At 33.8% G+C, this 120,152-nt stretch overlaps 8 protein-coding genes, 1 long non-coding RNA gene and 1 pseudogene across 10 annotated transcripts; 6 read left to right on the plus strand and 4 right to left on the minus strand.

The window, feature by feature from the left end:
• The first annotated feature begins 13,073 nt into the window (after positions 1-13,073).
• Positions 13,074-15,785, plus strand: LOC133038317 (uncharacterized). Its single transcript, XM_061116425.1, has 6 exons — positions 13,074-13,459; positions 13,557-13,647; positions 13,723-13,987; positions 14,379-14,440; positions 15,324-15,422; positions 15,501-15,785. The coding sequence occupies exons 1-6, from the start codon at positions 13,074-13,076 to the stop codon at positions 15,783-15,785; spliced, it is 1,188 nt and encodes a 395-aa protein (XP_060972408.1).
• A 12,097-nt stretch (positions 15,786-27,882) lies between these two features.
• Positions 27,883-29,481, minus strand: LOC133037894 (uncharacterized). Of its 2 annotated transcripts, XR_009687881.1 has the most exons (3): positions 28,962-29,418; positions 28,592-28,842; positions 27,883-28,108 (listed from the first exon to the last, which is right to left on the minus strand). It is a non-coding gene; the product is annotated as an uncharacterized LOC133037894 (long non-coding RNA). The 2 variants fall into 2 exon arrangements; XR_009687880.1 differs by lacking the exon at positions 28,592-28,842 and having other exon boundaries at positions 28,962-29,481.
• Positions 29,482-39,205: 9,724 nt separating this feature from the next.
• On the plus strand, positions 39,206-41,102 carry LOC133038577 (uncharacterized). The gene is made up of 2 exons (XM_061116728.1): positions 39,206-39,462; positions 40,741-41,102. Exons 1-2 carry the CDS (start codon positions 39,325-39,327, stop codon positions 40,999-41,001), a joined length of 399 nt encoding a protein of 132 aa, XP_060972711.1. The 5' UTR covers positions 39,206-39,324; the 3' UTR covers positions 41,002-41,102.
• Positions 41,103-51,416: 10,314 nt separating this feature from the next.
• LOC133028982 (shikimate kinase 3, chloroplastic-like) lies at positions 51,417-57,317 on the plus strand (annotated as a pseudogene).
• Positions 57,318-65,888: 8,571 nt separating this feature from the next.
• On the minus strand, positions 65,889-67,350 carry LOC133038318 (uncharacterized). The gene is made up of 2 exons (XM_061116427.1): positions 66,686-67,350; positions 65,889-66,462 (listed from the first exon to the last, which is right to left on the minus strand). Exons 1-2 carry the CDS (start codon positions 67,348-67,350, stop codon positions 65,889-65,891), a joined length of 1,239 nt encoding a protein of 412 aa, XP_060972410.1.
• A 1,828-nt stretch (positions 67,351-69,178) lies between these two features.
• On the minus strand, positions 69,179-70,111 carry LOC133038319 (uncharacterized). The gene has a single exon (XM_061116428.1). The coding sequence runs from the start codon at positions 70,109-70,111 to the stop codon at positions 69,179-69,181; it is 933 nt and encodes a 310-aa protein (XP_060972411.1).
• Positions 70,112-75,257: 5,146 nt separating this feature from the next.
• On the plus strand, positions 75,258-75,892 carry LOC133038578 (uncharacterized). Its single transcript, XM_061116729.1, has 2 exons — positions 75,258-75,288; positions 75,412-75,892. Exon 2 carries the CDS (start codon positions 75,420-75,422, stop codon positions 75,843-75,845), a length of 426 nt encoding a protein of 141 aa, XP_060972712.1. The 5' UTR covers positions 75,258-75,288; positions 75,412-75,419; the 3' UTR covers positions 75,846-75,892.
• A 4,911-nt stretch (positions 75,893-80,803) lies between these two features.
• LOC133038320 (uncharacterized) lies at positions 80,804-82,141 on the minus strand. Its single transcript, XM_061116429.1, has one exon. It carries the CDS (start codon positions 82,139-82,141, stop codon positions 80,804-80,806), a length of 1,338 nt encoding a protein of 445 aa, XP_060972412.1.
• Positions 82,142-91,094: 8,953 nt separating this feature from the next.
• On the plus strand, positions 91,095-93,116 carry LOC133038579 (uncharacterized). Its single transcript, XM_061116730.1, has 2 exons — positions 91,095-91,498; positions 92,771-93,116. The coding sequence occupies exons 1-2, from the start codon at positions 91,361-91,363 to the stop codon at positions 93,029-93,031; spliced, it is 399 nt and encodes a 132-aa protein (XP_060972713.1). The 5' UTR covers positions 91,095-91,360; the 3' UTR covers positions 93,032-93,116.
• Positions 93,117-93,306: 190 nt separating this feature from the next.
• On the plus strand, positions 93,307-94,222 carry LOC133038580 (uncharacterized). Its single transcript, XM_061116731.1, has 2 exons — positions 93,307-93,422; positions 93,515-94,222. The coding sequence occupies exons 1-2, from the start codon at positions 93,393-93,395 to the stop codon at positions 93,989-93,991; spliced, it is 507 nt and encodes a 168-aa protein (XP_060972714.1). The 5' UTR covers positions 93,307-93,392; the 3' UTR covers positions 93,992-94,222.
• Positions 94,223-120,152: the final 25,930 nt, after the last annotated feature.

A 120,152-nucleotide genomic window follows, 5' to 3' on the forward strand; every position in this document is an offset into this window, starting at 1 on the left:
AAAAAGATATTTATTTATCTTTTCTAATTTTTTATTTAATTTTTATTTATAAAATAATATTTAAAATTTAAAAGTAGTTAGCAAATTTTTGAAATGATATTTAGGTTGGTTGAAACCTAATTTTTCAAAATTGTAGGTTTAATTTTAAATTTAAATATTTAATTAATTTTCGAAATTTTTTTTAAATTTTTTTTTATTTTTTTTTCTAAAATCTTTTTCAATAATATTTCGAAATTAATTATTTAATTTAAAATTAAATAAATCCTACATCCAACTATCCAGCTAATCCTGTTGCAGGAATATGTGTTTTAGCTTGTTTGTAAGTTTTTAAAACCTATTATTACTTGATTGCAAATAGCCATGGTTACCTTTTGCCAGATCTAATGATCTGATGGCTCCCTTGGTCAAGATAATAATTTGTAACAGGTATATTTACAATCTTCTTTCATCTGTGTATGACCTAGCAACATGATAGGACCCATCCAAAGTGTGCTGTGTGAGCCTATGTGTTTAATTTTATTATAGATGCATATAGGTTAATGTTGCTAAAATAAATTATCATAGTTATTGATAGAATTTATTTAGGCCCATTTAGTTTTTGGGCCTATTCAATTAATAACAGTTGTTCTTATTAAGGTTAAATTCCTCTCTTTTGGGCCTTGTGTGAGAGTTGGGAGCCATAGAAGTGGGTACGACATACTGAACCCAGCACCCCCTCACACAAACCACCCCAATTGTGAAGGCCCATTTGCCTAATTTGAATGACTGTACTAGGTTAATTACACTAGTTTAACCTAATTAAAATTGATTAGCAACATAATTAATTTCATTTATTTTGAAATTAATTTAAGAAAAATATAGTTTAAAGAATTATTTTTTATTCTAAGCTAAACTATATGTATTTTCTTGTATTTAATTAAATATAGAATTATAACCATCTAGATTCTTTCTGGAACTTAATTTAAATTTTTCATTAAATATTCTTATTTAAGTTGATATTTAGTTATCTACAACTAACCAACTTAAATCTGAATATCTTTTGAATTCAAAATTTCAAAATTAAGTTGAGGAATTTTAGGCATTGGTTATTAAGATTCTTTAGATATTTTTTAAGTTAATATCTTTTCGAATATTAACTTAAAATGGAATATTTTCAAATTAAGTGGTTACAACTTAATTTTTGATATTTAATTAAATTTAAATTTAAAAAAATATTTAAGTTCTAGATTTTTTCTAATACAACTTAAATTAGATATTTTTTCAAATTTTGTGGAAAAGATACTTAGTCAAATAAGATATTTTCTAGATAGTTATTTCTAGACTACTTATTATTTCTAATATTAAATAGGAAAATATTATAAATTGTGAAATTAATTATTTAATTAATTTTGGTACAATTTATTTTAAGTATATTTTTCCTAGTATTAAACTAGAGATTAATAATTAAGCCTTCTCTAAACTTAATTATTTATTTCTTGAATTTAATACATTTAATTAATTTGAAAATTAAATATCTAAGTTGATTTTTATCATCATACTTAAATATTTCTTTTTCATGACATTTAATTAAATAGAAAATTATTTTTAGTTGAAATTTATTTTTTTCAACTAAATTTAAATAATTTTCAAAATATTTTTTTTATTAATCAAATTTCGAAATTGCATTTCTTAAATGCTGGAATTTCGAATTTTATTTAAAAAATAGATTAAGTTGTAAATTAATTATTTTAATTAATTCTTGGATCAACTTAAATCAATGATTTTTTCATTTATTGATTAATTTAAAATAAATTGAATTAAAGTATATTATTAGAAATTGAATTAATTAGTCAAAGAAAAATCTAGATAGATGATATTTTTGCTTGAAGTATTTTTCTAGTGTATTTAATTAAATAGAAAATTAATATTTAAGTTGATTTTCATCATCATACTTAAATATTTGAAATTTTTCTTATATATTTAATTAAATAGGAAAATTATATTTTTTGTTGTAAATTAATTTTATTAATTAATTTTGGGCCAACATTAAATTAGAATAATTTTTCCAGGATTTATTTTTTATTTTAATATGCATTTTTCGAAAATTGTATTCTTAAATACTTTAATTTTTCGAAATGCAATATATATTTATAGAAAATTAAATTTGAGTTGTAAATTAATTTAAATTAATTTTGTAACAACTTAAATTGAATATTTTTCTAAATATTTATTGGAAATTATTACTAAGATGGAAATAATTCATATTATTTTCATATCCATCTAAGTAAAATTTATAAATATTAAATTAAAATTTATATTTAGAATTTTTCATTCTAAATTGGAAATTTTAAATAAATATATATTTAAAATAAATAGATTAAATAAAGAGAATCAAAGAAAATACAACTCACTTTAAATAATGAGCTTGATTATTATTAAGATATTCGATCTCCATTGTTGGTCTTACAAAAGTTAAATGTTTTCAATATAACCTCGAGACGCTAGACTTCGTCCCCCTATGGATGGTTATTCGTTGAACGCATTTAACACCGTAAGATTTCATTTGATAAGTGTTTTGTAAGTTTTCGTCTCTATTAGACTCTCCCCTACGGTGACTACTTAGAGATAAACTTATGAAACATGAAACAATGGTAGAAGCTCATAAAATGAGAATAACCTTGACTCTCGCCTACCGGGACAACGTTGGATTCTTATTTTGATCGAATAAAAGGTTGCTAGAATGGTTTCTATTTTAGATGAGCTGACAACTCTATTCAATAAATGATGCTTTGACTCTCGCCTACCGGACCTTTGTATCGGTTTGTTGAAAACCTTGGAAATTATTTAGGATTGTAATTTTTAGTATTTTCACTTGTCATTCCTACTTTCTATATGCTTATAATTTACGAATTGTGTATGAATTTATATTGAACCATGTTATTTTCTGTTATTAAGTTGTAGTTTAATTTCGAATCTTCATTGTTGGTCTAACTTGGCTTGTTTATCTAATGAGATAAATCCCTAGTGGATTTTCACCATTAGACATACATAATAGTGTTAGATTTCGAAAGATAAATATTGTACATGCGACATCTAGCTGTTCATCAATTGATGACACCTTAGACTAGTATTTTTACGATATGAAACAAGAAGATTATATAAATAAGATTACTTTGACTTTCGCTAATCGAAGCATCGTTGGATTCTTATTTTAAACGAAATTATCCTAATTCCTCTTAGCTTATTCATTTCGAATTAGCTTTCAAAACATATCATTGGATGAATGGTCTATAAATCATTTCATGTCATTTTATATGACGCATATGATTATAATCCCGAAATTCTATTCCCAATTGATATAAATCCTCAATCTTAGAAATCTCCTACTTGTATGGGCAAATCTGACTTAGAGTTTGTATTAGTAGTGCTGGTCCAAGATAGAATTACTCATTATATTTGGTATAAATTTAAGTCTTTGACTTTAATTTTAGATTCCAAATAGAAATTTTCTTAAATTTCTAATTCCAGAATACAATACAGTTACACTTTCTCAAGTGTTTAATATCCATCTTTTATTAATGGATTAAAACTGTATGGAATGTGAGTTAGGTATTCTGTGACCAGGATCCACTTGAAGTATTCTAAGAACTCTTTGATGTAACTAAACCTATATCATCCAAAGACACTACCACATTTTTTTTAATCTATGGCATTTGTATCTTGTTCATAGTGGTTTTGACAAGATCAATCTCTGCAAAGAGTTAATATGCCTATATCCACTGAAGGTAGTTCATCTCATTCGCAGATGGATGTACATTCAGGGGTGGATATGAGTTTTTCGTTGTATTCTTAAAACGATAACTCTAGATTATACCTTATGCAAAGAAATTTGAAATGTTTGAAAAATTTCATCAATTTCTAGCAATGGTTAAACACCATTAAGGTATGTGGTTAAAGATCTTGCGAACTGATAGGGGTGGAGAAATAGTTAGTAGATATGCAGTTCAAAGATCATTACATTGATTTTTGAATTATATCCAAACTTACCTCCCCAGAAATTTCGAGTTGCATGTTGATGATTAGTTACTAGTCGTTGCCTAATTCCTTCTATGGTAATACAATTTCAGAATGATGTAATGGTTGTATACTTAATGTAAATCATTACTAGATTCATGGATGACCTAATCAAAATCTTAAGAAAAGCTAGAACCATTAACCATGGTTTGTTAGCTATTCTAAGTGATTAGGGGTGGACCATCCCATTGTCAATAGATAAGAAAGTTTTTGTTCAAACAAATACTACTTTTCTAAGATAATGACTAAGTCTGAAAACAAGTAGCAAATAAAGGAGATATTTAATTCTTGATTCCAAAAGTGTTCTATCATCTTATATAACATATGATGATCCCACTGCCTCTGTTGTCTTGTCACAACCGAAGAGATCAATACCATTTAGTTTTCTTAGACATAATTCACGGTGCCTTGTCGTAGTGGGAGAGTTTCTAGGAACTCACCTTCTTATGACTTGGGAGACACTAGTGATTAAAATCCATTGTGAGTTTAAACAAGTAATGGATTGTCAAGATAAGAAACTAAGAAGAAAGCCAATAGAACTATGGTTTAATCCATTCACATGGAGTAACCTAAAGTTTTCTATTACAAGGACATAAAAGGAAATTTTAGTTAATAAGTCTATTCTATGGACTTAACAAACTTCTGTTCCTAGCATTATAGGTTTGAGTTTATCTAAACCTATGGCTTATGGTATACCTAGTAATTACTTACTCTAATGCAAGCAACTTACTTTAGTAAAATGCTGAAGCATTTTCTTTCTAATGGCAATCTATAGAAGCTTCACAACTTCTTAGGTATAGATTTTATTTATCTAAGGAAAAGTCTTAACTATTCCAGAAAAGATAAAGCCATGAAAGAATTTCTTATATCAACAGTGAGAGGTCTTAGATATGCTTTTGTATGCCTTAGACCGGACATACATCTCATTGAGTGGGAGTAATGAGTAGGTATCAGATTAATCCAGGAGAAGAACATTGGAAGACAATCAAGTAAATTTTAAGATTAAGAAGAGGAACTATATGTTAGTCTATAAGGGTGTGTTTAAAACTCTTAGACTACACCATATCAGATTTCGAAATTTGCCTATGTGCTAGTAAATCTTTCTGATAAGATGGTGGTTACTCTGGGGGTGGAATAGTGATTTTGGAGAAGTGTCAAAACCTATCTGAATTCTCTAAGTCTACCAGAGAGAGACTGAATGTTAAAGCTGCAGGAAAGTTACTTATTCAGTCTAAGGAAAGTTCTATACATCTTTGGCACCATTCCAAATTGCCTTAAACTACTAGTGTTAATTTCCTGATTAACCAAAAGTAGTTGCCAAAGGTATAGAATCCAGTATCCCAAGAGAGTAGACATATAGAGAGGAATTTCACATTATCAATGATTTTGTGATTAAAGGAAGAGTAATGGTGGAGAAAAGGTTGTGGTTAATTCAACCTTTCAGATCCTATTACGAGGAGTTTACTACTACTACACTTGATTTGCATATCAAGGTGTTGAGATTATTTGAAACGCACTTTTTGTTTTATATTAGTGCAAGTGGGAGTTTGTTGGGTTTTATGCCCTAAATAAAACTCATTTCAATATAATCAAATTTACTTATTAATATAGATCAGAAACAACATTTAATGTTGCATGGTTCACATGATTTATTTCTTGATTATATGTACATAATGTATAAATTCATCTGAAACCCTTTTCACATACTTGATCCTGTTTATTGTGCCGTCAACACATTGGAAAGTAAACATGACTATGTGAATAAAGTTTCCTAGATTTATCGAGACACGGTGGTTTTACCGATATGATAATCTACAACAAGAGTTTACTTGTATTTGGAGAAATACTATGTTCTTTCCGAACATTGGTTAAAGTAAAGCTCAAAGTTGGATGCATGGAGTATGCATCGGAAGGGACCGATATTGAACTTTGACTTAGATTTATTAAACTTACCGTAATATCTATTCAAGTCAATATCGCCAAGTTGATCCTAGATCAAATGATCTTAATCCTGATATGATTAGGCTCAATCTTGAAAGGCTATTCGTGTTCTTTGATTTGTTAGTTAAGCCTACTTTTAGGTCAGGGTGATACGTACATTTTGGGAACACGGTAGTGCAATTGAGTGGGAGCGCTATCATAAACATGGAATCTATAGCTTCTATCTGGAGAATAATAAGCAAAGGATGATCTCCTTCGAGCTTGACCAAACGAACATAAATGGTGGAGTACTCATTTCACATAAGCTGAAATATCATTTATACGGGGTCAAGTGTTTTAAGGAATAAATACATTGTAGGGTGTAACGGTAATTTAATCCCTTTACAGTGTAGATCATTCATATAGAGGATCATTGATCAAATTAGGATTATAACAATGGATAACTAATGATGTGTCTATATGGTGGAACATATAGAGCATTCTATATACTGAGAGTGCAATTCTAAGTTCTATGCGTGGATTCAACGAAGAATTAATAAGTTAGTGAATTTTAGTGTTAAATTCTTGATCTACTTATTGGAAGCTCGGTTATATAGACCCATGGTCCCCCCACTAGTTGAGATAATATTGCTTGTAAGACTCATGTAATTGATTTTGATTAATCAATTATAATTCTCAAATTAGACTATGTCTATTTGTGAATTTTTCACTAAGTAAGGGCGAAATTGTAAAGAAAGAGTTAATAGGGGCATATTTGTTAATTATGATACTTTGTATGGTTCAATTAATAAATATGATAAATGACAATATTATTTAATAATTATTTATAGTTATTAAATAGTTAGAATTGGCATTTAAATGTTTGAATTAGGAAATTGGCATTTTTGAGAAAATCAGATACAAAAGGTGTTAAAATTGCAAAATTGCAAAAAGCAAGGCCCAATCCACTAAGTGTATGGCCTGCCACTTTTGTAGGAAATTTAAACTGATTTTTTCATTATTTTAATGCCAAATAATTCAAACCTAACCCTAGTGGAATGCTATAAATAGATAGTGAAGGCTTCAGGAAATTTACACTTAAATTTTCTATTTTTCCTTCAGAGAAAAACCTGAGCCTTCTCTCTCCCTATCTTTAGCTGTCACTTCTTCTCTTCCCTCTTGAGAATTTCGAAATCCTTAGTGATTACAGTAGTGCCCACACACATCAAGTGATACCTCAATCATAGTGAGGAAGATCGTGAAGAAAGATCATCAGCAAAGGAGTTTCAGCATCAAAGATTCAGAGAAAGAGATCCAGGTTCAGATATTGATAATGCTCTGCTACAGAAAGGAATCAAGGGCTAGATATCTGAACGGAAGGAGTCATTATATTCCGCTGCACCCAATGTAAGGTTTCTTAAACTTTATATGTGTTTAATTTATCGTTTTAGAAAGTTCATATTTAGGATGTTAATAAACATACTTGTGAGTAGATCTAAGATCCTGGTAAAATAAATTCCAACAAAATAAGTACACAAATATTGTATAAATATATGTGACTTTCCTTATCAAGAATGCAAGAAGCTCATCACATAATTTCATATCACAATCTGTCATTATTGCACTGCAATTTCCACATGCTTAACCTAGAAGAGTACCATATATAGAGGTCATTGTTAATTTACTCTATATCCAAAGGAAAAAATAAAGTAAGTAAATGAAAATCAGGTACTTGTTTTGTTTAGTAGTGTCTACATCATTGTCTAAGAATTAAACTGAACAAGAAAATAATAAACAAACTTTTGACCAATTACATACATCTATTTATCAATAAATCAACATAATATAATTAACCTACAAAAATAAATTAGTTAGACATTTTATCATACAATAAAATACTTTAATTTGAAATCAAGAGAATCAAGGCAGCAAAATTTTATACAAAATTGACAGCAAAACTCCAAAAAAAGAAAAAAGAAGATCAAGAGATCAGAAAAATAATAACAATAACTTTTGACCCAAACAATCCATAATGAAAAATATAAATGATCTCATAATAATAAAAATTGGAAATATTATTGCTTAACTTCTTGACAACAAAAACTAGTTTTTTTGAATGTCCACAAATAAAATGTAAAAAAAGTGGCAGTAGTTATTTTTTTTTTTACAAACTTCAAACTTGCACGTATATAAGTTTTATGCTAGGTGTGTCTTGTTTTATTTAAAAATAATACAATAAATAATTAAAAAAATATTATTAATTATTGTAATCACTACAAGAATTCCCACCAATAGCGGCGGGCCTATTAGCGGCGGAGCTCCTCCGCCGCTAATAATGGGGCTATTAGCGGCGGAGCTCTTGCTGGGCCGCTATTGGGGGCAGAATTTATTTTTTTTTTAAAATATTAATAGCAGCGGGCTGTCCGCCGCTAATGCCCGCCGCTATTACTATTAGCGGCGGGGTCCGCCGCTAATAGGTGGGCGGGAAAAATCCCGCCCATATTGATTCAAAGTATTAGCGGCGGGGTATTAGCGGCGGACCCCGCCGCTAATAGTATTTTATTTAAGAAAAAATAAAAAAAATAATTAAATGTTATTAGCGGCGGGGTCCGCCGCTAATAACACTATATATACCCCATCAGACCCCTCATCCCCATTTTTTCATTTTCTCTCAAAAAAAACCCTAACCGCCTCCTCCTTCCCCTTCTCCTTTTCTGAAATTTCCACCGCCTCCATCTCCGACGCACCACCACCCCGACGCACCACCACCCCGACGTACCACCACCCCGACGCACCACCGGTTATTTTAGGTAAGTATTGTTTTTTTTTATTATTATTTTAGATTTGTTATTATATAGTTTTAGGTTTTAGATTGGTTTATATAATGTATATTTAAATTTCGAATGTTATATATTTTAGGTTTTAAATAATTTTGAGTTTATAAATGTAGGTTTTTATATAGAAAAATCTGTGTGTATATATATTTTTGTATATAAAATTGGGTATATTTATATATAAATATATGTTTATGTATATTTGTGTATATATAATTGGGTATATATATAAGTTTTGATTTTTTTTATGTGTATATATACTTTATAAAAACTGTATATTATATATATATTTGTATATAACAGTTTATATATATATGTATATAGCAGTGTAGTATATATATTGTATTGTATTATTATTTAAAGTATAAAAAGCCGTACATTATATATATATATATATATTATACATAACAGTGTAGTGTATGTATTGTATATATTAATCTGTATATATATATATATTATATTTATATAACAGTTTAAACATAATAGTATAGTGTATATTTTGTATATATTATTTTTTTTATTTATATATTTGTGTATATAAAATATATAGTATATGGTTTTTTTTTTGAAGAAAATATATAGTATATGTTAATGTATATATAATTTATATATTGTAACAATGTTGTATATTGTATTGTTGTTATTTGTAGGTTTTTTAATTAATTTTAGTAATTAGTAATTTGTATTTGTTTGTATTTGTTTATTTTATATTAGATTTTATTGATATTAAATTAATTTGTTGTTAAGTTTGCTATAATTTGAAAAGTAAATTTAGCAAATTTAGAATATTGAAAAAAATTTAAAAAATTAGAAAAAAAAATATTAGTTTGTAGCTTAATATATATATAAAAAGATTTTTTTAAATAATAATAATTAGTATTTTAGTAACTTAATAAATAATATAAATATTAAAAGTTAAAAAGATTAATTAGAAGATTTGATTTATTTTTTTAATTTTAATTAAAATTTAAATTAAATGAATTAACTTTTATTTGAATTTTAAAAAATAATTTTTTTTGTATTTTTAAGGTGGTAAAAATTAATTATTTTATATTTATTTTAATTTATAAAATAAATTTATTTTTATATAAATGATAAATAATTCAAAAATTTAAAAATTAAAAATTAAAAATTTAGTAATTTAATGAATTTTTATAGTGTAATATGTAAAATGAATTTTTTTATAATATAATTAGTTTAAATTTTGATAACTAATTTTAAGTTTCAAAAAGTAATAATTCATTTAAAATTTAATTATTTGATATTTATTTAAATTTAGAAAATAAATTTATTTTTTTATAAATAATAAAAATAACACAAAAAATTAAAAATTAATAATAAAGAACAATAATAATTCATATTTATAATTATATTAAAAATATATCATAACTTTTGTACTCATAAAATTTCATAAGACTTTACAAAAATTTAAAAATTAATAATAAAGAACAATAATAATTCATATTTATAATTATATTTAAAAGTATATCATAAAATTTATATTCATAAAATTTCATAATACTTTACAAAATTCATATTTATAATTATATTTAAAAATATATCATAACTTTTGTACTACTAAAATTTCATAAGACTTTACAAAAATGTAAAAATTAATAATAAAGAACAATAATAATTCATATTTATAATTATATTTAAAAATATATCATAACTTTTGTACTTATAAAATTTCATAAGACTTTACAAAAATTTAAAAATTAATAATAAAGAACAATAATAATTCATATTTATAATTATATTTAAAAATATATCATAAAATTCGTACTCATAAAATTTCAGAAGACTTTACAAAAATTTAAAAATTAATAATAAAGAACAATAATAATTCATATTTATAATTATATTTAAAAATATATCATAAAATTTATATTCATAAAATTTCATAATACTTTACAAAATTCATATTTATAATTATATTTAAAAATATATCATAACTTTTGTACTCATAAAATTTCATAAGACTTTACAAAAATTTAAAAATTAATAATAAAGAACAATAATGATTCATATTTATAATTATATTTAAAAATATATCATAAAATTCGTACTCATAAAATTTCATAAGACTTTACAAAAATTTAAATATTTAATACTTCATTTGTCGTCTAAATTGTAGATGGCGACAATCGATAAGTCTTGGACCAAAATCAGAAATCGTGGTTGCCATGAATTTTGGAATGGTCTACAAGCCTTTTTAGCAATGGCATCAGAACATAAGGATTGTGATGGACGAATACGATGTCCTTGTGTGAGATGTATAAATAGTAGGTTTGAAAAAATAGATAGGGTTAGAGCACACGTATTTGATCGAGGTTTTATGCAAGGATATGAGAAGTGGATTTATCACGGGGAGCCTGAGGATGCCGTCGTTGATGAGTTGCCGATGTTGAATCAGAGGATGAAATGATTCCTATTTTAGAAGACTTCTTTCCCTCGACAACTGAGGAACCACAAGGAGAAGATGAACAACCAACCACAAACCCACAATTTGATGACTTATTTGAGGAAATTGAAGCCGAATTGTATCCCGGTTGTGATTGGATTTCATCTCTTAACTTTTTAGCAAAGCTATTGCATTTAAAAGTTAGGGGAAAAATTCCTAATAACATCTTTGAAGAATTATTGAAGCTTTTAAAGTTTGCGTTTCTGAAGGAAAATAATATTCCGTCAACTTACTACGAGGCAAAAAAGAGATTGAAGAAATTAGGCTTGGGTTATGATAATATCGATGTCTGTTTGTATAATTGTTGCTTATTTTATAAGAAGAATGCATCCAAGGAGGCTTGTCCAGTTTGCGGAACTAGTCGTTGGGTTACTTCCGAGAACGGGAAAGGAAAAAAAGTTCCTTGCAAAGTCATGCGATACTTTCCGTTGACACCTCGACTTAAAAGATTATATAGTTCGAGGATTACAGCGAAAAGCATGATATGACATCATACTGGAAAATCAAAAGATGATGGGGTGTTGCGACACCCGGTCGATGGTTTAGCTTGGAAAGACTTTGATGCAAAACATCCCGAGTTTGCAAGGGACCCAAGAAATGTTCGACTTGGGTTAGCTGCTGATGGATTTAATCCATTTGGCAACATGAGTCTTGCATACAGCATGTGGCCAGTGGTGCTGGCTAACTATAATCTACCACCTTGGTTATGTATGAAAGATAATTATTTTTTGCTATCTACCCTAATTCCTGGTGCAAAATCTCCAGGTAAAGACATGGATATATTTTTAAGACCTTTGGTGGATGAATTAAAGGAGTTGTGGAATAATGGGGTAGCAACGAGAGATAGTTCGACCAACTCGATGTTCACCATGCGTGCTGCGCTTTTGTGGAAAGTGAATGATTTTCCTGCTCGTAGTAGCTTGTCTGGGTGGAGTGGTCAAGGTTATAAAGCTTGCCCTACTTGTAATGAAGACACGACGTCCATTCGAGTGATCGGGAAGACATCATATGTTGGTCATCGAAGGTTCTTGCCAAGTAACCATGCAATGAGAAGGGATACTCGATTTGATGGTAAAGTTGAAAGAAGACCTCCTCCAAGACGATTTACTTGTGAAGAAATATTATCACAAGTTAATGCTCTCGAACCCCAAATTCCCGGACATCATGAAAATTTTGGGGGCGTGAAGCGTAGAAGAGTTGCAAAAAATTATAATTGGAGGAAACAAAGTATTTTCTACGAGTTGGAGTATTGGAGCACGAATATTTTAAAACACAACATTGATGTCATGCATGTTGAGAAGAATGTGTGTGATAGTCTCCTAGGAACCATCTTGGATAATGATAAATCAAAGGACACAACCAATGCGCGCCATGATTTAAAGAAGATGGGTATTAGGGAATCGTTGTGGATTTATGAAGATGGGAATGGGAGGCTAATGAAACCGCATGCTCCTTATGTTTTGACTCGTGAGAAAAGACAACTTTTTTGTCAGTTTGTTAAAGGAATAAAGTTTCCCGATGGCTTCTGTTGAAATTTAAAGAGCAAAGTTTCTCCAGATGAGTCTAACATTATTGGGATAAAATCCCACGATTGTCATGTCATTATGCAGCGAGTACTAGCGGTTGGTGTCCGTAAATTTCTACCTCGTGACACTGCAACAACTATTACTCAGCTGTGTAATTTTTTTCGACAGTTATGCTCTAGAACTCTAAATGTAAAAGATATGGAGGATGCTCAAAATAATTTAATTCTGTTATTGTGCAAGATGGAATTGATTTTTCCTCCAGCTTTTTTTGACATAATGATACACTTGGTATTGCATTTGCCTGAAGAAGCGATATTGGGCGGTCCGGTCTTTATGAGATGGATGTATCCTTTTGAAAGGTACATGAAAAAATTGAAGAATTATGTGGGAAATAAGGCACGTCCTGAAGGGTCAATTGCAGAAGGTTATGTTGCTGATGAGGCAGTAACCTTTTGTTCAATGTACTTTAAAGGGTGTGAAACAAGATTTAATCGGCTTGATCGAAATGAAGATGCGCCTTCTGTTAGTCGCTATCTCTCAGTTTTTAATTCTCAATCTCGTCCTTTAACTAGCGGACTTATCAAGCCTCTTGATCATATCAGTCGTGAAAAAGCTGAGTGGTACATTCTTCAAAATTCTCCTGAAATCCAAGCTTACTTAGAGTAAGTTTGTTACATTTTTATAAATTATTTTATTAAATTTTTAGTTTTTATTTTCTATCTCCCCTCTATTGTATCTTGACATTATCATACTTCACAGTGAACATTTGGACAAGATCAGGCATGAATATCCTAATGGTAATCACGATGTCTTGCATAGGCAAACTTTCCGTCCGTGGTTTCATAAGAAGGTATAACGACAAAATTGTAAAGTTTTAATTCAATCATTTATATTCCTCTCATATTAATACATTTTATGTATTTAGATATATGAGTTGCACAAGCTTGGAACTTTACAAAATGGTGATGAGTTACTCGCTCTCGCTTCCGGGTCCGATTACTTAGCAACATTTTACGAAGGTTGTGTAGTGAATGGTGTTCGGTTTATTGCATCAAAGCGAGACCAAAAGCGGAAGACACAAAATAGTGGTGTTACTGTTGCTGGAACTGAAGGGTTTAATTATTACGGCACACTTGAAGATGTAATCACTATATCTTATACTGGTGCATATACACTGTCATTGTTTGAATGTAAATGGTATAACACTAATCCATTAAGAAAGAAGACAATCACTGAAAATAATATAACTAGTATAAATACTCGTGGATATTGGTATCAAGATGAACCGTACATCCTTGCTAACTGTGCGAAGCAAGTTTTCTATCTTGAAGATCCACTCGAGAGGTCGCGATTGGAAGGTTGTTGAAGATATTAGCCATCGACAAATTTGGGACATTACCGACAACGAAGATGAGATCGATGTAGATGTTGTTAGTGATTCTAACTCGCCAATTTTGTGTTGACGGTTGATCTTGGAGAGTTGATTATGCAATCGAATGAACCTCCAGTAATTGTTGAATCGTCCGATCAGTTAGTGGATTCTGAGATAGAGAATAATGAACTTGATGAAAATTATATTAGCTACGTTAGCGACATACCACGGTGGGGATGGTGATGGCAGGGATCCCCCTGATCCTTCTAGGGTACCGTCGTCTTGCGAAAGCGAGTTTTCATATTTTTTCAAATCTACAATTGTTCTGAATATAAATAGTGAATGTATGATTTACTAATAAAATTATTTTTCCCTCGAATATATATAGTTCCACCTCCGGTCAGAAAGGGTCGTGGGGTTGCCGCAAACGCTAATCTCGAAAAAAAAAAAAGGAGAGATGCTGGTAAGCCCTCACGGTGGAGGTAGATCTTGAAACAGGCAAAGTTGTTGGCGCTGAAGCAAGCAATTATGTTCGATTTCTTGGCCAACAAGTAAGCATGTTGTGCCCGGGTGGTCATCTAAATTTTTCTGATGTACCCCAACAATACAAGGATCAAGTGCTCAATCGAATTAGAGTGAGTGACTTTGAATTATTAAAAGTTGTAATAATTTCATGTCCTCATTTATAAATTAACATTACTTTAAATTACTTTTATTACATAGTACTACTTTGATATCGATGGGAATCCCCATCGAGACCTACTTATGGGGACTTTATATTCGGTGATGGCGGAGCGGTATAGTGAGCGAAAGACACTCAGACACAAGCGTTTCAAACAACATTACAAAAAACCGTAAGATTGGGACACAAGTTCTCAAATTCCCCCCTGACTACTTGAATACCGAGACTTGGAAACCGGTTTGCGAATTGTTCGTTAGCGAGGCATTTTTGAATCGTTCAACTAAAAATAAATCGAATCGGCAACTAATGAAATATCCAACAACGCAAGGCACAAAATCGTTGGCGTCCATACGCCACGGAATGCTATGTATTAATTCTTTAATTGTTAAATGTTTCATAAAAAAAAATTCTTTAATAGTTAATAATATTTTTTTCTTATAATAAACTAATTTAATTGTTTATATTTGTATAGGGGGGTCCTCCTGGAGAGCATGTAGTTGAAGCATGGAAGGAGATCCATGTGAAAAAACCGTCTGGAACTTTCGTTAATGAATTAGCTGCAAAAGATTATGTAAGTGATTAAAATGATTTATTATTAAAATTTATATTTTATATTAATTACATATTCTAATAATTTTGATTTAAATAGGAGGAACTGATCAAGGAGCTTGATAGGAAGCGGCTGGAACAACAATCCCAGAGCGATACTGGGACTGAATCTGAATCTGATACTGGTTATCAGTTTGACGTTATGGAAACAGTTCTAGGCCAAAGATCTGACTATCAAATAGGCGTGGGTAAAAGGCTCAAGGGCAAAGGAAAGAAACCAATCCCTCAAACTCAATCAACGGTGCCTCCCCAACCAACTACTGAAATGATGAGCACTGTGGCAGATATATTCTCAGCTATGCGTGCCACTTGGGGGGTAATTTGACGCCTGAACAACGTGCCCAAATATTTAACCCACGCTTTGACAATTTCATTCAAACGTATAGTCGCGCCGCCCGGTGGTTCGTCTTCTCGTAGTCATGCCGCTCCTCCGAACAAAGCAACAACAACCTCCTTCGCAACCACAATTTCAGCCTTCCTCGCAACAACAATTCCAAAATTTGTCACAGCAGCAATTTGAAAATTTTTTGCAGCAGCAACAACCCCAATCTTTTCCTCGAAGCTTCTCAAGAAGAATAACAACCGCTCCGCCAATGGGAAATCAGTTCTTATACCGAACACCGTCAGAGTCTCCTCTGCTCGGCTCAAACTTTGTTGATTTTGGATTATTTGGGAGTTCATCGCAGGAGAACCAATTTTTTTCAACTCCCATTTTCAACCAAGCTGAGCTCGATAATTTAACACTGGGTTTATCATCAGACCAAGCGTATGTGCCTTCTCCGCCACGGGCTTCGGGGACTCGTACCGAAAATAATCCAGATCAAGACTTCATAATTAGAGACCTGAATGAAGATGTTAATGAATAATTTATTTATGTTTTGTAATAATTTAGTTTAATTTTGAGACAATATTTTATTAGGATTATTATGTTAAAGTTAATTACTTTGGAGACAATTTTTTAAATTATTAATAAATTTTATTAAATTGTTTTAATTATATTAATTAGATTTGTTTATTAAATATTCGTATATTAATTAATTATTTATTTATATATAAGATTAATATATATTTATTATTATTTATTATTTGTAAATATTTATTATTTTTTTTTATTCTAATGGGTAATAGCGGCGGAGCAATAGCGGCGGGACCCCGCCGCTATTGCTCCGCCGCTATTAATAGTATTAGCGGCGGACTTCGTTTTTGGCCGCTAATACTATTAATAGCGCTGCAATAGCGGCGGACCAATAGCGGCCGAGGTCCGCCGCTATTGCCCTTTAGCGGCCAGATTGTGGACCAATAGCGGCCGAGGGGCCCGCCGCTATTGGTCCTTAATGTTGTAGTGAATTGAGATCATTAATATGTATATTCAATTAATGTAAATAATGTTGTTAATAATTAAAAGTAAATACTAAATACAATATATGAAAGTTTAAGAAATTTTGATAATCTTATTGCAATTTGATCTTATGTTAATCCAAAACTAAACCAAAAATCAATGTTCAAAAAATAAAGCATACACAATTTAAATTTGAGTTGAATAAAAAAGATACTAAAATTTAATTTGTAAATTAAATTGTTGATAGGTGAAGATAACACATGTAAAAGTTGTAAAAAAGAAAAATAAGGATACTCTTAATAGTTGGGTTTTAATTTTCTTTTGCAAGACCTGAAATAAGAAGCAATTTGCATAATAGAAACCTGAAATAAGATAAAGAAAAACAGTTTATTATATGAACAAAACATAGGAACAATAGGATAGTTTTACTTGGTCCTCACTTTGGCTATACAAAAGGTAGAATATAAAGATAAAATAATTTCCCTAAATGCAACAAAAAGAAGCATTGATTATCTATGAAGATTTGTTGGTAAATCAAAAGGCAATAAGAGATACAACATGAATTGCACAAAATTGACATAGTTACCTTGTTAGGTTCGCTGCCTTTTACATAATTCGGTTTCCATTCATAATCAATACCAACAACTTTACATCCTTCAATGTGGCTTGTTGCATTGTGTAGAGCTTCAACATCATCGACCCAAAGAATATCTTCTACAAAGAACTCATTGAGATTCAAATAGCGACTATAGAGAAGACTTGCCTCGGGTACTAAGAGTTGGGGGAGAGAAAGACTGTATACAAGTCACAACTTAGCAAAAAAAAAATCAAATAAAAATCTACCCTAATATGAACATGCAAAACAAGTAAACTTCATATCTTGAGTCTTGTATAAGATAAGGCTAGTAGAAAAACATACAAGTCATAGAAAGCAAAAACATTTGGTGCCATGATAAAATGATTACCCTAAATGCAACAAAAAAGAAGCATTGATTATCTATGAAGATTTGTTGGTAAATCAAAAGGCAATTTTTTCATGTCATCCTTCTTAACATTGAACATGGGTTTATATTCTGTATCTTCCTTCTCAATCTCAAGTCTTGAATCTTGCTCCTGGCTACACTTCAACTCAGCAACACTGATTACAAATTTACATACATTTATTTTTGTAAGGCAAGTATACATTAAATCAAGTTGTTTTGATAATTTTAGTATCACAGATCAAGTCATGACAATTGAATCTTAAAAAAATCAAATTCTTATAAGGCATTTTACTACTGTTTATAAGAAAAACATCATTATTGTATCAAAAGCAATTAATAGGATAGTATAAATAAAAGTACTTGACACATAATAATCTCAGACTTTATGAATTAGATAATAAGAGTCATAAATTCTTACATAGATCACAAAACTTTGTTGGCTTGAATCTACTGCTTGACGACCAGTTATGAGCTCGAGCAGTAAAACTCCATAAGCAAAGACATTTACTTCTCATCTTTAATTCCATGCATGAAGTATAATGGTGCCAAATATTTAAAACCATTTGAAAAAAGAACAAATCCATAAACTAAATAATTTATAGAACAAAACAAATTAATTGAAGAAAGAAAGGGTAGTAATAAAAAGTGTTTGCAAACCCGAATGTGCCTTCAATTGGGAAAACAATATGGTGAGTTTATTTTTCCAGTAAGACATTTAGAAGTCCAAAATAAAAAATCTGCATTAATTATTACTATACAACAACAAAATCAATTTAAAAAAACAAATGAATTTACTTAGAGGGTTGTGCATTGGATTGGATTTGAATGGGTGAGATAATGAAATGAAAGTACCTGAGCCTCGTAATTTTGGGTGAGTAGTATGTTAGAGGCCTCAATATCTCTATGAAATATTCATCTTTGGCAACCCTGATGTAGATATTACAATCCTTGTGCTACCCCAACTGAAATATTCATCTATGGCAGCCCTGATGTAGATATTTTCCATTTCAATTGAAATATATACAGATTGTATTATTCATTTTAACAAAGAAATTTGTAAAACAACATTGTGTAAAATTTGGCCATGGAAATAATCGTAGTATGAATGGATACTTACTCGACGAGGCTCCGATACTCAATAGGACCAATCGACAATCCAATCAATCAAATATTAGAATATTTCTAATTAAGGAAATAAAATAATATTATTGATTCTGATAAATGAATATTTTATATTCATTGAATCTGGACAGAATCAATTACGTAATATTCTATATATGGTCAGATTTCTATATTCATTACCTGATTTGATTTCCTGAATTAATTGTCATAATATTCTGACAATTAATGTGGCATAGATACTGATGGAGTATCTCACCTATAAATATAGGGTCTCGGCCCCGAGCTCCTCACTCATTCCGTTCATAACAAAGAAATCCATCTAAAGAGAGTCGAGAGAGCGAGGAAGCCCGATTACCCACATCGATCGGTTTCTTTTGCGTATCAAGCTTATGTGGGATTAATACTCAAAGAATCAATGGCTGGAGGTATTTCGATCCTTATATTCATATAGTGTATATGTTTATTTATTCCGCATGTTATATACACATACATATATATTATATTATACATATAAATGTCTAACAGTTGGTATCAGAGCGGTTTTTATCTCTGCCTTGATTTTAGTTTGAGTTTCATATATATATATACATACTCGTATATACAGTGTTTATATATATATTTAATTCAGTGTTGATATATATATTTATTTTCGTTTGTGTATATATTTATATATTCATATTCATTCAATCCCAATTATATATACATATGTATTTTCATACATATATACTTGTTTATTCATTCAGATCATATATATATATATTCATATACATATATATATATATATATATTTTCTTCATTTCATTACGTATATATGTTGTATATATATATTATTTATATATCTAAATGCTATATACAAATATATACATATATACATTTCATGTTTATATATATACATACAGTATTTTTATTTTTCTGTATATATATGTATATATATTTATATATATATTGTATATGTATTAATACATTCATATATTAATATAGATTGTTCTAAGCATGAAAATCCACTTTGAAAAACAAAGAAATCTCAAAATTATTTTTCGAAAATTTTGGTGATTTTTAAAGTCTTTGTTTTATGTATTTTCGATGCATAAAATCTATATGAATGTCTTAATTTTTGCATTTAGATTCATTTGGAATTGATTTCATGATTTTTGGAAGTTTAAGGAAATTTTATCATGTCGTTTATGGCAAAGTATTTTTCAAAAAAAAAAAAGGAAAAAAAATTTCGATTTTTTTTTATATATTTTTTATTTATTTGGAAATATAAATTATTCTCCTATTGTTAATTTAGTCAATAAATTACATTCATTAATTTCCATTTTTAATTTAATACATATATTTAGAATTAATATGTTATTTAGTATAAACTGAAAATGGAAATTTGTTTTAATATGGTAATTAATTACATGATTTATTTAGGCATGTAATAATTTGTGCAATTTGTATAATTGTGCATTTAATTATTTATTACCAAATTTATGTAATTTATTGTTTAAATTAATAAAATTTGAAAAATCTGCCATTAAGTATAGTCTTTAATTTTGCATTTAATTCATTCCATATAATTAATTGTACTAATTTGTATAATTACCTTATTTATACAAATTAATTATTAGTATAAATATTTAAGATATTATATGGTCATAAATGCATAATTAATTATATATTATGGAATTAAGCATTTAATTTATTATCATACAATAATTGTATTAATTTGTATTTATTTGGCAAATTTATGTTTAATGCAATTAATTTAGATTTGTATGATTTAAATGCTATACATAAATTCCTTTTATAGTGCTAGATATATTTAGAAATATTCAAACATTAAGATAGGTTGAATATTTTATATAGCACATTAAGTTTCATAAAACTTCATAAAATATTCATAAAACTTCCTAAAATGTATAAAATATGAATAAAATGTAAGTAATTTTGTCGTTTGACATAAGAAAACATGAATTTGGGACAAATGCTCATATCTAGAACGGTTTTTAATGATCTTCGGACGACCACACTAGGAGCATTAATCTCAGTGATTGTTTACTATGTTAATAACGAAATTACTTTTAGGTAGAGCCCAATACCTAATGTCAAAGTGAAAATATAATTTTATATAATTAGGGAGTAGCCACAGCATCCTTATTTGTATAAAATTATATATTAATTAAAATTCACCTTAATGGACATAACTTGTAATTAATTATATAGGTATAATAATTTTACCCCACAGGGATTTTATTATATTTGTATAATTAATTAGGATAATATGTTAAATTAAATTCTCTTAATTTACCCCATTGGGAGTTATGGGGATTTAATTTAATAGTGTTATCACAAATTTAATTAAAGATAGATAATAAACCTTCATTTTCCAAAACTAATTGTTTAATTAAATCTATCATAAAGTTCATCTAATTTTATTAAATTTAAAATTTAGCCCACAGGCAATTTTGGATTTAGTAAAATTTTAATCTTCAGTTTATACTTTGGTGTCTAGTGAACCACATAATTTTAAATAATTAGGGAGTAGCCACTGCATCCTTAATTATATAAAATTATATATATTAAGTGGATTAAGATCACATAATGGACATGAATTATCTGAACATAATAATCTTACCCTACGGATTTTATTATATTCACATGATTAATATGTTAAATTAAATTCTCTTAATTTATCCCACAGAAATTATGTAGATTTAATTTAATAATTTTATCATAAAGTATAAAATTTTGAAACATTTATAAATAATTAAGTGTTTCATACCTTTCATTAAGATAGAAATATTAAACTTTAAGTTTTTCATAAATTGTGTAAATCTATCATAATCTACATCTAAATCTAATCTTATTAAATTAAAAATTTAGCCCACAGGCAATTTTTGTTTAATAAGATTTCATATTTAAGCATGTTTATTCATTGGTAAAAACATGATTCATTTAAACCTCAAAACTATATATGTAATTTTATTACATCACTATTCATAAATTTCTTCCATACTAGTAGAAAATTTCTTCCATAACAAAGAGAAATTTTCAAAATTTATTTGATAATTTCATCTAGCATATACGCTTTTACTGTATAATTAAGAAAAATAAATCACACTTTATTATCACCAATAAATTTTAATTTATTGTGTATGAATTCATTCTAATATAGTTAATGTGATTATTAACACATAGTGGATTATTTTAGATTGTTATTCCACATTCATAATTTCTTGCAAGGTTTACAAATAAACCTAAGAAAGTCAAGAATCGTGAGCAAATCTTATCCACGTACAAGATAACTTCTCACATTTAGAAGTTTAAGGAACAAGCAATATAGTAGTGACTTTGTTTTAAAATTGGCAAAGATCTTTATGTTCCAAGATTCTATTGAAACTTGATTTAGACACATTTAGAGGTCTTTACTACAAATGATGTCACTCATAAAGATATGCAAGTTCAATCTGACAGTAAGAAATGTGTTATTAATAAGAATTCTTCTACATTATAGCACCAAATATTATGGAATATATCTCCATAAATAGAATAAATGTTAGTAAATGGTGGGGATCTTCATTACACTTGATTTTACTAACTTTATTTAGAACTTGTGTGAATTTCATTAAGAATATGTATTCCAACAAGTCAAAATCGGTGCATACTAGAATTCTATCATATTAGAAATCATACAAGTCAATTAATTTTGAAGACATGGACTCAAATTTTGCATCTCTTTTTTAACGATTACTCACATAAATAATTTTTCTACAAAAGTATGGATTTATATGTTTCAAAGACATTTAAATCTTAAGTAGAGAAATGGTGCATTTTGCATATTAAGATAGTGAGATCAAATATAAAATGGAGAATACTACATCAAAATTCGTGAGTATGGATAAACTCCCAGTGTATTTGTAAAGTTTCTTTAAAAGCATGGGTTCATTGCCCGATACATATGCTTGGTACACCCAAATTATAGTGTGTAACAGATTTAAGAAACTAAGCATTTTTTGGACATGGGGTGGAGCCTACATAGCAAACTCCAATCTTTCCTAAATCTTTGTCTATTGATACTCAACAATGGGGTGTACATATCGAATCGTGTTCTAACCAAAGTTGTTTCTCAAACATATTTTGAGTTGTGATAAGGTTGAAAACCGACTTGATGACATGTACACATTTTATAAATACCCATATATAGTTAGAGTACAATTGTCAAAGAAAAGATCTGGGCCCTAAACCATAAATGAGCATATTTCATTTGAAAAGCTATAAGGTTTAAGGGTTACATATTTTATTATCCATCTCACAACACTAGAATTGTGGAATTAAGAATTGACTTGATCGATGGGAGTTGATCAATCTAGGAACCTAGTTTCCGAGAAAGATCATTCATATTTTCTCAAACTTCCACCTCAAGTGTTAGATTAATTATGATTCACAACATCCCTTAAGATTAATGGTTATTGAGAATTCATAACTAATCATTAATAATATACAAGTCATTGGTAAAATTCTAATAAGTTATGTTATTTAGTAATTGCTTACAATTTCTAAAATAACATGTTATTGAACCATTTGCTCTTTTAAGAGTTTGTTGGTCCATCCTTAAGATGACTTATTAGAACAGTAAGATCAATGTTTTCTAGTGATTACATTTTGTACAATAAGAGTTCAACTACAATATTAATTTGAGACACAAATTAAATTATAGAATGATAAAGAATTGAAGTTGTAGTACAATATGCCATGAATGAAGAAATGAATATCTTAAATAGCAATAAAGTTTATCTTTAGTAAAGTTGTCTAATGGGGTGGAGAACATTAATTAAGCATAGGTTTTTTCACCAATAATATTCATTAGGCAACATTGAGAAACATAAAGATATAAAAGAATATTCATTGCTAAGAAATTCATTTTGAACTAAGAATCAATAACAAATGAGATTTACATTCTCACTTGTCTTTAAAAAGATTCTATTATAGACCTTGGCATTTGTTGCTTGTTTCAATTCATTAATCAATTCCAAACAGTGAACTAGAGAAGAAGGTATACAGCTGCCATAAAGATTTTTCTCTAATAGTGGTGAACATATGCAAGCTTAAGATGTCTACCTATAGATTAAAACAAACATCTCACAAATTGGTATTATATCATCTTTTCCTTTAGGTTTGAAAAGAGAATTATGGAAATAATTATATACCAGAATGTTAGTGAGAGTAATATTTGTTTTATACGTAGACAATATGTTACTTGCAAATGATGATAAAAGTTTTCTATATAAGTTGAAATAATTCATATCTCAAATTATTATTTTGAGATAAGGAATATAAATAATATATATAATTTTAATTAATTAGAGAGTAGCCACAGCATTTCTGATTAATTAAAATTATGTATTATTCATCTGATATAACTTTTATCTTTAAGTGTGATAAATTCAACTCGAACCAGCATCTGAAAAATGATCTGGAGTGAGAATAAATTAAGAACATTCATTTGCTTCTATTTTAGAAGCCTAATGTATGCCTAAGAGTCCGAATAAGACTTTGCATTACATTTGTTTCAGGATCGTTAAGTAGTATCGTAATAACTAAAGTTAAGACCACTTTATTTTTCATACAAAGTGATGAGGTATCTTTAAGATACTAAAAATTATATTCATACATATTTTAAGATGAATTGACCATATGGAAATATAGTTAACCAATTAGATTCTAACATACTTCACTGGTTGTATTTATTAACGTAAATCAATATTTTATTACGTCCTTAAGATTACCGCAAGTTATATTGTAGAGAATCTTGATTGTTATTTCACTATAGAAGTCAGATTCATTTATTGTTTTGAGGATACATCTCGTATGATGTATTATAGAGTTTCATAGTAGGCCTAGAGTTCAGAATTACAGTTTCATTAGGCCATTAAGAAAATTTTGCGATAAATTCAGCTACAATATTTATGGCTAATAACTCTAAGAGTACTGGTCGAAGCTAGCATATCGACATTAAGTATTTAGCCATAAAAAGGCGTGATAAGTGGTCATTAATCACGCAACCGAATTGGGTGATCGCATAGATCCTTGACTAAAGGCATGCCGCAACACAAATTCAAGGATCATAAAGTAAATATGGGATTCGGTTAACTCCATATGCAGCTTTTTTTTTTTTTTTTGTACAACCAAAAATTATTTAATGAAACTCTAATTTCGATATTTTCTCATATTTATGTGCACCTTAATTTCATCTGAGAAAATTATCGTAAGAGGACCTGAATAAACATAAGGGTTAGGGTTTATTCACTTAAGTACATTGTCACATAAAGTACATTGTTATATAATAAATATATCGTAATACATGGAAGATAATACTCGACTTATAATGAGGACATGTCGCTATGATTCGTATGTTTATTATATAATGAGGAACGTTTGGGTTTGAATGTTTTAGTTTAAATGCTGACCAAGTGGGAGAATATTAGAATATTTCTAATTAAGGAAATAAAATAATATTATTGATTCTGATAAATGAATATTTTATATTCATTGAATGCGATTTAATCAATTACGTAATATTCTATATATGGTCAGATTTCTATATTCATTACCTGATTTGATTTCCTGAATTAATTATCATAATATTCTGACAATTAATGTGGCATAGATACTGATGGAGTATCTCACCTATAAATATAGGGTCTCCGTCCCCGAGCTCCTCACTCATTCTGTTCATAACAGCAAAATCCATCTAAAGAGAGTTGAGAGAGCGAGGAAGCCCGATTACCCACATCAATCGGTTTCTTTTGCAGATCAAGCTTATGTGGGATTAATACTCAAAGAATCAATGGCTGGAGGTATTTCGATCCTTATATTCATATAGTGTATATGTTTATTTATTCCGCATGTTATATACACATACATATATATTATATTATACATATAAATGTCTAACATCAAAACCCAATTCTGAATTAAGAATCAGACCAATCAACTGGTCAATTGAATGGACTTTAAACTAATCACATTTCACCTAGAACGGTGAAGCTCTAAGCATCGAGACCATTCTGATGTTCAATAGGACCAATCGACAACAGATCAATTCTGAATCAAGAATTGAACCAATCAACTGCTCAATCGTATCGACTTCAAACTTATCAAGAATTGAACCTAAAACTTAAAATCAAATTTAAAATCTTACCTTGCTAATGGAGGTGACGGTGGAGGCTGAGGAACGGCTTCGTGTGGTGGCGTAGAATAGAGAAAGGTCGAGCTTCGGTGGTTTCAATTCTTCTTTGGCCAGGGCTTTATCGTTGTCCCTCAATTCTTCAAACAGAGGACTCAGAAGCTTCACTCTCCGTATCAAATCCCCGTTGTTTTCTTTTTAACTTTATTTTTGCCCTCTTGTTTTATATAAAAAAAAAAAAAAAATTAGTTTCCCTCTGGGTAGTGACTCGTATCAAATATCAGTTCAAATATTAATATGATTTGTTTTATTTTTATTTTATTATATATAAATAATATTTTATTATTTTATTAAATAAAAATAAAAAGTGACCCATGAATTTCTCATAAATCAAGAATTCAGTTATATAGGCACACTTTATATAGAATAGATATATATATATATATATTTATATGGCTTTAATTTAACATATTTATCTAAATAAGTTATAAATTTATGCAAAATTATCACCTGAATTATATAATATATTATGATCAAAGTATAATAATCATTACTTAATTTCTTATAAATGCAAATCACCTGATGATCATTTTTTTCTTTACTGGTCAATTATTTCTTTACTTTGCCTTGTTCTCCAATATTCAATTTCACCTGAAACATATAATATATTTCATCAAAGCATAATAATCATCACTTAATTTCTTAACAAATAACTGGTAAATTAAGTGGTATGATTTTAATATCACCGAGTTCATATAATTAAATGAAGTTTTGATATGCGTGGACAAATTTAAGAACCTTCTAAGCTCTAACCAATATCGAGTATACATATAATTATGCAACAAATTATTTAAAATATTTATGTGAAGACTCGGTTAAATTTAGTAAAAAAAAAAAGATTAATAATAAAAATGGGTGGAGTCCACAAAATTATTAATTAGATATTAATTTGTTGATTGATGATGGGAAAAATTAGGTGTGGTAGAGATCTTTTTGTTTTTCAATAGTGACTTGCCGAGAATCAATGCATATGTCTCCGAGAAAACTAACGACATCGCACCAATAAGAATATGAATTTTTGTATTAATATTCAGTAATGGTGATTAGACCAGATTGAGATTGACTATATAGATTAATGATTTTTTTCTTTTTCAATTCCTCAAGATTCCCGTTTACTTTATGTTGTCTTTCCTGTAAAGACTATATAATTTTCATGTTTTTATATTTGAATGTGATTCTTTTCTTTTGTAAAATGGGTTCAAAGCTTTCTTATGTTGGTGATCAATGTATGGTATAGGTTTTAGCACAAACTTATGGTTTCCTAGTTTGACCTCTCATAGCTTAACAATGTATTAGTGTCGTTTTAATATGTGTAATAGTTTTACACTACTAGAAAAATGGGATTCAGTGACCCATTTTGAGAGACTCTAAAGATTTTTAGTGACACTCCATTGCGTGTCACTAATGTGGGTGTCAGTAAAAGTAATATTTAGTGACTTTCAGTACGAGTCACTGAAACCTTTTAGACACGCTCACTGCGTGTCACTATAGACTTTTAGAATCTCACATTGTCAGACCCTAAAGACAACAGCCACAACCACAGCGTGTCACTAAATCTATTTTTTTTTTATTTTTTTAATAATTATCCTGCCAAGGGCCACACTTATAGAGTGTCACTATATCACATTTTTTTTTTAAAAAAAATAAAAATAAAAAAAAAATATGCATGATATATCAAAATTATTTTATTTTATTTTATTTTTCCTGACAAAAAAATAATAATAATACTTAAAACTAAAAATTAATTAAACAAGAACAAAACTTAATGTACTATAAAATTGTCGATTTTTTTACAAATTATATCAAATCTATACAAGAGATAAAATAAAAATCTTGAGTAAATCATAATAGGTATAACATTCAAGAATTGCAATCTGATATTTTCAAACAAAACAGATCTTGAACTTGTAAGCTTATTCACATGAGCTTCTTTGCCATAAACCAATGTCTTCTTTTTCATTATTAGGGACCTAAAAAAGAAAATAAAAATACCCAAAAAAACATTATCAATATGAAACTCGAAAAAAGAAACTCCAAGCTAAATTATTTTAAATACACATATAGCAAATTATATATATAACTAACATATGCTTCAAAATCTAATTGAAATGAAAGAATATAGAATCCATAATAAATCACCTTAAATATATGGTTACAAATAAAATTTCAGCACTAATAACTAACATTAATCGAAAACTAACTAAAAATAAAAGGTAATATTGTCTGCTGTTAGCTTCTAAGGATTGAAGTTGTTCTTTCTATATTATTCTTTCTTTAATATATAACTATTATAACTAATAAATAAGTTATTGAAGATAAGAAACAAGCACTATATTAAATAAAATTATTTAACTACTATATCTCTTTAGACAAAAATCAGGAAAACAATCTTGCGTTCAGACCTCAAATTTTAAAATGATTAATTATTTTTTTCCCCTAAAACTACTACTGACCTTTTTTATTTTCTTCATGATGTAATAATACTTTAAGATAAAATAATGTGCAGAAAAGTTGATGAAGCAGATTTCAAACATTTCCCTTTTTTGGCTCGATGAGTTACCATGGACCAAACCCACCAAAAACAGAGAAAATGAATGAGCTCAACATTGTATAAATAATCAACTGCTCTCAATTCAAAGCAACAAATGACAGACATTTTAATCTACCTTGTTATTAAAATGTCTGTGGATCAAATATGATGTTCCTAATTTCATAAAAATATCTTAACAGTTATCTGAAGTATTTGATTTATAATTGAAGCAAAAACTCATAGTCATAGACAGTAAAAAAGGAGCAACATTTGCAAAGAAGGGTGTGTAATACCTGTTACAACATTGAACACTTCGCACTCAGTTGGTCGTTCTGGGATCACAATATGAATGAGGATCCAAAATGGGGAATTTGCGATGGAACTTGGAATTGAACACTTGGCCAAGGCATTTTAATGGTTATAATTAAAGAGAGAAAGAAATGAGGATCAAGAGATAAAGAGAGGACCAATATCCTCGCGCAACTCCCGGTCAAACCTGCCCAAATCCCCAACTCGCCGTCACATCCATGGCCTAAACTTCTCCTCCCTGTCGTCCACGACCTAAGCTCGACATCCACGGCGCCGTCGTCCCCAAGCTCCCACCCCGTTTCGTTCAACTCATTAGACAGGGGAGGCGAGAGAGATAGATGGAAAAGGAAATTAGGGTTTTCTTGCTATGGAATAGGAATAGTCGAGAGAGAGAGAAAGAGGTTTATTCTATATTATTTTTTTAAATGGACTGATTATACTTAGCTTTTTTTTTTCTTTTTTTATTAAGTTTTTTTAATGTTTATTTTATATTCTATTATTTAATATTTTATATTAGCTGGTAAATGTTTTAATTGATTGAGAATTTAAATTGATTAAGAAAGAAAGAGTTGCATGAATAATTAAGATTTACTATTATTAAATATATTTTTATTATTTTTTATTTATTAATTACAGTTGTACTTTTTTTATAAAAATATTAGGTAATGATATAGTGACACGCCAGATGCGTGGGGATATATTTATCCATTCGCGTCTGGCGTGTCACTATATGTCAATATTTTTTATATTAATAAAAATAAAATTATTTTGGGTTTTACTCTTTAGTGACACTCTATATTTTTAGTGACCCACATTACAAGAGACTAACACTCAATTTTTAGAGTCTAATATTGCATGTCACTAAAAATCACTCCCAACTCTTTAGTGACCCGAGTTCATATAATTAAATGAAGTTTTGATATGCGTGGACAAATTTAAGAACATTCTAAGCTCTAACCAATATCGAGTATACATATAATTATGCAACAAATTATTTAAAATATTTATGTGAAGACTCGGTTAAATTTAGTAAAAAAAAAAAAAGATTAATAATAAAAATGGGTGGAGTCCACAAAATTATTAATTAGATATTAATTTGTTGATTGATGATGGGAAAAATTAGGTGTGGTAGAGATCTTTTTGTTTTTCAATAGTGACTTGCCGAGAATCAATGCATATGTCTCCGAGAAAACTAACGACATCGCACCAATAAGAATATGAATTTTTGTATTAATATTCAGTAATGGTGATTAGACCAGATTGAGATTGACTATATAGATTAATGATTTTTTTCTTTTTCAATTCCTCAAGATTCCTGCTACTTTATGTTGTCTTTCCTGTAAAGACTATATAATTTTCATGTTTTTATATTTGAATGTGATTCTTTTCTTTTGTAAAATGGGTTCAAAGCTTTCTTATGTTGGTGATCAATGTATGGTATAGGTTTTAGCACAAACTTATGGTTTCCTAGTTTGACCTCTCATAGCTTAACAATGTATTAGTGTCGTTTTAATATGTGTAATAGTTTTAGTTTTACTTCTAATCCTTGGTTTCTCAGTTTCACTCTTGGAATATTGAGGCTCTCCTCTTCTTCACTCATTGTTGGATATTTCAGGTAGTATTTGTCTTTGTACTCTACTCTCTGTTGCAATGTTAGAAAAAAATAAATTTTATATATGTGTGTGTGTCTGTGTCTATGTGTTTGTGTATTGTTGAGTTATATATTTTTAGCTATCTTCTTTTGTAGAGAAAGATATGTCCATCCACTAATATATGCAAAATGAATTTATGTTATTTTGATGTGGTGAAAGTTCTTTTTTTGCTCTAACAAACTGAGAATGTTTGTCTTGTATAATTCCTCTTTGTATGATATTGCTCTCTGATTTTGTTTAATAAACTATAATATTTAGATACATATAATAATAATCTCACCTAATAACTAATAATATTTTTTCTATAATTTTTTAATTGTATCACTTTCAACTAACATAGAAAAAAACTGACATAAAATTTAGTATATGTGTCTTGCACGTAGCTTTTTGCTAGTATACATATATACACCAGGGAGCTATAACATATTGTATATATGTATATATTTCATAGAAAGATGAGGGAGCCATGGCCCCTGTATAGCATAACATCCCTCCGCCCCTACCCTTAACTATGTCTAATCCAATTATATTACTCAGTGTATAAAAAAATAAATGAAGAAGATAAATCGTATTGTTATTATACAGTAAAAACAATAAAAAAAATATTTTGATAGAATATTTTAGTAGAAATTAATAAATATCAATACAATCTATGATATCTATAGCATATTATACTTACTTTTTTTATTTTCTCCCCAAAATCCCATAAGAAAATGAATGAATGTTTTGGAGAAGAAACTAAAAAAAGATATTTGATTATGAAAGATATCTAATAAATTAATATTATAAAATGTAAGTTTATATATATACTTGAATTTTTATAACATTGGAGGTTAATTAATAAAAGACTTTTGATATTTTTGAAAAGAGAAAAGTTAGCCATTAATATGGAGAGAGAATACCAATTCTGTTAGTTTAACTGTTAAAATTAACATAATTTTTTATTAAATAATTAAATTAAATTAATGAGGTGACTGTAATTAATTGGTGGGACAGAATAGAGACCGTTGATGACAGATGATTTTTTTCCCTTATTTGAAAGAACTTCATGCACTAACATATTCAAGAACGAGAGATACCCAGAAAATGATAATGCAAATAATTATGATCTTGTCAATGATAAATTCTGCATTAAACTTTTAAAACCACAAAGTTTTAACTAATTGTTTCACTGATGTCATAACCAATATCTCTATTAGAAAATTGATTACTGGATATATTATCTACAAACTTCTCTCCCCATAACAAGAATCCCAAACAAGAATTCCCAAATCGTAAAGGCTTTTCCAAAGGCTGGTTGTTTAATATATTTCCACCAAATTTCCATGAGCCAATCAAAAATTTATAATTGGAAAAAGTAAGGGTAACAACAATTACAGTCAACTCTTTTTTTAACAGTTTAATTTATAAATTAATATTTTTTTTAATAGTTTCATTCATTCGGGAATAAAAAAGAATACAAAGAATGAGATGAGATTTGAAATATAAGATGACTTCTATATCATCAGTTAAAATAAAAAATATTAATTTCAAAAAAATAATTAGTAAATATCATTCCTTTGATCAAATTTAATGGTTAATAATTAAATACCGTGTATTTGATTTTATTAAGTTTATAAATATTTTTGATTAATTAATTAAAATTATATATCCAAGGTGAATGGGATTTCCACAGTTGAGAACATTTTGCAAACTAGTGCCAGTAATGACTCCTCTGTTGATTCATATAATTCATCTATGGGGTATACAAAATGGACAGTGGAATTGTGGTTAACGACAGTGTGATGATTATTATGGTAATGGTACTTCTGGATGGTGTTGAACTCTATCGTGAGTAAATCATCATTATAATCATACACATCTGGGTCTGCCTCCACAGTTATTTCCATGTATACCAAAACTTTAGAGTTTAGTTTAGTACCCATACTTTAATTGATTATAGTCTTATACGTACCTACGTCCGATCGAGAACTGCTATGACTAGCTATGGGTGGGTAGTGTGAGTACTTAATTATAAAGATTATTTATCTATACGAATATATAGATTATTAAATTGCTCATATATAATTCTAATTTGGTTAGGAATTAATATGATAATTACTCAACCTCATTAAAAAAAGTTTGAAAATTATATTTTATATAATAAATAATATCTTTTTTTTTAATCAAACATATTCCGATTATAATATGGATCAATTGGAATACTCATATTCCTAATAAAATTAGAATTAATATTATTCTATCATCTGCCCTATATATATAGGTAGGGATACACTAATTAAGAACGAATATTTAAGAAACCTATATTACGAGAGATAACACACACGTAGTAAATATGGATAATCAACCATTCTCTCAAGTTTTTATTTACGCAAAATTTAATAGTGGTTTTGAAGAAAATAATCCATCACCATCACCATTAATGAAGGTGGAGTTGAAAGTGATCCAAATGTACTATTCAGATACCGATCACAGCGACACCTTCATCTCATACAACTCCACTCACCGATTCCAACACCAAATTGATCACCTATTCCAAGAGACCTCACCTTCCATCAACACACTCATTACCTCCATGTTTTCAGGCAAACTGATCCCCTTCCCCTTGGTTAACATGTACTGGAGCAACCCCAACCTTCCTAACATGTCCCAGTTAAAGATGGCGGTAAGCTTCGACACCATGGTCACCATGGTCTCGTTGCCCCTCACCCTCATCAGTATTCTCCTTCACATACACCGCTCTCGTCACCGTCGTGATGTCTCTATGACCTTGACCGTGGATAACAGGATCATGATCCCTAACAACGGTTTGCTTGATCTACGTATTGCTCACGCATGGGAACAAGTACTTAAAAAAAGACCTGTTACCGCCTCTTTCCCCAGTCAGGCTGATCCTGAAGTACATCAGCCACCATCTTCGCCCACAAGTAATAATGATCAAGTGCTTGATCATGATCATGAGAAGGAGGAGGAAGAGCATGGTGATGATAATGATGATCAAGTGTTGAATCATGTTGACCAGAAGGAGGACGAGCATGATGATGAGGATGAGGATTATTTCGATCAAGAATTATCTACGCTATATGTGGTATTATGAATATGTAACCTCGACTATGATTTCTAGTGTAGTACAAACTACTATTGGAACTTATTTTACATTATATTAATTAGCGACTTAAAATATATTTCTAAAATGATTACATAAGTATATAAAAATTTAGAATTTTTCTTACATTGGAAACACAACTGAATAAATGGCTTTAACTTTTGAATTTTTTATTTACATATCACTAAGTACTCAACCCGACCCAAATCTTATTTTCTTTAAATAGACATGTAACTACATTCTATATTTGTTCATTTATTTTTTTTTATATAAGCTCTCAGTTTTAAGTTAATTATTTATTTAATTAAAATAATAGACTAATTAATTTTGAATATAGCTAAGATTTATCAATCTTACTCAAAATCTAATTTAGGTCAATTTTTAAATTCTTATTATAACCATGTAATTAAATAAAATATTATTTTTTATTAATAATATAATATAAGTTTAATATAGGGTTAATAGCGGCATAAGTACCCAAAAGTTTAAGTTTGCAAGCAGCATAAACTCAATGTTTATTTTTAGCGACATAGATACCCAATTTTTCTAAAACTGTAATTTTCTTCTAGTTTCGTAAGTACAGATTTCGTTTTGAATTTATTAAAAAAAATATTTCGAAGTAACTGATACTATATGTTTCTATTTAGACCCAATGATTTCGAATTCGGGTCTTATGTGTGCCCTATTTAAAATAATAACAGAGTCAGTACTGACAAAATTAGAGAAAAATTATAGTTTTACAAACTTTAGGTACTTATACCGCTAAAAATAAATATTAAGTTTATGCCGCTTACAAACTTAAAACTTTTAGTACTTATGCATATTTACCCCATATATTATAAAAATATGTGTGACATAAATATCTTATATTTTCTTATTCATACACTTATATCATACTAGGCGAAAGTTACGTGCGCATGCATTGCACGTATTCTTAGTCATATATATTCAATTTTATTTAACAAGTGATAAAGTATGCTGATTTGTTCAATTTTTATTTTTACATTCAAATAGTCGTTCTAACATGCTTAGAAAATGTTTCAACAGTAAAAAAATTCAATTAATTTAGTATGTCTATTGAGCCTTTCTCTCTGAATATTTTTTGAACTCATGAACCATTTCCTGCACCATAATTCTTCAACTGTAATAGAAACATCACACCAAATTGAATAGTCAAAACAAAAATGATCATGATAAAAGTCCCACCAAAACTATCATTAAGCATTGAGAAAAAATAAGTACACAAATATTGTATAAATATATGTGACTTTCCTTATCAAGAATGCAAGAAGCTCATCACATAATTTCATATCACAATCTGTCATTATTGCACTGCAATTTCCACATGCTTAACCTAGAAGAGTACCATATATAGAGGTCATTGTTAATTTACTCTATATCCAAAGGAAAAAATAAAGTAAGTAAATGAAAATCAGGTACTTGTTTTGTTTAGCAGTATCTACATCATTGTCTAAGAATTAAACTGAACAAGACAATAATAAACAAACTTTTGACCAATTACATACATCCATTTATCAATAAATCAACATAATATAATTAACCTACAAAAATAAATTAGTTAGACATTTTATCATACAATAAAATACTTTAATTTGAAATCAAGAGAATCAAGGCAGCAAAATTTTATACAAAATTGACAGCAAAACTCCAAAAAAAGAAAAAAGAAGATCAAGAGATCAGAAAAATAATAACAATAACTTTTGACCCAAACAATCCATAATGAAAAATATAAATGATCTCATAATAATAAAAATTGGAAATATTATTGCTTAACTTCTTGACAACAAAAACTAGTTTTTTTGAATGTCCACAAATAAAATGTAAAAAAAGTGGCAGTAGTTATTTTTTTTTTTACAAACTTCAAAATTAGATATATATATATATATATATATATATATATATACTAGTAGAATGCTACGTGCAAGGCACGTATATAAGTTTTATGTTAGGTGTGTCTTGTTTTATTTAAAAATAATACAATAAATAATTAAAAAAATATTATTAATTATTGTAATTGAGATCATTAATATGTATATTCAATTAATGTAAATAATGTTGTTAATAATTAAAAGTAAATACTAAATACAATATATGAAAGTTTAAGAAATTTTGATAATCTAATTGCAATTTGATCTTAAGTTAATCCAAAACTAAACCAAAAATCAATGTTCAAAAAATAAAGCATACAGAATTTAAATTTGAGTTGAATAAAAAAAATACTAAAATTTAATTTGTAAATTAAATTGTTGATAGGTGAAGATAACACATGTAAAAGTTGTAAAAAAGAAAAATAAGGATACTCTTAATAGTTGGGTTTTAATTTTCTTTTGCAAGACCTGAAATAAGAAGCAATTTGCATAATAGAAACCTGAAATAAGATAAAGAAAAATAGTTTATTATATGAACAAAACATAGGAACAATAGGATAGTTTTACTTGGTCCTCACTTTGGCTATACAAAAGGTAGAATATAAAGATAAAATAATTTCCCTAAATGCAACAAAAAGAAGCATTGATTATCTATGAAGATTTGTTGGTAAATCAAAAGGCAATAAGAGATACAACATGAATTGCACAAAATTGACATAGTTACCTTGTTAGGTTCGCTGCCTTTTACATAATTCGGTTTCCATTCATAATCAATACCAACAACTTTACATCCTTCAATGTGGCTTGTTGCATTGTGTAGAGCTTCAAAGATCATCGACCCAAAGAATATCTTCTACAACGAACTCATTGAGATTAAAATAGCGACTATAGAGAAGACTTGCCTCGGGTACTAAGAGTTGGGGGAGAGAAAGACTGCATACAAGTCACAACTTAGCAAAAAAAAAAAATCAAATAAAAATCTACCCTAATATGAACATGCAAAACAAGTAAACTTCATATCTTGAGTCTTGTATAAGATAAGGCTAGTAGAAAAACATACAAGTCAGCAGAGCAAAAACATTTGGTGCCATGATAAAATGATTACCCTAAATGCAACAAAAAAGAAGCATTGATTATCTATGAAGATTTGTTGGTAAATCAAAAGGCAATTTTTTCATGTCATCCTTCTTAATATTGAACATGGGTTGATATTCTGTATCTTCCTTCTTAGTCTCAAGTCTTGAATCTTGCTCCTGGCTACACTTCAACTCAACAACACTGATTACAAATTTACATACATTTATTTTTGTAAGGCAAGTATACATTAAATCAAGTTGTTTTGATAATTTTAGTATCACAGATCAAGTCATGACAATTGAATCTTTAAAAAATCAAATTCTTATAAGGCATTTTACTACTGTTTATAAGAAAAACATCATTATTGTATCAAAAGCAATTAATAGGATAGTATAAATAAAAGTACTTGACACATAATAATCTCAGACTTTATGAATTAGATAATGTAGAGGGTGAAATCTACAATACGGAATTTGGGCACCAAAGAACTCCGTCAAGAACAAAGAGAGAGACAAAAGTTCAATTGGGAGCACGGTGGGGTGTCAGCCAAAGGGACTCCGACGCTCAAGTCAGTACGATTATAGTAAAAAATTATAATAATGGAAAATAAATGTAATATAAATGGTAGCGGACGGATGAGTGGACAAGTTTTACGTACGGACTAAAAGAGTAACTCCGATGGTGAGGCTTAAGAGAAAAGCTTAGAAAAAACGACTGTCTGCTTGAGTCAATGAGTAGTGTGAGTATCGAATGTGTTCTCTCCAGCGTCTATCGTATGGTTCCTTTTATCGTGTGTTCTCAGTGCTGTTGCCCTCTGTCCACGTCACCGTTGGACTCGTTCAAATTGGTTACTTCCCTAATTATTAGGGAGTAGTAACCGTCTTCTTGACTGGTTCCATATTAACTTGATTTCACCCGTTTGGCTGACTGGCCGGGCTCAAACCCGGTTGCGGGACGATCCGGCTTGTGGCCCATAGGCTCACTCGTTAGTCTATTTCAAGGCCTAGCGAGTCCGTCTGACTGTCTTATTGGGCCCAATATTGTTGGATCCATTATTGATGGGCTCGTCTGACTTGCATATTGGACTTCTCAAAAATATCATAAATATTAAGCAAATTTTTACCTCTACAGTTTGTCCCTCACTCTCTAGCTAGAATTTATTTTAGCTGGAGAGTTATTAATACCAAATTAGGTGTTGGCCAAGAGTTTTGTCTAAGTAAGCGTTGTACGCTTGTCTTGCTGTTTGAGACAAGAAAATAGTTTGAACTGTTCGAGCATGGTGGTTGGGTAGTCCTTGTCGCATGCGTGTATGTGGCTACCTTGGCCAATAATTTTTGTGTGATCAATTAGTTCTTCAAAGAGATTCTTAACTAGACCAAGTCGTCTTGTTGGGTCAAATAAAAAATATTTGGCTGTCTATCTCAAAATATGAGATGAGAGTAGATAGACGTACATGTGTATGAGGTGTAAGTAAATAGACATTTATATGCATATATATATTGTAGGGAGATGGATATATATATATATATATGAATGAGAGGAGGTAGACAGACATAATATATAGGCATGTATGTAGATAATGGGAGGAGATAGACATATATATAAATTATGGAAGGAGGTAGACAGACATAATATATAGGCATGTATGTAGATAATGGGAGGAGAAAGACATGTATATAAATAATGGAAGGAGGTAGACAGACATAATATATAGGCATGTATGTAGATAGTGGGAGGAGAAAGACATGTATATAAATAATGGAAGGAGGTAGACAGACATAATATATAGGCATGTATGTAGATAATGGGAGGAGATAGACGTGTATATAAATAATGGAAGGAGGTAGACGGACATAATATATAGGCATGTATGTAGATAATGGGAGGAGGTAGACATATATATAAATAATAGAAGGGGGTAGACGGACATAATATATAGGCATGTATGTAGATAATGGGAGGAGGTAGACATATATATAAATAATAGAAGGGGGTAGACAGACATACATTAAGTGTTGTGAGGAGATGGACATTAAGTGAGGATCAGCGGTACCCACGAGCTCTTTTGATACACGCCTAACTGGTACTTATTAATACCAATGTGAGATAGCCAATTCATAGCTTTATGAGATAGAAATGTGTTGACATATATTGATGGTAATATATATATGTGCTGACATATATTGATAGTAATATACATATATATGTACTGACATATATTGATGGTTATAGCTTTGTGAGATGTCAAGATTGACATGCGGTGACATATATTAATGGTAATATATATATGTGCTAACATATATTGATGGTTCTTGTTTTACGAGATTGATAGATTGATGTACTTTGTGAGATAGGCATATGTATATAGTACTCCTTATTGCATACTTGTCCACTGAAAAGTACCAAACCTATATTATCATTGTAGTAGATTATTATCATGTCTATCTCCATGATATATTACTCTTGTGTATCATATGTCTATTTCACAGATGAGTAGACAACTTGTCCGTCTTATTTGATGATACCTCTACAGTTTACAAGGGAGATAGACATATGCATATATGAGTAATATTTGTGATGTCCGTATATACTCCAATATATATATTTTTTATGTGATGATCAGATGGGATGGGAGACACTTGTCACTCATCCAATGCTCCTCTTTGGTTATAAATATAGAGAGTTACTTTCACTCTTGCTCACATTTGTTGGAGCTCTTGGTGAAGTGAGACTTGGAGTTTTAGAAGGAGGCTTTCAAGAGGTAAGTTTTCTAAACCTTCTCCCTTGAATGTTCTTGTTATGTTCTTCATGTTCTTGTACATGTTCATATTTATTTTTGTGATGTAGATGAGTAAATATATTTTACTTGTTGTATATTTGTGTTTGTGTTTGATCTTCATGGGTAGTAAAAATCTACATTTTTACTGTTTGTCTTTACATAGTAGTAAGTGTGATTTGAATAATGACTGTCTGGCTAGCTGGAATATTGTCTCCCTTTAGTTAATTAAATGACCATAACTGGTGGTCTATTTAGAACACGTATGTCCAGTTGGTGAGCATTATTATGGCGTCCATTTTTATGTCTAGTTATTTTTTTTTGCCACTTGAGCTTTGATATAGGTATATATACATATCTTTTTATTCTGTCTAGCCGGTGTTTTGCTTTGTATATGATTATATTTTTGGTGAACTCGCTCTTAGTCCAGTATCTTTGTTCTAGGTGGGTTTTTTGCTATGTCTATGAGCAACCATGGTAGTTGTGCCACTTCGTCTAATAAGACGACCAGTTCGTCTGATGATCCTTCGAATATTCCTACTGGGGTGGTAGGTTATGTGTTGGATGACGGGTGTGAGGATACAGATGTCTATTGCTATGCGTCTGGGGTTGGAGTAGATACTGATCGCCCTAGGAGTGATACTGAGTCGGGCGATATACTTTCGGGTGTTAATCCTAGGTCAGTAATAACCTTGAATGACTTGCCGAAAATTCGTCGTCGTTATAATATTCCCATACACATTAGTTTGTATGCTTCGGCTAGCGGGGAACGGGCTGACTGGAAGATACCGGGTTGGACATGTTTGTACAAGCTTCCATTTAAGTATGGTTTCAGATTTCCTCTCCCTAGATTGATGTCTGAACTATGCTCCTATCATGGTATCTCTCCCAGTCAGCTAATGCCAAATGCTTGGCGTGTTCTTATGGCCATAGAAGTGTTGACCGAAAGGCATAACATTACATTTACGGTTGCTGAAGTCTTGTACGTCTACTACTTGAAAGAGCATCCACATGATAAAGGTAGGTACCAACTTACCGTTAGAAACGGTAGTGACCATTTGATTCTTGGCATTAAAGAAGCTAAGCGATGGAAGGAGGATTTTTTCTTTGTTCCTTTTGATGCTCTAGGATTATCGATTGATCGTGGGATTCCCCATTCGTGGTCTCCTGCTAGTGAGTGTCATAGTTTTGGTGTTGAATTACGCCCTTATTTGTTATGGTTTATTGATGCATGCCTAACTGGTTGATTTGTCTTCTTTGTAGGTAGGATTGGCCTTCCATTTAGTTGGGTGTGTGGGCAGGCGCCAGGGAGAGTTGATCAAGTTCTTCGAATTGCGGAGGAGGAGCGCTATTGGAACGTTCTATTGTCTGATTCTTCTCTTCGAGACAGCACTTTATCGGATCACGTTCCCCGTCAACCTGAAGGTATATCTCATCCTAAGAATCGTGCTAAGTCTCAAGTTACTATACTCCAAAGAAGTTTGGAGATTTTGGGATGCGAACCTTTATTTCTACCTGAATTGACATCAGACGGACGAGATTTTGCAGATCGATTCATGGCCCAATCTTCTTTCACTCTTCCTCTGGCTGGTGACGCTGCTATGGAACATTTACGCTCACGCAAACAGAAGACTAGGACGACTCCTAGTGTTGAGAAGGAGGTCGTTACTACCGTCGCTCCTTCTTGTCCTTCCGCGAGGGCTCGAAGAAGAATAAAAAGAGACCGTCTCCGGTTGAGTCGACCGATTGGTTGAGTAATACGGCTTGATCTTTCTTTTCCATCTTCAGCGGCTGCACATTCTGAGTTTGGCCTACACCTTGGTGAGGCCAGTAAGCTATTATTTCCAGAGGATCGAGCTCGTTTTGAGAACATCGGAGAAATAGCTTCCATGGAGTTGTCCATCTCTCGCTCCTTTCAGGTATGCATGCATTCCCATGTTACAATTTATGTGTGGACAAACTCGCGATATTATTGTGTCTGACTATTATGGTACTTTATATTGCATGACAGGGTATGCAAGGACTTATGTACGCCTTGGATAAGATTAAGAACATGAAGGAGCAAATGAAGGACATGAGGACTAAGCGTGATACTTTGCGCGGGGAGATTACGGAGCTAAAGAGCTGCAAGAAAGAGCTTGAGCGTGTTAGAGAAGAGTTACGAACTCAACTTGATGCTAAGGAGCAAGATTCTAATCGTTTGAAGTCTGCCTTGGCTGATCTTGCTACTGCCCAAGCTCGTGTGGACATGTTGGAAGGTCGGTTAGTCGAAATTGGACTGGAGGCTGAGATCCAGTGTCGTGGAAAGATGGCGATGGAGTATCGAGACAACAAGGCCGAGTCTTGGGACATACCCCAGTACATTGCTGACTATGAAGAATTGTTGCGGATGAGGGCCGAGGAAGACGCTCGAACTAGCCAACTGGCTAACTCGTTTGAAGAGATGACTACGAACGATCTCCCGGTGGATGACTCACATCTTTCTTGAGTTAACTATATGTCAAGTGTTTTATGTTTTTAATGTTGTAATATGAACTTTTGTCTGGTTGGCTGACTTGCATGGGTCTGGTGCCCCATTTTCCCCTTAGTCTAAATGTTGGTCAGCCAAATTGGACTTAGACTTAGTATTTTGGAATGATGTTTGTTGTATGCGCTATGTATTTGTTGTAGTAACTGGTTTGGCTGACTTGTATGGGTCTGGTACCCTATTTTCCCCTTAGTCTAAATGTAGGTCGACCGAGTTAGATTTAGACTTAGTAGTTCAGAATGATGTTTGGACTATGTGGTTCGTTATATGCGTTGTGCTTCTACTTCAGTAGAATATTGTCTTGAATTTATTTTCGTTCGGTGGGTTGTCAAATGAAACTATCAAATGGATGTTGTATGTCAAATAGCTTGAATGACGCATTATCCTAAAATGAAAAAAAAAATGGTTATGATAGGGGGCTGCACTCCGTAGAGCTGCCTACATACCCTTTCCGTGGATCAAGCCCAAATGTAGTTCGTCTCCCCGCATGAATATTTGTTAGCAATAGTGCGTTGAGAAGAGTGGGTCTCGTAAGACCGATAAAGAAAACAAATGCAAAGAGAACAGAACAATAGTTTGGGGTTAAGTGTGATACTGCTTTAGGTGAATAGCATTCCAACTGTTGTTGATGTCTCGTCCTTTGTCCGTTTGGATTTTGTAAGCTCCATTGCCGACTACCTTAGTGATCAGGTAGGGCCCTTCCCATGTTGGGGCTAGCTTACCTGCTCCCGCTTCCTTGGTGTTTTGAAAAACTCGACGAAGCACCCAGTCTCCCACCTTGAATGACCGAGTACGGGCATTCTTGTTGTAATGCTTTGCTAGACACTGTTGGTAGGCTGCCATTCTTATAGATGCCCTTTCTCTTCTCTCGTCGACTGTGTCTAGTTTGTGGCACCTGTCTTCCCAATTTTGCATTTCTGTAGTCAGTTCATGTCTAGCTGTTGGGACTTCACTTTCTGTTGGTATGACCACTTCCATTCCATAGGCTAGAGAGAAAGGTGTTTCTCCTGTGGATGTTACGCATTTGTTGTGCGGTAGGACCATAGTACTCCTGGCAATTCATCGGCCCATCTACCCTTTGCATTCTCTAGCCGTTTTTTGATTGTGTGCATGATGGTCTTATTAGACGATTCTGCTTGTCCATTGGCTTGAGGGTATCTAGGTGTTGAGAAGCTTAACTTAATGTTCCAGAATTTGCAAAAGTTTTGAAAGTCGAGGCTGATGAACTGTGAGCCATTGTCTGTCACAATTTCTTTCGGAATTCCATATCTACAGATAACATTTCTCAAAATAAACCCCTTAACTTCTTTGTCTCGAACTTGGTGGAACAATTCCGCTTCTATCCACTTGCTGAAGTAGTCGGTCACTGCAAGCATATATACCTTCTGTCCAGGTGCAGTTGGCAATTTTCCAACTATGTCCATTCCCCACTTCATAAAGGGCCATGGGGATGTGATCGATGTGAGACGTTCAGGAGTCTGATGGGATACTTGTGCAAAACGTTGGCATTTGTCACACCGTCTTGTATATTCAGATGAGTCGGCTCTCATAGTAGGCCAATAGTAGCCTTGTGTGAGGGCCCGGTGTGCTAAGCTTCTGCCTCCCGAATGGTTGCCACATTCGCCCTCGTGAAGCTCAGCTAGTATATATTTTGCTTCTGCAGGGTTAACACATCTCAAATATGGACCAGAATAGGATCGTTTATAGAGCTTACCTCGTATTATTGAGAATCTGGCTACCTGAGCCTTGACTCTTCGGGCTTCATTCTTATCTTCTGGTAGCACATCTTTTTCTAAGTACTCGATGATGGGCGTCATCCATGTCTTTTCGTTGGCGATGTCATTTACTTCTTCTTCTTCTTCTTTCTTCCAGACAGCAGGCCATTGGAGGTACACCATTGGGATTGTTTTGGGGCTGGTTGTCTGGATGGAAGACCCAAGGTTGGCTAAGGCGTCTGCGTGACTATTATTTTCCCTAGGCACCTGACCGATCGTGAACTCGTCGAAGGTCGATTGCAACTCTTTTGTTTTCTCAAGATAAGCCGTCATTTTGCTATCTCGGCCACGATAGCTACCTTGCATTTGGTTGACTACAAGTTGTGAATCGCTAAAGACGTTGATTCTTTTGGCTCCCATTTCTTTGGCCGTCCCGAGTCCAAAGAATCATAGCCTCATACTCTGCCTCATTGTTTGTAGCTTTAAACCCACATCTGATTGCTTGCTCGATCTTCTCGCCTTGGGGTGAGGTTAGAACAAGTCCTAATCCGCTTCCTCTTACATTGCTTGAACCGTCTACATGTAATTCCCATGTGCCATTTGCCTGTCCCTCTGTAAGGTGGCAAAGTTCTTTTTCCGCCTGCACTTGAGAGTTAGGTGTAAAGTCTGCAATGAAATCAGCTAATACCTGAGATTTTAATGCGGTTCGTGGCTTGTAGGAGATGTCATATTCGCTGAGCTCCACTGCCCACTTGGTCAATCTTCCAGACAACTCTGGTTTATGTAGTATGGTCTTGAGGGGAAAGGTGGTGAGTACTGTGATTGGGTGGCATTGGAAGTATGGACGCAACTTTCTGGCTGCGTGAATGAGTGCCAATGCTAACTTCTCCAGCTGACTGTACTTAGTTTCTGCATCAAGTAAGGATTTAGAGACATAATAAATTGGAAGTTGTTTACCTTTATCCTCTCTTACTAAGACTGCGCTGACTGCCGCCTCAGAGACAGCTAGGTACACAAAGAGGTTTTCGTTATCTTTTGGCTTTGATAATAGTGGAGGGCTAGTCAGGTATTGCTTTAATTTGTCCAACGCTTCTTCACACTCGGCTGTCCATTCGAATGTCTTTGATTTTCTAAGTGTGTTGAAGAAAGAGTGGCATCGCTCGGAAGACTTTGAGATGAATCGGCCTAGCGCAGCGATTCGGCCTGTTAGTTTTTGGACATCTTTGATGCATGTTGGTGAGGGGATCCTTAGGATTGAATCAATCTGAGCTGGGTTGGCTTCGATCCCTCGTTGTGTCACCAAGTAGCCTAAGAACTTGCCTGCAGTTACACCAAAAGAACACTTAGTAGGATTTAACTTCATGTTATATTTTCTAAGTATTTCAAAAGATTGTTTTAAATGATTGATGTGCTCTTCTGCAACTAGTGATTTCACTAGCATGTCGTCGATGTAGACTTCCATGGTCTTTCCTGTGTGGTCGCAAACATCTTGTTCACGAGGCGTTGGTAGGTTGCTCCTGCATTCTTCAGTCCGAACGGCATCACCTTGTAACAAAAGATTCCTAGGTTGGTCATGAAAGCTGTCTTCTCCTGGTCTTCTGGATGCATAAGGATCTGGTTATATCCTGAGAAAGCATCCATGAAGCTAAGGAGTTCGTGTCCTGCTGTGGCGTCTACCAGCATGTCAATATGTGGTAATGGAAATGAGTCTTTTGGGCACGCCTTGTTGAGGTCTGTAAAATCGATGCAGACCCTCCACTTGCCATTTTTCTTTTTCACAATCACTACGTTTGCCGGCCCGGTGCGGGTCTTGGACTTCTCTTATAAACCCGTTCTCGATTAACTTCTGGACTTCTTCATTTATTGCTTGGTTTCTCTCAGGGGCAAACTTTCTTCTCTTTTGTCTCCTGGGTGGGTAATTTGGATCTACCCGTAACTCCGTGGACAATAATCTCGTGGTTAATACGGCCATATCCGCATGGGACCAAGCAAATTGATCATGGTTAGCAATCAAAAATTCAATAAGTTTAGATCTCATGTCGGGGTCCACCTGGGCTCCGATTTGGACTTTGTGGTCTGGGAAGTCTGGATGGATTTGGACTTCGTCTAGCTCCTCCACATTAGGTTGGTCAGATTGGGAGTTGGGTAGCTCTCGCTGCTGTAATTGCTATGACTGTGTTGGTTTTGCCTTCATGGTGGTTCGGTAGCATTCTCTTGAATCTTTCTGCTCCCCTCTAATTTCTTTCGGCCCCCATTTGGTTGGAAACCTTAAAGCTTGGTGGTAAGTTGAAGGTACAGCTTCCATCTCATGGATCCATGGCCTGCCGAGGATGACGTTGTAGGCAGAAGGGGAGTCAATCACCAGGAACCTGGTGCACAAGTTGACTCCTTCAGCATACACAGGCAGCTCGATCTCTCCCGAGGTATTTTTCTGTTCACCACTAAATCCAATTAGGACAGTTGTATTCCTCATAATTTTGGATTCGTCAATTCCCATTTCCCTGAGAACACTCAAAAAAAGGATGTTAGCTGAACTGCCATTATCGACAAGTATACGTTTAGTCAAATAGTTAGCTATATAAAGTGAAATAACAAGAGCATCATGATGAGGGTTAAGAAGCCTAGTTGATTCTGATGTCGTGAAGCTGATGGTTTGCTCCGGTAAGGAAGATGTTCTGCTGGTCTCACCTTTGGTCCAGTTAGCCTGATGTGCATGTTTCTTTGCAGCTGGCTGGGTGACTCCACTTACTTCTGAGCCACCTGTTATTACGTTGACCGTTCTCTCATGAACAGGTGGCCTGGGCGGTGTTATGTCCCTCTGGTTGTCTATCGTGTCCCTCTGACCCTGGTAAGTCTTCTTTCCTTTGTCGGTGAGGTGGTCGACTAAGTGGCCCCGTTTTAGCAAGTTGATTACTTCTAATCTTAAGGCAATGCACTCTTCAGTCCGGTGGCCATGGTCGTTGTGGAAGTCACACCACTTGCTTCTGTCCCTCTGCTCAGCTGGAGTCCTCATCTTCTCAGGCCACTTTACTTTGCTTCCAAGCCCCTTAAGTACTTGAACAGCCTCAGCAGGTGAGATGGACAAGTTGTACTCGGGCATCTTCGGTCCACTTCGAGGATATGTGTCAGTGGGCCGGTTGTAATCCCTTCTTCTGCCTTCTCGACTTGTTAGAAGCCTGCATGGCTCAGACCGTTTGTCGTTGTGCCGTCTGTCTACTCTAGAATCTCTGCGAGTCTCTTTTCTTGGAGAGGAACTGTAGTAGTTGACTTCATCTTCTTCCCACTTGATTTGGAATCAAGAATTGAACCAATCAACTACTCAATCGTATCGACTTCAAACTTATCAAGAATTGAACCTAAAACTTAAAATCAAATTTAAAATCTTACCTTGCTAATGGAGGTGACGGTGGAGGCTGAGGAACGGCTTCGTGTGGTGGCGTAGAATAGAGAAAGGTCGAGCTTCGGTGGTTTCAATTCTTCTTTGGCTAGGGCTTTATCGTTGTCCCTCAATTCCTCAAACAGAGGATTCAGAAGCTTCACTCTCCGTATCAAATCCCCGTTGTTTTCTTTTTAACTTTATTTTTTCCCTCTTGTTTTATATATAAAAAAAATTAATTTCCCTCACTTTAAATGCGTTGTGACTCGTATCAAATATCAGTTAATATTAATATGATTTGTTTTATTTTTATTTTATTATATATAAATAATATTTTATTATTTTATTAAATAAAAATATAAAGTGACTCATGAATTTCTCATAAACCAAGAATTTAGTTATATAGGCACACTTTATATAAAATAAATATATATATATATATGGCTTTAATTTAACATATTTATCTAAATAAGTTATAAATTTATGCAAAATTATCACCTGAATTATATAATATACTATGATCAAAGTATAATAATCATTACTTAATTTCTTATAAATGCAAATCACCTGATGATCATTTTTTTCTTTACTAGTCAATTATTTCTTTACTTGTGTTGCCTTGTTCTCCAATATTCAATTTCACTGAAACATATAATATATTTCATCAAAGCATAATAATCATCACTTAATTTCTTAACAAATAACTGGTAAATTAAGTGGTATGATTTTAATATCACCGAGTTCATATAATTAAATGAAGTTTTGATATGCGTGGACAAATTTAAGAACCTTCTAAGCTCTAACCAATATCGAGTATACATATAATTATGCAACAAATTATTTAAAATATTTATGTGAAGACTCGGTTAAATTTAGTAAAAAAAAAAAAAAAAGATTAATAATAAAAATGGGTGGAGTCCACAAAATTATTAATTAGATATTAATTTGTTGATTGATGATGGGAAAAATTAGGTGTGGTAGAGATCTTTTTGTTTTTCAATAGTGACTTGCCGAGAATCAATGCATATGTCTCCGAGAAAACTAACGACATCGCACCAATAAGAATATGAATTTTTGTATTAATATTCGGAATGGTGATTAGACCGCATTGAGATTGACTATATAGATTAATGATTTTTTTCTTTTTCAATTCCTCAAGATTCCTGCTACTTTATGTTGTCTTTCCTGTAAAGACTATATATAATTTTCATGTTTTTATATTTGAATGTGATTCTTTTCTTTTGTAAAATGGGTTCAAAGCTTTCTTATGTTGGTGATCAATGTATGGTATAGGTTTTAGCACAAACTTATGGTTTCCTAGTTTGACCTCTCATAGCTTAACAATGTATTAGTGTCGTTTTAATATGTGTAATAGTTTTAGTTTTACTTCTAATCCTTGGTTTCTCAGTTTCACTCTTGGAATATTGAGGCTCTCCTCTTCTTCACTCATTGTTGGATATTTCAGGTAGTATTTGTCTTTGTACTCTACTCTCTGTTGCAATGTTAGAAAAAAATAAATTTTATATATGTGTGTGTGTCTGTGTCTATGTGTTTGTGTATTGTTGAGTTATATATTTTTAGCTATCTTCTTTTGTAGAGAAAGATATGTCCATCCACTAATATATGCAAAATGAATTTATGTTATTTTGATGTGGTGAAAGTTCTTTTTTTGCTCTAACAAACTGAGAATGTTTGTCTTGTATAATTCCTCTTTGTATGATATTGCTCTCTGATTTTGTTTAATAAACTATAATATTTAGATACATATAATAATAATCTCACCTAATAACTAATAATATTTTTTCTATAATTTTTTAATTGTATCACTTTCAACTAACATAGAAAAAAACTGACATAAAATTTAGTATATGTGTCTTGCACGTAGCTTTTTGCTAGTATACATATATACACCAGGGAGCTATAACATATTGTATATATGTATATATTTCATAGAAAGATGAGGGAGCCATGGCCCCTGTATAGCATAACATCCCTCCGCCCCTACCCTTAACTATGTCTAATCCAATTATATTACTCAGTGTATAAAAAAATAAATGAAGAAGATAAATCGTATTGTTATTATACAGTAAAAACAATAAAAAAAATATTTTGATAGAATATTTTAGTAGAAATTAATAAATATCAATACAATCTATGATATCTATAGCATATTATACTTACTTTTTTTATTTTCTCCCCAAAATCCCATAAGAAAATGAATGAATGTTTTGGAGAAGAAACTAAAAAAAGATATTTGATTATGAAAGATATCTAATAAATTAATATTATAAAATGTAAGTTTATATAAATACTTGAATTTTTATAACATTGGAGGTTAATTAATAAAAGACTTTTGATATTTTTGAAAAGAGAAAAGTTAGCCATTAATATGGAGAGAGAATACCAATTCTGTTAGTTTAACTGTTAAAATTAACATAATTTTTTATTAAATAATTAAATTAAATTAATGAGGTGACTGTAATTAATTGGTGGGACAGGATAGAGACAGTTGGTGACAGATGATTTTTTTCCCTTATTTGAAAGAACTTCATGCACTAACATATTCAAGAACGAGAGATACCCAGAAAATGATAATGCAAATAATTATGATCTTGTCAATGATAAATTCTGCATTAAACTTTTAAAACCACAAAGTTTTAACTAATTGTTTCACTGATGTCATAACCAATATCTCTATTAGAAAATTGATTACTGGATATATTATCTACAAACTTCTCTCCCCATAACAATAACAAGAATCCCAAACAAGAATTCCCAAATCGTAAAGGCTTTTTCAAAGGCTGGTTGTTTAACATATTTCCACCAAATTTCCATGAGCCAATCAAAAATTTATAATTGGAAAAAGTAAGGGTAACAACAATTACAGTCAACTCTTTTTTTAACAGTTTAATTTATAAATTAATATTTTTTTTAATAGTTTCATTCATTCGGGAATAAAAAAGAATACAAAGAATGAGATGAGATTTGAAATATAAGATGACTTCTATATCATCAGTTAAAATAAAAAATATTAATTTCAAAAAAATAATTAGTAAATATCATTCCTTTGATCAAATTTAATGGTTAATAATTAAATACCGTGTATTTGATTTTATTAAGTTTATAAATATTTTTGATTAATTAATTAAAATTATATATCTATTTTTTAAACTATTTTAAGTATAATAATAAAAAAAATATAGTTAATATTCACATTTAAAATTTGAATTTGAAATAATTGATATCTAATAATTAATAATTAATAATTCACTGCAAAAAAAAAAATCTAAATATAAAATAAATATTAAAACATCTTAATTACTGCAAAAAAAAAAAAACAAAAGAATATTTCAAATTGCCGCACAACCCCATTCGTTTCCAAGTTGTTTTAATAAATATTAAATAATTTTATAATTTAATTATTATTAGATAAAATACAACCCCATTAGTTTCCATACTTTAATTGATTATAGTCTTATACGTACCTACGTCCGATCGAGAACTGCTATGACTAGCTATGGGTGGGTAGTGTGAGTACTTAATTATAAAGATTATTTATCTATACGAATATATAGATTATTAAATTGGTCATATATAATTCTAATTTGGTTAGGAATTAATATGATAATTACTCAACCTCATTAAAAAAAGTTTGAAAATTATATTTTATATAATAAATAATATCTTTTTTTTAATCAAACATATTCCGATTATAATATGGATCAATTGGAATACTCATATTCCTAATAAAATTAGAATTAATATTATTCTATCATCTGCCCTATATATATAGGTAGGGATACACTAATTAAGAACGAATATTTAAGAAACCTATATTACGAGAGATAACACACACGTAGTAAATATGGATAATCAACCATTCTCTCAAGTTTTTATTTACGCAAAATTTAATAGTGGTTTTGAAGAAAATAATCCATCACCATCACCATTAGTGAAGGTGGAGTTGAAAGTGATCCAAATGTACTATTCAGATACCGATCACAGCGACACCTTCATCTCATACAACTCCACTCACCGATTCCAACACCAAATTGATCACCTATTCCAAGAGACCTCACCTTCCATCAACACACTCATTACCTCCATGTTTTCAGGCGAACTGATCCCCTTCCCCTTGGTTAACATGTACTGGAGCAACCCCAACCTTCCTAACATGTCCCAGTTAAAGATGGCGGTAAGCTTCGACACCATGGTCACCATGGTCTCGTTGCCCCTCACCCTCATCAGTATTCTCCTTCACATACACCGCTCTCGTCACCGTCGTGATGTCTCTATAACCTTGACCGTGGATAACAGGATCATGATCCCTAACAACGGTTTGCTTGATCTACGTATTGCTCACGCATGGGAACAAGTACTTAACAGAAGACCTGTTACCGCCTCTCTCCCCAGTCAGGTTGATCCTGAAGTACATCAGCCACCATCTTCGTCCACAAGTAATAATGATCAAGTGCTTCATCATGATCATGAGAAGGAGGAAGAAGAGCATGGTGATGATAATGATGATCAAGTGTTGAATCATGTTGACCAGAAGGAGGATGAGCATGATGATGAGGATGAGGATTATTTCGATCAAGAATTATCTACGATTTATGTGGTATTATGAATATGTAACCTCGACTATGATTTCTAGTGTAGTACAAATTACTATTAGAACTTATTTTACATTATATTAATTAGCGACTTAAAATATATTTCTAAAATGATTACATAAGTATATAAAAATTTAGAATTTTTCTTACATTGGAAACACAACTGAATAAATGGCTTTAACTTTTGAATTTTTGATTTACATATCACTAAGTACTCAACCCGACCCAAATCTTATTTTCTTTAAATAGACATGTAACTACATTCTATATTTGTTCATTTTTTTTTTATATAAGCTCTCAGTTTTAAGTTAATTATTTATTTAATTAAAATAATAGACTAATTAATTTTGAATATAGCTAAGATTTATCAATCTTACTCAAAATCTAATTTAGGTCAATTTTTAAATTCTTATTATAACCATGTAATTAAATAAAATATTATTTTTGATTAATAATATAATATAAGTATAATATAGGGTTAATAGCGGCATAAGTACCCAAAAGTTTAAGTTTGCAAGCAGCATAAACTCAATGTTTATTTTTAGCGACATAGATACCCAATTTTTCTAAAACTGTAATTTTCTTCTAGTTTCGTAAGTACAGATTTCGTTTTGAATTTATTAAAAAAAATATTTCGAAGTAACTGATACTATATGTTTCTATTTAGACCCAATGATTTCGAATTCGGGTCTTATGTGTGCCCTATTTAAAATAATAACAGAGTCAGTACTGACAAAATTAGAGAAAAATTATAGTTTTACAAACTTTAGGTACTTATACCGCTAAAAATAAATATTAAGTTTATGCCGCTTACAAACTTAAAACTTTTAGTACTTATGCATATTTACCCCATATATTATAAAAATATGTGTGACATAAATATCTTATATTTTCTTATTCATACACTTATATCATACTAGGCGAAAGTTACGTGCGCATTGCACGTATTCTTAGTCATATATATTCAATTTTATTTAACAAGTGATAAAATATGCTGATTTGTTCAATTTTTATTTTTACATTCAAATAGTCGTTCTAACATGCTTAGAAAATGTTTCAGCAGTAAAAAAAATCAATTAATTTAGTATGTCTATTGAGCCTTTCTCTCTGAATATTTTTTGAACTCATGAACCATTTCCTGCACCATAATTCTTCAACTGTAATAGAAACATCACACCAAATTGAATAGTCAAAACAAAAATATCATGATAAAAGTCCCACCAAAACTATCATTAAGCATTGAGAAAAAATAAGTCCACAAATATTGTATAAATATATGTGACTTTCCTTATCAAGAATGCAAGAAGCTCATCACATAATTTCATATCACAATCTGTCATTATTGCACTGCAATTTCCACATGCTTAACCTAGAAGAGTACCATATATAGAGGTCATTGTTAATTTACTCTATATCCAAAGGAAAAAATAAAGTAAGTAAATTGTTTTGTTTAGTAGTATCTACATCATTGTCTAAGAATTAAACTGAACAAGACAATAATAAACAAACTTTTGACCAATTACATACATCCATTTATCAATAAATCAACATAATATAATCAACCTACAAAAATAAATTAGTTAGACATTTTATCATACAATAAAATACTTTAATTTGAAATCAAGAGAATCAAGGCAGCAAAATTTTATACAAAATTGACAGCAAAACTCCAAAAAAAGAAAAAAGAAGATCAAGAGATCAGAAAAATAATAACAATAACTTTTGACCCAAACAATCCATAATGAAAAATATAAATGATCTCATAATAATAAAAATTGGAAATATTATTGCTTAACTTCTTGACAACAAAAACTAGTTTTTTTGAATGTCCACAAATAAAATGTAAAAAAAGTGGCACTAGTTATTTTTTTTTTTACAAACTTCAAAATTAGATATATATATATATTCTGTTAAATTTAACCCCAAACCCAAAAATAATCGTCCACCATTAATCGTTTTCTCACTCACCATTAATCATTTTCTCAAGCATTAATATAATTCCTGGAACAATCATTATTCGAATCAAGCCTGCCTTGCTTCGTTTTCAGTGTATTTCATTCGGATCGGATTGGAAAAACGATGGCTGAGCACACTGAGAGCGCGGAGGCGAAATCAGTGTACCCTATTTAGTTTATTTGGGTCATGGAAACTGTTGATGCGACCACTTTTGTTTCTTTTAGTAATTTATATTGAAGGATATACTTTTGTTATTTTGTTCTGTAAATCAGGAACATAAGTTCACTATTTTATTTATTTATTTATTAAAATTTTATTTAAAGAAGAAGAGGTAGATGTTTTGTTTCTCATCATTAACAGCTTTTGGCAAATGACATATGGCATTTGATTTGGCTTACTTAAGTGTAATTGATACTATTGCAGGTTAAGTCAGAAAAGGTTAAGCCATATTTAGAGGGGTGATGTATATATTTAGTCGGTGAGTTTCTCTCAATTTTTTCTAGAAGGTTATTTAGTAGTCATTGTTGTTTGTTAAAAATTGTGATTTGTCAAATGTAGGAATGATGGGCTCTGGGAAAACAACTGTAGGAAAGATTTTGTCACAAGCGCTTGGATATTCATTTTCCGATTGATTTGTATTTGACCTTAGTAAGCTTATCACTGCAAAATCATCACAATCCGATTAGATCATTAGATTTTCAATTTTTACTTGTTTGCCATATATACCTTTACTCCGAAGGTTCATTTTAAAGCTTAATCAGTGTTTGAGCAACAAATTTTAATTGCATTGAACTGCTAATAAAATTTCTTCAGAAAAGCTAGCGTGGTATTTGTGAGACTATGACCTTGAGAAATCTTAGAAATTTTTTGTCCATTGAATTTCTGAAATTCAATTGTGAAATTTGGTTGAACTTGTCTTGCATGTTTGCATATTTCTTTTCTACTGCCTTTGTCTAACATCCAGTACATATTACTTTATGCTGAATGTTCTGTTTCTGTTGTCTTTCTTAATGCCCCAGCGACACTTTAATAGAGCAGGAAGCTGATGGAATTTCGGTGGCCGAAATTTTTAAGCTCCATGGAGAGGGCTTCTTCAGAGATAAGGAGGTTAGTTAGTTGCAAACTGTTTCCATTTACTCTTCAGATATAATTCTTAAGTTTGTAATGTATTTTCTACAAGTTCTTCATGGACTTTTTTGATTTTTGAGTAATAGATTCCTGGTAATAACCATTTTATGTGCCCATAAATGTAGATTATTGTGATAAAATTGATGTGTGCTTTATTCTATTTGGCTGTTTATCTTAAAAACTTTCATTTGCCTATTGACTACTAGATTGATTAATTTTTGTCGAAGCACAATAATAATTTTTGTTGACAAAATTAGTCACCACCCAAATTTACTTTTGAATTCAGAGATGTGTATTATGTGTCCATGATTTTTAATTTTACTTGCTTATAGACGGAAGTACTGCGTCAGCTCTCATTAATGCGCTGTGTTGTTGTTTCTACTGGTGGAGGTGCAGTTGTTCGTAATATCAACTGGTATGTTCTAGAAATTTATTTTCCTCTTTTGTTAGTGTAGTTGATCTCAGTTACTCATGTTACTGAGTAATAAATTAACTCATTATTATTTTGGTGTATCAGGAAATATATGCAGAAAGGTATTACTGTTTGGCTGGATGTGCCTTTGGACGCATTGACTCAAAGAATTTCTGCTGTTGGAACTGGTTCACGTCCCCTTCTGCCTAATGAATCAGGCGATATTTACTCCAAGGTACAGTTAAGAAGAATTTTTTTCTTCTTTCATATTCCTCTGAAGAATTAGGAATTTCTTGAAATGCTAGGGATCATAATTGGCCACGCAAAACAGTTTTCTCACGAATTCGAATTTGGTGTCCTTTCAGACTTTCATGCGCTTGAAATTTGGTAGATAGATTTTTCTGTTTTTCTGTTTTTTTGTTTAAATATGAATTTGAATTAAATGTATATTTTTTGTATTAAATAAATATAAATTTGTTTTCTATTTAAAAGTTATTTGAATTATATTTAAATTACTATTTTTTATTTTTTATTTTTTGAAACAACTAGATATTTTTAGTTAGGCCTGTAAATATCACCATGAATTAAGGAAGCAATTTTATAAGATACATTATATTATTCAAGGTCCGTAATATTTATATAAAACTGGACATAAAATTAAACATAGCTTTATATACTCTTCTGTCATTCACTAGACGTTAGCATTGATATTATTATTGTTACACACTTGGCCATCCTTCTTCCTCAGCAAAGCTCTTATTTGAAGATCAAAACTTGGTATATATCCTTGTGTGTCTATACCAACATTTCAAATTATTATTTTCTATTTTATTACTGTGTACTACATTACTATTTTCTATTTTTTCTTAATGCAATCAATGATGTTCTTTAGATGTTTCGTAATCATAACAAATCTACACAAAATCGTACCTTTTGATCCTCTCTGTTTTTCCTTTTCTTTTCTGATTCTTGCAGAAAATTGTTATAGTGAATGAATTTGACCATTACAGAGTAGGGGTAAACCTAAATTTAACCACTTTCCCAAAGTGGTAATAATTTTCCATTGGTTGTTTGACTTTCTAAATTGATTTTACTTTTACGATTTGAAATATTTTTATATATAAGGAGATGGATTAACAATAACATGGAAGTTTTCTGCATATCTGGTAGGTGGGTAAGTGGGTTCACATGGAATGAGTAGAAATTTATGTTAATCAGCTTATTGAGTCTTAAAGTTTAGAACTTGATTTGTTTAATAACTATATATAACCAAAGACAAGTTTTTTTTAAAACACATTGTGTCTTTCACCATGTGACATTATCTTACTAATATACTAGAATGAACTCTGTGAGGCAGTGACAACTTGTCTTAGTTCATGTTTTTCTGTTTTAAATTGGACAGGAAGAGGGAAAAGATTTCTATCTTGGAACTGTTGGTTGATGTGTGCACCTGACTACTAAGTTTGCTAAGATTCATCACAAGAGTTGAATCTTTTAAAGTATGTGGCTTTGTTGGTGAGTTGAATTTTCATAATTTTTGTGATGTTATGACAACAGTTAATTTTAGTACTCACATTCATATTTAGCATGAGTTATCTATGATTATGAAACTATAAATTCTTTATAAAAGTTAGAAAGGAATGCTACCGTTTTCTTTCTTAAGCTATACATGTTCAATTTTAGTAGTTTTTCTTAATGTGAGTTTTATGACACACTCTACCTTCAATACTTCATGATTAGCACTATCTGCAATTTTCTAGGCTCAAATTATGTACTTGAAAGATATCTTTGTGATATTGCAGCTAAACTTATGCGAAATAAATTTGGTAGATAGATTTTTCTGTTTTTCTGTTTTTGTTTAAATATGAATTTGAATTAAATGTATATTTTTTGTATTAAATAAATATAAATTTGTTTTCTATTTAAAAGTTATTTGAATTATATTTAAATTAGTATTTTTTATTTTTTATTTTTTGAAACAGCTAGATATTTTTAGTTAGGCCTAGAAATATCACCATGAATTAAAGAAGCAGTTTTATAAGATACATTATATTATTCAAGGTCCGTAATATTTATATAAAACTGGACATAAAATTAAACATAGCTTTATATACTCTTCTGTCATTCACTAGACGTTAGCATTGATATTATTATTGTTACACACTTGGCCTGTGGATTATTACTGCTACATTACTATTTTCTATTTTTTCTATTTTATATTATTATTGTAGATAAGCATGTTAGGTTTGTGTCTAGAGCCTATCTAATTTAAGGCCCCAATTTTTTTTTCTATTTTTAAACAATGTGTTTTTTGTTTAGCAATCTACAAACAAAAATTTTTACTTTAAAAGAATTTTAAAAATTATTTACAAAAAACGTAAATTTAAATACTTATATTAATTAAAATAAGAGCGTAATTATAAAAATTCAATAATTAATATATATATATATATATATAAATATATATGGAAGAGATTTCAATGGTTACATTTTTATTGTAACCATCATGGTTACATTTTTTTAAGCCATTGGATTACTATTAAATGGTTGTGATTAATTTGGAAATTAAATAAAAATAAATAATAAATAACTTGTAACCTGAAAGTAACCTAATCATTTATTTCTTTATAAAACTTTAATTAAGATTAATTATATTTTAAATTAAATTAATTATAATTATTAATTAATTTTTTTACAATTTATTACTATATAAGGATCTTTTAGCAATTTATTTTTTTATACTTAATTTATTTAAAATTTTATAGCAAAACTTTTTATAATTTAAAATTATACACATATAATTTCATAATTTAAAATTTATTATACTTGTAATCTTAATTTTAAATAATTACACTTAATTATTTAATTTTTTTATTTAAATATTTAAAAAATAAAAAATAAAATAAGTTGAAGGATTTTTTAGAAAAAAAAATGGCTGCACTTGTTATCGATTGATTAGCTTGAGGCCTCATACTTAGTTCATACAATTGTAACAAAATAATTAAATATCATTTAAAAATAATTAATTATTTGAAAATTTAGTATAAGAAGAGAATTTTAATTTGTGTCAAAAGAAGTTTAATTTTTGTAAAAAAAATAAATTTTATTGTAAATATTATAATTAAATGGCTTAATTATTAAAATAATTCAAGTAAGGATTTAAATATAAATATTAATTGCTAAAAGAGGTCTTGTTAAATATTTAATTAATTATTTTAAGAAAATAGTTAATTATAATTAAATAATTCTAAAAAAGGAATGTCTATTTAATTAATTATTTTAATAAAATAGTTAATTATAATTAATTAAATTTAAAAAAAGAAAGTCTACCTATTAGTAACCTGCTATTACAGGTTAAAGAAAAATGTAACCATATGGTTACAATAAAAATGTAACCATTGAATAGTCACCCAAATATATATATATTTGGAAAAAAATTAAGTGGGATCAACATATAATGGGGCGATAGAAAAAAAAATATTTTTAAATATATAATTTTAAAAGAAAAAAAATTGGGGCCTTAAATTAGATGGGCTCTAGACACAAATAATAAGTATTATTTTATTATAATTAATATATACCTAATTATATTTTACCAACCAATTATAATAGCACAAATATTAATTTGATAAAACAAATTATTCGTATGATTATACTTTTACATACAATCTAAATAAGAAAAAAAAAAAAACTAAACTTTACCTAAAACTAATCTTTACGTGCCTAAGACGTAACTCCTACCTAGTATATCTATATATATAAATATATATACTAGTAGAATGCTACGTGCCTTGTATATAAGTTTTATGTTAGGTGTGTCTTGTTTTATTTAAAAATAATACAATAAATAATTAAAAAAATATTATTAATTATTGTAATTGAGATCATTAATATGTATATTCAATTAATGTAAATAATGTTGTTAATAATTAAAAGTAAATACTAAATACAATATATGAAAGTTTAAGAAATTTTGATAATCTAATTGCAATTTGATCTTAAGTTAATCCAAAACTAAACCAAAAATCAATGTTCAAAAAATAAAGCATACAAAATTTAAATTTGAGTTGAATAAAAAATACTAAAATTTAATTTGTAAATTAAATTGTTGATAGGTGAAGATAACACATGTAAAAGTTGTAAAAAAGAAAAATAAGGATACTCTTAATAGTTGGGTTTTAATTTTCTTTTGCAAGACCTGAAATAAGAAGCAATTTGCATAATAGAAACCTGAAATAAGATAAAGAAAAATAGTTTATTATATGAACAAAACATAGGAACAATAGGATAGTTTTACTTGGTCCTCACTTTGGCTATACAAAAGGTAGAATATAAAGATAAAATAATTTCCCTAAATGCAACAAAAAGAAGCATTGATTATCTATGAAGATTTGTTGGTAAATCAAAAGGCAATAAGAGATACAACATGAATTGCACAAAATTGACATAGTTACCTTGTTGGGTTCGCTGCCTTTTACATAATTCGGTTTCCATTCATAATCAATACCAACAACTTTACATCCTTCAATGTGGCTTGTTGCATTGTGTAGAGCTTCAACATCATCGACCCAAAGAATATCTTCTACAAAGAACTCATTGAGATTCAAATAGCGACTATAGAGAAGACTTGCCTCGGGTACTAAGAGTTGGGGGAGAGAAAGACTGCATACAAGTCACAACTTAGCAAAAAAAAAATCAAATAAAAATCTACCCTAATATGAACATGCAAAACAAGTAAACTTCATATCTTGAGTCTTGTATAAGATAAGGCTAGTAGAAAAACATACAAGCTGCAGAGCAAAAACATTTGGTGCCATGATAAAATGATTACCCTAAATGCAACAAAAAAGAAGCATTGATTATCTATGAAGATTTGTTGGTAAATCAAAAGGCAATTTTTTCATGTCATCCTTCTTAATATTGAACATGGGTTGATATTCTGTATCTTCCTTCTCAGTCTCAAGTCTTGAATCTTGCTCCTGGCTACACTTCAACTCAAAAAAACTGTTAACAAATGTACATACATTTATTTTTGTAAGGCAAGTATACATTAAATCAAGTTGTTTTGATAATTTTAGTATCACAGATCAAGTCATGACAATTGAATCTTAAAAAAATCAAATTCTTATAAGGCATTTTACTACTGTTTATAAGAAAAACATCATTATTGTATCAAAAGCAATTAATAGGATAGTATAAATAAAAGTACTTGACACATAATAATCTCAGACTTTATGAATTAGATAATGTAGAGGGTGAAATCTACAATACGGAATTTGGGCACCAGCAACCTGTCAAGAACAAAGAGAGAGACAAAAGTTCAATTGGGAGCACCGGTGGGGTGTCAGCCAAAGGGACTCCGACGCTCAAGTCAGTACGATTATAGTAAAAAATTATAATAATGGAAAATAAATGTAATATAAATGGTAGCCGGACGGATGAGTGGACAAGCGGACAGACGGACTAAAAGAGTAACTCCGATGGTGAGGCTTAAGAGAAAAGCTTAGAAAAAACGACTGTCTGCTTGAGTCAGTGAGTAGTGTGAGTATCGAATGTGTTCTCTCCAGCGTCTATCGTATGGTTCCTTTTATCGTGTGTTCTCAGTGCTGTTGCCCTCTGTCCACGTCACCCGTTGGACTCGTTCAAATTGGTTATTTCCCTAATTATTAGGGAGTAGTAACCGTCTTCTTGACTGGTTCCATATTAACTTGATTTCACCCGTTTGGCTGACTGGCCGGGCTCAAACCCGGTTGCGGGACGATCCGGCTTGTGGCCCATAGGCTCACTCGTTAGTCTATTTCAAGGCCTAGCGAGTCCGTCTGACTGTCTTATTGGGCCCAATATTGTTGGATCCATTATTGATGGGCTCGTCTGACTTGCATATTGGACTTCTCAAAAATATCATAAATATTAAGCAAATTTTTACCTCTACAGTTTGTCCCTCACTCTCTAACTAGAATTTATTTTAGCTGGAGAGTTATTAATACTGAATTAGGTGTTGGCCAAGAGTTTTGTCTAAGTAAGCGTTGTACGCTTGTCTTGCTGTTTGAGACAAGAAAATAGTCTGAACGGTTCGAGCATGGTGGTTGGGTAGTCCTTGTCGCATGCGTGTATGTGGCTACCTTGGCCAATAATTTTTGTGTGATCAATTAGTTCTTCAAAGAGATTCTTAACTAGACCAAGTCGTCTTGTTGGGTCAAATAAAAAATATTTGGCTGTCTATCTCAAAATATGAGATGAGAGTAGATAGACGTACATGTGTATGAGGTGTAAGTAAATAGACATTTATATGCATATATATTGTAGGGAGATGGATATATATATATATATATGAATGAGAGGAGGTAGACAGACATAATATATAGGCATGTATGTAGATAATGGGAGGAGATAGACATATATATAAATTATGGAAGGAGGTAGACAGACATAATATATAGGCATGTATGTAGATAATGGGAGGAGAAAGACATGTATATAAATAATGGAAGGAGGTAGACAGACATAATATATAGGCATGTATGTAGATAGTGGGAGGAGAAAGACATGTATATAAATAATGGAAGGAGGTAGACAGACATAATATATAGGCATGTATGTAGATAATGGGAGGAGATAGACGTGTATATAAATAATGGAAGGAGGTAGACGGACATAATATATAGGCATGTATGTAGATAATGGGAGGAGGTAGACATATATATAAATAATAGAAGGGGGTAGACGGACATAATATATAGGCATGTATGTAGATAATTGGAGGAGGTAGACATATATATAAATAATAGAAGGGGGTAAACAGACATACATTAAGTGTTGTGAGGAGATGGACATTAAGTGAGGATCAGCGGTACCCACGAGCTCTTTTGATACACGCCTAACTAGTACTTATTAATACCAATGTGAGATAGCCAATTCATAGCTTTATGAGATAGAAATGTGTTGACATATATTGATGGTAATATATATATGTGCTGACATATATTGATAGTAATATACATATATATGTACTGACATATATTGATGGTTATAGCTTTGTGAGATGTCAAGATTGACATGCGGTGACATATATTAATGGTAATATATATATGTGCTAACATATATTGATGGTTCTTGTTTTACGAGATTGATAGATTGACAGCTTTGTGAGATAGGCATATGTATATAGTACTCCTTATTGCATACTTGTCCACTGAAAAGTACCAAACCTATATTATCATTGTAGTAGATTATTATCATGTCTATCTCCATGATATATTACTCTTGTGTATCATATGTCTATTTCACAGATGAGTAGACAACTTGTCCGTCTTATTTGATGATACCTCTACAGTTTACAAGGGAGATAGACATATGCATATATGAGTAATATTTGTGATGTCCGTATATACTCCAATATATATATTTTTTATGTGATGATCAGATGGGATGGGAGACACTTGTCACTCATCCAATGCTCCTCTTTGGTTATAAATATAGAGAGTTACTTTCACTCTTGCTCACATTTGTTGGAGCTCTTGGTGAAGTGAGACTTGGAGTTTTAGAAGGAGGCTTTCAAGAGGTAAGTTTTCTAAACCTTCTCCCTTGAATGTTCTTGTTATGTTCTTCATGTTCTTGTACATGTTCATATTTATTTTTGTGATGTAGATGAGTAAATATATTTTACTTGTTGTATATTTGTGTTTGTGTTTGATCTTCATGGGTAGTAAAAATCTACATTTTCTTGTTTGTCTTTACATAGTAGTAAGTGTGATTTGAATAATGACTATGCGGCTAGGTGGAATATTGTCTTCCTTTAGTTAATTAAATGACCATAACTGGTGGTCTATTTAGAACACGTATGTCCAGTTGGTGAGCATTATTATGGCGTCCATTTTTATGTCTAGTTATTTTTTTTTTGCCACTTGAGCTTTGATATATGTATATATACATATCTTTTTATTCTGTCTAGCCGGTGTTTTGCTTTGTATATGATTATATTTTTGGTGAACTCGCTCTTAGTCCAGTATCTTTGTTCTAGGTGGGTTTTTTGCTATGTCTATGAGCAACCATGGTAGTTGTGCCACTTCGTCTAATAAGACGACCAGTTCGTCTGATGATCCTTCGAATATTCCTACTGGGGTGGTAGGTTATGTGTTGGATGACGGGTGTGAGGATACAGATGTCTATTGCTATGCGTCTGGGGTTGGAGTAGATACTGATCGCCCTAGGAGTGATACTGAGTCGGGCGATATACTTTCGGGTGTTAATCCTAGGTCAGTAATAACCTTGAATGACTTGCCAAAAATTCGTCGTCGTTATAATATTCCCATACACATTAGTTTGTATGCTCCGGCTAGCGGGGAACGGGCTGACTGGAAGATACCGGGTTGGACATGTTTGTACAAGCTTCCATTTAAGTATGGTTTCAGATTTCCTCTCCCTAGATTGATGTCTGAACTATGCTCCTATCATGGTATCTCTCCCAGTCAGCTAATGCCAAATGCTTGGCGTGTTCTTATGGCCATAGAAGTGTTGACCGAAAGGCATAACATTACATTTACGGTTGCTGAAGTCTTGTACGTCTACTTGAAAGAGCATCCACATGATAAAGGTAGGTACCAACTTACCGTTAGAAACGGTAGTGACCATTTGATTCTTGGCATTAAAGAAGCTAAGCGATGGAAGGAGGATTTTTTCTTTGTTCCTTTTGATGCTCTAGGATTATCGGTTGATCGTGGGATTCCCCATTCGTGGTCTCCTGCTAGTGAGTGTCATAGTTTTGGTGTTGAATTACGCCCTTATTTGTTATGGTTTATTGATGCATGCCTAACTGGTTGATTTGTCTTCTTTGTAGGTAGGATTGGCCATCCATTTAGTTGGGTGTGTGGGAAGGCGCCAGGGAGAGTTGATCAAGTTCTTCGAATTGCGGAGGAGGAGCGCTATTGGAACGTTCTATTGTCTGATACTTCTCTTCGAGACATCACTTTGTGGGATCACGTTCCCCGTCAACCCGAAGGTATATCTCATCCTAAGAATCGTGCTAAGTCTCAAGTTACTATACTCCAAAGAAGTTTGGAGATTTTGGGATGCGAACCTTTATTTCTACCTGAATTGACATCAGACGGACGAGATTTTGCAGATCGATTCATGGCCCAATCTTCTTTCACTCTTCCTCTGGCTGGTGACGGTGCTATGGAACGTTTACGCTCACGCAAACAGAAGACTAGGACGACTCCTAGTGTTGAGAAGGAGGCTGTTACTACTGCTGCTCCTTCTTGTCCTTCTACGAGGGCTCAGAAGAAGAATAACAAGAGACCGTCTCCGGTTGAGTCGACCGATTGGTTGAGTAATACAGTTGATCTTTCTTTTCCATCTTCAGCAGCTGCACATTCTGAGTTTGGCCTACACCTTGGTGAGGCCAGTAAGCTATTATTTCCAGAGGATCGAGCTCCTTTTGAGAACATCGGAGAAATAGCTTCCATGGAGTTGTCCATCTCTCGCTCCTTTCAGGTATGCATGCATTCCCATGTTACAATTTATGTGTGGACAAACTCGCGATATTATTGTGTCTGACTATTATGGTACTTTATATTGCATGGCAGGGTATGCAAGGACTTATGTACGCCTTGGATAATATTAAGAACATGAAGGAGCAGATGAAGGACATGAGGACTGAGCGTGATACTTTGCGCGGGGAGATTAAGGAGCTAAAGAGCTGCAAGAAAGAGCTTGACCGTGTCAGAGAAGAGTTACGAACTCAACTTGATGCTAAGGAGCAAGATTCTAATCGTTTGAAGTCTGCCTTGGCTGATCTTGCTACTGCCCAAGCTCGTGTGGACATGTTGGAAGGTCGGTTAGTCGAAATTGGACTGGAGGCTGAGATCCAGTGTCGTGGAAAGATGGCGATGGAGTATCGAGACAACAAGGCCGAGTCTTGGGACATACCCCAGTACATTGCTGACTATGAAGAATTGCTGCGGATGAGGGCCGAGGAAGACGCTCGAACTAGCCAACTGGCTAACTCGTTTGAAGAGATGACTACAAACGATCTCCCGGTGGATGACTCACATCTTTCTTGAGTTAACTATATGTCAAGTGTTTTATGTTTTTAATGTTGTAATATGAACTTTTGTCTGGTTGGCTGACTTGCATGGGTCTAGTGCCCCATTTTCCCCTTAGTCTAAATGTAGGTCAGCCAAATTGGACTTAGACTTAGTATTTTGGAATGATGTTTGTTGTATGCGCTATGTATTTGTTGTAATGCTTGGTTTGGCTGACTTGTATGGGTCTGGTACCCTATTTTCCCCTTAGTCTAAATGTAGGTCACCTGAGTTAGATTTAGACTTAGTAGTTCAGAATGATGTTTGGACTATGTGGTTCGTTGTATGCGTTGTGCTTCTACTTCAGTAGAATATTGTTTTGAATTTATTTTCGTTTGGTGGGTTGTCAAATGAAACTATCAAATGGATGTTGTATGTCAAATAGCTTGAATGACGCATTATCCTAAAATGGAAAAAAAAAAATGGTTATGATAGGGGGCTGCACTCCGTAGTTTGCCTACATACCCTTTCCGGGGATCAAGCCCAAATGTAGTTCGTCTCCCCGCATGAATATTTGTTAGCAATAGTGCGTTGAGAAGAGTGGGTCTCGTAAGACCGATAAAGAAAACAAATGCAAAGAGAACAGAACAATAGTTTGGGGTTTAAGTGTGATACTGCTTTAGGTGAATAGCATTCCAACTGTTGTTGATGTCTCGTCCTTTGTCCGTTTGGATTTTGTAAGCTCCATTGCCGACTACCTTAGTGATCAGGTAGGGCCCTTCCCATGTTGGGGCTAGCTTACCTGCTCCCGCTTCCTTGGTGTTTTGAAAAACTCGACGAAGCACCCAGTCTCCCACCTTGAATGACCGAGTACGGGCATTCTTGTTGTAATGCTTTGCTAGACACTGTTGGTAGGCTGCCATTCTTATAGATGCCCTTTCTCTTCTCTCGTCGACTGTGTCTAGTTCGTGGCACATGTCTTCCCAATTTTGCATTTCTGTAGTCAGTTCATGTCTAGCTGTTGGGACTTCACTTTCTGTTGGTATGACCACTTCCATTCCATAGGCTAGAGAGAAAGGTGTTTCTCCTGTGGATGTTCTGGCTGTTGTGCGGTAGGACCATAGTACTCCTGGCAATTCATCGACCCATCTACCCTTTGCATTCTCTAGCCGTTTTTTGATTGTGTTCATGATGGTCTTATTAGACGATTCTGCTTGTCCATTGGCTTGAGGGTATCTAGGTGTTGAGAAGCTTAACTTAATGTTCCGTAATTTGCAAAAGTTTTGAAAGTCGAGGCCGATGAACTGTGAGCCATTGTACGTCACAATTTCTTTCGAATTCCATATCTACAGATAACATTTCTCCAAATAAACCCCTTAACTTCTTTGTCTCGAACTTGGTGGAACGATTCCGCTTCTATCCACTTGCTGAAGTAGTCGGTCACTGCAAGCATATATACCTTCGTCTGTGTGCAGTTGGCAATTTGCCAACTATGTCCATTCCCCACTTCATAAAGGGCCATGGGGATGTGATCGATGTGAGACGTTCAGGAGGCTGATGGGATACTTGTGCAAAACGTTGGCATTTGTCACACCGTCTTGTATATTCAGATGAGTCGGCTCTCATAGTAGGCCAATAGTAGCCTTGTGTGAGGGCCCGGTGTGCTAAGCTTCTGCCTCCCGAATGGTTGCCACATTCGCCCTCGTGAAGCTCAGCTAGTATATATTTTGCTTCTGCAGGGTTAACACATCTCAAATATGGACCAGAATAGGATCGTTTATAGAGCTTACCTCGTATTATTGAGAATCTGGCTGCCTGAGCCTTGACTCTTCGGGCTTCATTCTTATCTTCTGGTAGCACATCTTTTTCTAAGTACTCGATGATGGGCGTCATCCATGTCTTTTCGTTGGCGACGTCATTTACTTCTTCTTCTTCTTCTTTCTTCCAGACAGCAGGCCATTGGAGGTACACCATTGGGATTGTTTTGGGGCTGGTTGTCTGGATGGAAGACCCAAGGTTGGCTAAGGCGTCTGCGTGACTATTATTTTCCCTAGGCACCTGACTGACTGTGAACTCGTCGAAGGTCGATTGCAACTCTTTTGTTTTCTCAAGATAAGCTGTCATTTTGCTATCTCGGGCCTGATAGCTACCTTACATTTGGTTGACTACAAGTTGTGAATCGCTAAAGACGTTGATTCTTTTGGCTCCCATTTCTTTGGCCAGTCCGAGTCCAGCAATCATAGCCTCATACTCTGCCTCATTGTTTGTAGCCTTAAACCCACATCTGATTGCTTGCTCGATCTTCTCGCCTTGGGGTGAGGTTAGAACAAGTCCTAATCCGCTTCCTCTTACATTGCTTGAACCGTCTAAATGTAATTCCCATGTGCCATTTGCCTGTCCCTCTGTAAGGTGGCAAAGTTCTTTTTCCGCTTGCACTTGAGAGTTAGGTGTAAAGTCTGCAATGAAATCAGCTAATACCTGAGATTTTAATGCGGTTCGTGGCTTGTAGGAGATGTCATATTCGCTGAGCTCCACTGCCCACTTGGTCAATCTTCCAGACAACTCTGGTTTATGTCGTATGGTCTTGAGGGGAAAGGTGGTGAGTACTGTGATTGGGTGGCATTGGAAGTATGGACGCAAATTTCTGGCTGCGTGAATGAGTGCCAATGCTAACTTCTCCAGCTGACTGTACCTAGTTTCTGCATCAAGTAAGGATTTAGAGACATAATAAATTGGAAGTTGTTTACCTTTATCCTCTCTTACTAAGACTACGGCTAGCCTCAGAGACAGCTAGGTACACAAAGAGGTTTTCGTTATCTTTTGGCTTTGATAATAGTGGAGGGCTAGTCAGGTATTGCTTTAATTTGTCCAACGCTTCTTCACACTCGGCTGTCCATTCGAATGTCTTTGATTTTCTAAGTGTGTTGAAGAAAGAGTGGCATCGCTCGGAAGACTTTGAGATGAATCGGCCTAGCGCAGCGATTCGGCCTGTTAGTTTTTGGACATCTTTGATGCATGTTGGTGAGGGGATCCTTAGGATTGAATCAATCTGAGCTGGGTTGGCTTCGATCCCTCGTTGTGTCACCAAGTAGCCTAAGAACTTGCCTGCAGTTACACCAAAAGAACACTTAGTAGGATTTAACTTCGTGTTATATTTTCTAAGTATTTCAAAAGATTGTTTTAAATGATTGATGTGCTCTTCTGCAACTAGTGATTTCACTAGCATGTCGTCGATGTAGACTTCTATGGTCTTTCCCAGGTGGTCAGCAAACATCTTGTTCACGAGGCGTTGGTAGGTTGCTCTTGCATTCTTCAGTCCGAACGGCATCACCTTGTAACAAAAGATTCCTAGGTTGTTCATGAAAGTTTGTCTTCTCTGGTCTTCTGGATGCATAAGGATCTGGTTATATCCTGAGAAAGCATCCATGAAGCTAAGGAGTTCGTGTCCTGCTGTGGCGTCTACCAGCATGTCAATATGTGGTAATGGAAATGAGTCTTTTGGGCACGCCTTGTTGAGGTCTGTAAAATCGATGCAGACCCTCCACTTGCCATTTTTCTTTTTCACAATCACTACGTTTGCCAGCCAGTCTGGGTACTGGACTTCTCTTATAAACCCGTTCTCGATTAACTTCTGGACTTCTTCATTTATTGCTTGGTTTCTCTCAGGGGCAAACTTTCTTCTCTTTTGTCTCCTGGGTGGGTAATTTGGATCTACCTGTAACCTGTGGACAATAATCTCAGGGTTAATACCGGTCATATTCGCATGGGACCAAGCAAATTGATCATGGTTAGCAATCAAAAATTCAATAAGTTTAGATCTCATGTCGGGGTCCAGCTGGGCTCCGATTTGGACTTTGTGGTCTGGGAAGTCTGGATGGATTTGGACTTCGTCTAGCTCCTCCACATTAGGTTGGTCAGATTGGGAGTTGGGTAGCTCTCGCTGCTGTAATTGCTATGACTGTGCTGGTTTTGCCTTCATGGTGGTTCGGTAGCATTCTCTTGAATCTTTCTGCTCCCCTCTAATTTCTTTCGGCCCCCATTTGGTTGGAAACCTTAAAGCTTGGTGGTAAGTTGAAGGTACAGCTTCCATCTCATGGATCCATGGCCTGCCGAGGATGACGTTGTAGGCAGAAGGGGAGTCAATCACCAGGAACCTGGTGCACAAGTTGACTCCTTCAGCATACACAGGCAGCTCGATCTCTCCCGAGGTATTTTTCTGTTCACCACTAAATCCAATTAGGACAGTTGTCTTCCTCACAATTTTGGATTCGTCAATTCCCATTTCCCTGAGAGCACTCAAAAAAAGGATGTTAGCTGAACTGCCATTATCGACAAGTATACGTTTAGTCAAATAGTTAGCTATATAAAGTGAAATAACAAGAGCATCATGATGAGGGTTAAGAAGCCTAGTTGATTCTGATGTCGTGAAGCTGATGGTTTGCTCCGGTAAGGAAGATGTTCTGCTGGTCTCCCCTTTGGTCCAGTTAGCCTGACGTGCATGTTTCTTTGCAGCTGACTGGGTGACTCCACTTACTTCTGAGCCACCTGTTATTACGTTGACCGTTCTCTCATGAACAATTGGCCTGGGCGGTGTTATGTCCCTCTGGTTGTCTATCGTGTCCCTCTGACCCTGGTAAGTCTTCTTTCCTTTGTCGGTGAGGTGGTCGACTAAGTGGCCCCGTTTTAGCAAGTTGATCACTTCTAATCTTAAGGCAATGCACTCTTCAGTCCGGTGGCCATGGTCGTTGTGGAAGTCACACCACTTGCTTCTGTCCCTCTGCTCAGCTGGAGTCCTCATCTTCTCAGGCCACTTTACTTTGCTTCCAAGCCCCTTAAGTACTTGAACAGCCTCAGCAGGTGAGATGGACAAGTTGTACTCGGGCATCTTCGGTCCACTTCGAGGATATGTGTCAGTGGGCCGGTTGTAATCCCTTCTTCGGTTCTCTGACTTGTTAGAAGTCGGGTATCGCTCAGACCGTTTGTCGTTGTGCCGTCTGTCTACTCTAGAATCTCTGCGAGTCTCTTTTCTTGGAGAGGATCTGTATTAGTTGACTTCATCTTCTTCCCACTTGATTTGGGCCCATGCCTTGGCGAGGACGTCTTCCATAGTCTTACATGGGTACTTGGTGAGTTCTTTGTATAAATCTGAGTCGTAGCGAAGTCCTTTGCGGAAAGCTGAGATGGCTGTGTGTTGGTTACAATTGGTGATAGACACTTTTTCTTTATTGAAGCGCCCCACGTAATCTCTCAGTGCTTCCCCACGTCGTTGGACGATGACGTAAAGGTCTTCTGATTGCTTCTCTAATTTCCGTTACCGGCAACCGCTTCAACAAAAGTATCAGTGAGTTGTGCAAAAGTTTTAATAGAATTATTAGGCAAATTAGTATACCACTGGAGGGCTGGTCCGATTAGACTCGAACCAAACCCCTTACACATGCATGCTTCCCTCATGTCACGTGGAATGGCCACGGTGAACATCCTTTGTCGATATTGGGCGATGTGGTCGTCTGGGTCAGATGTCCCGTCGAACATCTTCATGTTGGGGAAGCTAAATTTCTTAGGCATCTCCACTAAAGCTATCTCATCGACAAATGGTGAGTCGGCGTAGCAGCTTGCGACACTCTTCTTGATAGGAGCAGGCATTCCAGGGATACGCTGAATGAGGGCTTCCATCTCGGCTAGCTTGCGGGCCAAACCCGGATCTACAATTGGAGATGCGCTAACCGTCTGGCGGGCTGCCTCAGTTGTTGTAACCTGTTGCTCCAAGGTGGTGGGCTGTCTACCATCACCGGAGGAGGGGAGGTTAACCCCGCGAGTACGCCCATTGTCCGAAATTGTCCGGGCTTCGGTGTCGTTAAGGTTACTGTCCACCTGCATTAATAGAAGAGTTTGGTGTATTAGTGACAATGGTTGGAGTTTGTTGGTTCCTTACCAAGGCTGGCGGATCCATCTGACTCGATCCGCCAATAGAGGAGTTGGGAGTGAGGCTCCCCAAGGACTGCATCGGACTGATTGGAACTCGAAAGCGGGATGGAGGTGGCGGAGGGTCGGTCATGTTCTGGGATGACAAGGTCTCCATCCTCACCAACAGTACGCGTTTTCAGCTTGCAGCTTTTCTAGTTGCTCACGGTCTTTAGCCGCTTGCTCTCGATCTTTGGCTGCTTGCTCTCGCTCCTTGGCTGCCTCGGCAGTGAGGATAGCGATCTGGGAAGCTAGGTCTGGAGTCTCAGTTACGTCGGCCATGGTGTTCAAGGTGAACCTTTGGAGTCTTTGTCGAATGAACGATTGCTAGGTTCCCACAGACGGCGCCAAATTGTAGAGGGTGAAATCTACAATACGGAATTTGGGCACCAGCAACCTGTCAAGAACAAAGAGAGAGACAAAAGTTCAATTGGGAGCACCGGTGGGGTGTCAGCCAAAGGGACTCCGACGCTCAAGTCAGTACGATTATAGTAAAAAATTATAATAATGGAAAATAAATGTAATATAAATGGTAGCCGGACGGATGAGTGGACAAGCGGACAGACGGACTAAAAGAGTAACTCCGATGGTGAGGCTTAAGAGAAAAGCTTAGAAAAAACGACTGTCTGCTTGAGTCAGTGAGTAGTGTGAGTATCGAATGTGTTCTCTCCAGCGTCTATCGTATGGTTCCTTTTATCATGTGTTCTCAGTGCTGTTGCCCTCTGTCCACGTCACCCGTTGGACTCGTTCAAATTGGTTACTTCCCTAATTATTAGGGAGTAGTAACCGTCTTCTTGACTGGTTCCATATTAACTTGATTTCACCCGTTTGGCTGACTGGCCGGGCTCAAACCCGGTTGCGGGACGATCCGGCTTGTGGCCCATAGGCTCACTCGTTAGTCTATTTCAAGGCCTAGCGAGTCCGTCGATCGTCTTATCGGGCCCAATATTGTTGGATCCATTATTGATGGGCTCGTCTGACTTGCATATTGGACTTCTCAAAAATATCATAAATATTAAGCAAATTTTTACCTCTACGGTTGTCCCTCACTCTCTAGCTAGAATTTATTTTAGCTGGAGAGTTATTAATACCGAATTAGGTGTTGGCCAAGAGTTTTGTCTAAGTAAGCGTTGTACGCTTGTCTTGCTGTTTGAGACAAGAAAATAGTCTGAACGGTTCGAGCATGGTGGTTGGGTAGTCCTTGTCGCATGCGTGTATGTGGCTACCTTGGCCAATAATTTTTGTGTGATCAATTAGTTCTTCAAAGAGATTCTTAACTAGACCAAGTCGTCTTGTTGGGTCAAATAAAAAATATTTGGATGTCTATCTCAAAATATGAGATGAGAGTAGATAGACGTACATGTGTATGAGGTGTAAGTAAATAGACATTTATATGCATATATATTGTAGGGAGATGGATATATATATATATGAATGAGAGGAGGTAGACAGACATAATATATAGGCATGTATGTAGATAATGGGAGGAGATAGACATATATATAAATTATGGAAGGAGGTAGACAGACATAATATATAGGCATGTATGTAGATAATGGGAGGAGAAAGACATGTATATAAATAATGGAAGGAGGTAGACAGACATAATATATAGGCATGTATGTAGATAGTGGGAGGAGAAAGACATGTATATAAATAATGGAAGGAGGTAGACAGACATAATATATAGGCATGTATGTAGATAATGGGAGGAGATAGACGTGTATATAAATAATGGAAGGAGGTAGACGGACATAATATATAGGCATGTATGTAGATAATGGGAGGAGGTAGACATATATATAAATAATAGAAGGGGGTAGACGGACATAATATATAGGCATGTATGTAGATAATGGGAGGAGATAGACATATATATAAATAATAGAAGGGGGTAGACAGACATACATTAAGTGTTGTGAGGAGATGGACATTAAGTGAGGATCAGCGGTACCCACGAGCTCTTTTGATACACGCCTAACTGGTACTTATTAATACCAATGTGAGATAGCCAATTCATAGCTTTATGAGATAGAAATGTGTTGACATATATTGATGGTAATATATATATGTGCTGACATATATTGATAGTAATATACATATATATGTACTGACATATATTGATGGTTATAGTTTTGTGAGATGTCAAGATTGACATGCGGTGACATATATTAATGGTAATATATATATGTGCTAACATATATTGATGGTTCTTGTTTTACGAGATTGATAGATTGACAGCTTTGTGAGATAGGCATATGTATATAGTACTCCTTATTGCATACTTGTCCACTGAAAAGTACCAAACCTATATTATCATTGTAGTAGATTATTATCATGTCTATCTCCATGATATATTACTCTTGTGTATCATATGTCTATTTCACAGATGAGTAGACAACTTGTCCGTCTTATTTGATGATACCTCTACAGTTTACAAGGGAGATAGACATATGCATATATGAGTAATATTTGTGATGTCCGTATATACTCCAATATATATATTTTTTATGTGATGATCAGATGGGATGGGAGACACTTTTCACTCATCCAATGCTCCTCTTTGGTTATAAATATAGAGAGTTACTTTCACTCTTGCTCACATTTGTTGGAGCTCTTGGTGAAGTGAGACTTGGAGTTTTAGAAGGAGGCTTTCAAGAGGTAAGTTTTCTAAACCTTCTCCCTTGAATGTTCTTGTTATGTTCTTCATGTTCTTGTACATGTTCATATTTATTTTTGTGATGTAGATGAGTAAATATATTTACTTGTTCTATATTTGTGTTTGTGTTTGATCTTCATGGGTATTAAAAATCTACATTTTTACTGTTTGTCTTTACATAGTAGTAAGTGTGATTTGAATAATGACTGTCTGGCTAGCTGGAATATTGTCTTCCTTTAGTTAATTAAATGACCATAACTGGTGGTCTATTTAGAACACGTATGTCCAGTTGGTGAGCATTATTATGGCGTCGATTTTTATGTCTAGTTATTTTTTTTTTGCCACTTGAGCTTTGATATATGTATATATACATATCTTTTTATTCTGTCTAGCCGGTGTTTTGCTTTGTATATGATTATATTTTTGGTGAACTCGCTCTTAGTCCAGTATCTTTGTTCTAGGTGGGTTTTTTGCTATGTCTATGAGCAACCATGGTAGTTGTGCCACTTCGTCTAATAAGACGACCAGTTCGTCTGATGATCCTTCGAATATTCCTACTGGGGTGGTAGGTTATGTGTTGGATGACGGGTGTGAGGATACAGATGTCTATTGCTATGCGTCTGGGGTTGGAGTAGATACTGATCGCCCTAGGAGTGATACTGAGTCGGGCGATATACTTTCGGGTGTTAATCCTAGGTCAGTAATAACCTTGAATGACTTGCCGAAAATTCGTCGTCGTTATAATATTCCCATACACATTAGTTTGTATGCTCCGGCTAGCGGGGAACGGGCTGACTGGAAGATACCGGGTTGGACATGTTTGTACAAGCTTCCATTTAAGTATGGTTTCAGATTTCCTCTCCCTAGATTGATGTCTGAACTATGCTCCTATCATGGTATCTCTCCCAGTCAGCTAATGCCAAATGCTTGGCGTGTTCTTATGGCCATAGAAGTGTTGACCGAAAGGCATAACATTACATTTACGGTTGCTGAAGTCTTGTACGTCTACTTGAAAGAGCATCCACATGATAAAGGTAGGTACCAACTTACCGTTAGAAACGGTAGTGACCATTTGATTCTTGGCATTAAAGAAGCTAAGCGATGGAAGGAGGATTTTTTCTTTGTTCCTTTTGATGCTCTAGGATTATCGGTTGATCGTGGGATTCCCCATTCGTGGTCTCCTGCTAGTGAGTGTCATAGTTTTGGTGTTGAATTACGCCCTTATTTGTTATGGTTTATTGATGCATGCCTAACTGGTTGATTTGTCTTCTTTGTAGGTAGGATTGGCCTTCCATTTAGTTGGGTGTGTGGGCAGGCGCCAGGGAGAGTTGATCAAGTTCTTCGAATTGCGGAGGAGGAGCGCTATTGGAACGTTCTATTGTACCGATTCTTCTCTTCGAGACAAAGCACTTTGTGGGATCACGTTCCCCGTCAACCCGAAGGTATATCTCATCCTAAGAATCGTGCTAAGTCTCAAGTTACTATACTCCAAAGAAGTTTGGAGATTTTGGGATGCGAACCTTTATTTCTACCTGAATTGACATCAGACGGACGAGATTTTGCAGATCGATTCATGGCCCAATCTTCTTTCACTCTTCCTCTGGCTGGTGACGGTGCTATGGAACGTTTACGCTCACGCAAACAGAAGACTAGGACGACTCCTAGTGTTGAGAAGGACGCTGTTACTACTGCTGCTCCTTCTTGTCCTTCTGCGAGGGCTCAGAAGAAGAATAACAAGAGACCGTCTCCGGTTGAGTCGACCGATTGGTTGAGTAATACAGTTGATCTTTCTTTTCCATCTTCAGCGGCTGCACATTCTGAGTTTGGCCTACACCTTGGTGAGGCCAGTAAGCTATTATTTCCAGAGGATCGAGCTCGTTTTGAGAACATCGGAGAAATAGCTTCCATGGAGTTGTCCATCTCTCGCTCCTTTCAGGTATGCATGCATTCCCATGTTACAATTTATGTGTGGACAAACTCGCGATATTATTGTGTCTGACTATTATGGTACTTTATATTGCATGACAGGGTATGCAAGGACTTATGTACGCCGTGGATAAGATTAAGAACATGAAGGAGCAAATGAAGGACATGAGGACTGAGCGTGATACTTTGCGCGGGGAGATTAAGGAGCTAAAGAGCTGCAAGAAAGAGCTTGAGCGTGTTAGAGAAGAGTTACGAACTCAACTTGATGCTAAGGAGCAAGATTCTAATCGTTTGAAGTCTGCCTTGGCTGATCTTGCTACTGCCCAAGCTCGTGTGGACATGTTGGAAGGTCGGTTAGTCGAAATTGGACTGGAGGCTGAGATCCAGTGTCGTGGAAAGATGGCGATGGAGTATCGAGACAACAAGGCCGAGTCTTGGGACATACCCCAGTACATTGCTGACTATGAAGAATTGCTGCGGATGAGGGCCGAGGAAGACGCTCGAACTAGCCAACTGGCTAACTTGTTTGAGGAGATGACTACGAACGATCTCCCGGTGGATGACTCACATCTTTCTTGAGTTAACTATATGTCAAGTGTTTTATGTTTTTAATGTTGTAATATGAACTTTTGTCTGGTTGGCTGACTTGCATGGGTCTGGTGCCCCATTTTCCCCTTAGTCTAAATGTAGGTCAGCCAAATTGGACTTAGACTTAGTATTTTGGAATGATGTTTGTTGTATGCGCTATGTATTTGTTGTAGTAACTGGTTTGGCTGACTTGTATGGGTCTGGTACCCTATTTTCCCCTTAGTCTAAATGTAGGTCAGCTGAGTTAGATTTAGACTTAGTAGTTCAGAATGATGTTTGGACTATGTGGTTCGTTGTATGCGTTGTGCTTCTACTTCAGTAGAATATTGTCTTGAATTTATTTTCGTTCGGTGGGTTGTCAAATGAAACTATCAAATGGATGTAGTATGTCAAATAGCTTGAATGACGCATTATCCTAAAATGGAAAAAAAAATGGTTATGATAGGGGGCTGCACTCCGTAGAGCTGCCTACATACCCTTTCCAGGGATCAAGCCCAAATGTAGTTCTGTCTCCCTGCATGAATATTTGTTAGCAATAGTGCGTTGAGAAGAGTGGGTCTCGTAAGACCGATAAAGAAAACAAATGCAAAGAGAACGAACAATAGTTTGGGGTTTAAGTGTGATACTGCTTTAGGTGAATAGCATTCCAACTGTTGTTGATGTCTCGTCCTTTGTCCGTTTGGATTTTGTAAGCTCCATTGCCGACTACCTTAGTGATCAGGTAGGGCCCTTCCCATGTTGGGGCTAGCTTACCTGCTCCCGCTTCCTTGGTGTTTTGAAAAACTCGACGAAGCACCCAGTCTCCCACCTTGAATGACCGAGTACGAGCATTCTTGTTGTAATGCTTTGCTAGACACTGTTGGTAGGCTGCCATTCTTATAGATGCCCTTTCTCTTCTCTCGTCGACTGTGTCTAGTTCGTGGCACATGTCTTCCCAATTTTGCATTTCTGTAGTCAGTTCATGTCTGTTGTTGGGACTTCACTTTACGTTGGTATGACCGCTTCCATTCCATAGGCTAGAGAGAAAGGTGTTTCTCCTGTGGATGTTACGTACATTGTGCGGTAGGACCATAGTACTCCTGGCAATTCATCGACCCATCTACCCTTTGCATTCTCTAGCCGTTTTTTGATTGTGTTCATGATGGTCTTATTAGACGATTCTGCTTGTCCATTGGCTTGAGGGTATCTAGGTGTTGAGAAGCTTAACTTAATCTTCCAGAATTTGCAAAAGTTTTGAAAGTCGAGGCTGATGAACTGTGAGCCATTGTCTGTCACAATTTCTTTCGGAATTCCATATCTACAGATAACATTTCTCCAAATAAACCCCTTAACTTCTTTGTCTCGAACTTGGTGGAACGATTCCGCTTCTATCCACTTGCTGAAGTAGTCGGTCCTTTGCAAGCATATATACCTTCTGTCCAGGTGCAGTTGGCAATTTGCCAACTATGTCCATTCCCCACTTCATAAAGGGCCATGGGGATGTGATCGATGTGAGACGTTCAGGAGGCTGATGGGATACTTGTGCAAAACGTTGGCATTTGTCACACCGTCTTGTATATTCAGATGAGTCGGCTCTCATAGTAGGCCAATAGTAGCCTTGTGTGAGGGCACGGTGTGCTAAGCTTCTGCCTCCCGAATGGTTGCCACATTCGCCCTCGTGAAGCTCAGCTAGTATATATTTTGCTTGCGGGGGTTAACACATCTCAAATATGGACCAGAATAGGATCGTTTATAGAGCTTATCTCGTATTATTGAGAATCTGGCTGCTTGAGCCTTGACTCTTCGGGCTTCATTCTTATCTTCTGGTAGCACATCTTTTTCTAAGTACTCGATGATGGGCGTCATCCATGTCTTTTCGTTGGCGACGTCATTTACTTCTTCTTCTTCTTCTTTCTTCCAGACAGCAGGCCATTGGAGGTACACCATTGGGACTGTTTTGGGGCCGGTTGTACGGATGGAAGACCCAAGGTTGGCTAAGGCGTACGCGTGACTATTATTTTCCCTAGGCACCCGACCGTTGTGAACTCGTCGAAGGTCGATTGCAACTCTTTTGTTTTCTCAAGATAAGTTGTCATTTTGCTATCTCGGGCCTGATAGCTACCTTGCATTTGGTTGACTACAAGTTGTGAATCGCTAAAGACGTTGATTCTTTTGGCTCCCATTTCTTTGGCCAGTCCGAGTCCAGCAATCATAGCCTCATACTCTGCCTCATTGTTTGTAGCTTTAAACCCACATCTGATTGCTTGCTCGATCTTCTCGCCTTGGGGTGAGGTTAGAACAAGTCCTAATCCGCTTCCTCTTACATTGCTTGAACCGTCTACATGTAATTCCCATGTGCCATTTGCCTGTCCCTCTGTAAGGTGGCAAAGTTCTTTTTCCGCTTGCACTTGAGAGTTAGGTGTAAAGTCTGCAATGAAATCAGCTAATACTTGAGATTTTAATGCGGTTCGTGGCTTGTAGGAGATGTCATATTCGCTGAGCTCCACTGCCCACTTGGTCAATCTTCCAGACAACTCTGGTTTATGTCGTATGGTCTTGAGGGGAAAGGTGGTGAGTACTGTGATTGGGTGGCATTGGAAGTATGGACGCAACTTTCTGGCTGCGTGAATGAGTGCCAATGCTAACTTCTCCAGCTGACTGTACCTAGTTTCTGCATCATGTAAGGATTTAGAGACATAATAAATTGGAAGTTGTTTACCTTTATCCTCTCTTACTAAGACTGCGCTGACTGCCGCCTCAGAGACAGCTAGGTACACAAAGAGGTTTTCGTTATCTTTTGGCTTTGATAATAGTGGAGGGCTAGTCAGGTATTGCTTTAATTTGTCCAACGCTTCTTCACACTCGGCTGTCCATTCGAATGTCTTTGATTTTCTAAGTGTGTTGAAGAAAGAGTGGCATCGCTCGGAAGACTTTGAGATGAATCGGCCTAGCGCAGCGATTCGGCCTGTTAGTTTTTGGACATCTTTGATGCATGTTGGTGAGGGGATCCTTAGGATTGAATCAATCTGAGCTGGGTTGGCTTCGATCCCTCGTTGTGTCACCAAGTAGCCTAAGAACTTGCCTGCAGTTACACCAAAAGAACACTTAGTAGGATTTAACTTCGTGTTATATTTTCTAAGTATTTCAAAAGATTGTTTTAAATGATTGATGTGCTCTTCTGCAACTAGTGATTTCACTAGCATGTCGTCGATGTAGACTTCTATGGTCTTTCCCAGGTGGTCAGCAAACATCTTGTTCACGAGGCGTTGGTAGGTTGCTCCTGCATTCTTCAGTCCGAACGGCATCACCTTGTAACAAAAGATTCCTAGGTTTGTCATGAAAGCTGTCTTCTCCTGGTCTTCTGGATGCATAAGGATCTGGTTATATCCTGAGAAAGCATCCATGAAGCTAAGGAGTTCGTGTCCTGCTGTGGCGTCTACCAGCATGTCAATATGTGGTAATGGAAATGAGTCTTTTGGGCACGCCTTGTTGAGGTCTGTAAAATCGATGCAAACCCTCCACTTGCCATTTTTCTTTTTCACAATCACTACTTTTGCCAGCCAGTCTGGGTACTAGACTTCTCTTATAAACCCGTTCTCGATTAACTTCTGGACTTCTTCATTTATTGCTTGGTTTCTCTCAGGGGCAAACTTTCTTCTCTTTTGTCTCTTGGGTGGGTAATTTGGGTCTACCTGTAACCTGTGGACAATAATCTCAGGGTTAATACCGGTCATATCCGCATGGGACCAAGCAAATTGATCATGGTTAGCAATCAAAAATTCAATAAGTTTAGATCTCATGTCGGGGTCCAGCTGGGCTCCGATTTGGACTTTGTGGTGCAGGGAAGTCTGGATGGATTTGGACTTCGTCTAGCTCCTCCACATTAGGTTGGTCAGATTGGGAGTTGGGTAGCTCTCGCTGCTGTAATTGCTATGACTGTGCTGGTTTTGCCTTCATGGTGGTTCGGTAGCATTCTCTTGAATCTTTCTGCTCCCCTCTAATTTCTTTCGGCCCCCATTTGGTTGGAAACCTTAAAGCTTGGTGGTAAGTTGAAGGTACAGCTTCCATCTCATGGATCCATGGCCTGCCGAGGATGACGTTGTAGGCAGAAGGGGAGTCAATCACCAGGAACCTGGTGCACAAGTTGACTCCTTCGACGATACACAGGCAGCTCGATCTCTCCCGAGGTATTTTTCTGTTCACCACTAAATCCAATTAGGACGGCTTGTCTTCCTCACAATTTTGGATTCGTCAATTCCCATTTCCCTGAGAGCACTCAAAAAAAGGATGTTAGCTGAACTGCCATTATCGACAAGTATACGTTTAGTCAAATAGTTAGCTATATAAAGTGAAATAACAAGAGCATCATGATGAGGGTTAAGAAGCCTAGCTGATTCTGATGTCGTGAAGCTGATGGTTTGCTCCGGTAAGGAAGATGTTCTGCTGGTCTCCCCTTTGGTCCAGTTAGCCTGACGTGCATGTTTCTTTGCGGTAGGTGACTCCACTTACTTTTGAGCCACCTGTTATTACGTTGACCGTTCTCTCATGAACAGGTGGCCTGGGCGGTGTTATGTCCCTTTGGTTGTCTATCGTGTCCCTCTGACCCTGGTAAGTCTTCTTTCCTTTGTCGGTGAGGTGGTCGACTAAGTGGCCCCGTTTTGGCAAGTTGATTACTTCTAATCTTAAGGCAATGCACTCTTCAGTCCGGTGGCCATGGTCGTTGTGGAAGTCACACCACTTGCTTCTGTCCCTCTGCTCAGCTGGAGTCCTCATCTTCTCAGGCCACTTTACTTTGCTTCCAAGCCCCTTAAGTACTTGAACAGCCTCAGCAGGTGAGATGGACAAGTTGTACTCGGGCATCTTCGGTCCACTTCGAGGATATGTGTCAGTGGGCCGGTTGTAATCCCTTCTTCGGTTCTCTGACTTGTTAGAAGTCGGGTATCGCTCAGACCGTTTGTCGTTGTGCCGTCTGTCTACTCTAGAATCTCTGCGAGTCTCTTTTCTTGGAGAGGATCTGTAGTAGTTGACTTCATCTTCTTCCCACTTGATTTGGGCCCATTCCTTGGCGAGGACGTCTTCCATAGTCTTACATGGGTACTTGGTGAGTTCTTTGTATAAATCTGAGTCGTAGCGAAGTCCTTTGCGGAAAGCTGAGATGGCTGTGTGTTGGTTACAATTGGTGATAGACACTTTTTCTTTATTGAAGCGCCCCACGTAATCTCTCAGTGCTTCCCCACGTCGTTGGACGATGACGTAAAGGTCTTCTGATTGCTTCTCTAATTTCCTGCTACTGGCAAACTGCTCAACAAAAGTATCAGTGAGTTGTGCAAAAGTTTTAATAGAATTATTAGGCAAATTAGTATACCACTGGAGGGCTGGTCCGATTAGACTCGAACCAAACCCCTTACACATGCATGCTTCCCTCATGTCACGTGGAATGGCCACGGTGAACATCCTTTGTCGATATTGGGCGATGTGGTCGTCTGGGTCAGATGTCCCGTCGAACATCTTCATGTTGGAAAAGCTAAATTTCTTAGGCATCTCCACTAAAGCTATCTCATCGACAAATGGTGAGTCGGCGTAGCAGCTTGCGGCACTCTTCTTGATAGGAGCAGGCATTCCAGGGATACGCTGAATGAGGGCTTCCATCTCGGCTGGCTTGCGGGCCAAACCCGGATCTACAATTGGAGATGCGCTAACCGTCTGGCGGGCTGCCTCAGTTGTTGTAACCTGTTGCTCCAAGGTGGTGGGCTGTCTACCATCACCGGAGGAGGGGAGGTTAACCCCTTGTTGTACGCCCATTGTCCGAAATTGTCTGGGCTTCTGATGTCGTTAAGGTTACCTGTCCACCTGCATTAATAGAAGAGTTTGGTGTATTAGTGACAATGGTTGGAGTTTGTTGGTTCCTTACCAAGGCTGGCGGATCCATCTGACTCGATCCGCCAATAGAGGAGTTGGGAGTGAGGCTCCCCAAGGACTGCATTGGACTGATTGGAACTCGAAAGCGGGATGGAGGTGGCGGAGGGTCGGTCATGTTCTGGGATGACAAGGTCTCCATCCTCACTAACAGGTCTGCGTTTTCAGCTTGCAGCTTTTCTAGTTGCTCACGGTCTTTAGCCGCTTGCTCTCGATCTTTGGCTGCTTGCTCTCGCTCCTTGGCTGCCTCGGCAGTGAGGATAGCGATCCGGGAAGCTAGGTACGGAGTCTCGGTTACGTCGGCCATGGTGTTCAAGGTGAACCTTTGGAGTCTTTGTCGAATGAACGATTGCTAGGTTCCCACAGACGGCGCCAAATTGTAGAGGGTGAAATCTACAATACGGAATTTGGGCACCAGCAACCTGTCAAGAACAAAGAGAGAGACAAAAGTTCAATTGGGAGCACCGGTGGGGTGTCAACCAAAGGGACTCCGACGCTCAAGTCAGTACGATTATAGTAAAAAATTATAATAATGGAAAATAAATGTAATATAAATGGTAGCCGGACGGATGAGTGGACAAGCGGACAGACGGACTAAAAGAGTAACTCCGATGGTGAGGCTTAAGAGAAAAGCTTAGAAAAAACGGCCGTACCGCTTGAGTCAGTGAGTAGTGTGAGTATCGAATGTGTTCTCTCCAGCGTCTATCGTATGGTTCCTTTTATCGTGTGTTCTCAGTGCTGTTGCCCTCTGTCCACGTCACCCGTTGGACTCGTTCAAATTGGTTACTTCCCTAATTATTAGGGAGTAGTAACCGTCTTCTTGACTGGTTCCATATTAACTTGATTTCACCCGTTTGGCCGATGGCCGGCTCAAACGCGGTTGCGGGACGATCCGGCTTGTGGCCCATAGGCTCACTCGTAAGTCTATTTCAAGGCCTAGCGAGTCCGTCTGACTGTCTTATTAGGCCCAATATTGTTGGATCCATTATTGATGGGCTCGTCTGACTTGCATATTGGACTTCTCAAAAATATCATAAATATTAAGCAAATTTTTACCTCTACAGATAATAAGAGTCATAAATTCTTACATAGATCACAAAACTTTGTTGGGTTGAATCTACTGCTTGACGACCAGTTATGAGCTCGAGCAGTAAAACTCCTTAAGCAAAGACATTTACTTCTCATCTTTAATTCCATGCATGAAGTATCCTGGTGCCAAATATTTAAAACCATTTGAAAAAAGAACAAATCCATAAACTAAATAATTTATAGAACAAAACAAATTAATTGAAGAAAGAAAGGGTAGTAATAAAAAGTGTTTGCAAACCCGAATGTGCCTTCAATTGGGAAAACAATATGGTGAGTCTATTTTTCCAGTAAGACATTTAGAAGTCCAAAATAAAAAATCTGCATTAATTATTACTATACAACAACAAAATCAATTTAAAAAAACAAATGAATTTACTTAGAGGGTTTCGCATTGGATTGGATTTGAATGGGTGAGATAATGAAATGAAAGTACCTGAGCCTCGTAATCTTGGGTGAGTAGTATGTTAGAGGCCTCAAAATCTCTATGAAATATTCATCTTTGGCAACCCTGATGTAGATATTAAAATACAACCCCATTAGTTTCCAAGTTGTTTTAATAAATAAAGAAGAAATCATGATTAGTCTTCTAGAAAGCCAAGGTCGATTCCAGCAAAAGTCTTTAACTCGTTATTAAACAAATCATCGTCATTAGTATCAACATCATCCGCAACAGTAGCAACGACATCATTATTATGATCATCGCCAACATTGTTCATAGAACTCAGCATCTTTATACGTCGGTGGAGTTGCTCCAAATAAGAGCTCTGAACCAATAAATGTTGCTGATGATCATGATTTTTATTTTCCAAACGAAGCTTAGGGATATGGACAAGTTTCTCCACAGCCAGTCGTAGAGTGAGACTCTGTCCATCACCGTACTTCAACTTGGTCTGAACCACACTGTTGATGGACTCAGAGACCATCCTCGCCATCTTGTCAAACCAAACACGTTTTATCATGGGTCGACAGCGCTGATCTTGTTTTTTAAAATACATGTTATCCAAGGTGAATGGGATTTCCACAGTTGAGAACATTTTGCAAACTAGTGCCAGTAATGACTCCTCTGTTGATTCATATAATTCATCTATGGGGTATACAAAATGGACAGTGGAATTGTGGTTAACGACAGTGTGATGATTATTATGGTAATGGTACTTCTGGATGGTGTTGAACTCTATCGTGAGTAAATCATCATTATAATCATACACATCTGGGTCTGCCTCCACAGTTATTTCCATGTATACCAAAACTTTAGAGTTTAGTTTAGTACCCATACTTTAATTGATTATAGTCTTATACGTACCTACGTCCGATCGAGAACTGCTATGACTAGCTATGGGTGGGTAGTGTGAGTACTTAATTATAAAGATTATTTATCTATACGAATATATAGATTATTAAATTGCTCATATATAATTCTAATTTGGTTAGGAATTAATATGATAATTACTCAACCTCATTAAAAAAAGTTTGAAAATTATATTTTATATAATAAATAATATCTTTTTTTTTTTAATAAAACATATTCCGATTATAATATGGATCAATTGGAATAATCATATTCCTAATGAAATTAGAATTAATATTATTCTATCATCTGCCCTATATATATATAGGTAGGGATACACTAATTAAGAACGAATATTTAAGAAACCTATATTACGAGAGATAACACACACGTAGTAAATATGGATAATCAACCATTCTCTCAAGTTTTTATTTACGCAAAATTTAATAGTGGTTTTGAAGAAAATAATCCATCACCATCACCATTAATGAAGGTGGAGTTGAAAGTGATCCAAATGTACTATTCAGATACCGATCACAGCGACACCTTCATCTCATACAACTCCACTCACCGATTCCAACACCAAATTGATCACCTATTCCAAGAGACCTCACCTTCCATCAACACACTCATTACCTCCATGTTTTCAGGCGAACTGATCCCCTTCCCCTTGGTTAACATGTACTGGAGCAACCCCAACCTTCCTAACATGTCCCAGTTAAAGATGGCGGTAAGCTTCGACACCATGGTCACCATGGTCTCGTTGCCCCTCACCCTCATCAGTATTCTCCTTCACATACACCGCTCTCGTCACCGTCGTGATGTCTCTATAACCTTGACCGTGGATAACAGGATCATGATCCCTAACAACGGTTTGCTTGATCTACGTATTGCTCACGCATGGGAACAAGTACTTAACAGAAGACCTGTTACCGCCTCTCTCCCCAGTCAGGTTGATCCTGAAGTACATCAGCCACCATCTTCGTCCACAAGTAATAATGATCAAGTGCTTCATCATGATCATGAGAAGGAGGAAGAAGAGCATGGTGATGATAATGATGATCAAGTGTTGAATCATGTTGACCAGAAGGAGGATGAGCATGATGATGAGGATTAGTTCGATCAAGAATTATCTACGCTATGTGGTATTATGAATACATGCAACCTCGACCATGAAATCTAGTGTAGTACAAATTAATATTGGAATTTATTTTACATTATATTAATTAGCCACTCAAAATATATTTCTAAAATGATTAAATAAATATATAAAAATTTAGAATTTTTCTTACATGGGAAACACAACTGAATAAATGGCTTTAACTTTTGAATTTTTGATTTACATATCACTAAGTACTCAACCCGACCCAAATCTTATTTTCTTTAAATAGACATGTAACTACATTCTATATTTGTTCATTTATTTTTTTTTATATAAGCTCTCAGTTTTAAGTTAATTATTTATTTAATTAAAATAATAGACTAATTAATTTTGAATATAGCTAAGATTTATCAATCTTACTCAAAATCTAATTTAGGTCAATTTTTAAATTCTTATTATAACCATGTAATTAAATAAAATATTATTTTTGATTAATAATATAATATAAGTATAATATAGGGTTAATAGCGGCATAAGTACCCAAAAGTTTAAGTTTGCAAGCAGCATAAACTCAATATTTATTTTTAGCGACATAGATACCCAATTTTTCTAAAACTGTAATTTTCTTCTAGTTTCGTAAGTACAGATTTCGTTTTGAATTTATTAAAAAAAATATTTCGAAGTAACTGATACTATATGTTTCTATTTAGACCCAATGATTTCGAATTCGGGTCTTATGTGTGCCCTATTTAAAATAATAACAGAGTCGCATGCGACAAAATCAGAGAAAAATTATAGTTTTACAAACTTTAGGTACTTATACCGCTAAAAATAAATATTAAGTTTATGCCGCTTACAAACTTAAAACTTTTAGTACTTATGCATATTTACCCCATATATTATAAAAATATGTGTGACATAAATATCTTATATTTTCTTATTCATACACTTATATCATACTAGGCGAAAGTTACGTGCGCATTGCACGTATTCTTAGTCATATATATTCAATTTTATTTAACAAGTGATAAAATATGCTGATTTGTTCAATTTTTATTTTTACATTCAAATAGTCGTTCTAACATGCTTAGAAAATGTTTCGGTAAAAAAATTCAATTAATTTAGTATGTCTATTGAGCCTTTCTCTGAATATTTTTTGAACTCATGAACCATTTCCTGCACCATAATTCTTCAACTGTAATAGAAACATCACACCAAATTGAATAGTCAAAACAAAAATGATCATGATAAAAGTCCCACCAAAACTATCATTAAGCATTGAGAAAAAATAAGTACACAAATATTGTATAAATATATGTGACTTTCCTTATCAAGAATGCAAGAAGCTCATCACATAATTTCATATCACAATCTGTCATTATTGCACTGCAATTTCCACATGCTTAACCTAGAAGAGTACCATATATAGAGGTCATTGTTAATTTACTCTATATCCAAAGGAAAAAATAAAGTAAGTAAATGAAAATCACGTACTTGTTTTGTTTAGTAGTATCTACATCATTGTCTAAGAATTAAACTGAACAAGACAATAATAAACAAACTTTTGACCAATTACATACATCCATTTATCAATAAATCAACATAATATAATTAACCTACAAAAATAAATTAGTTAGACATTTTATCATACAATAAAATACTTTAATTTGAAATCAAGAGAATCAAGGCAGCAAAATTTTATACAAAATTGACCGCAAAACTCCAAAAAAAGAAAAAAGAAGATCAAGAGATCAGAAAAATAATAACAATAACTTTTGACCCAAACAATCCATAATGAAAAATATAAATGATCTCATAATAATAAAAATTGGAAATATTATTGTTTAACTTCTTGACAACAAAAACTAGTTTTTTTGAATGTCCACAAATAAAATGTAAAAAAAGTGGCAGTAGTTATTTTTTTTTACAAACTTCAAAATTAGATATATATATATATATATATATATATATACTAGTAGAATGCTACGTGCCTTGTTTATAAGTTTTATGTTAGGTGTGTCTTGTTTTATTTAAAAATAATACAATAAATAATTAAAAAAATATTATTAATTATTGTAATTGAGATCATTAATATGTATATTCAATTAATGTAAATAATGTTGTTAATAATTAAAAGTAAATATTAAATACAATATATGAAAGTTTAAAAAATTTTGATAATCTAATTGCAATTTGATCTTAAGTTAATCCAAAACTAAACCAAAAATCAATGTTCAAAAAATAAAGCATACAGAATTTAAATTTGAGTTGAATAAAAAAAATACTAAAATTTAATCTGTAAATTAAATTGTTGATAGGTGAAGATAACACATGTAAAAGTTGTAAAAAAGAAAAATAAGGATACTCTTAATAGTTGGGTTTTAATTTTCTTTTGCAAGACCTGAAATAAGAAGCAATTTGCATAATAGAAACCTGAAATAAGATAAAGAAAAATAGTTTATTATATGAACAAAAACATAGGAACAATAGGGTTGTTTTACTTGGTCCTCACTTTGGCTATACAAAACGTAGAATATAAAGATAAAATAATTTCCCTAAATGCAACAAAAAGAAGCATTGATTATCTATGAAGATTTGTTGGTAAATCAAAAGGCAATAAGAGATACAACATGAATTGCACAAAATTGACATAGTTACCTTGTTGGGTTCGCTGCCTTTTACATAATTCGGTTTCCATTCATAATCAATACCAACAACTTTACATCCTTCAATGTGGCTTGTTGCATTGTGTAGAGCTTCAGCATCATCGACCCAAAGAATATCTTCTACAAAGAACTCATTGAGATTCAAATAGCGACTATAGAGAAGACTTGCCTCGGGTACTAAGAGTTGGGGGAGAGAAAAACTGCATACAAGTCACAACTTAGCAAAAAAAAAAAAATCAAATAAAAATCTACCCTAATATGAACATGAAAAATAAGTAAACTTCATATCTTGAGTCTTATATAAGATAAGGCTAGTAGAAAAACATACAAGCTGCAGAGCAAAAACATTTGGTGCCATGATAAAATGATTACCCTAAATGCAACAAAAAAGAAGCATTGATTATCTATGAAGATTTGTTGGTAAATCAAAAGGCAATTTTTTCATGTCATCCTTCTTAATATTGAACATGGGTTGATATTCTGTATCTTCCTTCTCAGTCTCAAGTCTTGAATCTTGCTCCTGGCTACACTTCAACTCAGCAACACTGATTACAAATTTACATACATTTATTTTTGTAAGGCAAGTATACATTAAATCAAGTTGTTTTGATAATTTTAGTATCACAGATCAAGTCATGACAATTGAATCTTAAAAAAATCAAATTCTTATAAGGCATTTTACTACTGTTTATAAGAAAAACATCATTATTGTATCAAAAGCAATTAATAGGATAGTATAAATAAAAGTACTTGACACATAATAATCTCAGACTTTATGAATTAGATAATGTAGAGGGTGAAATCTACAATACGGAATTTGGGCACCAGCAACCTGTCAAGAACAAAGAGAGAGACAAAAGTTCAATTGGGAGCACCGGTGGGGTGTCAGCCAAAGGGACTCCGACGCTCAAGTCAGTACGATTATAGTAAAAAATTATAATAATGGAAAATAAATGTAATATAAATGGTAGCCGGACGGATGAGTGGACAAGCGGACAGACGGACTAAAAGAGTAACTCCGATGGTGAGGCTTAAGAGAAAAGCTTAGAAAAAACGGCCGCTTGAGTCAGTGAGTAGTGTGAGTATCGAATGTGTTCTCTCCAGCGTCTATCGTATGGTTCCTTTTATCGTGTGTTCTCAGTGCTGTTGCCCTCTGTCCACGTCACCCGTTGGACTCGTTCAAATTGGTTACTTCCCTAATTATTAGGGAGTAGTAACCGTCTTCTTGACTGGTTCCATATTAACTTGATTTCACCCGTTTGGCTGACTGGCCGGGCTCAAACCCGGTTGCGGGACGATCCGGCTTGTGGCCCATAGGCTCACTCGTTAGTCTATTTCAAGGCCTAGCGAGTCCGTCTGACTGTCTTATTGGGCCCAATATTGTTGGATCCATTATTGATGGGCTCGTCTGACTTGCATATTGGACTTCTCAAAAATATCATAAATATTAAGCAAATTTTTACCTCTACAGTTTGTCCCTCACTCTCTAGCTAGAATTTATTTTAGCTGGAGAGTTATTAATACCGAATTAGGTGTTGGCCAAGAGTTTTGTCTAAGTAAGCGTTGTACGCTTGTCTTGCTGTTTGAGACAAGAAAATAGTCTGAACGGTTCGAGCATGGTGGTTGGGTAGTCCTTGTCGCATGCGTGTATGTGGCTACCTTGGCCAATAATTTTTGTGTGATCAATTAGTTCTTCAAAGAGATTCTTAACTAGACCAAGTCGTCTTGTTGGGTCAAATAAAAAATATTTGGCTGTCTATCTCAAAATATGAGATGAGAGTAGATAGACGTACATGTGTATGAGGTGTAAGTAAATAGACATTTATATGCATATATATTGTAGGGAGATGGATATATATATATATATATGAATGAGAGGAGGTAGACAGACATAATATATAGGCATGTATGTAGATAATGGGAGGAGATAGACATATATATAAATTATGGAAGGAGGTAGACAGACATAATATATAGGCATGTATGTAGATAATGGGAGGAGAAAGACATGTATATAAATAATGGAAGGAGGTAGACAGACATAATATATAGGCATGTATGTAGATAGTGGGAGGAGAAAGACATGTATATAAATAATGGAAGGAGGTAGACAGACATAATATATAGGCATGTATGTAGATAATGGGAGGAGATAGACGTGTATATAAATAATGGAAGGAGGTAGACGGACATAATATATAGGCATGTATGTAGATAATGGGAGGAGGTAGACATATATATAAATAATAGAAGGGGGTAGACGGACATAATATATAGGCATGTATGTAGATAATGGGAGGAGGTAGACATATATATAAATAGTAGAAGGGAGTAGACAGACATAGATTAAGTGTTGTGAGGAGATGGACATTAAGTGAGGATCAGCGGTACCCACGAGCTCTTTTGATACACGCCTAACTGGTACTTATTAATACCAATGTGAGATAGCCAATTCATAGCTTTATGAGATAGAAATGTGTTGACATATATTGATGGTAATATATATATGTGCTGACATATATTGATAGTAATATACATATATATGTACTGACATATATTGATGGTTATAGCTTTGTGAGATGTCAAGATTGACATGCGGTGACATATATTAATGGTAATATATATATGTTCTAACATATATTGATGGTTCTTGTTTTACGAGATTGATAGATTGACAGCTTTGTGAGATAGGCATATGTATATAGTACTCCTTATTGCATACTTGTCCACTGAAAAGTACCAAACCTATATTATCATTGTAGTAGATTATTATCATGTCTATCTCCATGATATATTACTCTTGTGTATCATATGTCTATTTCACAGATGAGTAGACAACTTGTCCGTCTTATTTGATGATACCTCTACAGTTTACAAGGGAGATAGACATATGCATATATGAGTAATATTTGTGATGTCCGTATATACTCCAATATATATATTTTTTATGTGATGATCAGATGGGATGGGAGACACTTGTCACTCATCCAATGCTCCTCTTTGGTTATAAATATAGAGAGTTACTTTCACTCTTGCTCACATTTGTTGGAGCTCTTGGTGAAGTGAGACTTGGAGTTTTAGAAGGAGGCTTTCAAGAGGTAAGTTTTCTAAACCTTCTCCCTTGAATATTCTTGTTATGTTCTTCATGTTCTTGTACATGTTCATATTTATTTTTGTGATGTAGATGAGTAAATATATTTTACTTGTTGTATATTTGTGTTTGTGTTTGATCTTCATGGGTAGTAAAAATCTACATTTTTACTGTTTGTCTTTACATAGTAGTAAGTGTGATTTGAATAATGGTAATACGGCTAGCTGGAATATTGTCTTCCTTTAGTTAATTAAATGACCATAACTGGTGGTCTATTTAGAACACGTATGTCCAGTTGGTGAGCATTATTATGGCGTCCATTTTTATGTCTAGTTATTTTTTTTTTTGCCACTTGAGCTTTGATATATGTATATATACAGATCTTTTTATTCTGTCTGTAGGTGTTTTGCTTTGTATATGATTATATTTTTGGTGAACTCGCTCTTAGTCCAGTATCTTTGTTCTAGGTGGGTTTTTTGCTATGTCTATGAGCAACCATGGTAGTTGTGCCACTTCGTCTAATAAGACGACCAGTTCGTCTGATGATCCTTCGAATATTCCTACTGGGGTGGTAGGTTATGTGTTGGATGACGGGTGTGAGGATACAGATGTCTATTGCTATGCGTCTGGGGTTGGAGTAGATGCGATCGCCACAGGAGTGATGCCGAGTCGGGCGATATACTTTCGGGTGTTAATCCTAGGTCGGTAATAACCTTGAATGACTTGCCGAAAATTCGTCGTCGTTATAATATTCCCATACACATTAGTTTGTATGCTCGGCTAGCGGGGAACGGGGTATTTGGAAGATACGGGTTGGACATGTTTGTACAAGCTTCCATTTAAGTATGGTTTCGCATTTCCTCTCCCTAGATTGATGTCTGAACTATGCTCCTATCATGGTATCTCTCCCAGTCAGCTAATGCCAAATGCTTGGCGTGTTCTTATGGCCATAGAAGTGTTGACCGAAAGGCATAACATTACATTTACGGTTGCTGAAGTCTTGTACGTCTACTTGAAAGAGCATCCACATGATAAAGGTAGGTACCAACTTACCGTTAGAAACGGTAGTGACCATTTGATTCTTGGCATTAAAGAAGCTAAGCGATGGAAGGAGGATTTTTCTTTGTTCCTTTTGATGCTCTAGGATTATCGGTTGATCGTGGGATTCCCCATTCGTGGTCTCCTGCTAGTGAGTGTCATAGTTTTGGTGTTGAATTACGCCCTTATTTGTTATGGTTTATTGATGCATGCCTAACTGGTTGATTTGTCTTCTTTGTAGGTAGGATTGGCCTTCCATTTAGTTGGGTGTGTGGGCAGGCGCCAGGGAGAGTTGATCAAGTTCTTCGAATTGCGGAGGAGGAGCGCTATTGGAACGTTCTATTGTCTGATTCTTCTCTTCGAGACAGCACTTTGTGGGATCACGTTCCCCGTCAACCCGAAGGTATATCTCATCCTAAGAATCGTGCTAAGTCTCAAGTTACTATACTCCAAAGAAGTTTGGAGATTTTGGGATGCGAACCTTTATTTCTACCTGAATTGACATCAGACGGACGAGATTTTGCAGATCGATTCATGGCCCAATCTTCTTTCACTCTTCCTCTGGCTGGTGACGGTGCTATGGAACGTTAACGCTCACGCAAACGAAGACTAGGACGACTCCTAGTGTTGAGAAGGAGGTCGTTACTACCGCTTGCTCCTTCTTGTCCTTGCGAGGGCTCGGAAGAAGAATAACAAGAGGCCGTCTCGGTCGAGTCGACCGATTGGTTGAGTAATACGGTTGATCTTTCTTTTCCATCTTCGGCGGTACACATTCTGAGTTTGGCCTACACCTTGGTGAGGCCAGTAAGCTATTATTTCCAGAGGATCGAGCTCGTTTTGAGAACATCGGAGAAATAGCTTCCATGGAGTTGTCCATCTCTCGCTCCTTTCAGGTATGCATGCATTCCCATGTTACAATTTATGTGTGGACAAACTCGCGATATTATTGTGTCTGACTATTATGGTACTTTATATTGCATGACAGGGTATGCAAGGACTTATGTACGCCTTGGATAAGATTAAGAACATGAAGGAGCAAATGAAGGACATGAGGACTGAGCGTGATACTTTGCGCGGGGAGATTAAGGAGCTAAAGAGCTGCAAGAAAGAGCTTGACCGTGTCAGAGAAGAGTTACGAACTCAACTTGATGCTAAGGAGCAAGATTCTAATCGTTTGAAGTCTGCCATGGCTGATCTTGCTACTGCCCAAGCTCGTGTGGACATGTTGGAAGGTCGGTTAGTCAAAATTGGACTGGAGGCTGAGATCCAGTGTCGTGGAAAGATGGCGATGGAGTATCGAGACAACAAGGCCGAGTCTTGGGACATACCCCAGTACATTGCTGACTATGAAGAATTGCTGCGGATGAGGGCCGAGGAAGACGCTCGAACTAGCCAACTGGCTAACTCGTTTGAAGAGATGACTACGAACGATCTCCCGGTGGATGACTCACATCTTTCTTGAGTTAACTATATGTCAAGTGTTTTATGTTTTTAATGTTGTAATATGAACTTTTGTCTGGTTGGCTGACTTGCATGGGTCTGGTGCCCCATTTTCCCCTTAGTCTAAATGTAGGTCAGCCAAATTTGACTTAGACTTAGTATTTTGGAATGATGTTTGTTGTATGCGCTATGTATTTGTTGTAGTAACTGGTTTGGCTGACTTGTATGGGTCTGGTACCCTATTTTCCCCTTAGTCTAAATGTAGGTCACCTGAGTTAGATTTAGACTTAGTAGTTCAGAATGATGTTTGGACTATGTGGTTTGTTGTATGCGTTGTGCTTCTACTTCAGTAGAATATTCTCTTGAATTTATTTTCGTTCGGTGGGTTGTCAAATGAAACTATCAAATGGATGTTGTATGTCAAATAGCTTGAATGACGCATTATCCTAAAATGAAAAAAAAAATGGTTATGATAGGGGGCTGCACTCCGTAGAGCTGCCTACATACCCTTTCCAGGGATCAAGCCCAAATGTAGTTCTGTCTCCCTGCATGAATATTTGTTAGCAATAGTGCGTTGAGAAGAGTGGGTCTCGTAAGACCGATAAAGAAAACAAATGCAAAGAGAACAGAACAATAGTTTGGGGTTTAAGTTTGATACTGCTTTAGGTGAATAGCATTCCAACTGTTGTTGATGTCTCGTCCTTTGTCCGTTTGGATTTTGTAAGCTCCATTGCCGACTACCTTAGTGATCAGGTAGGGCCCTTCCCATGTTGGGGCTAGCTTACCTGCTCCCGCTTCCTTGGTGTTTTGAAAAACTCGACGAAGCACCCAGTCTCCCACCTTGAATGACCGAGTACGGGCATTCTTGTTGTAATGCTTTGCTAGACACTGTTGGTAGGCTGCCATTCTTATAGATGCCCTTTCTCTTCTCTCGTCGACTGTGTCTAGTTCGTGGCACATGTCTTCCCAATTTTGCATTTCTGTAGTCAGTTCATGTCTAGCTGTTGGGACTTCACTTTCTGTTGGTATGACCGCTTCCATTCCATAGGCTAGAGAGAAAGGTGTTTCTCCTGTGGATGTTACGTCGTTGTGCGGTAGGACCATAGTACTCCTGGCAATTCATCGGCCCATCTACCCTTTGCATTCTCTAGCCGTTTTTTGATTGTGTTCATGATGGTCTTATTAGACGATTCTGCTTGTCCATTGGCTTGAGGGTATCTAGGTGTTGAGAAGCTTAACTTAATGTTCCAGAATTTGCAAAAGTTTTGAAAGTCGAGGCTGATGAACTGTGAGCCATTGTCTGTCACAATTTCTTTCGGAATTCCATATCTACATATAACATTTCTCCAAATAAACCCCTTAACTTCTTTGTCTCGAACTTGGTGGAACGATTCCGCTTCTATCCACTTGCTGAAGTAGTCGGTCACTGCAAGCATATATACCTTCTGTCCAGGTGCAGTTGGCAATTTGCCAACTATGTCCATTCCCCACTTCATAAAGGGCCATGGGAATGTGATTGATGTGAGACGTTGAGGAGGCTGATGGGATACTTGTACAAAACGTTGGCATTTGTCACACCGTCTTGTATATTCAGATGAGTCGGCTCTCATAGTAGGCCAATAGTAGCCTTGTGTGAGGGCCCGGTGTGCTAAGCACGCACTCCCGAATGGTTGCCACATTCGCCCTCGTGAAGCTCGGCTAGTATATATTTTGCTTACGGGGGTTAACACATCTCAAATATGGACCAGAATAGGATCGTTTATAGAGCTTACCTCGTATTATTGAGAATCTGGCTGCCTGAGCCTTGACTCTTCGGGCTTCATTCTTATCTTCTGGTAGCACATCTTTTTCTAAGTACTCGATGATGGGCGTCATCCATGTCTTTTCGTTGGCGACGTCATTTACTTCTTCTTCTTCTTCTTTCTTCCAGACAGCAGGCCATTGGAGGTACACCATTGGGATTGTTTTGGGGCTGGTTGTCTGGATGGAAGACCCAAGGTTGGCTAAGGCGTACGCGTGACTATTATTTTCCCTAGGCACCCGATCGACCGTGAACTCGTCGAAGGTCGATTGCAACTCTTTTGTTTTCTCAAGATAAGCTGTCATTTTGCTATCTCGGGCCTGATAGCTACCTTGCATTTGGTTGACTACAAGTTGTGAATCGCTAAAGACGTTGATTCTTTTGGCTCCCATTTCTTTGGCCAGTCCGAATCCAGCAATCATAGCCTCATACTCTGCCACATTGTTTGTAGCTTTAAACCCACATCTGATTGCTTGCTCGATCTTCTCGCCTTGGGGTGAGGTTAGAACAAGTCCTAATCCGCTTCCTCTTACATTGCTTGAACCGTCTACATGTAATTCCCATGTGCCATTTGCCTGTCCCTCTGTAAGGTGGCAAAGTTCTTTTTCCGCCTGCACTTGAGAGTTAGGTGTAAAGTCTGCAATGAAATCAGCTAATACCTGAGATTTTAATGCGGTTCGTGGCTTGTAGGAGATGTCATATTCGCTGAGCTCCACTGCCCACTTGGTCAATCTTCCAGACAACTCTGGTTTATGTAGTATGGTCTTGAGGGGAAAGGTGGTGAGTACTGTGATTGGGTGGCATTGGAAGTATGGACGCAACTTTCTGGCTGCGTGAATGAGTGCCAATGCTAACTTCTCCAGCTGACTGTACCTAGTTTCTGCATCAAGTAAGGATTTAGAGACATAATAAATTGGAAGTTGTTTACCTTTATCCTCTCTTACTAAGACTGCGCTGACTGCCGCCTCAGAGACAGCTAGGTACACAAAGAGGTTTTCGTTATCTTTTGGCTTTGATAATAGTGGAGGGCTAGTCAGGTATTGCTTTAATTTGTCCAACGCTTCTTCACACTCGGCTGTCCATTCGAATGTCTTTGATTTTCTAAGTGTGTTGAAGAAAGAGTGGCATCGCTCGGAAGACTTTGAGATGAATCGACCTAGCGCAGCGATTCGGCCTGTTAGTTTTTGGACATCTTTGATGCATGTTGGTGAGGGGATCCTTAGGATTGAATCAATCTGAGCTGGGTTGGCTTCGATCCCTCGTTGTGTCACCAAGTAGCCTAAGAACTTGCCTGCAGTTACACCAAAAGAACACTTAGTAGGATTTAACTTCATGTTATATTTTCTAAGTATTTCAAAAGATTGTTTTAAATGATTGATGTGCTCTTCTGCAACTAGTGATTTCACTAGCATGTCGTCGATGTAGACTTCTATGGTCTTTCCCAGGTGGTCAGCAAACATCTTGTTCACGAGGCGTTGGTAGGTTGCTCCTGCATTCTTCAGTCCGAACGGCATCACCTTGTAACAAATGATTCCTAGGTTGGTCATGAAAGCTGTCTTCTCCTAGTCTTCTGGATGCATAAGGATCTGGTTATATCCTGAGAAAGCATCCATGAAGCTAAGGAGTTCGTGTCCTGATGTGGCGTCTACCAGCATGTCAATATGTGGTAATGGAAATGAGTCTTTTGGGCACGCCTTGTTGAGGTCTGTAAAATCGATGCAAACCCTCCACTTGCCATTTTTCTTTTTCACAATCACTACGTTTGCCAGCCAGTCTGGGTACTGGACTTCTCTTATAAACCCGTTCTCGATTAACTTCTAGACTTCTTCATTTATTGCTTGGTTTCTCTTAGGGGCAAACTTTCTTCTCTTTTGTCTCCTGGGTGGGTAATTTGGATCTACCTGTAACCTGTGGACAATAATCTCAGGGTTAATACCGGTCATATCCGCATGGGACCAAGTAAATTGATCATGGTTAGCAATCAAAAATTCAATAAGTTTAGATCTCATGTCGGGGTCCAGCTGGGCTCCGATTTGGACTTTGTGGTCTGGGAAGTCTGGATGGATTTGGACTTCGTCTAGCTCCTCCACATTAGGTTGGTCAGATTGGGAGTTGGGTAGCTCTCGCTGCTGTAATTGCTATGACTGTGCTGGTTTTTCCTTCATGGTGGTTCGGTAGCATTCTCTTGAATCTTTCTGCTCCCCTCTAATTTCTTTCGGCCCCCATTTGGTTGGAAACCTTAAAGCTTGGTGGTAAGTTGAAGGTATAGCTTCCATCTCATGGATCCATGGCCTGCCGAGGATGACGTTGTAGGCAGAAGGGGAGTCAATCACCAGGAACCTGGTGCACAAGTTGACTCCTTCAGCATACACAGGCAACTTGATCTCTCCCGAGGTATTTTTCTGTTCACCACTAAATCCAATTAGGACAGTTGTCTTCCTCACAATTTTGGATTCGTCAATTCCCATTTCCCTGAGAGCACTCAAAAAAAGGATGTTAGCTGAACTGCCATTATCGACAAGTATACGTTTAGTCAAATAGTTAGCTATATAAAGTGAAATAACAAGAGCATCATGATGAGGGTTAAGAAGCCTAGTTGATTCTGATGTCGTGAAGCTGATGGTTTGCTCCGGTAAGGAAGATGTTCTGCTGGTCTCCCCTTTGGTCCAGTTAGCCTGACGTGCATGTTTCTTTGCAGCTGACTGGGTGACTCCACTTACTTCTGAGCCACCTGTTATTACGTTGACCGTTCTCTCATGAACAGGTGGCCTGGGCGGTATTATATCCCTCTGGTTGTCTATCGTGTCCCTCTGACCCTGGTAAGTCTTCTTTCCTTTGTCGGTGAGGTGGTCGACTAAGTGGCCCCGTTTTAGCAAGTTGATTACTTCTAATCTTAAGGCAATGCACTCTTCAGTCCGGTGGCCATGGTCGTTGTGGAAGTCACACCACTTGCTTCTGTCCCTCTGCTCAGCTGGAGTCCTCATCTTCTCAGGCCACTTTACTTTGCTTCCAAGCCCCTTAAGTACTTGAACACCCTCAGTAGGTGAGATGGACAAGTTGTACTCGGGCATCTTCGGTCCACTTCGAGGATATGTGTCAGTGGGCCGGTTGTAATCCCTTCTTCGGTTCTCTGACTTGTTAGAAGTCGGGTATGGCTCAGACCGTTTGTCGTTGTGTCGTCTGTCTACTCTAGAATCTCTGCGAGTCTCTTTTCTTGGAGAGGATTTGTAGTAGTTGACTTCATCTTCTTCCCACTTGATTTGGGCCCATGCCTTGGCGAGGACGTCTTCCATAGTCTTACATGGGTACTTGGTGAGTTCTTTGTATAAATCTGAGTCGTAGCGAAGTCCTTTGCGGAAAGCTGAGATGGCTGTGTGTTGGTTACAATTGGTGATAGACACTTTTTCTTTATTGAAGCGCCCCACGTAATCTCTCAGTGCTTCCCCACGTCGTTGGACGATGACATAAAGGTCTTCTGATTGCTTCTCTAATTTCCTGCTACTGGCAAACTGCTCAACAAAAGTATCAGTGAGTTGTGCAAAAGTTTTAATAGAATTATTAGGCAAATTAGTATACCACTGGAGGGCTGGTCCGATTAGACTCGAACCAAACCCCTTACACATGCATGCTTCCCTCATGTCACGTGGAATGGCCACGGTGAACATCCTTTGTCGATATTGGGCGATGTGGTCGTCTGGGTCAGATGTCCCGTCGAACATCTTCATGTTGGGGAAACTAAATTTCTTAGGCATCTCCACTAAAGCTATCTCATCGACAAATGGTGAGTCGGCGTAGCAGCTTGCGGCACTCTTCTTGATAGGAGCAGGCATTCCAGGGATACGCTGAATGAGGGCTTCCATCTCGGCTAGCTTGCGGGCCAAACCCGGATCTGCAATTGGGGATGCGCTAACCGTCTGGCGGGCTGCCTCAGTTGTTGTAACCTGTTGCTCCAAGGTGGTGGGCTGTCTACCATCACCGGAGGAGGGGAGGTTAACCCCTTGAGCTGTCTGCCCATTGTCTGAAATTGTCTGGGCTTCTGGTGTCGTTAAGGTTACCTGTCCACCTGCATTAATAGAAGAGTTTGGTGTATTAGTGACAATGGTTGGAGTTTGTTGGTTCCTTACCAAGGCTGGCGGATCCATCTGACTCGATCCGCCAATAGAGGAGTTGGGAGTGAGGCTCCCCAAGGACTGCATCGGACTGATTGGAACTCGAAAGCGGGATGGAGGTGGCGGAGGGTCGGTCATGTTCTGGGATGACAAGGTCTCCATCCTCACCAACAGGTCTGCGTTTTCAGCTTGCAGCTTTTCTAGTTGCTCACGGTCTTTAGCCGCTTGCTCTCGATCTTTGGCTGCTTGCTCTCGCTCCTTGGCTGCCTCGGCAGTGAGGATAGCGATCTGGGAAGCTAGGTCTGGAGTCTCAGTTACGTCGGCCATGGTGTTCAAGGTGAACCTTTGGAGTCTTTGTCGAATGAACGATTGCTAGGTTCCCACAGACGGCGCCAAATTGTAGAGGGTGAAATCTACAATACGGAATTTGGGCACCAGCAACCTGTCAAGAACAAAGAGAGAGACAAAAGTTCAATTGGGAGCACCGGTGGGGTGTCAGCCAAAGGGACTCCGACGCTCAAGTCAGTACGATTATAGTAAAAAATTATAATAATGGAAAATAAATGTAATATAAATGGTAGCCGGACGGATGAGTGGACAAGCGGACAGACGGACTAAAAGAGTAACTCCGATGGTGAGGCTTAAGAGAAAAGCTTAGAAAAAACGACTGTCTGCTTGAGTCAGTGAGTAGTGTGAGTATCGAATGTGTTCTCTCCAGCGTCTATCGTATGGTTCCTTTTATCGTGTGTTCTCAGTGCTGTTGCCCTCTGTCCACGTCACCCGTTGGACTCGTTCAAATTGGTTACTTTCCTAATTATTAGGGAGTAGTAACCGTCTTCTTGACTGGTTCCATATTAACTTGATTTCACCCGTTTGGCTGACTGGCCGGGCTCAAACCCGGTTGCGGGACGATCCGGCTTGTGGCCCATAGGCTCACTCGTTAGTCTATTTCAAGGCCTAGCGAGTCCGTCTGACTGTCTTATTAGGCCCAATATTGTTGGATCCATTATTGATGGGCTCGTCTGACTTGCATATTGGACTTCTCAAAAATATCATAAATATTAAGCAAATTTTTACCTCTACAGATAATAAGAGTCATAAATTCTTACATAGATCACAAAACTTTGTTGGCTTGAATCTACTGCTTGACGACCAGTTATGAGCTCGAGCAGTAAAACTCCATAAGCAAAGACATTTACTTCTCATCTTTAATTCCATGCATGAAGTATCCTGGTGCCAAATATTTAAAACCATTTGAAAAAAGAACAAATCGATAAACTAAATAATTTATAGAACAAAACAAATTAATTGAAGAAAGAAAGGGTAGTAATAAAAAGTGTTTGCAAACCCGAATGTGCCTTCAATTGGGAAAACAATATGGTGAGTCTATTTTTCCAGTAAGACATTTAGAAGTCCAAAATAAAAAATCTGCATTAATTATTACTATACAACAACAAAATCAATTTAAAAAAACAAATGAATTTACTTAGAGGGTTGTGCATTGGATTGGATTTGAATGGGTGAGATAATGAAATGAAAGTACCTGAGCCTCGTAATCTTGGGTGAGTAGTATGTTAGAGGCCTCAATATCTCTATGAAATATTCATCTTTGGCAACCCTGATGTAGATATTACAATCCTTGTGCTACCCCAACTGAAATATTCATCTATGGCAGCCCTTGATGTAGATATTTTCCATTTCAATTGAAATATATACAGATTGTATTATTTATTTTAACAAAGAAATTTGTAAAACAACATTGTGTAAAATTTGGCCATGGAAATAATCGTAGTATGAATGGATACTTACTCGACGAGGCTCCGATACTCAATAGGACCAATCGACAATCCAATCAATCAAAACCCAATTCTGAATTAAGAATCAGACCAATCAACTGGTCAATTGAATGGACTTTAAACTAACCACATTTCACCTAGAACGGTGAAGCTCTAAGCATCGAGACCATTCTGATGTTCAATAGGACCAATCGACAACAGATCAATTCTAAATTAAGAATTGAACCAATCAACTGCTCAATCGTATCGACTTCAAACTTATCAAGAATTGAACCTAAAACTTAAAATCAAATTTAAAATCTTACCTTGCTAATGGAGGTGACGGTGGAGGCTAAGGAACGGCTTCGTGTGGTGGCGTAGAATAGAGAAAGGTCGAGCTTCGGTGGTTTCAATTCTTCTTTGGCCAGGGCTTTATCGTTGTCCCTCAATTCCTCAAACAGAGGATTCAGAAGCTTCACTCTCCGTATCAAATCCCCGTTGTTTTCTTTTTAACTTTATTTTTTCCCTCTTGTTTTATATAAAAAAAAAAAATTTCCCTCACTTTAAATGCGTTGTGACTCGTATCAAATATCAGTTAATATTAATATGATTTGTTTTATTTTTATTTTATTATATATAAATAATATTTTATTATTTTATTAAATAAAAATAAAAAGTGACCCATGAATTTCTCATAAACCAAGAATATTTTAGTTATATAGGCACACTTTATATAGAATAGATATATATATATATATGGCTTTAATTTAACATATTTATCTAAATAAGTTATAAATTTATGCAAAATTATCACCTGAATTATATAATATATTATGATCAAAGTATAATAATCATTACTTAATTTCTTATAAATGCAAATCACCTGATGATCATTTTTTTCTTTACTGGTCAATTATTTCTTTACTTGTGTTGCCTTGTTCTCCAATATTCAATTTCACCTGAAACATATAATATATTTCATCAAAGCATAATAATCATCACTTAATTTCTTAACAAATAACTGGTAAATTAAGTGGTATGATTTTAATATCACCGAGTTCATATAATTAAATGAAGTTTTGATATGCGTGGACAAATTTAAGAACTTTCTAAGCTCTAACCAATATCGAGTATACATATAATTATGCAACAAATTATTTAAAATATTTATGTGAAGACTCGGTTAAATTTAGTAAAAAAATAAAAAGATTAATAATAAAAATGGGTGGAGTCCACAAAATTATTAATTAGATATTAATTTGTTGATTGATGATGGGAAAAATTAGGTGTGGTAGAGATCTTTTTGTTTTTCAATAGTGACTTGCCGAGAATCAATGCATATGTCTCCGAGAAAACTAACGACATCGCACCAATAAGAATATGAATTTTTGTATTAATATTCAGTAATGGTGATTAGACCAGATTGAGATTGACTATATAGATTAATGATTTTTTTTTTTTCAATTCCTCAAGATTCCTGCTACTTTATGTTGTCTTTCCTGTAAAGACTATATATAATTTTCATGTTTTTATATTTGAATGTGATTCTTTTCTTTTGTAAAATGGGTTCAAAGCTTTCTTATGTTGGTGATCAATGTATGGTATAGGTTTTAGCACAAACTTATGGTTTCCTAGTTTGACCTCTCATAGCTTAACAATGTATTAGTGTCGTTTTAATATGTGTAATAGTTTTAGTTTTACTTCTAATCCTTGGTTTCTCAGTTTCACTCTTGGAATATTGAGGCTCTCCTCTTCTTCACTCATTGTTGGATATTTCAGGTAGTATTTGTCTTTGTACTCTACTCTCTGTTGCAATGTTAGAAAAAAATAAATTTTATATATGTGTGTGTGTCTGTGTCTATGTGTTTGTGTATTGTTGAGTTATATATTTGTAGCTATCTTCTTTTGTAGAGAAAGATATGTCCATCCACTAATATATGCAAAATGAATTTATGTTATTTTGATGTGGTGAAAGTTCTTTTTTTGCTCTAACAAACTGAGAATGTTTGTCTTGTATAATTCCTCTTTTAATGATATTGCTCTCTGATTTTGTTTAATAAACTATAATATTTAGATACATATAATAATAATCTCACCTAATAACTAATAATATTTTTTCTATAATTTTTTAATTGTATCACTTTCAACTAACATAGAAAAAAACTGACATAAAATTTAGTATATGTGTCTTGCACGTAGCTTTTTGCTAGTATACATATATACACCAGGGAGCTATAACATATTGTATATATGTATATATTTCATAGAAAGATGAGGGAGCCATGGCCCCTGTATAGCATAACATCCCTCCGCCCCTACCCTTAACTATGTCTAATCCAATTATATTACTCAGTGTATAAAAAAATAAATGAAGAAGATAAATCGTATTGTTATTATACAGTAAAAACAATAAAAAAAATATTTTGATAGAATATTTTATTTTATGAGTAGAAATTAATAAATATCAATACAATCTATGATATCTATAGCATATTATACTTACCTTTTTTATTTTCTCCCAAAATCCCATAAGAAAATGAATGAATGTTTTGGAGAAGAAACTAAAAAAAGATATTTGATTATGAAAGATATTTAATAAATTAATATTATAAAATGTAAGTTTATATATATACTTGAATTTTTATAACATTGGAGGTTAATTAATAAAAGACTTTTGATATTTTTGAAAGGGAAATTTCATTTTTTGCCCTTAATAAAACCCTCAATATCAAAATTTAGACCTTCCACTAATTTTTACAAATTAATTCCATTGATTACATGAACTTCCCATTTTACCCTTTTATTAAAAAAAAATGTTAAAAACTAAAAAAACTTCCCCCTCTCTCTTCCCTCTCTCTTCCCTCTCGTGCACCCCTCTCTCTCTAGAAAAAATTGAAAAAACTTCCCTCTCTCTTCCCTGTTGAATGTTTATTTCTCTGTGGGCGGTGGTAGAAAACCGGAGCACACCCCAATCACTCAAGAATCTTACACCATTATAATGGATAAATTGTGTTTTAAGCATTTTGTTAGATTTTATATAGTTTGCTTTCGTTATATGTGTCGTATTTATTGGAACTGGTATTTTTTGGTTTGAAATGGATGAGATCTTGCAGATCTAGTTTTCTGTCGAAATCTGGATTTTCCAGATATTATCGACAGTTTATCGATAGAATATCGATGCTATGTCGATATCCTGCTAAGAAAGGTCAGGGATGACCATTATCGACATGTTGTCGACAGTTTGTCGATATCATATCGATTAAAAAGCAAATTAACCCTAAAATTGAAAGTAGTTTGACCAATAAAATTGTCTGTGTTGTTAATGTATATCGATGGGATGTCGTAGGTGTATCGATAGGATGTCGACACAATGAGAATAAAAAAATTTTGACCTAAAATGTCGATAATTTGTCGACGGTATATCGATATTTTATCGACAATGTGATTTAATTGTTTTCTGTGTGATAATATCGACCTCATGTCGACATTGTGTCGACAATTTTGTTTGCTAAATAGGCGTGATCATACTTGAAATATCGATAACATGTCGACAGTATGTCGATATGTTGGCGACAATGTGATGTAATTGCTTTCTGTGATTGCTAAGTGTGATATCGATTGATTGTCGACATCATGTCGATAGTGTGTCAACAATTTTGTGTGGACAAATTCTCAAATAAATTATGTATGATAATTTGCTTTTTAATCGACATGATATCGACAAACTGTCGACAACATGTCGATAATGGTCATCCCTGACCTTTCTTAGCATGATATCGACATATCATCGATATTCTATCGATAAACTGTCGATAACTTCTGGAAAACCCAGATTTCGACAGAAAACTAGATCTGCAAGATATCTACCATTTCAAACCAAAAAATACCAGTTTCAACAAATACGACACATATAACGAACACAAACTACATAAAATCTAACAAAATGCTTAAAACACAATTTATCCATTATAATGGTGTAAGATTCTTGAGTGATTGGGGTGTGCTCCGGTTTTCTAACACTGCCCACCGAGAAATAAACATTCGACAGGGAAGAGAGAGAGGGAAGCTTTTTCAGTTTTTTCTAGAGAGAGAGAGGTGCACGAGAGGGAAGAGAGAGAGGAAGAGAGAGGGAAGAGAGAGAGGGAAGTTTTTTTAGTTTTTAACAATTTTTTTTTTATTTTTTTAAAAAAAGGGGTAAAGTGGGAAGTTCATGTAATCAATGGAATTAATTTGTACAAATTAGTGAAGAGTCTAAATTTTGATATTGGGGGTTTTATTAGGGATAAAAAATGAAATTTCCCTTTTTGAAAAGAGAAAAGTTAGCCATTAATATGGAGAGAGAATACCAATTCTGTTAGTTTAACTGTTAAAAATTAACATAATTTTTTATTAAATAATTAAATTAAATTAATGAGGTGACTGTAATTAATTGGTGGGACAGAATAGAGACCGTTGATGACAGATGATTTTTTTCCCTTATTTGAAAGAACTTCATGCACTAACATATTCAAGAACGAGAGATACCCAGAAAATGATAATGCAAATAATTATGATCTTGTCAATGATAAATTCTGCATTAAACTTTTAAAACCACAAAGTTTTAACTAATTGTTTCACTGATGTCATAACCAATATCTCTATTAGAAAATTGATTACTGGATATATTATCTACAAACTTCTCTCCCCATAACAAGAATCCCAAACAAGAATTCCCAAATCGTAAAGGCTTTTCCAAAGGCTGCATGTTGTTTAATATATTTCCACCAAATTTCCATGAGCCGATCAAAAATTTATAATTGGAAAAAGTAAGGGTAACAACAATTACAGTCAACTCTTTTTTTAACAGTTTAATTTATAAATTAATATTTTTTTTAATAGTTTCATTCATTCGGGAATAAAAAAGAATACAAAGAATGAGATGAGATTTGAAATATAAGATGACTTCTATATCATCAGTTAAAATAAAAAATATTAATTTCAAAAAAATAATTAGTAAATATCATTCCTTTGATCAAATTTAATGGTTAATAATTAAATACCGTGTATTTGATTTTATTAAGTTTATAAATATTTTTGATTAATTAATTAAAATTATATATCTATTTTTTTATTAAGTTTAGTACCCATACTTTAATTGATTATAGTCTTATACGTACCTACGTCCGATCGAGAACTGCTATGACTAGCTATGGGTGGGTAGTGTGAGTACTTAATTATAAAGATTATTTATCTATACGAATATATAGATTATTAAATTGGCCATATATAATTCTAATTTGGTTAGGAATTAATATGATAATTACTCAACCTCATTAAAAAAAGTTTGAAAATTATATTTTATATAATAAATAATATCTTTTTTTTTTAATCAAACATATTCCGATTATAATATGGATCAATTGGAATAATCATATTCCTAATGAAATTAGAATTAATATTATTCTATCATCTGCCCTATATATATAGGTAGGGATACACTAATTAAGAACGAATATTTAAGAAACCTATATTACGAGAGATAACACACACGTAGTAAATATGGATAATCAACCATTCTCTCAAGTTTTTATTTACGCAAAATTTAATAGTGGTTTTGAAGAAAATAATCCATCACCATCACCATTAATGAAGGTGGAGTTGAAAGTGATCCAAATGTACTATTCAGATACCGATCACAGCGACACCTTCATCTCATACAACTCCACTCACCGATTCCAACACCAAATTGATCACCTATTCCAAGAGACCTCACCTTCCATCAACACACTCATTACCTCCATGTTTTCAGGCAAACTGATCCCCTTCCCCTTGGTTAACATGTACTGGAGCAACCCCAACCTTCCTAACATGTCCCAGTTAAAGATGGCGGTAAGCTTCGACACCATGGTCACCATGGTCTCGTTGCCCCTCACCCTCATCAGTATTCTCCTTCACATACACCGCTCTCGTCACCGTCGTGATGTCTCTATGACCTTGACCGTGGATAACAGGATCATGATCCCTAACAACGGTTTGCTTGATCTACGTATTGCTCACGCATGGGAACAAGTACTTAACAGAAGACCTGTTACCGCCTCTCTCCCCGGTCAGGTTGATCCTGAAGTACATCAGCCACCATCTTCGTCCACAAGTACTAATGATCAAGTGCTTCATCATGATCATGAGAAGGAGGAAGAAGAGCATGGTGATGATAATGATGATCAAGTGTTGAATCATGTTGACCAGAAGGAGGATGAGCATGATGATGAGGATTAGTTCGATCAAGAATTATCTACACTATGTGGTATTATGAATACATGCAACCTCGACCATGAAATCTAGTGTAGTACAAATTAATATTGGAATTTATTTTACATTATATTAATTAGCCACTCAAAATATATTTCTAAAATGATTAAATAAATATATAAAAATTTAGAATTTTTCTTACATGGGAAACACAACTGAATAAATGGCTCATTCTCTTCGGTACTTTAATTTTTGAATTTTTTATTTACATATGATCACTAAGTACTCAACCTGACCCAAATCTTATTTTCTTTAAATAGATATGTAACTACATTCTATATTTGTTCATTTTTTTTTTATATAATAAGCTCTCAGTTTTAAGTTAATTATTTATTTAATTAATATAATAGAATAATTAATTTTGAATATAGCTAAGATTTATCAATCTTACTCAAAATCTAATTCAGGTCAATTTTTAAATTCTTATTATAACCATGTAATTAAATAAAATATTATTTTTGATTAATAATATAATATAAGTATAATATACGGTTAATAGCGGCATAAGCACCAAAAAGTTTAAGTTTGCAAGCAACATAAACTCAATGTTTATTTTTAGCGACATGGATACCCAATTTTTCTAAAACTGTAATTTTCTTCTAGTTTCGTCAGTACAAATTTCGTTTTAAATTTATTAAAAAAATATTTGCAAGTAACTGATACTATATGTTTCTATTTAGACCAATGATTTAGAATTCGGGTCTTATATGTGCCCTATTTAAGATAATAGCAGAGTCAGTACTGACAAAATTAGAGAAAAATTATAGTTTTACAAACTTTAGGTACTTATACCGCTAAAAATAAATATTGAGTTTATGCCGCTTACAAACTTAAAACTTTTAGTACTTATGCCTCTATTTACCCTATATATTATAAAAATATGTGTGAGATAAATATTTTATATTTTCTTATTCATACACTTATATCATACTAGGTGAAAATTACGTGCGCATTGTCGTATGCTTAGTCATATATATTCAATTTTATTTAACAAGTGATAAAATATGCAGATTTGTTCAATTTTTATTTTTACATTCAAATAGTCATTCTAGCATGCTTAGAAAATGTTTCAGCAGTAAAAAAAATTCAATTAATTTAGTATGTCTGTTGAGCCTTTCTCTCTGAATATTTTTTGAACTCATGAACCACTTCCTGCACCATAATTCTTCAACTGTAATAGAAACATCACACCAAATTGAATAGTCAAAACAACAAAATGATCATGATAAAAGTCCCACCAAAACTATCATTAAGCATTGAGAAAATAAGTACACAAGTATTGTATAAATATATGTGACTTTCCTTATCAAGAATGCAAGAAGCTCATCACATAATTTCAGATCACAATCTGTCATTATTGCACTGCAATTTTCACTTGCTTAACCTAGAAGAGTACTATATATATAGAGGTCATTGTTAATTTACTCTATATCCAGAGGTAAAAATAAAGTAAGTAAATGAAAATCAGGTACTTCTTTTGTTTAGTAGTATCTACATCATTGTCTAAGAATCAAACTCAACAAGACAATAAACAAACTTTTGACCAATTACATACATCCATTTATCAATAAATCAACATAATATAATTAACCTACAAAAATAAATTAGTTAGACATTTTATCATACAATAAAATACTTTAATTTGAAATTATCGAGTCGTTAGAGAATCAAGGCAGCAAAATTTTATACAAAATTGACAGCAAAATTCCAAAAAAAGAGAAAAGAAGATCAAGAGATCAGAAAAATAATAACAATAACTTTTGACCCAAACAATCGATAATGAAAAATATAAATGATCTCACAATAATAAAAATTGAAAATATTATTGCTTAACTTCTTGACAACAAAAACTAGTTTTGAATGTCCACAAATAAAATGTAAAAAAAGTGGCAGTAGTTATTTTTTTTAACAAACTTTAAAATTAGATATATATATATATGGCTTTAACTTAACATATTTATCTAAATAAGTTATAAATTTATGCAAAATCATCACCTGAACTATATAATATATTATGATCAAAGTATAATAATCATTACTTAATTTCTGATGATCATTTGTTCCTTTACTGGTCAATTATTTCTTTACTTGTGTTGCCTTGTTCTCCAATATTCAATTTCACCTGAAATATATAATATATTTTCATTAAAGCATAATAATCATCACCTAATATCTTAACAAATAACTGGTAAATTAAGTGGTATGATTTTAATATTACTGATTTCATATAATTAAATGAAGTTTTGATATATGTAGACAAGTTTAAGACTTCTAAGCTCTAACCAATATCGAGTATACATATAATTATGCAACAAATAATTTAAAGAGAAATACTAAAGGGCACCAGTGGTGATTAGTGTGGCGTGCTGCCCCATGACACACCCACAATGGGGTTATTTTGTAACATGAGCATGTCTTGGTGCTTGATCATTAGTCAAGTCTTGCACCAAGCACCTCATTGGGGTTGGGAGTCTTTTGTTGTTTAGCTTTCTTTCTTTGTATTTCCACTCACATATGTATGGAGAGCTAAAATCATCTATGTTCCTGGAAATCCGTTAAAACCCCAATAAGTTCTTTAGAGGGGGTTGACCAGGTGACTTATGAAGCACCTTGTGTCACCAGCATGATAGGGGCCCAGCTGTGTACTCCCTTGCCCTATCAAGGCCATATATTAATAAAACGATGTTTATCCATGCTTCTTGTGTATGCTTCTATATGGTCTTTGTAATGTCTTCTATGGTCTTCTATCTCAATGGTTGGATCAAACACCTCCTTCAAATGGATAGGTTGACTCTCCTTTTATAATGTTGTTGCTGTATGTGTTTTGTTGTGTTATACTGAGAACGTTAGTTGAGAAACAGTTATAAAACTGTTATATTTATTTGTTTGAGTTGTGATAAGTTGTTGAAGAGTTTGTTATTTTGTGCTATAAAGAGCTTTAGTTGAGAGCTATAAGATTTTAGCCCATGAAACAGAACCGACTACTCCAAGAATTTGAACAACATTCCCACAATATATAGTGCAATTCAAGTAGTTCAAGAGCTTTAAAAATTCTAACAAAAACAAAAATGTCTTAAAAAGAAACTAAACTTCTAATACATATTAAATACAACCCCATTTCTAATTCCATTTCGTTCATCTATCCAACCTCATTTCATTCATTTTTATAAGTAAAAAGATAAAAGTGAAAGTGAAAGGTAAGCTAAAAAATATGTTTAAGAAGAATAGAGTAAGAAAAAAAATGTTTAAGAAGAATAAAGTAAGAAAAAAAAAATAACAGTTTCATGCATAACATACACAATATCTAGAGGAGTTATATACCCTTAACCAGGGGCAGAGCCAAAAATAAATATTAAGCGGGCCAAAATTACCCTCTTTAGTTCTCACTAAAATTTTAACTTATTTAGATCTATATAAAATTTTAAATCAAATAGGTGTAAATCAATATCATTGTTGTAATTTATATCCCAAAATATATTCAATACTACATAGTATCATAATAATAACATTTTAAATTTCAAGATTAAAAATCTTGATATCAGCTGTTCCAAAACTACAATAAAACTACGATACACTGAGTGGTATTCTAAAACTATGATAAATATTACGTGTGTATTAAAATTACCAACTTAATAAATGAGTCACATTAAACTATCTTAAGAAACTTCTTGAATTCAATTTTTTTTAAAAAAAAACTCACCAAACATTATTGATATGTCACGAAATTTAGCTCACAAATTTTAAAATGTCATAAAACTCGATAAGTGATATTGTGGGTTTTACCCAGTATAGTTTATTTGTGACTAATGCTAGGAACAAAAAAAATTAAAATAATTTAGTGTCCTAGTTCTTTAATAAATGAGAAAATAAAATATATAATTTTTATTACACTTTTTAATTCTTATATTACTTTTAAACTTTTATTTAATTAAGTAATTTATCTTTTCGTTAAAATATATAAAAAAAAAGTAAAAATAAAAATAAGAATTGATTTGCCACTTTCTTTTAATATAATATTATATTATATTTATAGAAATTGCACAATAGAAAAGTTAAATTAAAAAGTCAAAATAAATTTGATAACATATATCTATTCTATATAAAGTGTGCCTATATAACCGAATTCTTGGTTTGTGAGAAATTCATGGGTGACTTTTTATTTATATTAAAAATAAAATGATTTATTATTAAAAATAAAATAGTTATAAGAAATTTATGAGTCACTTTTTATTTATATATAATAAAATAAATAAAATAAATCTCATTAAATTCAAAAAAAAAAAAATACGATTGGATTTTTGCTATAAAAACACTCATTAAAAGAAAGGGTGACTTTTTATTTATATTAAAAATAAAATGATTTATTATTAAAAATAAAATAGTTATAAGAAATTTATGGGTCACTTTTTATTTATATATAATAAAATAAATAAAATAAATCTCATTAAATTCAAAAAAAAAAAAATACGATTGGATTTTTGCTATAAAAACACTCATTAAAAGAAAAAGTTATATTTTAGCACATACAGTATAATTAAGAAGCCATAAAATTTATAATTTCGTCTTCTGTTAAATAAAAATAAAAGCAACTTAAAGCATTATTATAATTATATTGCTTTGTACATGCTGCGACAAAAAGAAATGCCAATCTTATTAATTTCTCCATGTTCTAGCTATTAATGCAAACCAGAAAAAGAAAAACATTTACTAAAACCCACCAAAACTTATCATAATTAAACCTGAGGCATGAGATGCAAAAAAAAAAAAAAATCAGAGAGTACATTACAACACTGTTTTTGATCACGTGCTCATAAATTAGAAGCACAATATTAAATATATTAGGGAAATAGTGACTAACATACAAATTTCAAAATTAACGAAAAATCTGAAACTGAATGAGGTAAAGACTACTACAATATTTACTTTATAAAACTTTTGTTTCAATATCTTACTATTATTAACACTATTTGATTTGGATGTAGAAAAAATATTTTTGGATTGAGGCGGCAATAAAAATAATTGATATTGTCCAGAGTTTTTATTACATGTTATGTGACGCGTGTCATAAAAAAATAGATTTATACAATCGCAATGAAAAAATTATATGTGACAAGCCAACATGCGGCCAAGAAGGATTTCCTACACTACGGTATATTACAAAAAACATATGATGTTATTGAAATTAAGTTAAAATAAAAAAAAATATACTAACAATCTTATTATACATTTTACAGTGCTATATCATATGTTGAACTTGATGACAATACAAAGAGCCTATCTGCTGTCATGTTCGCAAATATTGTGGAAAAAATATTTTCGTGTACTGCTGCCCAACTAATGAAATATACTACAGATGTGTAATTTTAAAAAAAAATAAAATAGTTTCACATGCCTTTCATAAGTTGATTTTTTTTTTTAATTAAATAAGCTATGCACACTATGTCTAAGCATTTTAAATGAAAATACATAACGGTTTGCAAGAACACCGCCGCTTTGTCGACACTACCATATTCAATTTATCAACGAAAAAATGGATAATCCAGATATATGCGGACCCGGCTAGAATAAAAAGTGTAAAATATAAAAATTACACTATCGTCTCTATCGAAGCAAATGAAGATTGAAATCCACCAATGACTATCATTAATTTTCTTATCTACAATTTTCGGACAAATGCTATCTTCAATTATCAATAATTTAGAGATTGATTTTTAATTTTCTTTTTATCTTACACCCATTTAAGTAATGTTTCTTTAAGTATTAGAACATCAATTTTTAATTTATTTTTGGATTAACTTAAGAACATATTTAAATCATCAAGCTTTCTTAAACATTAATATATTGCATTCGGTATTCACTTTTAATTGACAACATTATAAACTATAATATTTAGATACACATAATAATAATCTCACCTAATAACTAATAATATTTTTTCTATAATTTTTTAATTATATCACTTTCAACTAACATAGAAAAAAACTGACATAAAATTTAATATATGTGTCTTGCACGTAGCTTTTTGCTAGTATACATATATACACCAGGGAGCTATAGCATATTGTATATATGTATATATTTCATAGAAAGATGAGGGAGCCATGGCCCCTGTATAGCAGAACATCCCTCCGCCCCTACCCTTAACTATGTCTAATCCAATTATATTACTCAGTGCATAAAAAAATAAATGAAGAAGATAAATCGTATTGTTATTATACAGTAAAAACAATAAAAAAAATATTTTGATAGAATATTTTATTTTATTAGTAGAAATTAATAAATATCAATATAATCTATGATATCTATAGCATATTATACTTACCTTTTTTATTTTCTCCCCAAAATCCCATAAGAAAATGAATGAATGTTTTGGAGAAGAAACTAAAAAAAGATATTTGATTATGAAAGATATTTAATAAATTAATATTATAAAATGTAAGTTTATATATATATTTGAATTTTTATAACGTTGAGGTTAATTAATAAAAGACTCTTGATATTTTTGAAAAGAGAAAAGTTAGCCATTAATATGGAATATGGAGAGAGAATACCAATTATGTTAGTTTAACTGTTAAGATTAATATAATTTTTTATTGAATAATTAAATTAAATTAATGAGGTGACTGTAATTAATTGGTGGGACAGGATAGAGACAGTTGGTGACAGATGATTTTTTTCCCTTATTTGAAAGAACTTCATGCACTAACATATTCAAGGAACGAGAGATACCCAGAAAATGATAATGCAAACAATTATGATCTTGTCAATGATAAATTCTGCATTAAACTTTTAAAACCACAAAGTTTTAACTAATTGTTTCACTGATGTCATAACCAATATCTCTATTAGAAAATTGATTACTGGATATATTATCTACAAACTTCTCTCCCCATAACAAGAATCCCAAACAAGAATTCCCAAATGGTTCTGAATTTTTCCTCGTAAAGGCTTTTCCAAAGGCAGGTTGTTTAATATATTTCCACTAAATTTCCATGAGCCAATCAAAAATTTATAATTGGAAAAAGTAAGGGTAACAACAATTACAGTCAACTCTTTTTTTAACAGTTTAATTTATAAATTAATATTTTTTTTAATTGTTTCATTCATTTGGGAATAAAAAAGAATACAAAGAATGAGATTTGAAAAATAAGATGCCTTCCATGTCATCAAGGTTAAAATCAAAAATATTAATTTCAAAACAATAATTAGTAAATATCATTCCTTTGATCAAATTTAATGGTTGATAATTAAATACCGTGTATTTGATTTTATTAAGGTGTCGTTTGGTAACACTTTTGTTTTTTAATTTTTTAATCAAAAAATGAAAGTAAAATTTTTGTTTTTAAAAAATTTATTTTTGAATAAAACAAAAATGCGTTCTGTAACTAATTTTGTTTTTTCAATTTTAAAAACAGAAAACAAAAGTGTGTTCTGTAAAGTTTATTTTTATTTTTATTTTCTGATTTTATTTAAGTCGGGTCTAGGTCCGGGGTCGGATTCGGGTTCAAGTCAAAAGTCGGGTTCAACGCCAGGGCCGTGGGGAGGGGATTTGGGTCCGGGTCTGGTCGTAATCCAAAAGATTGATTAACAAAAAAAAAAACTGTTTAAAAAAATATTGAAAGTGATTTTTGTTGTTTTTAAAATTTTGATTCTAATTATAAAATTGAAAAGTAAAAACAGTTTTATAGAACATGTTTTTGAAAAATATTTTCACTTTTCTACTTTTAAAAACAGAAAACTGATTAAAAAAGTGTTACCAAACGCCACCTAAGTTTATAAATATTTTTGATTAATTAATTAAAATTATATATCTATTTTTTAAACTATTTGAAGTATAATAATAAAAAAAATATAGTTAATATTCACATTTAAAATTTGAATTTGAAATAATTGATATCTAATAATTCACTGCAAAAAAAAAATCTAAATATAAAATAAATATTAAAACATCTAAATTACTGAAAAAAAAAACAAAAGAATACTTCAAATTGCCGCACAACCCGATTCGTTTCCAAGTTGTTTTTAATAAATATTAAATAATTTTATAATTTAATTATTATTAGATAAAATACAACCCCATTAGTTTCCAAGTTGTTTTAATAAATAAAGAAGAAATCATGATTAGTCTTCTAGAAAGCCAAGGTCGATTCCAGCAAAAGTCTTTAACTCGTTATTAAACAAATCATCGTCATTAGTATCAACATCATCCGCAACAGTAGGAACGACATCATTATTATGATCATCGCCAACATTGTTCATAGAACTCAGCATCTTTATACGTCGGTGGAGTTGCTCCAAATAAGAGCTCTGAACCAATAAATGTTGCTGATGATCATGATTTTTATTTTCCAAACGAAGCTTAGGGATATGGACAAGTTTCTCCACAGCCAGTCGTAGAGTGAGACTCTGTCCATCACCGTACTTCAACTTGGTCTGAACCACACTGTTGATGGACTCAGAGACCATCCTCGCCATCTTGTCAAACCAAACACGTTTTATCATGGGTCGACAGCGCTGATCTTGTTTTTTAAAATACATGTTATCCAAGGTGAATGGGATTTCCACAGTTGAGAACATTTTGCAAACTAGTGCCAGTAATGACTCCTCTGTTGATTCATATAATTCATCTATGGGGTATACAAAATGGACAGTGGAATTGTGGTTAACGACAGTGTGATGATTATTATGGTAATGGTACTTCTGGATGGTGTTGAACTCTATCGTGAGTAAATCATCATTATAATCATACACATCTGGGTCTGCCTCCACAGTTATTTCCATGTATACCAAAACTTTAGAGTTTAGTTTAGTACCCATACTTTAATTGATTATAGTCTTATACGTACCTACGTCCGATCGAGAACTGCTATGACTAGCTATGGGTGGGTAGTGTGAGTACTTAATTATAAAGATTATTTATCTATACGAATATATAGATTATTAAATTGCTCATATATAATTCTAATTTGGTTAGGAATTAATATGATAATTACTCAACCTCATTAAAAAAAGTTTGAAAATTATATTTTATATAATAAATAATATCTTTTTTTTTTTAATAAAACATATTCCGATTATAATATGGATCAATTGGAATAATCATATTCCTAATGAAATTAGAATTAATATTATTCTATCATCTGCCCTATATATATATAGGTAGGGATACACTAATTAAGAACGAATATTTAAGAAACCTATATTACGAGAGATAACACACACGTAGTAAATATGGATAATCAACCATTCTCTCAAGTTTTTATTTACGCAAAATTTAATAGTGGTTTTGAAGAAAATAATCCATCACCATCACCATTAATGAAGGTGGAGTTGAAAGTGATCCAAATGTACTATTCAGATACCGATCACAGCGACACCTTCATCTCATACAACTCCACTCACCGATTCCAACACCAAATTGATCACCTATTCCAAGAGACCTCACCTTCCATCAACACACTCATTACCTCCATGTTTTCAGGCGAACTGATCCCCTTCCCCTTGGTTAACATGTACTGGAGCAACCCCAACCTTCCTAACATGTCCCAGTTAAAGATGGCGGTAAGCTTCGACACCATGGTCACCATGGTCTCGTTGCCCCTCACCCTCATCAGTATTCTCCTTCACATACACCGCTCTCGTCACCGTCGTGATGTCTCTATAACCTTGACCGTGGATAACAGGATCATGATCCCTAACAACGGTTTGCTTGATCTGCGTATTGCTCACGCATGGGAACAAGTACTTAACAGAAGACCTGTTACCGCCTCTCTCCCCGGTCAGGTTGATCCTGAAGTACATCAGCCACCATCTTCGTCCACAAGTAATAATGATCAAGTGCTTCATCATGATCATGAGAAGGAGGAAGAAGAGCATGGTGATGATAATGATGATCAAGTGTTGAATCATGTTGACCAGAAGGAGGATGAGCATGATGATGAGGATTAGTTCGATCAAGAATTATCTACACTATGTGGTATTATGAATACATGCAACCTCGACCATGAAATCTAGTGTAGTACAAATTAATATTGGAATTTATTTTACATTATATTAATTAGCCACTCAAAATATATTTCTAAAATGATTAAATAATTAAATATATAAAAATTTAGAATTTTTCTTACATGGGAAACACAACTGAATAAATGGCTCATTCTCTTCGGTACTTTAATTTTTGAATTTTTTATTTACATATGATCACTAAGTACTCAACCTGACCCAAATCTTATTTTCTTTAAATAGATATGTAACTACATTCTATATTTGTTCATTTTTTTTTATATAATAAGCTCTCAGTTTTAAGTTAATTATTTATTTAATTAAAATAATAGAATAATTAATTTTGAATATAGCTAAGATTTATCAATCTTATTCAAAATTTAATTCAGGTCAATTTTTAAATTCTTATTATAACCATGTAATTAAATAAAATATTATTTTTGATTAATAATATAATATAAGTATAATATAGGGTTAATAGCGGCATAAGCACCAAAAAGTTTAAGTTTGCAAGCAACATAAACTCAATGTTTATTTTTAGCGACATGGATACCCAAATTTTCTAAAACTGTAATTTTCTTCTAGTTTCGTCAGTACAGATTTCGTTTTAAATTTATTAAAAAAATATTTGCAAGTAACTGATACTATATGTTTCTATTTAGACCCAATGATTTAGAATTCGGGTCTTATATGTGCCCTATTTAAGATAATAGCAGAGTCAGTACTGACAAAATTAGAGAAAAATTATAGTTTTACAAACTTTAGGTACTTATACCGCTAAAAATAAATATTGAGTTTATGCCGCTTACAAACTTAAAACTTTTAGTACTTATGCCTCTATTTACCCTATATATTATAAAAATATGTGTGAGATAAATATTTTATATTTTCTTATTCATACACTTATATCATACTAGGTGAAAATTACGTGCGCATTGCACGTATGCTTAGTCATATATATTCAATTTTATTTAACAAGTGATAAAATATGTAGATTTGTTCAATTTTTATTTTTACATTCAAATAGTCATTCTAGCATGCTTAGAAAATGTTTCAGCAGTAAAAAAAATTCAATTAATTTAGTATGTCTGTTGAGCCTTTCTCTCTAAATATTTTTTGAACTCATGAACCACTTCCTGCACCATAATTCTTCAACTGTAATAGAAACATCACACCAAATTGAATAGTCAAAACAACAAAATGATCATGATAAAAGTCCCACCAAAACTATCATTAAGCATTGAGAAAATAAGTACACAAGTATTGTATAAATATATGTGACTTTCCTTATCAAGAATGCAAGAAGCTCATCACATAATTTCAGATCACAATCTGTCATTATTGCACTGCAATTTTCACTTGCTTAACCTAGAAGAGTACTATATATAGAGGTCATTGTTAATTTACTCTATATCCAGAGGAAAAAATAAAGTAAGTAAATGAAAATCAGGTACTTATTTTGTTTAGTAGTATCTACATCATTGTCTAAGAATCAAATTCAACAAGACAATAAACAAACTTTTGACCAATTACATACATCCATTTATCAATAAATCAACATAATATAATTAACCTACAAAAATAAATTAGTTAGACATTTTATCATACAATAAAATACTTTAATTTGAAATTATCGAGTCCTTAGAGAATCAAGGCAGCAAAATTTTATACAAAATTGACAGCAAAATTCCAAAAAAAGAGAAAAGAAGATGAAGAGATCAGAAAAATAATAACAATAACTTTTGACCCAAACAATCGATAATGAAAAATATAAATGATCTCACAATAATAAAAATTGAAAATATTATTGCTTAACTTCTTGACAACAAAAACTAGTTTTGAATGTCCACAAATAAAATGTAAAAAAAGTGGCAGTAGTTATTTTTTTTAACAAACTTTAAAATTATATATATATGGCTTTAACTTAACATATTTATCTAAATAAGTTATAAATTTATGCAAAATCATCACCTGAACTATATAATATATTATGATCAAAGTATAATAATCATTACTTAATTTCTGATGATCATTTTTTCCTTTACTGGTCAATTATTTCTTTACTTGTGTTGCCTTGTTCTCAAATATTCAATTTCACCTGAAATATATAATATATTTCCATCAAAGCATAATAATCATCACCTAATATCTTAACAAATAACTGGTAAATTAAGTGGTATGATTTTAATATTACTGATTTCATATAAT

This window comes from Cannabis sativa, chromosome 5 (assembly GCF_029168945.1).
Source record: "Cannabis sativa cultivar Pink pepper isolate KNU-18-1 chromosome 5, ASM2916894v1, whole genome shotgun sequence".
NCBI lineage: Eukaryota > Viridiplantae > Streptophyta > Magnoliopsida > Rosales > Cannabaceae > Cannabis > Cannabis sativa.

Excerpts from the sequence above, each read along its gene's own strand:
- LOC133038579 (XM_061116730.1), top strand. The coding sequence starts at position 91,361 with ATGGGATGGGAGACACTTGTCACTCATCCAATGCTCCTCTTTGGTTAT. Across the intron at positions 91,499-92,770 it reads TAGAAGGAGGCTTTCAAGAG|GTAGGATTGGCCTTCCATTT; the intron begins GTAAGTTTTCTA and ends TCTTCTTTGTAG.
- LOC133038318 (XM_061116427.1), bottom strand. The coding sequence starts at position 67,350 with ATGACAGCTTATCTTGAGAAAACAAAAGAGTTGCAATCGACCTTCGAC. Across the intron at positions 66,463-66,685 it reads CCAACTGCACACAGACGAAG|ATACCCTCAAGCCAATGGAC; the intron begins GTATATATGCTT and ends CTCAACACCTAG.
- LOC133038578 (XM_061116729.1), top strand. The coding sequence starts at position 75,420 with ATGGCCCAATCTTCTTTCACTCTTCCTCTGGCTGGTGACGGTGCTATG.
- LOC133038317 (XM_061116425.1), top strand. The coding sequence starts at position 13,074 with ATGATACACTTGGTATTGCATTTGCCTGAAGAAGCGATATTGGGCGGT. Across the intron at positions 13,648-13,722 it reads GTCCGTGGTTTCATAAGAAG|ATATATGAGTTGCACAAGCT; the intron begins GTATAACGACAA and ends TTATGTATTTAG. Across the intron at positions 14,441-15,323 it reads ATCCCCCTGATCCTTCTAGG|GGGGGTCCTCCTGGAGAGCA; the intron begins GTACCGTCGTCT and ends ATATTTGTATAG.
- LOC133038319 (XM_061116428.1), bottom strand. The coding sequence starts at position 70,111 with ATGCCCGAGTACAACTTGTCCATCTCACCTGCTGAGGCTGTTCAAGTA.
- LOC133038577 (XM_061116728.1), top strand. The coding sequence starts at position 39,325 with ATGGGATGGGAGACACTTGTCACTCATCCAATGCTCCTCTTTGGTTAT. Across the intron at positions 39,463-40,740 it reads TAGAAGGAGGCTTTCAAGAG|GTAGGATTGGCCTTCCATTT; the intron begins GTAAGTTTTCTA and ends TCTTCTTTGTAG.
- LOC133038580 (XM_061116731.1), top strand. The coding sequence starts at position 93,393 with ATGGAGTTGTCCATCTCTCGCTCCTTTCAG. Across the intron at positions 93,423-93,514 it reads CCATCTCTCGCTCCTTTCAG|GGTATGCAAGGACTTATGTA; the intron begins GTATGCATGCAT and ends ATTGCATGACAG.
- LOC133038320 (XM_061116429.1), bottom strand. The coding sequence starts at position 82,141 with ATGGGCGTACAACAAGGGGTTAACCTCCCCTCCTCCGGTGATGGTAGA.